A 121,896-nucleotide genomic window follows, 5' to 3' on the forward strand; every position below is an offset into this window, starting at 1 on the left:
AAATGCTTGCTAGGATTTTTTCCTTGCTCAAAGAGATAAGCTAATAATGATACATTCAATAGGTGCTATGGGAACAGTGCTCTTTGCATGCACGTATGCTGCTGAGTGTCAGCTGAGTAGCTGATTGTGAAATCTACAAGGAATAAAGACAAGACAGGAGCTGAAGAAAGAGGTGCTTCTTCTACAACAGCTGCTGCCAGCAGTTCAGCAGCTGCCCTCAGTACTGCCAGAGAAGATAATGAAATTTCATGGGCTGGCCCTTCTGCTTGTCTGCATCTTTTACAGAGTAGAATCAATTTAATGCATCGTGCATTTTGTTAATTATTTTTATACATGCAGTGAACTAAGCTTTCTTCTACAACAAGAACAAAAAAAAATTGTGAAGTGGTGTATCTTTGATTTTTCTTCATTAGTTTTCTTTCCTCTTTGTCATTATACAGCTTGTGCATCTCCCAGCTCACTGCCATTATCCAGTTCTTGTGTCCAAAGAACTTTGAAATATTTTCATTCCAAAAAGAGTATTGATTACTTTCTTTCCCTACAACCTTTTATTTTATATCCACTAACAGATTTTGGAATTTTAGGAAAATATCCTCATGTTGAATAATATTTTGTTCCACTAAGAGAGAAGGTGAATCCACATATTGTTCTGTACAGTCATGTCAGCAAAAGGAGGGAATAGAATCTATCCAGAACTGTAGAGAATAGCAATACATTACAATTATGTAGGAATTAAATTATGTAGGAATTAAATTGATCTTCGGCAGCTGGAAATTCTCGTATTTATAGTCTTAAATATGCCTTATCTCAGAAACAAGTTCTCTTCATGATTACTTCTTGATCTCTTCAAAGATTGTGTTTTTGTTTTCTGTTTAATTCTCTGTGTCAAGATAATACAGATGAAATCATTCACTGAGGTTAGGTTCACTGTGGACCTCATCAGTATGGAAATGTAAAAGACAAAGTTCACAAATGTCAAGAACCATTACTTTCATTTGAAAATGAGGATGCCTACTGGGATGAAATATTCATTATGAAGTGGGGTTTTTTTTTGTTACTAAATGAGATGGTTATAGTAAGTGCAGATCCCATACGTGAAAAAAATATGTGAATAATATGGATGGTTCATAGAATCATAGAATATCCATAGTTGGAAGGAACCCAACAAGGATCATCCACACAGCACCACCCCAAATCCACACCTTGTGTCCGAGAGCTGTGTAAAAACATTTCCTGAACTCCAGCAACTCAGGGCTATGCCCATCTGCCCTGGGCAGCCTGTTTCATACTTTCTGCCCTCTGGAGTAGACATTTCCTTAACACCCAGCTGCCCCTCCTTTGAAACAGCTCCATGCCATTCTTTCAGCCCTGTTGCTCTCACAGAAAGCAGAGTTCAGTGCTGCTCTTCCGCGCCCTGTGAGGAGCTGTAGCCACCTCCCCTCAGTTCTTCTGCTCTAGATCCAACAAAACAATTGTCATCTAGACCCGTCATAATTTCTGTAACCCTACTGTGTACACTAAAAATTTTAGGTCCTTCCTATGATGTGCCCACTTCTCGAGATGAGACTGCACAGTGCAGAGCTGAGTGGGACAATCCCTCATGCACAGTGGTAATGCTGGGTCTGGTGCACCCCAGGGTACAAGAGGCCCTTTTGGCTGCCAGAGCACACTGTTGACTCACGTTCAACTTGTTGTCAGACAGAACTTCCAGATCCCTTTCTGCCAGGCTACTCTCCAGCTTCTCATCCTCCAGTCTGTATGTATATCCAGGGTTGTGTCATCCTAGACACAGAATTTGGCACTTGCTAATGCATTTGATGATTGCCCAGCCGTCTGTTTTGTCAAGATTTCTCTGCAAGGCATCTCTAGCCTCAGGGGAGTCAACAGATCCTTCCGTATCAGTGTTGACCTCAAACTTACTTAACATACCTTTATGTCCTACAACCAAGTCATTAATGAAAACATTAAATAGAACTGGTCCTAAAATGAAGCCCTGTGGAACACCGCTAGTAATTGGCTGCCAGCCTGATGTAACCCCATATGCCATCATTTTTTGAGCCTGATCCACCAGCCAATTGTTCACCCATTGCATTTGTTTAGCTGTATGCCAGACATTCTATCCAGAAGGATAATGTGAGAAATAGTATCAAAAGCTTTGTTGAAATCTTGAAAGATTACATCAACTGACCTCTTTGTCGTCTGTGTGGGTAACCTTGTCATAACTTTGCCATATTTGTAGAAACTACTCTGGGAGGAGAATTTTGTACTTCCTCAGCTGTATTTATTCTTTCTTTTTCAATTAGTATGTATAATCAGATGGACTATTGTCTACATTAAAGATGAATTTTCTTTTGAAACGATGGAGTATTTTGCTTTCATGATCTAGGTTGCTCATTTTAAACCAGATCAGTTATACTATGTACCTATTATAATCAGTGTATTAAATAAAAGCCCAACATCACAATAGGAATACCAGAAGACATTCAGACCAGGTTTTATCCAGCTTCCCAAGTGACTGAGTCAACAAATTAGAAATAATCACACATTTGAGATGACTGATTGATCCTGTTATTCCATATTTGATTAACAAGAAAATTAAGCTATTTTTGGAGCAGATTGCATATATATTTAGGATAATTCAGGCATCAGAAAAGCAAGACAGCTATGCCACTTAAAAATAAAAAAGTAAAATCTACGAAATAGCACACCTAAGAAGAGTAAAGGAGAATTAAGCTAACTGAAATGAAGAATCTAAAGGGTTGACCATCAGTAAGGAAGAAAATGAGATGTCAAATCCCAGCTCCTTAGGTGAGAAACAAAGAAAGAAAAGAGAAAATGAAATCATTATACATTTCAAGAAATCTGGGAAAACATGAGCAAAATTTCAGTGGAAATAACCAACAGTCCCTCCCAAAACTGGGGAGGACTTTTTTTCCCATCCTGGAAAGATGGCAAGAAACAATAACAATGACAAGAGGGAAAAAAAATCTCAGTGGGGTACATCAAGACATATTTCATATTTCTATTGCAGCAATGCTTACCTTACTTCTTTCTTGCCTGCCTTTCTTCCTCTCATATTCTACTCCTGGGGGTCAAGTGTGAACTTTGAATATTTTATTATTTTCTTCAAAATATTGTTAAGGGCACTTCCCACCATAAATGCATAATGTTTCCAAATCCTCCTTTTTTTTTCTGATTTTTTAAAATTTCTATCATTCTTTCAAGCTTGGTGAAGCTGGTCAACAGATGCAGAAGTTACTAGCTAAGCTAATAATTGACAAATGAACATCCAACACAATCATGCCAGCAAAACTTTTTCAAGAAAGAAACCCAAAACAGTAAAAATCTTCTAGCAATAGATTAATGGCAATAAATTTAGACACCAAAATGAGAAACTGTAGCAAGACATTTTGCTGAAGCTGATCCAGTTTTAATGAAAGAATTAAAGATTCATCAGGCCACAGAGAAAGAGCAAAAAGAATCATCACTCTGTCAAGTGGTTAGGGTACATGCTGAATGAGGAAGGATGATGCAATTTCTTAAAAAACATCCATGCTCAGAAAATAAGTGATGAGATTTACTCTGGATTTGTTGCAGCATTCATCTGTGATGTGTAGTTTGTCCTGCAGGCGAGGACAAAATTGAGTTTGAATTTCCTCAGTATTCATAAAAATTTTCCTCATTTAACTGCTGACACTGCAGCACAGCTTGGTTTTGGCCAAGTATTTGGCCAAGTATATTAACATCCTCCAAATCTTCCCTCTGAATCAAGTTGTGAAGATGAAGTGAAGGGGAATGATGGCAAACTGGGAATGTAGGCAGGTCTTTAGCAGGATTCAAAACCGCTGTGAAGATGAAGCTTTCTCAGAAACAAATAAGAGTCTGCAAGTGAAGTGTAAAATATGGTTCACAGAAACAAATAGTAAAAGATGGTTTACAGAAGCAAATGTGCAGAGGATGTAAAAGGATGAGGATTGCAACAAGCTGGGATTAGAACAATGTGGGAGTGGAGGACAAAGATAAAAGTTTTGAGAACAGCTCAAGGACATTTGGTAGGTAAGTGATAAGATGTCCACAAGGCAAGTTAGAACTGGTTTGGGGGCTACCCCTGTCGCAGGATCAAGAGTTTACAGTGAGGAAAACTATGAGCCTTTGTGAGGAAGACAATGAGCCCTCATCCCACAACCACCAGGAGGAGATCACCACTGCTCACAGCACACGTACAAGAGGGAGGGACCATATGCTGATGGGTACTTGGAAATGTAAATGAATATGTATGCGAATTCCAGGAAAATCATTGATTATGGATTAGTTTGGCCTATATCTGTACCAAGTTTTTGCCCTACAGTGTGCAGGTGGAGGTGGAGCTATCCCCCCTGCACCAAGGCATATGCACATCACTAATAAACATACATGATCTATATTCTTAATCTGGCTATAGGATTTGATTTCTGCACGTCACAAGGAAAATCTTTATTGCATCACCATCATGGAAAACCAGCTTTGATGACTTTGTCTGCATTGCCTATCTGTAGCTGGAGTTCAACCAAGTTAAATGCCTTTACTGTTTTGTGAATGTTTATTCCTAATTAATTGGGCTTCAGAAGGTTCTACCAGCTGTAAGATCACATATGTTTCTTCAAGATAGATTCCCACTGGAGTGCAATCAAATAATATTACTACTAATAATACTAATTTATAATTACATATAGACTACTAATGATTCTTAGCCATCACTTATTTGGATTGGTTTTCCACAAGAAGCAAGCTGGAAAATAGAATATATTGCTTGCTTACGGCAAAGAAAATATTACCTACTGTGAGTTTTGTCCCCATTTTCATATATATATATATATATATGTATATTATAGATTACACCCATATGATATGATGAAATAAAATTTTTAGCTACAGATACATGGGTGAAAAACTTGAATGTATCACTATGTAAAACAGAATTAAAATCTATATTTCAATTAGGGATATATCTTCCTGTGGTAAGTCAGAAATCAGTATTACTAATTAGACCATAATTATTTGTGTACCTCTAGTAGAACAATGGGATTCTTGGACCACTAACTCAAATAAATTTGCCCCACTAGCTACATGAAGATTCAAACCCAAATGGATTTGTACCTTCACACATTACAAAGTCATTGTTTATAATTGATCGATACTGTTGAGCACTTCTGAACATTACTCACTTTCCCCACAGCAGCACATAGCGCCAAAATCAGATTACAGCAGGTCAGTGATGAGTGCAAAGAATGACTAACTAAATTCAATATAAATCACCCAGGACCTTCCTACCACCTATTTATGCATGAAGACAGTTTGTAGTAATATTAAAATAGAAAAACTCATTGACAGTTTGGTGGTCAGTGCTGTAGCTTTCCTTGTGCCTTTTAGTCCACTTAAGATTTAGGTGAGAATATAGTTCTTTATGCAGATTTAAGCAGATTCATAGAAATGATGTCATAAGAAAAGTGTTTTGCTTTTAAGTCAATGCACATTCTGAATGTCAGGATGTTGGTGAGAAATGGAGCACCTCCCCTACAAAGACAGGCTCAGGGATATGGGCTTGTTCAGTATGTAGAAAAGAAGGCTGTGGGGTGATCTCATTGCAGCCTAAAGGAAGCCTACAAATAGGAGGGGAATCAATCTTTGAAAGGGTTGATAACTGCAGAACAAGGGGAAATGGTTTGAAGTTGAAGGAGGGGAGATTTAGGTTGGATGTCAGGGGGAAGTTCTTTACTATGAGCATGGTGATATGCTGGAACAGGCTGCCCAGAGATGTTGTGGATTCCCTATCCCTGGAGGTGTTCAAGGCCAGATTGGATGGGGCCCTGGGCAGCCTGGTCTAGTATTAAATGGGAAGGTTGGTGGCCCTGCATGTGGCAGGGGGATTGGAGATTCATAATCCTTGATGTCCCTTCCAACCCTGGCCATTCTGTGATTCTATGTGTGATTCTGTTAAGTGGGCTTGTAGAAGTCAAAAGCGTCAAGGAGATTAAAATGCAATCGTTAAAGGAGAGCTCACTAAGTAGTCAAAAGAGAAAAAAAAGAAAAACAGTCAGTCTTGGCTTCAACATGTGCCAGTTCGGATGGCACACCAAAATGGACATCTGGGCAGAGATGGAAGCAATCCCCTTAATAAGTTTAGCTTGAGCATCTACCTGTGTAATAAAATTCCAGCAGGGAGGAGAATACGACCCTCTGATCCCTTTTTATCAAGGGCAATCAGCTTTGCAAGGGGATGGTGTTTCACAGGAAAAGCAATGACAGCTTGTGAGTCTCCTTCATTACCAACATGCCTGTTAGCTGCTGGAACAGAGCAGCCTATCTTTGATCTGCAAGAAGCTGGCTGGGAACACTGTCTGCTCATCTCATTTTAATTTTGCAAAATTACGGCAGGTAACTCCAATTTCACACCCTGCTTCCCTCACAACTTCTCAGTGAAGGTCACAGTCTGCTCTGGATGCGCAGAATGGATTTCTCCTCTAATCTCACCATCAACAACAAAAGAAATTCAGAACAGGTAGTTTCAGTACAAAACCTGTCTCTCCAGGCCTGGGTTTTGCAAGATGCCCAAGATAGCTTTAAATTAGCTGGCTTAAATCCCCTACACATTGTAGAAAGTGGACTGTGCAGTTGAGGCTAGAAAACCCTCTTTCTACTCTTGGATTGCACTGAGGTTACTGACTTGTTCTGAGCTCCAGTTAATTCTGCAGCAATCAGTACCAAAATGTGACCACAAAGGATATCAGGGGTATATAGCTAGATTCCTTTGAGTGTGCCAAAATCAGAGACAAACTCTTTATGCAAAACCAAGCACTGTACTGCATATACTGTACAAACTCCCTGAAATTGCCCTGCTGCTACTTTTCTCTTGTCTCTCTTTTTTTATTTTTTAATAATATATACATATATATTCCATGGAAATTATGACCTCTAGAAGCAAGACACATCATGAGGTATCCAATCTTAGGGCTTGAAGAATAGCTTTCTAGTCTTAATAGACTTTGTTTATTGATAGTGAAAGCAAATAGCTTACATATAGTCATCTCTTGTCATTTTAAGGCTTGTGGAATGTCCCTCCTGACTGTTGCTGCATCTGCTTCTCAGAAGTGGAAATAGCCCAAGGTATTCTCTTAACTATAATTATATTAATTATTAAAACATAACTAAGATTACATACTGGAACAGTTTCCTTCACTGATAGAATTCTTGTCTAACTCTCAAGGTCCCTAACAGGGAGACAAGCTAATAAATTCAGAGGCAATAATTGAAAACATCTAACCACAGCATTCAGTGCAATTATATTGGCTCTCTGGATGACAGAATCAATTCACTGGATCAGTGGGTGAGTTTTTCCGTGTACTTCTGGTGTGTTCAAGGTGCACATAGAGAGCAATGTGTGCTGCTAATATTTTACCATTAAAAAAACGAGAGTGAGCAGGTAAGTCAGAGCTACTCCTAACATTTCTTTGCCATGGTGGTCAGAACGCTCTGCTGAGCCCAGTAAAGGACAAAGGGAATTCATTACTTGCTCATGGTTCCCGTTAGGATGTAGATACACTGTTTTGGAAAGGACCAGTCAGTTTACAGGACAGTGGGGTCATAGAAATATGTGAGGGTTTTTCACGGAACTGAGGCTAAGGAGAGCATCATTGCTATCATTGCTGAGAACATGAGAACACTTTTCACCATAAATGACATTTTAGAAAATTTACTATCTGTGCACTGAACTTACTGTCTCAAAGAAAATTAAAGACATTTGTGGGATAAGACCTGATTCCTCCAGCTTAGAGTCCATGAATGACATACATTCTAACATATACAAGAGGAGGTGGTGATGGAGCCACTACAAAGGTCACCGAGTACATTTACTAACAAAGAAAGGCATCTACTAGATTGGAGCCCTAAGACTTTTCCATAAGCTCAGACAAAACCTCAGTAATGAGGTGTAGATAGCAGGACAAAGAAACCTTGATGAGTTCAGGAGAAAGAAGCCATGATAAAAAGCTGTTATTCCAGGAACACAGGAGTCAGCAACTGCTGATCTTCGACCTGGACTCCCATACTCACCTTTCTACAACAACGAGGTGTAAAAGCTGTCTTTTTATCCAAAATGTTCTTCATGGTATGAACTTCTCTGCATGAGACATTCTGGACAGACTGGATCCCTGCTGAGAAAGCTTGGCTGACTCCTTGATGTGGATTATCTAAAAATAGAGAATTTTCTGTAGTTACTTGTAGTAATCAGTTGCTTTATCCTAGCAATGTATATATGTTTTAATGGTACAAATTCTATAGTAGTTTTGTTTCACTTGTAATTATTTGTAGTAAAAAAGAAACTCATGGAAACAAATTTTCCATGTCCTTGTCTATTTCAGAACAGCACAAAATCCCAGCTGAGATCTTCACACATTTGTGGGTTGAATAACACACATAGATTGTGGCTATGACTGAGAGTTATTATCTTTGAATTATTCACAGCAATATCATCTGTGGGTACAACTATGCAACTTTCTATTCCAAAAAACTTTACAATGAGAACAACCCCTGAAGAGATTTCTTCTTTGGAAGGGTTGAACTAAAAAAGATTTTTTAAGACCTTGTTAGACCTCACCAGAGTGCCACAAAAATGGCTGGGGTTGAAGCATAGGTACCATGGAGGGAAAATGAGGAAACAGTTTTTGTTCAGTATGGGAAGAGATGGCTTTGGGTAGATCTGCCAGCAGCTGAGTCTATGAGAAGATGTCAGATTCGCAGGGGTGTCTCGTGGGAGAATGGGATAATAAACTGAACCTACAGGCTAAGGCTGGGTATAGGAAAAAAAATTAACTGAGGACAACCTCATAGAAGGTGAAATTGCCCAGGAAAGTTGTGCAATTTTCATGCTTGGAGGTTTTCAAACCATGGCTGGATAAAACCCCGAGAAATTTGGTTTGATCTCAGAGTTGACCTCACGTTAAGCAGGAGACTGAACTCAAGAACTCCTGAGATTCCCTTCAACATAAATTAATCTATGTTCCTATGATTCTTTGAGGGGAAAAAAAAAAAAAAGAAAAAAGAGAAATGCTGTTCCTGTGGTTTCTCCTGCAGATTACCTACCATTTTCTCCAGAACTTGCTCCTGAATTAGAATCATGACTGCTAAAGCTGAAAATAAAAATCTGAAAATAAAAATCAGATGGGGCATGAGACATGACAGAAGAAAGAGATACTCAGAGTTGGAATTATAGACAAAAAAACCTCGATATAAAAGCAAAACTGATCTATTGCAAGAAAGAGAAGAGATTTTGACTTCCTGAAGAGTTCTGTGTTCAGTTGAATCACTGTGTTGTTTTGTGATGAAAAGATAACTATTACCTTAACAATGTAGATTAAACAATATAGATTTTTTTTTGTAGTGTAGCATAAGAGAAGATTTTATCAATCATATACAACACAAGTAAGTTATTAGCATGAATAGGATCCAGAACAAAAATATACTGCTTCCAAGTATTACTCTTACATTGCATCTTTTGCAGAATTTTCATTTTTGCAAGACAGTATGTACTCATTCTGAAATAAAACTGTAGTTGAAAATTTTGATAAGTATATAATTTACATTTCTAATGAGCACAGATACAAGAAAGAAATGAGGTTTAAATGAATTTTATTCAAGAATGTTGTCTTAAATTGGTACATCAGACTACTGAATGTCAGTTACCTACCATAACTTATTTTCCAAAGAACTCAACACCCAAAATATCAAACAAAAACACTGCCAGAGGACTTACATTCTCTTTAACACCATGATTAAAAATTAAATCCCCAATAATGCATGAAAGAAAAAAATATATATATTTTTAGAGTATCCCTTAAACCTAGTATGTGTTCAGATCATTCATAAGAAGATAACAGTTATAATTGTTTTCTCTGTCACAGTTGGATGCAGTAGGCGGGGAAACATTCTCACACTTCTTTAAATGCGAAAGTTAGCCACCTGTTTTCAGTTTAATAGCATCAAATTTTCACATTTTTGGACAAAACGCTTGGTCTCCAATATCTGATTATTCATTATAATTTTGTGTATACTTAACAAAACTAATGTCATTTCGTCTCTCAAGCTGATGCTTTCATTATTTAAAATATTTCTATTATTTTTACTTCTGTATATTTCTAATTTCATCCAGAATAGTAATATGGTTGAATATCTACATCTGATATCTCAGGATACTTATAGTGCATTCATGACCCTACACTAATTTACAGCTGCTGAAATTGTGTCATTTTAATTGTAAACTCAGACACCTACTTCTGCTGTAGGCTTAGCAGCTCCAGGTACTACACTAAATGAAGAACAAAAGACAATCCTGCCTTGACAGAGAAAAAAGATAATTTTTTCCTACAGCTATCTCAAATACAGCTGACATGTCACAGTAATTAACAGGGTAATTAAGTCTTCATTTCACAATAATTAACTCTTTGTGGTAAAGGATTCTTCTGAAGAACTAGCCTGAGAATTCTTTGAGCAACCTGGTGTAGTGGGAGGTGTCCCTGACTGTAGCAGGGGGGTTGGAACTAGATGATCTAAAAGGTCCCTTCCAACCCAAACCATTCTATCGTTCTATGATTCTGTGAATGTTTGCTATTAGAGAATGTACTGTACAACCAGATCCCTTAAACTATTCTCTCTCACAAAAATGTAAACCAGAATGAATGGTCTCTGCATTCCTTCTGAGCCTTGTTTGTAGAAGGACTGACTACAATTAGATATTTTTCTTGTACCAAATCTGGAAGCTCCATAATGTGGTGAAGATGTGAAGATGTTTCTACCTGAATCCTAAATGTTCCTTTAGGACAGCACTTACACACTTTCATTATGTTAGGAAATTAACTGATGTGTCTAAACACAAAATGAAAAAAAGTAGAATAAGTTTCAAATTCAGTAATTTTAGTAATTTGTTTCTACTCATGACCTTAATTATTGTAATCCTGTTCTCTGTGGTCTTGATAACTGTGGATTAAGCATTATTTTTTCTGTCTAGAGATATTCTGTACTGTTTTATCATTATTAAATACAATCTTCTTCAATCCTCATACAAAACTGATCAATAGTCAGATACCTTATGGGACTTGGCAAATATGAATTAATTAATCTGCAGTATATGTTCATTGATTAGGTAAGTTGCATATCAACACTGTTAAAGTTCATCTTTTTTTTTTTTTTTTAAGAGGCCACTCGAGTAGGATTCTGCTGCTCCTTAAAAATGCATAAGAAGGCTGAAAAATTGCTAGAAGCAGGCATCAAGTATAAATACCGTACCTTGCTGACAACATGGTTAGGGTATAATTAATCACAATGAAATTTTTAATAGATAAAAAGCAGAAATTCTTCTTCTTTTGAGACTGGTAGATTTTTAATGACTAAAAGTGACTAACATTTTGGTGTTGTATCTGAATGAAACTCATGCTTCCAGCAGAAAAATGTTCCACTTAAAAATCAATCAAGTCTAAAACTCAAACAAAAGTTTTAGTCAAATTTATAGGGTTGAATCAGAACACCCTATTCCAAGTTGCTTTTTGGCTTTGTTATTTATTAACTTTGGACAAGAAGGGTTAATATATACACATTAATTTGATAACTGTGGCAGGACCACAGTTTTTCCAGGGGACCTTCTTAATGAAAGGTAAATATATCACCGTAAGACAATTTAGTATTCTTTCAATTAACATTATATCATCAAAACTGTTCTGCATTTTCTTGGAGTGTAAGACTCAAAACTCCTGACTTCCATAGATCTCTGTCATTAATAACTGCTTGGCCTGACTAGTGATTCTCTGCTCTCCATCCAAAGGACTTATAGGTAAATATTACCTAAATGTTTAGTTTATGAACAGTTTCAGGATTAGGAACCTCAGTGAATTCATTTTTTTAATTAAAAAAAAAGTAACCCTGATCTATGTTTCATATCTAGCCCTTGATGTCATAAAATTACGTAGTTTCCTACAATAAGAACATGGATCTTGTGGATGTACTCACTGCTTTATCTTAAGGACTGGAAAGGCCAAACACTGTGTATCTGCAGGTCAGATGTTTTCCCATCTTTAATCTATCCTCCCTCAACCAGATACATTTATTCTTCTGACCTTAGCACTTTCACATTCAAATTATTGAATTAGACCTAGACATTTTTAATTCCCATATACTATTTTAATTAAAATTGATCAGCTGGTTGAATACATTTTAATCATTTAAGGCTACAGAGCAATCATAAAAAATAGTTATCTAAGAACAAGTAGTAGTGTGGAAAATCACAAAGAATGGTAACACTAGATTGTATTTTATTCATTTAAAGTGATCTGTTACAACTGGATTACATATCTTTGAAAATAAGCCTTAACTACCCGCGAAATTGTTGAGTATTCCTCTACAGTATTGTTGTATATTTCACTACAGTAATTCCAGCAGTGACCTTCAATTGATCCACAGCCATTTCACTCCAGTTGCTTCTGACTCCCTGTTCTTGGCACATGAATATGTTCCCATGATTAACTTCCTACTTCGTTCCTCACCTTTGTGTTTTCCTAAGCATTTCAGTTCTGCAGCTTTCTAATCTTTGTTCTGACCTTGTTCTGACCTATCAAGATACATTGAAGCCTGTAAGCGTGAAGGTTAATGCAAAGCATAACTGCTAATTATTGCCTAGAAAGCTTCTTGAAATGGGGACATCGTTGATATATCCTGCCATTTCCCTAGGATTATCCTAAATGTTGTACATGACTGACCATCATCTGCATCAAACTGACATTTATACATTGTTCTACCATGAGAAACTGCATACATTCTTCATTTTGCAACAGATTATACCATGTATTTCTCTTAATAATTCAAAGAAAGAACAAAGATGGAACATGTAGAATCATCATCTTTGTTGTTTAGGCATTTAGACTTTTAAGGATACAGCTGTCTTAAGAGATTTTTCTACTTTCTTACTAAAATGCAAGTATCTTGTTAGACAATTATAGCTAAACATAACATGTTTTTTAAATGTTTTAAAACAAATTTAAGGCTTCCTTTATCTACAATGAGTTCTTAGGTGGCAGACATTTTCAACTTCAGCATGTAATGCCCTGATTTCTTATTATCACTGAAAAGGCTTCTTCTATATAAAAATGAGGAGTTAAATTATGCTGTCAGCCTCACCAACAGAAGTCTAGTAGCATCAGTAGGATGGCACCAGAAGAATCTGGCACTACTTCTGTTCTCTGGATTCAACAGCCCTAGGAGTATGCAGCTCTTTTTAAGATGAGGATGGTTTTCTCTGTCATATTTAATAATTCAGATGTTTTGAACTTAACTAAACAGCATGTAGGGAATTTACTGTTGATGCTTACAATACTGGAAAGAACCCTCTGGCACAAAAGTTTGCTTTGCTGGTCATTTTATTAGCAGTCAGTAATTTGGAAGACTATTTCTGTTGGTATTTTATTTTGTCAGCTGGCCATGGAACTGATGTGTATTTGTTTATTAGGTCAAGAAAGTAGATGACTTTTTACTGCCTTCCTTTTTCTACTTCATGAAAGTGGAAACTTCCAGTCAGGACAAAGACAAAACAAAATTCAATATCTGGTTCTGGAAATCCCCAAGACTGTACTTTCCCCATCTTTAAAATAGCAATACAAATAAAATAGTTACAGTATTTTGTAAATATATTTGTAAACAGTGATATAGATTGAACTTTCCAGTCCATTCTCAGTTGTTTCCATCAATATCTGATGTTTAAAACTCTTTTATATCCTTAGTCTCCAATAATTTTTGAGAAGGTACTATAAATTTGTACTCCTTCTAGATTATTTAGTTGACACTGTGACAAATGTAAAGGTTCATCCAACAATACAGAAGTTAGAGTACTGAGTTGGTACATAATATAAGGAAAGTCCATTACCTTTGAGAACTTGTGTTTGAAATTGATCTTTCAACTGTTTCCTTAAGTTCAAGCCAGCCTAGATTTGTCTGGGCAATCATTTCTTGCAATACAACTTCCTACCTGAAAAAGGATACAGTGGGAGATACAGCACTGAAGCTGGGGACAGATTACTCAGTTAGACTTTTACTATCCAATTAGTGATAGAATGTCAGAAACTCATTTGCCAGACTCCTGTTGTGCTGACAACTTGTTCTTACAAAAAGCAAACTGAAGACGATAGGTAGACTGGGACAGGTGAACTACTAACCCAATTGCATGTGCAATAGTTTTTACTAGTATTAAGAACACATACTCTACCTACCAAGCTAACAATTTTTGCAATTCCTATGGTAAGCAATTGTCTATATGACTGAACCTTACAGACTTCCTGTGTTTCAAGTTGGTAAACCAAATGCCACACGACAGCTATGCCTAAATTGAACATTCCTTGGAGATCAAACAGTGGATATTTAGCACAGTGAGGTGGTGCCCCTTGTAATTATTATTATGATTGAACGTACCATTTTTTTTTTTTCTTTTCTCTTTTGTATTTTTCCAGAACACGACTAGAGAGCTTCCATGTCTACAGTTTTTAACTCTCCAGGATCATTGCTAATCCTTCTCATCTCTCAAATCACTGTTTGTGCAGGGGGAAGACACCAAATTCATCTACTTATATAGAAAGTGATTAATCTCACTTCTTTCCTACTCTGACAAATATTCTAATTCTTAAAAGTAAATGTCAGTACAAGCATGACACAGTTGTGTAAATGTGTCCTTCTTGAAAAGTATTACTAAGAAGTGGTTATTTTCTGTGATAGCAACTACATGGGATAGGAGCAGCCATCTTCCTGATTCTGCATCAGTATTCTGACTGACATGGAAAAGTCCTCAATCACTGATCAGAATCTATTCCCTGGTTGAAGTAAAGATATTTAAGCCACATTTTGTACCCACAAGTTAATGAGTAAAAAGTTAATGCAATACTGCTGAATAGGGATAGAAATAGTATAGGACACAACTAGCATGTCAGGGAAGGTTAGAAGTTCTAAAATCTAAATCACAAAATGTCTTCTCCTCAAAATAATGTTTTGATGTGGACCCTGGTACTGTTGAGTATAAAGAAAGAAATTAGTCTTGAAAATCAAAAGGGATGTTATGATGAAGGGAAAAATATTACTTGTTTAGGCTTGTTTTCAATTTTTTTTGCCTTAGGAAAGAAAAATGAAGAGAGATTGTGGATTTTCATGCTATTGGAGGGGAACATGAAGATGTAGTTTCTTGTGCAGATATTTTCGATTGAATACACTGGATCTTTTCAGAATTCAGAAGCTGAAGAGTCCTGATCTTTTTATCAGTTTTATATTAAGTCACCTGAAAAAATTTTGTTTCCCACAAACAAAATAACTAGAATAACTGAAAGCCCTTATTTGAACCTATGTACCAATTGGCCTTTAGAAAAAGTAAACAACTGGAAGAAATGTGGTGTGTTAGCTATCACCTGACACAGTGGTCACTGACCTTCATGAGCTCATACAAGTAGAACAGAGAAAGAAAGGAAGAGAGGCTCTTCTTTGACTACACTTGATGTTATTCGGTGTTTCTATACTGCAGGAGTGGTACTAAAGCTCCACTAAAGTGGAATTGCTCTACTCAGAGAGAGGAGTTACACCCAGTGGAGTTGCAGAGATATAAAAGCTGAACATAAGAGGAATCAGTCTGATCTCATTCATTTACTGTAAATGTACTGCTCCCAAAGCACTGGGAATTAGATGCAAGTATTAGATGGAATTTAATGTGTCCTATTCTAAAAGGTGGCTGAGATAGTCTGAAAAAACACTGACACAGTACCCTGAGTCTTTGTATAAATATTTGCTGAAGACTCAGAAGTCAGCCAGAAAGGGAGATTGGAAGGCTCACATTTTCCAGTGCAATCAAAGAGAGGTTCAGGATTTTACTTCTGAACAATCCTCACCTCCTCAATAAATTATACAGTAGAAGATGGATATTCTCTGAATACTGGGGGGTGGGGGAATGTAGCATAAATCTAATTTTATTTTCAGATTACCTATAGTCAGATAAGTTGGTTTTTCACCGTGGTCTCTTAAATTGCTTTTTATGTGAGCATACAAAGTGAGATTTAGTGATATCGGGGGTAGGCTAGTAAGTTGAACTGAACCTTCACTAGCTTCCCGTAGAGTCATTTTAAGAATCTTAACAGCTAATGCAGACTGTCTTCATAAACCAAATAGTGTCCCAGTTAATACCTGCTAGCACTTTGTTTTCAGGATTTTTTTCAGTCCTTTGTAATTCACAGAATGGAAAAAAATAATAATAATCATTGTGTAAGAATATCTTCACTCAACAAAAATGAGTAAGAAACAGATAGTGGTTTCCTATATCCATGGATCTATGAAAAGATACAGATTGCTTTCAGAGCTGTTGTTTACTTAAAAATGTTGTAGTGATCCAAAGAAATACACTTCGATTATTTCATACTACAAGCAAGCTCCCATATTATGGTGCAATGATTCAGCATATCTGATAAGATCAATGCCAATATGTCTACAATAAAGAAGGTAAAGGTGGCATATTCTTTGCTGAGAGATTAGTATTCATTTTGCAGACTACATTCTAAATGGAAAATATCATGTCATTTAAGATTTAGTACCTGTTGTGGTATCATAACAGATGCTTCAAAAATCTATTAAAAAGAATTATAGTACTGTTTTTGTCTAATAGAAAAAACATCATTCACTTTATCACTACAAATTAACAAATTATTCTGTAGAAGATTTCATTAAAATATCTCAAGTTAACTTTCACACTTCTCCAACTACTCGTCTTAAAAGTTTTCATCTCATAATTTACACCCACAGATTATTTGGATTAATGCACTAACATCATTGGTGAGAGGCTTCTTTGGCTGCTCTTCAGATGTAACAGGATTTTGCACATGGGTTCTTGTTCTAAAAGAGCTGCTCCTCCCATAGCACCTCCTTTGAAGTCCACATGTATAGTTATTCCATCACTTATCTGCAACGAACCCACAAAAAGGAAAAGAGCTTTACATGCCAGCATCAATGTTAAAAATTTCAAGTAAGTTTTCATGGAGCTGACAATTGTCAGTCTGGTCACTTGTTTTAATTTAAGAGTGCATTCTGTATCTAGATCTGGAAACACACTGATTATCCACTGATATTTTACTAGATGTTTTATCATTTTGCTTTTACTGAGATTCTGTATGTCCTTGTACAGGTCCATGATTGACAGAATTCCCAGTGATCTCCTAGCACAAACCTACCTTCATGCTGATGATGTTAATCTACATGCCAGCAGCAACTTTAGTCTTACTGCAAGATGAAGATGTGAAGACTTTCCATCTTGAATCCCAGTGATTCCTTAGCAACATTAATATGAATTCTATTCTGTAGTATATAGCTTACTGCACTGAATAACCCATGTGCTGGACTAGCTTATGCTCAGCTACTGCCAAATATGTACAACAATTAACACCTTGTGACTTTAGCAGCGATAGACTTTACTTATACAATGCATGGTTTTGATTTTTGATGAAAACAGTGGCATTACCACACTGATGTTTTAGTTGTTGCAGAGCTGTGCTGCTTGGAGTCAAGGATGTTTCAGATTCTCGTGCTGTTCTGCTGATGGGAAGTAGTGAATGAATTTGTTGTTTGGCTTTGCTTGCAGATTCATCTTTGCTTTACCCAGTAAACTGTCCTTATCTAAATCCAGAGTTCCCACATTTTTATCCTCCCAATTCTCTACACCATTCTAAATGAGAAGAATGAGCAAGCAGCCATGTGCTTCATAGCTGCCTGCAGGGTTAAACCACAGTTGCACAATTGGTTTTATTTCAGTGAAATTTCCTTAATTTTTTTTTCCCTGAATGGAGAAGAGTTGAAGTACATTGCAAACTTTGGACAAACAAGGACCAAGTAACAAGAAGTAGCAGGAAAAGACAAGTACTAAAACTGAGATTTGACTTCTAACTTCTGACCACCAAACACAAAAGAGCATACACTCATTTATACTCTCATTAAAGCTCAGTCCAACTCTCAGCACTTTAATGACTTGAGTTTTACTGTCTAAAACCTAGTAGAAACTAGAATGTATTATGATTTTCAACTAGAAAAAACATGACCTGGTTTCATATAGGCTAAAGATTCTTTTTAAAACTTCTTGCATTTAGAAATCTCCTTCTAACAAAGATATAAAGAATTATTAATACTACACTTGGAAAAATAAATGATTTTTTTCTCTCATTTTATTTATTTGAGGAATTTCAGACTTCCCCATTGAACCCCAAACAAACACTCTGCCAGGCTCTTTCAAACATTCAAAGGTCAGATGACAAAATTATGAGTCCTCCTATCCATGACACTGTGGAAAATCTTTTGAAATTTATTTCCTGCTTGCTGTCTCTCACAGTCTGCCTGGGGTTTAAGTTGATGTCAAATATATGCAATTGCAGTATAGTTAACCTGTAAGTTTCTGTTAGGTCTAAGATTGGTATAATGAAACATTTAAGGCTAGGAAATTCCTTCCAAATTCCTTCCTTCAAAAAAGACCTTTACATCAAAGGAGAAACGAGAAAAATGAATAACCATTAACTCCCACATAGAATTTGCTATTGTTCCCATTTCTCCTTACTCTGTGCCATTCTTCAATTGCAACATAACAAGTGCATCCAGTTACATCCTTGCAAGAGAAGACTTGTGTCTATTTCCTCCTTCCTTGTCATTTGTGGCTATCAGACTTGAGTTGTGCATTAAGGTTTTCTACCCGAAGTGCAGAAGAAATCATAGCTGTTATGGAATCCTCTAGGTTGGATAAGACCTTCAGCATCACCATGTCCGAGCATCAACCTGATCTACCAAGTCCTGTCATTAAACCAGTTCCCTTGGTGTCACTTACACACATCTTAAATACTCCTAGAGATAGGGACTTGCAATAAATTGTGAATCCGGGTGAGGAGCTGCACAATGAAAGAGTAAAATGCAGAGGACAACAAAGGCATTGGAAGCTTAACTGAATGACCTAAACAGGCTCTCCATGGAATACATTGACATTTTTCGATGCCAGAATAAATTGTCACAGAATTATTTTCTCTTCTCACATTTCCACTTTGTGAAAGAGTTATTTGGTTTTGTCACATTGCAATGACAGAAATTCTTGTTGATGAACTTCGGTACTGACATTATAGACATAGCTGGAATTGCTTTAGTGCCAAGGACTTACAGCAATAACAGATCTGCAGACCTGTAGGTGCTCACATTTTGCAGTTTCCCCAGGGGGTTCAGTCTTTCCAAGTCACAGTGAAACTAATCTACTCACCCTCCTTAGGTTGTTGTTGGCTTTTATTTAGTTTTAACTCATTCTCATTTGTGTTCAAAGGAAGGAGTAACACTTGAAAAGAACACCCACAATCTGTCAGACAACTTGAATTCCACTTAGGATAAGTATGTATGTATAAAGGAAAACTGAAAGACTTTATTACCTTTTGAATGTGGGAAAGTTTTTGTTTTGTTTTAAAGTATTAAATGAATAAAAATCAAAGAGCTGTGGACCTTCACAGTCATCTCAAAGAATAGAACACATATATGTCATTGCTCTCATAGTTACAATGGTTTCTTCACAAGGAAATATTAAGGAATGGAAAATAAACATTATTTTAACTGACAGATTGATCTTCTCAATAGCTATAATTAATCACAGTTACTGCTATAAAGTCACTGAGAGCTCTCTCTTAAGGAGGTTATATGGTAATGAAACAAAGTTATTCTCCCTCATGTTTCCTTCATAAATCATCAGCAAATATATATGTATATGAGTTGTCTTCCAGCTGAGCTTTTCAGGAGTTCATAAGCCATTTAAAACTATTTAAAGCTGGAGAAGCAAAAAAAATAATAATAATAAAAAAATATATATATATATATATTAAAAAAACCACACCAACATTCATGGCCTTTGAACCCTGCAAGGACATTTTCTCTTTGAGCAATTTATTCTTTGCTTAAAAATGGTTGAGTCATATGCAGAGAATAACATTTCACTACTGAATGCTGTCTTAGGCACAAGTAGAATCCAGAAATTCATTTCATCTGATTCTGCATTAGGTAATGTTTCAGCAATAGAGGCATTATGATACCACAGAAAAGTACAGGCAGAGGGCAGTATGGTACATTAATAAAGAATTTTACCATCTGATTTGACAGCATAGAGCCAATGACACAACAAAGTTTTTATTTAATGTAAAATAGCTCAGGTGTGGTAAAGCTCTTCCTAGTACTGGCACCTGTATTTTATCTGACCTCTGGTCTGAAGGGCTGTTTGGAAACTTCTTACTGTTATGTTACCTTATATCTGCAACAAGATCAAAGAGTAGAACCACTAAAGCTTCTCATCTGATTTTAGAGTATAGCCCATATTCAAAACACTAAACATTAAGTTGTTTCTCCAAATGCTCATCAGTTATTCTAAACACAGCCACACTTCACTCATCCCTATGACCCCAGAAAACCATTACGAGTGGAAAAGAGAACAATCTTTCCACTGTTCAGGATCTGGACAGCAAAGGTGAAGATCTTATAGAGGCACAATATGTACTGAAGCTATCTTTGCTCTTCTTCTATTTCCTTATGTGGTCACATGCAGTCTTGACACTGCAAAGTACTTTCTTTTTTCCAGAACTCTTAAACTTGGTAAATGCACTTCTAAAATTAATTTATGCCTGCTTTACAGGAGCTTAACTGCCAGGAAAAGGAGTAGATAAAGTGTTAAATAATGGACTGAATAGAGCTCTAATCTTTGCAAGTGTTGCACAACTGTAGTTGACTGCAAAAATCATAAGGGAAGATTCTTCTGAGTTATTGGTTGCTCCTGGTGATTATAATCTATCAGCGGTTCTGAAGCTCTGTTTAAAGAATACTTGTTCTTATAGCAAATATGTACACAGGATTAATCTCTGAGCAGCAATGCAACAAGATTTAATCATTTATTGCTCAATTTTCAAAGTAAACACAGCCATATCTTTCTTTCCCTTTGAAAACTCTTCCTATCTAGTTATTCAGCTGATGTATAAAAATCATAGGTTGCTATTTGCTGACAGGGCAATGCTACATTTTCATTCTAAATGACAAAGGTCAATGTTATGTTTGTCACATTCAGGTAAAATGTGCTGCATTATTTTTTTTCTGAATTTCTGCTGTCAAGAGAAGAGTGTGGGATCATCTTTTTGTATACACGGATGCTGAAAATTACTACTTTATATAAAGACAGAATAATTCTCAATGCTCCAAGAGGAAGGATACAGAATTACTGGTAACTTCCGTTTGCCCTGTTTTCCTTTCCCAAAGAAAAACAAAATAGATATATTTGTTTACCTGGAAATAACTTCAGAAATTCTGAGTTTTGTTTTGTTTCTCCCCCAACACCTTATAAGGCCAGCATTTAATGGCTTTGCAAATTGTCTTTTAGTAAAGTATACACATATCCATATATATATGTACAGATATAGTTGAGGGAATGAAAGAAACAGTATTGCCAATTTAGAACTACACCCATAATTAAAGTAAAAGTACTTTTGAAAGATTACTGTTGACAGATCACAGAGTGATCTCACATCAAATAAACAAAGTTGCCAAAAGGCAGGTAGAGAACCTGTGGGCATCAAATATTAGTTTTTAACAAGATTAGACTCACTGGCAGAGTGGAAAATCCTGTTCTGACAGTCCTAGGCACAAATGCACTGACCAGATGATAGCTATACCCTGTTCATCACCATTTGCATTCCTGGAATAATCATGAGATCCAGGAGAGCCTGCACAGACATGTTATCCAGATTGCAGCTGGACAGGTTGATCTAAAATCTAACAGTTGCAAAATGTGCCTCTACAGAGTTCCAAACTGATAACTGAGAATATGACTGCTCTCTTGGAGAGTAAAGAATGACTAAAGCTTTCCCATATAGAGCACAGAGAGACAATCACATTCCCACTTTGGTGTTTGCAATGTTCAGAAAGAGGAAACAGCTGGAATCACCAGAAGTCATTCAGGCTGGACGGGGCTCTGAAAACCTGATGGAGCTGTAGGTATCCCTGTTCATTTCAAAAGAGTTGGACTAGATGATCTTTAATTGTCCCTTCAAACTCAAATGATTATAGGAGTCCAAATAGGAACTGTACATGGGGCTCCTAGGCTTCCAATACAATGAGGAAAAGCCTGGAAGCCCTGTTATCATCTGTTTCCTTGGCACTACATACACTGGAAGCCTTTGATGCCCAGATTTTCCAGAGATATTCCACCTGGCAAACTCATTTAAGAGCCACAAACTGAGTCCCTTTTCCAGGACAGCCTGCTCGAAATGCTGAACCTGTCTGAGAATCCTATATTGTACCCAGTAAGCAATCTGTCTCTAATCTAGATCGGTTTGAACTGGAATTACATATAAAAATTCATCTAGAATACTATAACCTAATTGACATATTCAACTGTTGCTTTCTGAAAACAGACTTCTTTCATTTGAGTATTTTCATTCCTTCAAGCTTTTCAGAGTGTCTGCAATGACATCAGTATTACTGTATTTTATCAAGCTCTTAACTCCCAAGTTAATCTCATATGAAAGTCTCTGCTTTCTTTCCACTTTCCCCTATAACTCAGCCTACAGCCCTTAAATTAAAGCATATATGGAGACATGGCTTATGGTAAAGAAGCTCTTTACAGTGGTTATAGTGACAGTTGTAAGAAAATGTCTATATCCACCACAGGTGATTCTGGGAAGTAATTGATGATTTGCCATCATGCAAACCAACTTGCTTACATCCTTATAGAAAATTGAAATCAGTGGCAGGCAGAGATAAAAATACTTAATGGCCTTTTACTCATGTTTGTCAGCTGAATTTTACTGCCAGAGACTAAGTTATACAGGATTTGTCTATTTACTTATTTATGTATTTTCTAGCATTTAACTCAGCCGTGCAAGTTTTAAAGATAGTAGTTCAAAGATTTAATTCTCTATTATCCAGAATCTTGGATATTCATTTACCTTTAAGTGAAGAAAGTGTTATATTCTGATCTGGAAGCTATTTGTAATTAACTTCCACTGTTGTGAATACAAATTAAAAGCCTCTTTTTTGATGTTTACAGCCTGTTGGTTACAGATTAGAGATATAAGCATGTCGTTCACCTTAACAAAGAAACTCAGAGCATACTTAGTGGCAAGAAAAGAAAACACTTATAAAGCTCATAAGAATAACAATAGATGCTTATCTTCCTTGTGCAATTAGATAAGAAAACATTTCCAGTCAGATAATATGAATAGATGAAGGGACAAGTCTATCATTCTGTGTTTAATTGTCCATGGCATAATGTAATAAGTTTATATTCCAAGGAAAGCTTTAGAATGAGTTCACTGAATATATTTCAGAGTTCTGAAATTATTATTGATTCAAGGATGTTTTTACTGAATTGTATATCTGCAAAGAACATTTTGCATTAGAAAGCATCTGCAGAACAGTACCAATACTAGACTTTAAGGCTACCTTACCATAATTATAAAGATATGTCACATTTGCAGCCAGATGATTTTTTTTACATCCTATTTCTCAATTATTTATGCAGATATGCATTAACGAATATTTCTTCCCTTTCTTTCTCTTAAAAGTGGACCTTTATTTTTTTTCAAAGATTTTGTGAAAGATAATGCTGTGACTTAATTCACTGTATCTTGATGTCACTGAGATTTGTTTGGGTTTGGTTTCACAGTGGAGTATTAAAGCAGGCACTACCATTTAAATTCAGAAAAGTAATTGTGATGTCTGTTTCCTAGATTGGGCATTAACTTGTATTCTCCAGAGTGCCTTTCCCAATAGTACAGCTCTGCCCAGGAACCACAGCAAAATATCCAGGACTGAGAGTAGCTATCTGATGGCAACAACTTTTTAATCACTCATGACCTAGACTGCATTCAATCTCTTTATTTTGTGACACTTCAGAACTTATTACTGACATCCTGAAGAACACAGACTAGTTCAAACTGTTGTGTGCATGACTGTAAAGGTAACCTCTTTGTTTCTACAGCTACAGTTGCCACAGTTTTCAGAGGTTATCTCTGGAACTGATCAGCAGGATGTTTTTTTAAAAGAAATTTGTTCAAGGACATGTTTTGAATAAGAGAATTTTCTACTTAAATGGTTAACTACTGAAAGTTTTATGAAGATACTATTTTAATCACAAATATCATTAAAAACTAATAGGTTGCAGTATAGCGTGTCTAAGATGGTTGAATGCTTTTCAGTGAACTGATCAAAATACATTAATTTGACTTAAAAGCATTGTTTATAAGACAAACAGATCTGTTAGCACTACATTTCAGACTTTTGGAAACAATAATTAAAGAGATATGTAATATTTCCCATAATTCCTATTGGATTCTTAAAATGTTGTGGAATCTTTCTACAGAAAGAACTTTTTGAGATGAAATAGAAAAATAAAACAAAACCAAAACTGCTTAACTTCTCCCCAGAGGAAATTCAATTAGGGATCATCTTGTTTAAGCTCATTGCAAATAGGATTGCCACACTATCTTATTTGATGTCTACACATCAACATGGTCTTCTCAGCTGCCAAAAGATTTCACATCAAATAATGTTTTTAAGAAGTCGTTTTGTTGACTTTTCACCTACACTTCTTTTAAGCCAGAACAACATTCACAGAAAAACAATGATTGTTCTATTCTTCATCTTGATATTTCCCTGTTTAAAGATAGTGTAAATAACTCCACAATGTTGAACTAAATGGCATATCCGCTATTGCAAGGATGCTGCATAAAAATTATCATTTGCTCAAGATAAGAATACATGTGATGACAAATGCAAACAGTCTGTAATGTTGGATTTATTTGTAATTCGATGAGGAATTTATCTTTAGTAAATTGTTGACAGAACTCCAACCATAACATCCACTAATATCTTTTCTCCATTAACACTTCTTTTTATAAATAAAACAGATAAATATGTTTTAGATTATGCTTCTCCAATTATAATGACTTCTATGAGAAAATGTACATAGCCCAATTTGAACTTGTCTCGCAACAATTTAGTCTTATAACATTTAGAACAATATTAGAAAAATCTCATATTATTTTCATGTCTAATCCCAAACTGCCCTCAATACATCAATACCTTTTTGATGAATCTCCAGGCTAAGATAACCACATGTCAGAGCTTCAGAACGGAGGAGAAAAAGGCAAAGTGAACAAAATACATGCTCTTTCAACTAAAACTCTATTGATTAATGTTTATATATATATATATCTATATACATATATATAATATATAAATATATACATATATATAAATATATATATATAAACAACTAAGAAACATGTTCTGTAAGGAAAAAAATCATACTTCAGCACAAATGTAAATGTGTTTATTAATGAGTTTTACTCCTAAATATCTATGTTATCTAGAGACAGCAAAGAACATTTGCAGTTAAAATATATTCTAGCCAGAGAAAGACAAATGTTACCAAGTGATTTACAGGTCCAAAGCTAAGCACTGGTCTAGTGTGTGAACCACCCTTGCTCAATTCCCAAATCTCTCCTAAGTGAGGAGCTTATCAGTTCATAACCTACATGCGTTTATATGAAAGAGTTGTTGATGAACATATGTTGAAAAATCATAGCAAATTGTTCACACGTGATTAATTCCACAGAAGAAAAATGGTCTTAATCTACTGCAACAATTTATCACTCCATTTTCCCCAGAGGTAGTGGCAAATCATCCTACCAGGGATTGCTAATACAAATAGTGAATATGAAATGCTCCATTCCAGGTATTGACAAAGTTTTAGAACAGATGCTTCAGCCATTAAGGTACACAGGGGAAATTAAAATTGTTCAACAGTCCTCAACTTCATATTTTTACCAGTGATAGTGAAAATGTGTTGGAGTGTAATTTAATCATCTGGGGAAACTCAGTGCAAGAGGCAGATCTTATTTCTCTAGAGCTTCCTGCTCCCACATGTAATCATATTCCATTAACATATACACTACAGTGGAATACCATTATGGTCCTAAGTCACCAAGTGGTTTAATCCACTGAGTACATCTCAGGAATCCTAACCATGAAAACTTGAAATAGATAGTCCCATTGAAGGAACTGAAATTAACACAGGGTTGTAGATATAATGAACATAAGCATTGTTACAGTTGAAGCAGTATAAAGGATTGAGCCTTTCAGATTAACAATTGATCTCCATGGTCATTTGTATTAAATAGGACAGGCAAGTTAAAAGGTTTTGTAGCTATTTACATATGCTATCCTTCACAGAAAAAAAAAAAAAAAAAAAAAAAAAAAACCAGAAATACTATTAATACAAAATTAAAAGTTACGGTACCTAACCCACTCAGAAGTGGAAAATTGTAATATGCACAACACTTGATTGTGTCGATGTCACGGAGAGAATATAGAAGCTTCACTTGTAAGAGAGAAGCAGTAATACTGAATGTAGTGATTTAACACAGATTAATCGTAAGTAAGACAGTAAGATTCTAGATGACATGGTACACTTGATTATTTAGTACATGGAGAATAGGGTTAAACACCTCTCATTGAGGTCACAAGGTTCAGAGCTTTCTAAAGTCCTTCTCAGAGGTGTCTGAGTGCAGCTGAATCCACTCCCACTCCCATACTTTGTTAACAGTTTATGTCTAAGGGATTATAGTGCACAATCAATCTAACATAAAATTTCCACAAAGCAGAAAAAGCTTAAGCAAACCATTACTAACTTACCAAGTATCTGCATTGACAGGGCAGCTTTTGACAAGATGTGATGGGCATAACCTCAAGGGGCAATGCTCTCATACAGCCAGGTGCTATGTAGATGTACTCCAGGGTCTGTAGAGCTGCTCACTGTTTATGAGGTAAGATGGTTGACTCATAGTTACAGGTTCCCTATGTTTTCAGTTGGCCCTCAGCTCTTGAACCAGGTGTCTGCTATAAGATCTTTCAGTACCCAGTTAGAGACACTGTTATGGTCATTGTTTTACTTGGCAATACCTTGATTGTTGTCAGTCTGCTTGTTATCTTCATGATCAAGGTCTTGGGTGTAACTTTCAGGCTTAAGAGAGAAGCACATCATCACTGTCAGCAACAACAGAAATGCCAGTGTCAAACTTCACTGCTCCTTCAGTGAAACACAGGTTTAGGGCTGAATGGCATGCCAAATTCCACGGATGTAGTGAGTAACCATGTCGCATAGGATCAAAAATTTCAGTTGAAATCACAGTAGAGAGAGCAGGGAGCAAAAAGTGAACTTTGGGAATATCCAAAAGTTGCCTTTAGCACCTATCTCTGATGTTCTATATACTCATGGGACAGAATAAAGATGAAATATTTACCTTTATATCTTCCTCTAAATATCCATTTTTAATGAGAAAGAAGAGGTAGCATTTAAATGACACAAAATACTTTGAATCTTGTTTGAGAGGACCTTTAGAAAGCGGTGACTTAATTTGCATCAAATGTCTGCCCAAGCTCCAGTAGCCTTTCAGCAGTGGAGGAGGTGAGAAACGTCTTCCTATTTTATGTGCTACCGAGAACTAAGTTGTTAAATTAGCTCCCACAAAGACATAGTTCTCTGCTTTGTGCTGCTCAAAACACTTGTTTATTTCTAGACTTCTGCTTCATTCAACTGCTCATTATTCAAGTCAAAACTTATTTTTTCTTTTTCATGTTTAAAAAACTCTTTTACCTGTCCTTTCACTTCTCCCAAACATTCTCAGGAGGTGATACATATTTTTTTTTTTTCTTTCTTTTTTAAAGAATAAATCAGTTCATTGAAAAGCATGTTTTTGAGGAGCAAATTTAACAAGCCACAAAGCTGCACCTCAGAGGGCCTGAGTTTCACAACAATACTTCCAATCAGCTTAATTATGTCCTAGCAAAATACAGAGTTCGTAAGTAAGGCTTCTTGCAAACTTTCTTGCATAATGATGCTTTGGTGTAACTAGTGTATCCATCTTAATGTAGTGGTTGCATAATAGGGAAGAAGACAAAATTCCTAACTGCAGTGAGAGCATGAGAAAAATTAAAAACATACATTAACCACTTTAGAAGATAACCAAATCCATATATTTACTTGGAGTACCTTAATAAAATGATCATTATGATTGAATATTATTTTTTTTTCACTAACATGATAAATGTGGAGTTATTTTGTAGAGGAAAGATGAACGCTCCTGGTTTTCCTTGTTTCAAATTGTTTATTCAAATTTAAAATTTTGGGGAACAGAGCTTGTCTGAATCATGGCATGATTCAGTAAATCTAAAACACAGCAAATTATCTTTCAAGTGAAAGTTTTCCCTCTAACAGTTTGCTTGAAATGAAAAGTCCATCGTGATCTGGGGTTCCTAGAAGCCAGGGGATTTCATTTGCATGTACCTGTTTGTTTTTATGCTCTGCATGTAATAAAGCTGAAAAGGAAAGCTACAAAACTAAGTAGCAACTTGCAAAAGCAATCATATCAACTTGCACGTAACCTTTTTTTTAAGTCAGAAAAAGAACCTGTAGTCTTTCTGCTATTGTCTCTTTTGATGAATTCCTTACATGAGCCCAGAATCTATAGCCTGAAAAACTAATGTAATTTGGGACATCGAGAGATTCTCACTGCTGCAGGTAATAGATCCCATAGATCCCCATGCCTTTCTCCTGGCCCAAGAAACCTTTCAGGAAGCCCAGCTGCTTTCCTTTGAAAAGGCTTAGAAGCAGCTAAACCAGACTCAAGGTCTTATAAAACTTGTGAATTAGTTAGAGCACGTTAGCACTGGGACCAGAACATCAGCAGTGATGTGATGAAGTGATTTGGAAATTGTTGCTGAAAACATGCCTGGTCACTTGTAAGGCAGCCTTGTTATATGGGGTGTATCATAGCAGGATGGAGTAATATTTTCTCTCCAAAAGTTGTTTTCTTCCTGAACGTAGAACCATCATCCAAGTATTCCTTTTGTATCAGTCATTTCTGTTTAATGTATCTTCTATGAAGAAAGCCTGATAAACTTGGGCTTGTTTAGCTTGGACAAGGGAAGACTCTGGAGAGACCCCATTGTGGCCTACCAGTGCTTGAAAGAAGCTTACAAGCAGGGCTGAATCTGACTTTGTATGTGGGTTGATATTAGCAGGACAAGGGGGGATGTCTTTAAACTAAAAGAGGGGAGATTTAGATCAGATGTTAGGAAGATATGTTTTATGCAAAGAGTGATGAGGCACTGGTACAGACAGCCCAGAGAAGCTGTGGGCTCTCCATCCCTGGAGGTCCTCAAGATCAGAACTATGAATTTCCTCTCTCTTTGCTTACTGTGAAAGAATCGTAGGATCATAGTGTTGCTTGGGTTTGAAGAGACCTCTAAGATCATCTAGCTCCAACTCCCCAAAGTAGCCAGGTGCTTACTTGTTGCTAGACTTTGGCTCTAGTGCAAATGTGTCCTATCACTGTACAGATTCACAAACAGAATGAAGACCAGAGTTACTGATGATGTGGAAATAAGATTTCAGTCAGCTTAACCATCTATAATCTTTTATTTTCTCCTTCAGTAAGTGATTTGTCTGATTTTCTAACATACTCGCTGAACAATTATTCACTAGGATTTTTATTATTTCCATTTTTTTTATATTTTTCTGACAGTTTTTACCTTGTTAGAACAGTGACTCATAAAGACTGAGACTCTAGCTGAGAAGAATTTAAGGAAAAAAAAAAGTAGCACAGGGGCATTGTAACGGATAGTTTGGTCATAGAACCATTACCATTGGAAAAGACCTCTAAGAGTCATCAAGTCCAACCACCCACCTAATAACAATATTGCACCACTAAGCCATGTCCCTGTGTGCCACATCTCTGCATTTTTTTAACACCTCCCTGGGTAGCCTATTCCAATGCCTGACCATTTTTTGGGAGAAGAAATTTTTCCTAATGTCCAACTCAGACTTCCCCTGACACAACTTGAGGCCATCACCTCTCATCCTATTGCTGCAGGAAAAGAGGCTGACCCTCACCTCACCACAATCTCCTATCAAGTAGCTGCAGAGCAATAAGGCCACCCCTGACCCTTCTGAACATACATCCTGCCCTGAAAGAAGTCCAGTTCATTCTCTCTCCAGCACACTAGGATATTTCCCACAACAACTATACTTATTTTGCATTATTAAATACTGTTGCCAAGGGTATAACTTCTTATCCTGCTAATGAAGCTTTGTTTAAAAGGCAGTGACCTGCAGAGATTATAGTGTCATGGTTAAGGTCCTGTCCTTGTGGATAGGATACAACTTCCTCTCTAGTGAGTTGCCTTATTTGACGCTCAGGTGAGGTACCTGACCTCCAGATTAGCTGATTAGGATCTGCCTTTGTCTATATGAATATTTAATTCACTGTTCTCAATGGGAAAGTTTTCAGTTTATCTCCAGCTATTATATCCAGCTTGATTAACACATTCCTTGGCATGCAGGCACAAGTTCTTTCTGCAAAAGCAGGGCAGCTTGGTTGATTTTTCTGACATCTCAAGGGAATATTGTAACACAAGGAGGCATGCATTAAGAGCAGTTTTTTGCAGGTTCTCTCATAGACAGTAAAAATAGGCCTACGTAAATACCTTGAGAAGAAAATCCAAGAATGATAAAAAAAAAAAAAAGAGCAAAATTGTGTCTTAGACACTGAGGTGGCCAGTTTTTCCTCTCAGTTTGCATTTTTGTCCTGGCTAGTTTATATAAATCCCTGCTTTGGTAATTCTATAATTCCTATTTAATAAGGGCTCCTTGCCTCAGGGGAAAAACTCTGCTCTCCCAGAGGGGACCCACGGGGACTAAATCAAGGCTAGGGATTGACTAGAATGCTGGGCATCCATCACAGTGCTCAGCAAAAAGCAAAGTGAATACTTCTGAAAGTGGGGCTCTAATTAGAGCTGACAATGTTTATTTCCTAGAAAGAAAATTCAGATGACAGGGGTGACTCCGTTAATAACTTAGCAGAACTTAATCTTTCTCCCAGATATGTATTTTCCCTGTCTGCTAGAATACAGTGCTCTCTTACTCTGTTCCATTCTAGATAGATCAGTTGTCAGTAATATGGATATAGTTTTGACATGAAATGTTAAGATTCTTCATATTTGTCATTTTTCTACAGTTACTGCATGTTTGTTATTTCATATTTGTTTTACATTCAGTTTACTTGAGTATTTGTGATATCTAAGAAAACTCACGTCACTGGTTCTGTATTCACATAAAATCATTTCTAAGGAAAAATTAATTCTTATTGAATTCCATCTAAGAAATCTTAAATTAAAGAAAAATCTTAAATTACAAAAAAATAAATTCATTTCACTGGTGTGGAAAGAAAATATTTTGTAATGGAGTAGTTCTCAGCTTCAGGCAATTCAAAAAAATCTACAGAATTTCTTCGCTCTTTCTTTACAGATCTATAATTATACTTCATATTGAAGATGGGCTGGAAGAATTAAATATTGACATATGTATGCAGCAATTATACCTCTTTGGAGTGTGGAAGGGATACTTCTGAAAAAAAAAAAAAATTGATAAGTCTTTGTTGAGTTCTGCTTAGGTCTGATGGATTCAAAGATATATTCCTCTAAATGTTAATAATTTAAAGCCAGGGAGATTGAGATGATGCTGACAGCCCGCATTTCTAACACTAAATCTGAAATGAGAGTGACAATCAAAAAGACCTCTAGCTCAATTTTTGTAGACAAAATATTCTATGTAGTACTGCTACAGAAATTGTATTAGGAGCCCAGAGCCTCGATTTTACTCAGAAGTCCCTAAAAATATAATTGTGGAGAAGATGAGTTAGAATCTGGAGTCTACAGTACGTGAAAACTTGTGCTATTACCAGCTCTCACACAGCTATCTTGGTGGGCTGTGCTATTGCAGAGCTGCAATATTACTACAAACTGCCTATGCCCAGGTATCTCTGTGTTCACTCTAAGACGGAGTTTGTCAGCTTGTCTCTAATGCAGCCATTAAGGCTTTCTCTTTGCAGAATTAAGCAGCCTTTAGCAAACAGCTGGATAATTAAAAGCAAATTCTTTATGTGCCATCACAACAGTATTATCAAGGACACAGAAGTAGAATAAACTTGCAGATTTCCGATGGACTGCTCTGTATATTAAAGTTTCAAAGGATCTAATGTGAATGGTATCATTTGTGTAAAATATAATAAAAATATCATTATGGTTGCCCATGTTAAAAAGATTTCTATCTATTTTTACACACCAAATTCTGGCTGAAGTCTTGGGAGCCACTTCAGGAGAGTTAGGGCAAAGCTATAGCCAGCACCACAGTAGACTGAACATTGCATCCTCCAATCTTGGTACTCAATAACAAGGCATAATACATATGTACAGTGTTGCATCACTTTGTTCAGGGGCTACCGTATTAATACAGTGACTATTTGTAAAGTAATACATCAATTAATATTGTACCTTGGATTAAATGTATATTTATTGGCTTGAAGGATAAAAACACTAGTTATCATGTGCTTATTAAAGCAGCAATTTTATATTTTTTGTTATCTTAATAGTTTTATCTTTATAGTTTTTGTTATCTTTGCACATACGTGTGTATGTATATATATATATATGTATATGCATAGATAACATTTTAGCTCATTCAAATGCTTTGTCCTTTATGACACATTAAGGAATTTTTCCTGTGGTCTAATAGCACTGCTAGGTTAATTAGAACACTTTTGCAATGTGTTTGAAATTAACGTGGTTCCATGCTGCTGACAGAGGCAAAATCCCTGTGCTCAGTATTCAGATTTTTCCATGAGGGACCTCCATGTCAATTAGTAATCTGTAATTCATTTCCTCCTCTTATTCATGCAAGTGGATTTGCCTCTCAATTTCTATTGACAGAAACAGAAAATGAGATAAAACATTTACACTGAACATATATTTTTTTGGATTATATATAGATGTGTATATTTTTGTTTTACATTGTTTTGTTTTATTGTCCATTAAAATGTTTATACTATCAGTTTCAAACTGCATAGAGATTTCTGATTTCCCAAGAAGTGTCTTAATTATATTAGTTATATAAATTACTTGGCAGCCTATATATGCTTATATATATATATAGCTATAGCATGCATTTTTATTGTATCCCTATAAGTATGTTTATTTCTATTTTTATGTGGTTTTGACAAATTTGATCAATGAACATTTAGCACAATCGTAATGTCTATCAAAAAAGAAGCAAATGCCAATACATACCACATATCATATTCTTGCCATATTAAAAGCAAAGAGGGCTTACACAAAGTAGAAGTTTCTTAAGTTAAAATTTAGTTAAAACTTTAAGCAGTATGTTGATCCCTGCACCATCATGTTGTAAATTAGTGGCAAAGAGGACATCCAGATTTTTGGCTGCACAAAATAAATAACGGGCACCAATCATGCCACTCATTTAAATGTGTTACTTAGGAGAATATTCTTTCAGCATCTCTGTTAGGTCAGATCCTGAAAACTGTGAGAAAGTCATTTTCCCCTGGCTTCACTGAAGTTTCTTTTCTATTTCAGCAGGGTTTCACAACAACATATATGAGGAACTATTGGGATGTCAGTGGTGTAACCTGTATAAATAAAGAACCAGAAGAGTTGTATGCCCTCACCTGCTGAGGCTGTTACTCATCTTTTCTTTGACAGTCTTCCCATCAAACAGGATTAGAGTTCGATATGGTTCATTTGTGTCTTAATGGTTACCTTGAATAGTTAACATAGGAGCAAAATGGGCTGTCACCCTGAGAAAATGCCAGTTGATGTATTTGATCCCTTTGAGCAGGATTCACCATTCCAAACAGACATATTGACAACAAAACTCCATTGTAAAATTTGGTTTTAGTTGAAAAGCATTCAATCTTTAGAGTTAAAAATGATACATAGCTGCAGGAATGGTAGCTAGGGAAGGCATTTCAAACCTTTTAAGATACGTAGTTTTGTTGCCAAGGAAAACCTTAAAATACACTGTGACACTGAGCCTCAAAATAGGTCTATGTTCAAACAAAGTATAAATATATGTCTCAAAAACTGTTAATAATACTATGTTTTCTTTCCTAAAAGAAGTAAGACTAGGTAGGTATTGCCCATTTGTTCATTTGCCAAGTAAGTGTATTAACGGGACCACATTCAGCACTTTTTGAAGAATTTCTTATTACAAATGTGCAAGTGCTCAAATCTTCTGACAGATAATTGTGTTTTAAACTTTAAATACTTTCATGATGAATTTTTTGAGGCAGGTGGTGGTTTGATTAAATTTTTAAGAACTCTGATTATGCAAAGAATATGAAAAGTATTGCATACATTTGTAAGCTATTTCTTAATAACATTTAAACACATTCTTCTTCATGAAGTATGTTCTGGGGCTTGGAGAGTAACTTCCAGTTTCTGTTTTAGACATTACTATTTGGTTGCATTTAGGTGGCATAAAGTGAATTTAATTTAGGGCTAGTATCAGAGATTCATCTTTGTCAGAAAGCTTTTTTTTACAAAGTTTTACAAAACTTGAAGAATTCTTTTTGCTTCAGTCTTATGGGATTTTGTTTATATGTTTATTTGTGGTACTCTGAGTTTGTTGTTGTTGGTTGTTTTTGTGTGCATGTGTGGAAGATTTAATTATACTGGTCCTCTAAATCAAAAGTGAGCTTAGTATTATTCAGACAGTGTACCATAGCAAGAATCTCAAATATTCACATATCAGAAAACCTGATTAAACTGTAAATTATCATACATTTCAATGTCCCAGTAGAAAGATTTAGTGAAAGAAATTCACTCCAACCAGATGCTTCATAAGGAGCACTGAGCAGTCAACACTACTTATTCCAACCAACATCTGAACAGTAAAAAACCACTTGAAATTCAGGTGTGGATCTATAGACTCACCATAATTAATAGACAGCCTGGACATTTTACTCCAAAATGTGTCAGTACTGTTTTTGTGATGCTTGGATTGACAGGGAAAGGGAAAAAAAAACAACCTCTAAAAATTAAGCTCCTCCCATCCATTTATCGACAAGACACACATATAGAATAAATTGCCATCTGTAGTTGATAGCTTTAAAATGTACCCCTGCAATGAATACCCTTTGAGTGTGAGCCTAGGTTTCTTTACATAGTGAATGAGGAGAAGTAGGGGACTCACTGGAAGCATCCAAGGCCAGGCTGGATGGGGCTATGAGCAACCTGGTCTAGAGGGAGGTGCGTCTGCCTATAGCAGGGGGTTGCAACTAAATGATCTTAAAGGTCCCTTTCAACCCAAACCATTCTATGATTCTATGACTCTGAAATTGGTTTTACTGTCTCAGATAATCCCTATCTTAACATAGAAATTTCCTTGATCAAACTGGACTGCTCTTGAGCCAGAAAGAAATCTTTAGGGTTGTAAAGCTCATAAGATCACACGACATTGTTGACAGCTCTCAGTGATGCCCTGAAGTCACTGGGATACTGTTTACAGGCAATAACTGAGAAGTTCCACTTATTTATTTCTCCACTATGAATCTCTTTAGGCTTTTGACAGAGAAAATACTCTGAAAGAAAAAAGTGATTTTTTAAGGTGGAAAACATGAATGGGACTGCCTGAAAGAACAAACTCATTTGCTCTGCGAAAGTTGTTAAGAGAATTCCTTCACAGTTAAACTGTTGGAGTACTCATCTCAGCCTTAATGAATGAAATTCAGAATCTAGTGCAACTAGAGATAGTAAGAGATGAGAAATTGTTCTGCTTCAGAGCTCCAGAAAGTGAGTTTCTAAACTGGAATCTCTAACACCCTTGGTAAGATCCTTGACATGATGATCAGTGCTGGGAGAAGTAACTACTATAAAATTTACATTGCCAGTCTGTACTGGTTATGCATTTTTTTTGCTGGATGCATCAAGATGAGCAATTTGAGCACACAGTTCTGGATTCTGGATACATTAAACTCATCCAAAACTTAGCTACAATGTGTTGTACATCCTTATTTGTACATGGCATGGATTATATACCTCTTGGCAAATACCATGTAGGAAGGTGACAGTTATCCCAATAACATACATTAGTTGGAAGGAAATTCCGTATTCAAGAGAAGAGCTGGAAGAAAATACCAGATAACTCGTTGTTGGGGTACAAGAAATGAAGGAGAAGAGAAAAAAAATAAGATTTGGTCCAGCTGACATTAATAGCAACAAAAAGACAATCTTGTAATGTAAAATGATCAGCAAACTTAATAAAAGGCAGTGTCATCTTCCTGGAATTCAATGTCTGCAGTTCAAGCAGCAGATGGTGGTGATACAATTCTCAACTACAATTCAAGACAAAAAACTTGCCAGCTATAAATTTACAAACTACAAGATTTTAGTGCACATTCAGGTGTTCTTTCATCCATCAAAAAGCAAAGTTGCAAAATTCCTAAAATATATATTAAGAGGTTTTGCTGGAAGTCTGCTGAATATTTCATTTTCAATCATCTAAAATAGTAGTTACAAAAGAATGCCTTTAAGCTGAAAATGTAGCTTTACAAGCAGAACAGCCCATTTTGGGAAACGACCAATGCCTTTCCTCCTATTTCTGCATTTCCAAGAGAATACTTCTAGCAGCTGGCTCTGCAGTTTTCATTTTTTAGTGTCCTATAAGATCCTGCTTGCTGAAAAATGTTGCCAGTTACTAGTCACATAATCTGAAGACCATATACTTTATCACTGAGTGGCAGAATATGTATATATACATTAGAAAAAATCTGCTGACTCCAAACATGTTTATTGCTATTTTGAAGCAACTGTAGAAGGTCAAATACACAATTAAGTAAATTCAAATTTATCTAGGATTGTGATATCTGCTGACGACTGACATTACGACATTCAAGCCTGAATATAGCACTCATAGAATCATCAAGGTTGGAAAAGACCTCTAATATTATCCAGCCCAACCATTCACCTAAATCAGGTCAGTACAACACCTAAGCATTTCTTGAACGCCTCCAGAGATGGTGACTTCACCATCTCCCTGGGCAGCCTGTGCCAGCACCTGACCACTCTCTCAGAGAAGACCAAGAGCACCTGGGTCCAGTTCACCTTGGCCTTGAAAGTCTCCAGGACAGGGCATCAACCACGTTCCAGTGCCTCACCACTCCACTGTAAAATATTTTTTCCTTATATTCAACTTAAATCCTCCTTCTTTGATGGCTTTTTTTTTTTTTTTTTTTTTTCTCTCTTACAAATCCTGAAATTCTAAGGATTTATCTTTCAAATCTCTTGGTCCCTTCTGTTTCTGCTATATATTTTGGAGGTAAGATTATCAAGGATGGACTGTGTTACGTAAGGTAAAGACAGAAGGAAAAACTGTTCTGATAAGAAAGTATCTCCAAATTTTTGCTTTCAGGATTTCTTGACAGGGGAAAAGAAAGATGTTTTAAGTTTCTGAGAAAGTTAAAATTGATAAAAGATATGTATTCAGGAGGATTACAATGATCTGAAAAATGTAGCAGCCTGGAAATACCCTTTAGCAATTCAAGGCTTCAGAGCTTAAGTTGATTCAAGATGATAAATTAATGCTTACTTGCAATTGCACAATGGAATACACAATGATTTCCAACAGCTCAATTCTTGATCTGACTTTTAGATACTTTTTACTTATTTCTCATAATTACAGGAAATATGAAAAATTCACACATAATGAAGAATAAGAAATAAGTCTCTTATTAGTTTTATTCAAGCTAATCACATGTTCTCTTCTGCATTAGATAAACCTCTGAACTTCAGAAAATAAAGATTAAACAGCAGTTTTATTAGTAGTTACTAATATAGGAGTAATAATAGCAGTTAATATTTTTAAGAGATACATCATTTTAATGTAGGAACTATTTTGCTTTTCCTGTTCTTATTCTTTTAAAATTACAGAAAGGGGGGAAAAAAAGAACAGAATGTTTTCATTAGTAGAAACTCAACTTCTGGTAGGATGGAATAAAATAATAATACTAAAAAAGATAAACCATAAACATCTCTTTAATCTTAGATTAATTCCAGTACCTGAATAGGGCCATACAGAAAAGCTGTGGTGGGATTGTTTATAAGGGTATGTAGCAGCAAGCTGATGGGAACTAGTTTTAAACTGGAATAGAGTATATTTAGACTAGATATTAGGAAGAAATTCTTTACTGTGAGGGTGATGAGACACTGGCACAGGTTGCCCAGAGAGGTTGTGAATGTCCCCCCTCCCTGGAAGCATTCAAGGCTGGGCTGGATGGGGCATTAAGCAACCTGATCTACAGGAAGATGTCCCTGCCTATAGCAGGGGATTGGAACTAGATGATCTTAGAGGTCCCTTCTAACCCATATCATTCTATGATTCTATTCTTTCACAGAGAAAGGAACTTCAGCTTGAAAAATGAAGGGAAATTAAGGCTGCACAGAAGAAATCATGCAAGCCACAAGGTGACTGGGAGATGTACAAAATGATGTATTACTGCAGGAAATATCAGTGTGCATATCAAAGAGGGAGTTCAAAAGTTGTGTGTACCATAGGCTTTGTAACTGGAAACAATAAGGAGAGAAAAAAAAATGTTGCCTACTTCTCAGTTGTCATTGTCCTTTCCACTCATTAAGAAATGGGGAATAAAATCTAAGTATGCAAACATAGCTAATAAGCAAGTGGTTCTGGATGCCTGCATTTGCACTCAAAGAAGGCCTCTGGAAAAGAAGATACACTTCTCAGCTCCCCCTGATCCTCATGTTTCAATTCTGCATCAGGGAGTAGTACTGTAAGCTCATCCCTAAATTCACCTCTAATTTTCCTGTGCCAGGACAGTTCTGCCACCCAGTTCCCCAGGATAAAACACAATAACCTGTTTTTTTTTTTTTCCTACACTTATTCACATCCTATGTAAACAGGCAGGAAAACTTATCCCAAGGATGTGGAGCTGCCTTATACCTATGCACCAAAGGGAAGGAACTGCTGACACAAGGGATACATTTTAGCTTTGGTTTTTCTTTTTTTTTTTTTTTTTTTTTCTTTTTGAAGAAAGGAATGAGAAAGTCCTCCTCAGTTTCCTTCTTCTAGCATACTCTGGGAGCAAGAAACAGGATCCTCCCATCAAAGATGATTATTCCTCATCTTCACATTAAAACCTTACCTGAGACTCCAGGTGATAAATGGGGCCCCCCTGTGTAGAGCCCATTCAGATAGCAGAGAACAAAACTCTCCTGCTGATATAGAGAGCAGCACAGGAACACATCTTCTGCATGGCATGAAATACTTACTGGTTTGGGGTCCTGATAATCTCAGTGATAGCAGTCACCTTTTAAACCTCCTGAAAATCCACTCTTGCTAAGGAAAAAACACTTTTCTGAATATCTCACATCTGAAATCTTACAAAGGTGGTAGTACCACAGCACTGACATTACAGATAGGAAACTGGAAGATTTATTAATTCACTTGAAGCTGCAGAATGAGTGCAAAGTAAGGGAACAGAGTTCCAGGGGTGAATTTACAACAGAACATAAAATAGAACAAAACTCATTCTCTGGCCCTGTGGGTAAAATCACAGAGAAAATAATGGTGGCTGAACTCTTTTCTCTCAGGGAACAAACAGGTCCTGCTTCAGTATGGCGATGGAGAACGGCCAATGGATGCTGTTGTACAGCTGTGTTCAGCCACTTGCTGGAAGCATGCTAGATAGCCTAGGTCAATACCATGCCAGGGAGGAATTATCAGGAAAGCTAATATTTTTGAGCAATGGCCAGGAGCAGTGAACACATTTTTGTGGTTAAAACTGCAGTTGAAGAAGATCATAGTAAAAAAAAAAAAAAAAAAAAAAAGACAACATATTGGCACAAGCTGCTGTTTCAGACATCCAGCTGGAGGGTATACATAAGTTGGAGGCAGAGATACACACTCAAAGATCAAGAGTCAATAGGTATCAGGCAGTTAAAGAAATTCTTATAAGATACTGTAATTAAAACGTCTTACATTTGGACAAGGAACCCAGTATGTGACAAAATTGCTATCCATTAAGATTTTCTGAACTAGACTTAACTTGGTCACTTGTTGTTGGGTATCATTGCATTTAGTTAAAGCTTCACGCTGCTTTTTGGCTGTAGATGACCAATCCTTTCAAAGCTGTTTATATTTCTGCAAAAGTACCGTTCTTTTATGCTCAATAGCAGTAAATACATGCACAATCTTGCTACTAAAATTCTACCTTTGTGCCAGAGATCACCAACTGAGGATTGAGACAACACAGACAGATCATAAAACAATTTCTGAAATACGAAGCAGTAAGAGGACAAACTCAACTCATGGTATGACTATGTATGTCCTAAAGATGAGTGAGATAGGGCAAGCATGGAAATCAAGTCAGCCATGAATCCTATAATACAACAGTATGGCCCTCAGGTATGAAATCAGAAAAAAAAGATGACTGTTTAACATCTGAAGATGTGCTCGCTATTTTATATATAGCAATATGTTACACAGCTATGCTAGGAATATTTAATTTGAAACTTAATTCTCATTAGTCACATTTCTTGACTGAGGAACATAGCAAAAGGTGGAAAGGATGCTGGCACGTTACAAACCTCACAGTAGTGCCATAAAATCTTAGCTGACAAAACATGAAACTAATGAATTGATTAATGCTGTTATCAGAGTAGGTTTACCCTTAGAAAATTCAACAGATCAGGGCACTAATTTTATGTCTTCCCTGTTAAATGAGGTATGCAAGCTTTTAAAATTCCCCCTTCACACACAGTTTCCTATCAGCCAGAAACAGATGGGCTTGTAGAATAGTTTAATCAAACACTTAAGCAGATGCTAAGAAAATTCATCAGCAGTGAACCAAAACATTGGGATAAATTGTTACCTTTTGTTTGGTTTGTCTATAGGGAGGTCTCTCAATCATCAATTGAATGCTTCCTATACCTTTCAACAAATGCTCAGGAGACAGAGGCAACTAAGCAAGTTGTGTCATTTGCAAATTACCCAACACTGGTAGTATCATATTTTCACCCAGATATCATCATTTTTTAATTTTGTTGTTCAGTAAACTAAACGAAAGCCATGAACCTGCAGATAGATCCACACATCTAGAAGGATATAATATATACATGAATTATTTTCTATGATTCTATAATAGTAACTGACTATAAATAGAATTATCCAAGGGTTGGAGCACCTTCCCTATGAGGACAGGCCAAGAGAACAGAGGATGTTCAGTCTGGAGAAGAGCATGTTATCAGCAGATCTGATGTGGCCTTTCAGTACCTAAAGAGGTGCTGTAAGAAAGAAGGGATAGACTCTTTAGAGTGATCTGTGTGGAAGGGAAATGTTTTCAAACTAAAAGGGGGGAATTTTAGATTGGATATAAGAAAAAGGTTTTTTGTGAAATAAGTTTTTTGTGTGTGTGTGTGGTGAAGCACTGGCACAAGTTGACCAGAAAGTTGTCCCTAAAGACATTCAAGTCAGGCTGGATGGGGCTATGAGCACCTGATGGAGCTGTAGGTGCCCTTGTTCATTGCAGGGGATTTAGAGTGGACAATCCAAATTAGAGTCTAAATATCTTTTTTCAAAGAAATGTACTGCCCTTTCCCCCCAAGGAATACTATAGCTAGTGTGCTGTAGTGGTTGAGACAGTGCACAGCAGAAAAAGTCCCTTTTACAAACCTGTTCAACTTCTCAATGGAAGAGCTGTTATTACATCTGCTAAAAAGGTTGGACTCCGAAGTAAATTCACACATTCTTTTTTAAATTTTCATCCTGCTAATCCATTTTTCTACTTGTATGGGACAATTTCATGTTCAGCATAGCATTTATTACTACTTCTCCATATTATACGCTTCTTTACCCAGGAGGCTATTGCCTTCATGATGAATTATCCATCTGGACTTCTCAGGTAATCAGCTCTCACAATGGTTCTCTTTTGAAATTCACATATCTGTGAGCAAATGACAAAAGCAGAAATAAAACCCTGAGTACCTGACACTTTGCTTTAATTGCACATCCCAGGCTTTTACTTTAAATGCCCAGAAAATTTACCTTTATTATACTGTTTAGCTTAAATACTGCTCCCAGATTAACATGTAATTTAAAAGCAACTATCATTTTCCTCTTGTAGAAATTATTTTCTCACAGTAACATCCTCTAGAGTTGCTAAAAATATTCTTGCTATACAAAGCAATAAATGTAACACATATCTGCAAACATTATAATTTATGGTGATTAAAACATGAAATAGAATTTGATATTTGGTCTTTGAGACTTCTGCAGTAATTTGAAGCAGACAGACCTAACAGCAAATAATGATATTTATGCCCCCTTTTCCTCAAGGCTACAGAGAACACTAGGGAAATCTATGTAAAAAGATATTAGCTACCTAGAAGATATTTTATACTGGGTTTTCTGTTATCTTCATCTGTAGAGTGCATTTCGTTAACCACTCTGACCAGCATCCTATCAAAGAAGAGAGAAGATAAGGAATAATCATACTTTTATTTTAGAAAAAAAAAAAAAAAAAAAAGAGGGTATCTGTTCTTCATGACTGTTGGCTTTTTGTCAGGTATAAAAGTGATTAAGTGCACTCTCAAAACAGAAAAATCCTATAAATCAGATGTCTTTATTATTTTAGGACAACTATAAACACAGATTCAAGAAGAATCTGAAGGATCAGGCCATCACCTCAAGGGAGCCCTAAAGAATATCCATGTGCTCCTTCAGGGCAGAGAGACACGGGAGTGGGAAAGGCATATTCTCATCAGACCTATATACTGCATGAAATCCCTCACTAGAAGAAATCAATCTACACCAGGCAGTAATCAGCTCTAAAATCTCCTCACAGGAATGGTTTTTCTCACTGCAAGCCATTCTTAGACGCTGTATTGCAGAAAACTAACAAAAAAAACTAATGCAAAATTCTCTCAAAAGCATTCCAATACAGAAGGTGATTTCATTTTTTATTGAAACAGCTTTTATTTTGTATGGAGATGAACTAAAAAACTTGACAGAGATGCAGTTAAAGGCGGCTGTTCTGGAGATCTTGCTCATGCTTTTCACATTAGGCATATGACTGTGATCATGGGAATCTGTTTATGTCTCTATCAACAGGTGTAATTTGAATGTGTTTTCAGAGAAACAATCTATCTCAACTAATTTCAGGCATAAAGGTTCAGTCACCCAGCTAGATTTAACTGAACATATCTGGCTACTCCATTCTTCTGCCCATATTTTTGCTTAGTGCATGTGACCTCTGAAGAGAATAAAAAAATAATAAAAAGATTAAAAATTTCATAGCTACATAGACACCACAAGAAGAAACTATGCTTGTCATGGCTCAAACTTGAAGCTGGTGGGAGTTTTTCAGCCACTGACAGCCCAAAAGCACAGAATTTTAGTGTTTAAGAGAACTTTTATCAAGTAAAGCAACATTGAAAGAACTCTTGTAGGTCCAGACTGACTGAAAAATTAAAGTTATAGTGCAGGAATCACTTTTGTCCCCCATCTAAATACATGAGTGGAGGAAAAAGACACAAGACACACAGATCAAGAACACACACAGGACCTTCCAAATTATTTCATCACTCAAGCTGTATTTGTTACCATATACGTATTCAGTACCTTCCTGTCTATTTAGGATGTCCTTGTTATGTAAAAGATTGAATATTATGGTGCTTTTATAAATGAAAATCACTGATCCGTTTTTGAGACATAATCCTTTCTAGATTAGAATTGTTCAAACATTTCTTTCATGAGGTTCAAGTACACTCCTAAGAGAGCAACACAGCACTGTAGTTTGTTTCTTTATTTTGCATTACACTTGTGTTGTTTGTTTATTTTAGGGAGCATTTGGAAAGTTGTGTAAAGAATGAGGATTCCTAACCTTGGGAAACTTCTGCACTCCACTGCAGCACTTTTAGTTTCAGAGTTCAGTAGATCTCCTTTTAAACTGTAATATTTGGGAAACAAAGAGGACTATTCACAGTTCATTTTCACAGCACATTCATACCCTTCTTAGACTGAGCTATTCAGTTACCTTCACTATATAAGCATTAGAGAAATAATCATTTTATAGCATTAATCAAAAGAACCAACTTTCAGTAGAGTCAGCATAATCACCCTCAGTAAATTACCTCATTCTACTCCTTGCATTCTGATTTCCAGTATATAACGCTTTGAAATAACAATTTCCACTTGAAAAAAAGGCCTTAAAAATGGGCTGTCAATCTCAACCTATGATACTGTGAATTCCATTTTAATTTTATTTAGGGAAAAAAGTTTAAATGATTTCTCATTGTAAACTTCAGATAAACATAAAAAAGGAAGGATGCAAGAAATCACAGTTTAAAATTCTAATAAAGCTGATTAATTTCTAATAAAAGTATTACATTCTAATCTCATAACATAGTGACAACTTTGAATTCTTTACATAAAACTTGCTACCACGACACACATTTTATCAGTTCCAGATCACTTTTGTTCTTAGAAAATATCTTTATGGCACACATAAAACCTACTATTTGGAGAAATTGCTCCCATTTCTGGTGACATTGACCTCTCTTATGCCACTGCTAACAGCAACACAAGGAAAGATCTGTAGTGCACCATCTCTAACAGATTTCATGACTTGGTGGTTTTCTGCAGATAGTTTGATTTCAGTGGACTATCGCCAATGAACAGCTTCTTTTCAAGAAGTGAGCAAATCAACATTAGGACTGAAAATTCCATAGGAATATGTTCTCTATTTTGGACAGAACTTTCTTTTTTTCTAAGAGAAACCACATGAATTAAATTTGTCTCAATTTACTTCTTCCCTACTCCTCATGTTTTCCTAGTCATACCTGGAGCCTGGGCAATTCATTACACAAACATTTTTATGCATTAATTCAAGTTTGTCTGATCTATGCTCTGTCATCAAATCCATTTAAGTGGTCATTTCAGACATGTGCTAGCCCAGAGAGACAGATTTCCTGTATATGGGAGTCACAGCTGTTGATTTCTCAGCTACCAACAGCACTATCAGCAGCATTGTATTCCCACAGCTGATGACTACTGATGATTAACACTTCTGTATAACTACTTGTAGTACCTCACACCATCTTCAATGTTTAAACACCTCAAACAGATATGAAAAACATCACAGAGATAAGTAGCCAGTCTTGATAGACAGTCCTGTTATTCCTATCTGGTACTATAAGAATTCATACAAAATTTCATATTATCATTTAAGCAAACAAAGTAGAGAAGATGCTTCAGGGAAAAAGATGTGTATTGCTGGATCTGCCAAAAGTTACACTTTCCTACTAATATTTCTGTTAGCTCTAATCAAAAATAACCATTTCATTACACTGCCAAAAATTCCTTTATACTTTATAAACCAAGTCCACAATTTCAGTTCTCCATATGATAATTTTTCAATAGGTATTTTTCAATTAGCTACAGCTTTTCAGTTATCCTTAGTCAATTATCACAAAAAGCAACTTCCTCCACTAATCAACAAATTCACAGGTTCCTTGAATGTTGTCAGACATCAGAAGAGGACCTACTGATATTTCATCTGAGCACCTAACACCTCAAAATTTCCATCCTCAAAGTAATAGAGAAGTTCTGATGTATTCATTTACAAGTCTGACAAACATTTGAATAAAAAAATACTTATGAAGCTAGTGCAGCAATCCTGACTTTTTTCTATAGTAAAGTATCAAGGAAAACTGGAAGCACTTAAGAAGTGAGGTCTATTATATATTGGAATTCTATGCTTTTAAATGGAAAACTCACCCCACCTCCCGCAAATCAGAAAAAAAAACAAGCTTCCGTTCACTTATGTTGAAATGCTGGTTTAGGATCCATGATCTAACAGGAGTATCTAGGACATTACATTTCTTAAAGTGTTTCTCTGATTTAATGTTGCCACTCTACTCTTCCTCAGACAGTTTTCTCAAGGGTTATAACAGAAATGGTCCAACTTCTCTTGGTATGGCTTAGCATTGTATTCAATACGACTAGAGTTATTTACCTGTGAAATAACAGGAAGAATTTTTGTTCAAATAAGTGTCTCTAGTTACCATGACAGGACTGACAGCTATTATAACATTTCTGATTATGAAGATGTTGTGTATAGCTGAACTACTTTTAACAGTCTCATTTGATATTATTTTTTACTTTCTTGGTAAATAACCAAGACCTTATAAGTGTTATAACATCAGGCTAAGTTCCCACTTGAAAAATTTGGTTTGAGAATATCTGCACCTGAAATGTTTTGTATTTGTATTTGTTTTCTTTCCCCTCTCTCAAGTAGCTATCACAACTAAACTGAAATCTGATTTAAGAGAGAATCTGAGTTATTTTCAAAATATAAATAATTTATAGCTTTCTATTGGCTTTTCTCTGAGAAGTTTGTATCTGTACGTAATTGCAGCAATGATCAATAGGAATGATTATTAGAACTTCAGTTCATAACTATCAGGTCAGATCTTGTCTTGAAGAAATGAACCCATGATCTTTCAGCTGGCTGTATTCAAAAATCTTTTGCCAGGTAGATTCACATTACCAGCAGAAAAACAATTCAGTTTTATTATAAAATAATTCATGCAAGTTTGAAGTGCGCTGAGTGATTATATGATGCATCATTCTGAGGTTCTTTGTTCTATCTTTGTTCTGAGGTTGTTCTTCTATCAGATTCGTTGTAAAGAAGGCTGTGCGTAGGCATCTAGTTATAAGAAGAGGGGGGATTTTTGCTATAAATCTCCTAAGGACTAAAGCTTCAGAAAATACCTGCCATTTACCACATTCTCTGACAGGTTAAAGCAAAGATCTGTAGAAAATTTGAGCTTAACAGTGTTTCAGTATATACTGTTGGCTCATTCATATGCTGGCTGCTATGTTCAATACAGAATCCAGGGTGCCAGAAACAAATAATCACATTCCACATGGAACCTATACACCCTTGTTTATTCACTTACAAACAGAAGCCAATTACTAAATGCAGAGCTAGTATCAGTGATAAAAACAAAAATGAACAATCTAAGAAGAAAAACAATTCTGCAAGTTAAAGTTTCTATGGCAACATTGACTTGGACAGCTTGCTACAATAATGAATAATTTCTGTTCTTTTAAGTGGGAGATGAAGGCAGCGAGAACAATGATGGAATGCAAACATGGACAAACACCTACACTTTGTCTGATCAAGCATGCTCTGTCATATGCAAGTGACTAAAGACCAAGTTGAAGGTGTTTAGAAGTATATCATCATCATATCTTGTTTAGTTACCATGTATATCTAACACTTTTTAATTTCTGGTTTAAGGGGTACTCTTGCAGTCATCAGCTGAATCTACCTTGTACTTCTTTAAGCCAGTCTTGTGGTGTATCACTTCCCAAAAAACAAACACTGGGAAAAGTATCTGAAAGAAGTTTAACTGCATGTTTTTAGTTGCTTTCTGTATCTTAGTCATGCTTTAGTGTAAACCAAAATGAATAAACAAATTGCTACAGCATCTTAATTCAGTGATGTAAGATTGTGAATTATTTCCTGCAGGATAACTGTCTCCACAGTCCTAAAGTTCAGCTAAAGGTCAGCTAAAGTTTCCAGATATAATTCAATATGCATAGCATAAGACCATAAGATAGGCATGGAAATATTTATGAAGTATAATAAAGAGGTTTTGAATGCAAAGAAAAAAAACAACCACAGAACTGCAATTTTGAGGAACTGTGTATAAAAGTACTCTCCCTCATATATTTCTGCTTAAATTTTCACTCAATTTTCACTATGCATTGCATCAAGACAATCCAAAAATTGCATTTGATAAAAACAGCTTCCTTCCCCAAGATTTTCCTTCATTTTGGGATCTTAAAGCATATTTGTTGGTCAGAGTAACTTTCATCCCATTATAGCCTTGTTCTACACTGATATATATGTTATAAGAGAAAAGTTTTACCAAGTGATAGAACATTACAGTCCCTATTAGAACTCAATAGAAAATCACAGATGTGTCATTACTTCTTACTAAAGAAAACTATGCATAAAACAGGCACTGACCCACTGACCTACAGATGACAGCCTTTCCTCAAAAGGCCACCAACTCTTGTCACAAAAAAAAAAAAAAGGGGGTTTATGGACGAGATCTCAGACAGATGGAACTAGGAGACAGATCCTGGGTGGACAGAGTTTCAAAACTGTGCTCAGAGCAGGCTACACCATTCAAAGCACCTCTTCAGTTGATAAAAGTAAAATCATTTATCTATTTGTAAAGGCTTTTCTGTACAGGAGGTTCTATTCACCTTTCTCTAAAAAGTCAGTCTGCAAGGTAAAGCAATGCTTGGAAGAGCTGTCACAGTTATGATTCCGATTTTGAGAACTAATACAGTGAATAGAAGGGAAGGAAGGAGACAAGCTTGTCATTCTAATCATCACAAGTTGTTTTATGAAATGCAAATAAAAAATTTCATTTTATTGTCTCAAGTGTTTTTTATACTTATAAACTTGGTAAGCACTCCTATTTGTTCCTTAAAATGTTAGAAGTATTAAGTGTGAGACATGTACGTCCTGTGAAAAAGCTGCCTACTATTCTCAATATTATAGGTATTGAAACAAACTTTCCCTTTTATTATGCTGATATCCCTCAGTAATCTGGCCAGGGATATAACCTCCCCCCCTCTCTTCAGCACCCCTCCTCTTTTCCTGCTCACATCTGGTTTCATTTCAGAAGTAGAATATAGTACCAATAATCATCCCCTAAAGAATGCTACAGTCACCTCCAGCTGATGAAAACCTGAGTTGGTATATGGCAGTTTCAAAGGTGATGATAGATTGTAAAGCAATGACTCTTTTCCTCTTAAAGGGAATGCAGTGAGAGGAACCATGCTCTTGTTAACCCCTTTCCATATTTCATTTACTGTTGGCTTTATTATCATGTTTACTTTCCATTAGTTTAAGCTGCAACTAAAAATTATAGCAAGGTTTTACTTCTATCTCAGCATTTTGGATTTTGCTCTAGGGTCTTCATTACAAATAAACCATCAAACTAACAGATGTGGCAAGCTAGCTATATTTAGCAACCTATAACTTTAGCTTGTGTTTTACTAGTTGAAAATATGAGCAACTGACATCGCTGCAGACAGCAGGAAAGAAGAATGAACTCATATACAAATCCTCAACAGCATTCATTATTCTTACCTGACTAAAACATTCTGCTTGGTCTTTCACTGAAAGATTTTCAAACTGACTCTGCTTTGAGACAAGCTTATTTCATATATATTTTGAACATAACCCTTTACTACTCTACATTTAAGTTTTCAACATAGTTGTGATCAAATTCTGCTTCTCTTGATGGTATGAAATTCCAAATTATAACAAATCTCATTTATTAAGCTCAGATTTACATTATACTGCTTGGAATCTCAGTTTGGTAACCCAGTTTTCATAAATATCAAACTATACTTGCAGTTACTTGATTTCAAATGCACTAAAAATGTGCTTGAGAACATGCTTGTGGCTGTATAGTAAATTCTAGCACAGCTTTGTTGTCAAAAATGTTATAGTATGCATCTACTACAGATAGACCAATATATCTATACTTCATGACAAGAGCAGTGCACACTCCCCAGAGTACCTTGAAAAACTGCAATATCTCACTTTCCAATCGCTCTAGATGTTCCATATTACTCAAATTTCAGTGGACTTCTGAAGTGCAGAAGAGCTCACAAATAATGATTCTTAATAGATGAAGGACAGGGAAATAAACCAGAAGAGATATGTGGTAAGATGTAGGCAGAAAGAGTCAAAGCAACCTCAAACCCTAGCAGTCTGAAATATGCATAGATGTTAAAAGTAAACTGTTAAGGCCTCAAGAAAGAGAGTAGGAAATAGAAACTCCAATGTTAGCCTGATTCTTGTGTCACTGCAAGCCTCATTCTTGCCTTGAGTATCATATGCAGTAAAATAAAAAAAACAATTGTTCAACAGCAAGGTTTTCAAGCTGTGTGAAGTGCTTTGATAGTCAATGCAATTCAGCCAGAAATTTGCCTTCAGATCTAATTAGATTTTGAAGTCACTTCAGAAAGTAACCTGGACTATTTGAGAGCAGGAGTCATAGCTTAGGCTGTTATACAACAGTTATTCCAAATAAAAAGATGTAATTGTACTTAGGACTCCAGCTTCGTAAGTCTTAGAAACCTTGAAATGGAAACATCACTCAATTTGTCCATTGCTATCTTCAGTAGTAATGCATTCAAAGTCTCCTGGTTTTGATAGATTGAAAGTATAAAGTAAAAGTTTCGGATCTTAACTGTTCACAAACTAAACAGGCCAGGTGATCATTGTCTCATTGTACCATGATAGACTTCCAGAAGCCAGAACTTTCTTCAATTTTAAGAAAGCCAAGAATAACTCCGACGGGGCAGAGGTTTTTCTCTTTATTGTCCCTGTAGACAAAATACATGCAGTTGCAGCTATTTTAACAGTTACACTGATCTGAAGAGCTGGAAGCAACATCCTAAAGGAAATGAGGAAGCAAACTATCTCAACAGCACAACAAAGTGTTTTTCCTCCTGGAAAGCTCTGTACTATGAAGATACTGACTAGCATAACAATAAATTAAATGTAGGGTTGGTCAGGTGCTTTTGAAGATCTTTCTGTCTCTCCATCCAGAGGAAGAAAGGCAACACTCATCCCTGACAGATGCTACAAAGACTGTTAGACACCGGATGAACATTGCAAAAGTTGTACATAACTTCCAACTATTGTTGGTCGACAGGCACCTGGGAGTTCTGTATGCTTTTCAAATATTAAAGTCTGACAATGATTTTTTTTTTTTTTTTTTTTTTTAATGTATTATGTTGGTGTAATTGCTTGGAGAAAAATTTGGAAATTATTTCCAGAGCTATGAAGAAAGGAAATCCTATCAAGGCATGCAAGCAGGACTGAAGAAACAGGAGTACATTTTAATGCACTATATATCATGCTGCATGACAAAGCTCATCCCAAATAATAGTTCTTAAGACCAATGTAAAAACAGGCATGCTGAATGCATGCTGGCAGGGGATCCTGCCACCTAGTTGTGTGCAGTAGCAGAACAAAGGTGCATCTCATACATGCATTTGGGTACTCTGTGTCTTTGAGCTTGGAGAGAGGTCTGCAGCAGTCATGACTCCGACCACAGCTCTCCTATTTGTGAGCTTGGGGCTAACCTATCTTTTAAGCAAGCTAGATATGCTAAATTTCAAGATGCTGCAAAAAGACAGGATTAGCCACAGAATCATAGAATCACTAAGGTTGGAAAAGACCCAAAGGATCATCCAGTCCAACCATTCACCCATCACCAAAGGTTCTCGCTAAACCATGTCCCTCAACAAAACATCCAAACGTTCCTTGAATACCTCCAGGGTTGGTGACTCCACCACCTCTCTGGGCAGCCCATTCCAGCACCCAACCATCCTTTCAGAGAAGTAGTATTTCCTAACATCCAGCCTGAACCTTCCCTGGCGCAGCTTGAAGCCATTCCCTCTAGTCCTATCACTAGCCACACAAGAGAAGAGGCATACCAACAACAAAGCAGGGAAGTAGGCCTCTCATTTCTGTAGTTTTGCTTAAGTCCAAAAATATCCTGAAGTAAAAAAAGTTGCAGTGAAATGGAAAGATTTGTGTTTTGTGTTTTCCTTTTTTTTCTTAATGCTAATATACTTTGTTTCTGAATTCTACTTTAGTACTCCAGACTGAATTCTGAAAGATCCATGGACTTCTTTAAATCCTTACCATACTACCCATCAGCTGATAATTCAAAATTTATGAATGCTGATAATAATATATACTTGTATGAAACTTTAAAGGAGATAATGGCATTGCCCTTAATGTTAGGCTACAATAAAAAAAAGTCACAAGGTTGATTAATACCTAGCTTAACGCCAGCTTTAACATATTGATGTTCCGTGATGATGCTTCCTTTTCAGTTTCTCTTTCAAGCAGAGAATAAGAGGTATCTCCAAATATCACTTACAGAGGAAAACTAGGATATATCACATATTTGACTGTTGCTTGCAATACTAGGTTTCTTTTCGGTTTTGTTGCTTAAGCTAACAATTCAATTTAAAAGATACTCTTAGGATTAAGCTGCATCCAAATTGGTTTTGTAATTATTTTGTTTTTATAAGAAATATATTAAGCCAGCACAAAAAAAAAAAAAAAAAGATGAATCAAATACCATGCGGGCTATTTTACTCAGATCATAAAATGTGAACAAGTTACAATGAAATAAACATTATTTGCACTTTCCCTTTTATTTTTGCAACTACTATCAGACTTGATAAGGCAAGAATCATGAAATACAAAAGGTGTTAGGAGGAAAATAATTAAGTTTAACATAGCCAGAAGCCAACACTTCACTACAGCATGGCAGAAATTTTATGTTAATGAGAAGGCACATCTTCTGAAACAGTTTCACAACTTTAAATAACAACTGTTTTTCCTTCTAGGCAAGCAAACAATAAAAGTCATTTTCTAAGTTCTGATGTCCTGCCATGACCTACATATAACTTTCAAAACAGGACTACCTTCTGCTTTCAAAACAGGATGACCAGACAACAGTATTAGACTAGGATCTCAGATTACTTTTCCTGAAGCTATAACATTAAGAACCATATAACTCCAAACAATACTTCACAGAATCATGTGGGTTAGAAGGGACCTCTAGACATCATCAAGCCCAACCTCCTTGCTAAAACAGGTGCCCTACTCCAGGGTCAAAATAGTCCAAGATAAATAAAGAGGGACTGGTCAGTTAATATAGTAGCTGGTGTATAGGAGGATGCTCAAGGAGCACAGAAATGTCACTTGAGAGTCAGAAAAGCAGCACGCACAATCTTAAGTAACCTCACCTCTTGCACTAGGAGTCTCACCCACAGATCTCCTGAGGTAGGATCACACCAAGAGCAAGAACTGCTACAAGACTATTATTCATGTCACACACAAAGACGCTAAACACCAATTCTAGAATTGACCCTCAAAAAAGAGCACTCAATCAATATCCAGTTAAAATTCAAAATTTAGTCTTGCAGATCAGCTGTTTTTCTACTCACCTTATATTCCACTCATCTCTGATTTGACAAAAACCTTGCTATGAAATCTTGCTGAAATCAAGGTAAACAATATCCTCCGCTTTCCCACCATGAAGAGAGTAAATCATTTCCACCCTAGAAAAGAAAAATCTTTATCAGGCACAGCTCACACTGTGTAAACACATGCTATCCACTGGCAGTCAATATCCTGTCGCCCAGATGCCTGTAAATGGCTTCCAATAACATTTTCTATTCTTTTTGCCCAGGATCTGAAATTTAGAAATATTTATTTCCTCTCATGTTCTTTATTGACCTTCCCCATTTCCCAACAAGCTGTGGGCAGCATCTGCCATATTTTTGTCATTAGAAAAGCTTGCCAACTCATCATTCAAAACCATGGCTTCCCAACATTTTGAACACTTAAAAAAAAATACATAGCAGTTATGAGGAGTTGAAACTTCATGCATTATTATCTTCCCTTTCAAGTGACACCCCTCCACATGTGGTCTACAAATAACATTAGAGTCAAGATCAACATTTCTAATTCACCTTCTCATATTATTTCATAATGCAGACTTTCCTGTTATACGTCATCCTTAGATTAATAGAGTTGTGGTAGCAGTAAAGAATATTTAGATCCAAATGAGTATACTTCCTCTAAGTACATATACATAGAACCCAAGACATATTGACTTCTCCACAAAGGAAATCCCACTGCTAGTATTTTTCAGTAAGGGTAACTGTCTGTAAAAAAGACTAGATTTAAATAAACCAAGATTACTACAAATCTCCTAAATGCAGCAACTATTATTATCTATGAAGAGATCACAGATAGCCAGATAACATAGAAGTATCTCAACATCAGGATAAAACTGGTATGATTTTTAGTTATTGCACAAAAATGGATCTTACAACATACTCCACAGCCAGCTACCTAAAAAACAACAGAGAAACAAAGAAAATAATGAGAAGAGAAAGGGAAATTCCATAAGCTCAGGGAAATAATAAATGTAGAAGGCTAAACGTCCATACCTAGTATCTATAGACCCTTATTTCTAAACTATTCTTACCATAAAACAAAGATACCCAAGAAAATTCTCTGCAGACACATTTCAGAAAAACAAACTACCTACAGAAGATCACGAGAACCCTTAAATTTATTCATTTTTCTTTCCTTCCTTGCCAGTAGCATCCTGCCACCCCTTCATTCTCAAAAACTGAGACAGTGAGCTGATCTGTATTATACAGACATGGACTTCTCCTGCTTCCAGCAAGCTTTACTTGCTAATTAGACCTTAATTAAAATGAGCTGCAGCTGGTTTGTGACCCTACCCTCTCCCCAATCCCAATGCCCAGTTTCTAATTTCAGAAATAATGAAAATTCTCACAAGGCAGTATGGTCTGGATGCTTTTTTTGAGAGCTTATTTATCATTTAGTATTACTTGCCCCTTTGCCTGCATCCCTCAACCTTCTCTATGTGTATAAGTACATAATTTCAAAAATAGCTTTTTTCTCTTTTTTTTTTTCTTTTTCTTTTCCCTTCAGTTGTTCTTTGCACTTTAAGATATATTCTTGCCTGCAATGTTCTTTTTTTTTCTTAAGTTGTAAAATTATTTCAGTTGTTGTATTGATGAGGGCTTTGATTTGAAGAGACTGAAAGGTTGACAATAAAGGCTTGCTAAAAGATAGTGCATATGTCATAGATTATTCCCACCTACTGCTGCCAGTGCATTTTAGCTGAGGCTCATATCTATTACTCCCCAAGAACTGAGCCAAAGGCCTGCCTTTCCATTAAATGGAACCAAATTCCTTTTGTTGTTGTTGTTGTTGTTGTGATGAGGACAAATATCCACAAAGGATGAGGCTAAAGTTCTCAGTCTCAAACTGAGAGTTATAACCTGGAGTCATATGTTTCTGCAGGGATAAAAAGTCTGGCCAGCATATTAACAGTCTGTGTTGCATCAAACTGTGTGTCTGAATGTATTTCAATTGAACAAACCTCATTTTGTTGTATTCTCTTTCTTGTCATATTCCTAACTCATTGTCCCAGAAGTTAATCTGATACAAGCCAGAAAATACACTAAATTCTCCAGGTAATGCTTTGAAATGATTGCTCTACTAGACAAGTATATCCTTGACTGTAATTTTATGCTAAAGAAAAAATTATCTGAGGGAAAATAAGAGGAAAAAAAGAAGTATGCAGATGTGTTTGTGTAATTCTGAGAGAGCAACTTGAAGTCATGATCTACTTCTCCTATTTAAGAAGTAAGAATCATTTCCCACTTATATACATCCCATAATAGAATTCAATCCATGCAGCACAAGAGGAAGAAGACAAAGAGAAATACAGGTTTATTATTCTCTCAAGAAGAGTAGATTGTAAGTGGCATGCAGTATAAAAAACTTTTCTATATAATGACAGCACAGTTGACTTAGCTGCTGTTAGGTCTGAAAGGATGGTACTTGCATGTGGAGCATGCAGCAAAAGCTAATTACAAACATACCTAAAGTACTATTTCTTTGTGAGAGAGAAGAGCTCTGGGCAGACTCCCCAGCTTCATCAGAAGGTTTATAAACATCTCAACTTTAATCTGCGAGCTTAAAGAATACAGTAGGGAGCCTCTGGTACCATATATAACAGCAACAAATTAATGAGCATTCTGCATTGGTTTCAAGCCACTCCTGACAACAGTGCTGTGCAAAGTGGAAACCATTGATAAGCCATTTACCTCACTGTCCATTTTCTTTACTGGTGTTGAATAAGATATTCTGTGCCCTCGACTTCAATTTTTGGCTTGCAAAAACATGTAAGACTTAGGGCCAAGCAGGACTTTATGTCACAATCACACACTGTAATAACTTCACCTTTGGCAAGGTATATATAAAGTGCATGCTAATCACAGTGGACTTAGTTTCAAGATACTTTCAAGAAGAATTTGATTTCAGAATTTGATTTCAGACTTCCAGATCTATACTGTGATTTTATTTCTAGAGGTAACAAGATTTTATGTCATGCAACAACACATATATTTCTCTCTTGGTCAAATGATAAACATTCTGGGTTGATTTCCCCCCTCCCTTCACATTCAAACTCAAAATAAATGATTGAAATGCTTACATTCAATTATACTAATTGGTTCGTACTCAGTATTAGAATAAAGAAGAATTACATCATTTCAGGACAAAATAAAAAAGAAAAAGAAGAAGAAAAAGAAGAGGAAGAAAACATTCTTCATTCTGAAAATATCAAAATTATCCAGCTATTACAAGTAGATAGTAGGAAATAAGTATGTAGTAGGGAATAATAATTCATAAAAAATTGTTCACTCACTGGAAATGAAGTTAGATCTACTTGCCTTGGTACTTCCTTCTTACCTCTTCCAGAAAGAAATTCTGATATGGATCAGAATATTTAATTATTAATGCCGGTGGAATGGCTATTCTTCATAACTGTTTTTGTTTTGTTTAGTTTTGTGTAGGTGAAGGTGAACTACTGTAAATATATATGTAAACTAAAAGGAGGAAGGCAAAGGAAGGGCCAAAGTAATAAAGATCAAAGTCCTAGTGCAAACATTGTTGGACCAAGTTAGAAATACCTCAGTGAAAATTTAAATATGCATGATTCCATCCTAAAGAAAAGAAATAATAAAAAACTGATACAAACATTCTACCTCGTGTGTGTTTCCATCTGAGTACCTAATTTAGAGAAAATACAAGTTAAGGAAAGTATTCAGATCAGATATAGCTTGAAGAGAATTTCATGAGGCAGCACCAAAAATCACCTTTGTTTTCAATTAGTTTTCTAAGTAAATATAATGCATTTTAGCATTTGACATGCAGATGACATTTCTCATTTACTTTTTAATCTAGAAAAAAAACAGCTTTTATCCCTTGTTCATCAGTTGTGGTGACTTATTTCTCTACACCCTCTTTCTCATAGTGTATTTTTCTTTGAGACTGAAGTGGAAAAAGTCCTTAAATATCCATCTACTAGCAGTTTGTTTCTGCCATTGCATTTGTTTGTTTATTTCTTTGTTCCCATTAGAGTACAGTCAAATATCTTTCACAATTTGAGAGGTCCTCACAAATGGAATCCTGGATCTTTCTGTTTAGAGATACTGCCCATATGTGTCAAACTCCTGTTGTGTGTGGATAACTTCCTATAATCTTTCTTTTTTTCTTTTTTTCCACGTAGATCTACAGATAATTGTGGCAAATTCAGTGAAACACTTTTAATAGTATCCTCCAAAGATAGTTATGTTGGATTATATTGAATGCTCTGTGTGCAGTCAACAAAATAGACAATTGTTGATTTTACCTCTTGCCACACATTTTAAAATTGATCACTTCAGCGTCTTCTGTTCCTTTTCCTTCACAGAGAATTTTCTTTCACTACAGACAAATGCAGTCCATTGAATGACAGAATCTGCCAAGCTACAGTGAAATTTCTTACTGAAAATTCAGCAGACATCCTCAAAGACAGCACCTTCTCTTCAAAATGAGTCCTTCCAGGAGAAGTTCATCCTGAATGTTGATGGTAAAGAAAAGTCATCTAAGAAATAAATAAGTTTTAATTTTTTTCAAGGTCTCTCTGTCTGATGAGTATGACAGAAGGAAGAAGACATGGGAATCTGGCCACTTAATGGAAACACAGAAGAATGACTTGGAATAGAAGAACTCAGCAATTTGAAAAAAACATCATGTGCAAGATGTGTTTAATCCAAGCAGCTGATTAAACTTCTCATTACAAGAGAATGAAATAAGATGTTAAAATAAATTATTGGGATTTGAATAGCTAATAGATAAGCTATTATGAAATAAATAATAGATATGCTGTGAAATAAAAAATTCTTAAAGGAAAATATGTATTTTTTCTAGCAACTTTACTGGTAGAAATTTAGTGTTGTAAAAATCATGCTTTAAGACTTCCCCACAACTACAGTAAGTTTAGCCTCATTTTGTTCTTCTATAAATGATCCTGAAGAGAAATGACAGTGAAGAATCATTTCAGAAAATGACAAGATTAAGTGGCCAGAGGTGAATACTTTTTAGTAATACAGTGAAAAATGAAACAACAGGAAAATAAAGAGATGTTCTGTATTTTTATGTACATTTTTATGGACATAATTTTTATTCCATGAAGGAACTATAGAAAGAAAATCCCTCTAAAAGTCTGCTGCAGAAAGTAGCTTGGGTGAGTTCCTTGTGTTGAGTCATTCTAAAATATATGGAATTATGCCAGAGGAAAGCATTGATTTCTCTATGTACATGAAGTCTTGCCTTGAAAATATTTTTGTTTTTATTATATATGGCATAATATTCGTAACAGCGCTTTAGCAGCTGAACAGGAATATTTATCTATCTTCAAATGTTTTAGATTTTTACGTTTTAAGTGAGATTTGGAAGTAAGAACAATAATTTTCTGCCTACAAGAAATTAACATGAACAATATTTAAAAAGCATTTGAATGTCTGTTTAACAGAATTGAAAAGCGTAGTTTGACACTCTTTACAGTGGAAAGCAGAAGAGTGAATAGTAAATAAAATATCAGGAGAAGATTTTGTTTTCTTATTGGAGTAAAAAAAAATAATTTATTTCACAAAGAATTGGCCTCTTGTAATTATTTGGAATTAGAGGGAAGGTAATATCAGGGAAAAAAAACAACAACAAAAAAAGCAAAAAAAAAAAAAAAAAAAAAAACACCATGTAATTTGAGAAATTCCATTAAAATATAATTGATTCTAGGAAAAAAACATACATTTAAAGACCAAAGATTCCTTCTATTGTAAAGAATTCTGCAAACATTACTCCAGTGAATAAGATGGTCTCTCAGTTTCATCTGTGTTCTCTTGATGTTTTTCCAATACAATTCCCTTCCAATAAATATTTCAGGGCTCAGATTTGCAAAAGATTTTTTCCATCAACTTAAATTATTAAATCACATAAGGTAAGGGAGTAAGGGAGAAAAGATAAACTTCAGACAGAATGGTCTTCGCAGAAAATACTCATGGAAATTAACATTTTCTACGATGAAGACTATGTACTCTTGATAAATACCTGTATATTTACATATTTTCTTTTCTCTTAAATTATGCATCAGCTGCCATATTCTGTAAACATAAAGAAAATCTTACTTCCTACAATATTTATGAGATGTCTTACATATTAATAGGGATAGTAGCTTAATTCAAATGAAAAGTAAACATATTTATAGTATGCTCATTTTTTTGTGTGTGATGCAGAACTGATTTAATCAAAACATTGAAGTTACTGATGAATTGCATGGTTCTCATATTACATTTGCTATACAGAACTTTTATATACTGATTTAAAAGTGTATTTAAAACTCATGGCAGTGTTATCATATCCCACAGATGGTATGAATGACTGAACATGATCAAAGATACATCAGTGAAATTGATTTCCTGATATTTGGTGTTATTTTGTGACACTACTGGCATAAGTAGCTGAAGAAGTAATAAAAATATGAAGTTTGGTAAGCAGCACTAATACATATGCCTATATATGTGTGCTTTTCTGACTGGTTCTGTACATAAAAGTTGTGTGCTTGCGTTACAAAATGTTGAAGTAGACGTTGTGAATTTTAAGTATTGTTTCCAAAATATTATAAATTTCAACACAGCAGCTGAAGATGCAAAAGAAATAAAAAGAGGTTAAAGTCACAGCAGGGAATAAAATCCAAAAGTCATTAGACATTGTTAGTTACTACTCAAGAAATCAAGGGATATCTCCATATTCCTTTAATAGAGTATGAGCTGTATGTTTTACTTAGCTAGCGGTCTGTTGATTTTTGGACTAAAATGAGCATAGAAAAACAAATAGCAAATTGACAGAAAGCTCCCATAAACGTTTAAAGTGATTCAAAAGGGGATTGTGCAAATTCATATAAGAATGGTCTTTCTTTTTTTTTTTTTTTTTTTTTTTTTTGTTAAACACAATCATATGGATAAACCCGTATCTCAGAAAGTTCTTAAACTGTAGATAGCTAGGAGAATCTCCCCAGAGAACAACCAGCAAGTCCCTATTTCAAACAATCCATATATCTTCTATTGTCAACTGCCAATATATCAGGTTAGAAACAACTTTTAGTCTGACTCAGTATGTCAATTCATTGATGTTATTGAAAGAAAAGAGAATTTATGTACTTCAGCACTTTACTGAGTTTGCAAATCTGTTCTGAACTTAAGGATGAACATGTGATTAAATTATTTGCTGATTTGGTGCTTCTGGAAATAATTCTGCAAATGATTTATTGCAGAACTCTAACAGATTCCAGGAATGACAGCACAGACACTTTATTGGAGTATACCTTTATTTTGCTCTTTTTTACAACTTGACACATGAAGTTTCAGATCTTTGAACTAAGAAGTGCCTATTTAAAATTTTCAGGTGAAATGCAAAGAGCAGGAAGACCAAATACAATTAAAAATTAATTTCTCAACCATGTTAACTTATAGGTCACTCATATTTCTAAGAAGCCATAAATAATATATTCGTTGCTAATGAGATGCACCTACCTTATCGTCATATCTCCTGTTTAATGAGCAGCTTGAGAACAGTACAGTAATTTAAAATGATAAGCTTTGTCAAAAATGAGTAAATTAAATGAAGTCTTTTCAATGGACATTAGGAGAATTCAAGACAGGAGTACACCACTGAACTTTCTCTTATTTCTGAAATTTCAAAGTTATTCCATACCAAACTGAAAAAAAAAAGTGGTTTTTTTTTTTTTTTTTTTTTAAGAAGGCAATGACATGTCAGTTTGAATCCATCAATCTGTATATCCTTACTGCTTGTATTTCAAGCATCTTCTGCAGTGTGCTGTCAGTATATTGGATTAGAAAGAACTTTTAGTATAACAGATCTTAAGTTGCTGGAAGAGAAAATGAGATTTTCTTTCTGAAGACCTTTGAAGGGTGAAAAATATTCCACACAGCCCTTCAACGTGGCCCACGATACCCTGAGGGCATGCAAGGTGGAAAAAGGCTTCCATCATGGCCATGGCCAAACCTTTGGCTCCTCACCTAAGCACATATGTGAATCAATAACGATCTTGTTTTCCATAAGACAGCTCTACAAGTGCCACATTAAGAGGAAGATTCATCTCACACAACTTGAATTAACCAGATTTTCTCAGATGTGTTAACTCCAACAGGAATGTAGACTGCTAACTCAAATAGATCTATGCACTGTAAGCTTCTAAAGTAAGACAAAATGATTTCTATCACAAAAGCCTTGAGCTGTTAAGCATAAGATTTTTAGATTTCCCCTCCTTCAGGAGTGTAGATATGAGGAGAACCTTTTATTTAGTTCCTTAACATTTCTTACAAAGTTGATATATTTTTTAAAAAGAGCCAAAACTGACAGAATCTGGGAATGTAGAAATGATCTTTTTACATGCATAGTGCTAAACAAAAATGGAGATAAATCATCTTATCAATTAACAAAGGGATTATGTTTGTACAAGAAAGACAGGGAGCTGTTGGAGAGGGTCCAGAGGAGGGCCACATAGATGGTCAGGGGACTGGAGCACCTCCCTTATGAAGACAGGCTGAGGGAGCTGGGTTTGTTCAGAAAAGAAGGCTGCAGGCTGACCTCATTGCAGCATTTCAACACTTAAAGGGAGCCTACTAGCAGGCGGGGAATCAACTCTTTGAAAGGGTTGATGACTGCAGGACAAAGGGAAATGGTTTTAAGTTGAGGGGAGATTTAAGTTGAAAGTCAGGGGGAAGTTCTTTACAGAGAGAGTGGTGGGTGCTGGAACAGGCTGCCCAGAGAGGTTGTGGATGCTCTGTCCCTGGAGGTGATCAAGGCCAGATTGGATGGAGCCCTGGGCAGCCTGGTCTAGTACTGAATGTGGAGGTTTTTGGCCCTGCATGTGGCAGGGGGTTGGAGCTTCATGATCCTTGAGGTCCCTTCCAACTCTGACCGTTCTGTGATTCTGTTAACTTGAGATTCCTAAAACAAAGCTTTAATTTAAGATAAATGATGAAGTCTTAATCACAGTCCAAAGTAAACGGGAGACAACTCCAGAACATAAGGTAGTTTGGGAAAAATGGTTTAGGATATCCATTGGAGAGACCCACATTTCTGAAAGTATCTGGCTTGCACAAAATGCCTATGTTTTAGATATAGAAAGTGAGCTGTCAAAGTGAGAGTTCGCCTGTATAAGTCTTGATCTTGTGTGGAGCCAGGAGTTGGACACAATGCTCGTTATTGTGTCCCTTCCAATTTGGGATATTCTCATTCTATGATTCTAAATCAGAATGTAGGCATGGAAAATGACAGAGAACACAAAAGTATAAAAGTATGATGAAATGGCAACATGAATTTTAAACTTTGATGGTAATTTAACATGGATTATCTTGAATTTCTCAGCTGGTCTGACTGAATATAAAATCATCTCATCTTTAAGGAGAGGATAAGTCTAGAGAGTGTACAGTGCAAAGGTCAAGCTTAGAAGAGGAATGGACTAGCTATCTTTTGAAGGTCATTACTATCATTATTTTAACATTCCATTCTTTCTTTTGCTCACACAGAATATTTCATATCAGTAGCATATGATAACATTGCACACATTTGCATCTTGAGAACTCAGAGTTGGGCTTGCATGGGATTTAGATGGAAATATCCTGAGCTTTAGGTCCTACTTATCCTCAGTTCTTCAGGTACTCAACTGTCTTTTGGTTGGTGGAGAATTAATTAAGTTTGAAGTTCTCAGCCCATCTTTACTTTAGATGTACCTTTGTTCTAACACAACTTCAGAATTGTTATTAGATGGACAACTGTTCACTGTCAGTCCATTTGAAGCATTCAGTAGCATCAGTGGGAACTGTGAGTCTGCAACTGGGAAAGAAAGATGTGTTCAATAATAATTTAAAAGTTTTTCTTTGAGTAGACTTTAAAAGTTGTTTCTCTTACCACCGGAAAGATAATAATTCCACTCAACTAAATGTAGTAGTATTCCCAGATAATAATAAAATAATAAACCAATAAAACACCACATAAAGTGTTTCTGAATGAATTTCTAAGACAATCAGACATCTCTTTCCAGCAGCAATCATCTTGAAATACAGTAAATATTAGTATGAAATTAAAGCATAACATTTATTTACTTAAAAAAAGTGATATTGCACGGCTCTTCTGGGCTATAAACTCTTGGGGAATGCATTTGTCAGATAATTCAGTTCTGATGCGTGGCCCAATTTGTATGTGTGCCAGACCCTTAAAGACAGTTCTACCGTAAGATACTGCATGCTTAATAATTTCATCTAAGTTAAAAGAAAGCAAAACAAAACAAAAACACAAAAACAAAGAGCCACACACAAAAACTGTAAGTGAAACTCTCTGTTTTTTAAAAAGCGAAGAGGAACAGTTAATGATGAACTCATTTCAGGGTCCCAGTGTTCTGAGAAGGAAATACAAAGAAGCACTAGGTCACCACACAGAGGCAGAGATGCTAGATCTGGAAAGAAATGTTCATTAATATACGTTGACAAATTAAGTGACCCTCTGAAAATCCATAGCATAACTTGTGTATCTGTGATCTTTTATCACCATAGGACAGATCTAAGTTTTTTTTTTTATTAATGCCTTCATATTGTTTATTTACATTTGAATCACAGTTTTCAATATTTTTCAATTTTTTGTCACCTAGTTTTCTAAATGTATGTTTCAACAAGTGTAGGCCCTTGGATTTTAAGGGCCATACAGTTGATTTGCTATTACTACTCCTTACGGAACTCCTCAGTTCTCCAACAATTTCTAAAGGTCATTCTATGGTCTGAAAACCACTCCATTAGTTAACTACATTTTGTCGATGCTTACCCTTAACTGTATTTCCTGTATTTGTAAACAAATAGAGACTCTTATAACTTACCTGTAAATAAATATGTGTGGGAAATTCTCTTTCAGAAGAACATTTTACTTCACTCTCTCCTGAAGAAATTCACTTATAAACCATAATATAGATATACTAATAATCTTAAATTTTCCAATCATTACTTACACGAGATATCAGTACACTGAACATGTGCGCACACCTCAAGCATTAAAATTCTATAAGTAACGTAGAGTTCAGCTCAAAATTTAAAGAGGGTACCACTGGAAAAAAAAATTGGAAAAAGGAATAAAAATATTAAGTACCTATATGGGAACTGCTGAGTCACGGCCTGAACCTCTGATTAATCACCTGAGGTGAGCAATGAGTCAGCCCTGTGAGCACAGGTAAAAGCAATTCACCTGTGCTGCAGGAAGGGGTGGAGCCTGGCTCCACCTCTCCTAGACCCATTTAAGAGCTGACTACCAGTGGGGAAGGATCTCTCTCTCTTCAGAAGACCCACTCCACTGGAGTTTCCTGAGTGAGCCCATGATATGGGTAAGCATCCTATTTATTCTCTTTGTCTCACTGTGCCTAACTCTCTTGCTTATTTCATTATTATAGCATCTTAATATTATTTGGTTGTATAATATTCCTTTATTTAATTTTCATTGATTATACAGTACCATATTTATTCAAATTAAAACTAAAGGTTTGAGTTTTTAATCTTGCTGGAGAAATAGAAAGTTTCTATCTCTTACTCATCTGTTACTCCTCTGCTCAGATTTCCAGGTATTTGGTACTAAGATTGTTATTGGTACTGATGGTTTTATACTACAGCTGGACACAGGGCTACTTAGTACATTGAAGAAAGTGACCAAAGTTTTCTTCTCCTAGATCTCTACATAAAAAGTTTCACTAAATGATAGGTATTTATTCTATTGTTCTATTAATAAACAAATACTATGTTTTTTCACATGGCTTTGCTAGGAAGTGTAGTTTACAGGTTAAAAAAATCTTTAAGGTAATTATTTGAGAGTGGTCATGAAAGTTCAATGAATGGGATCAATCTATTTTATCCTGTGATTGTAAGGGGATAAAAAATTGAAAAGTGCAGAGCAACTATCTTTTGTATCTTGTTACCACTTAAAACATAAAAATAAAATTATTTTAAAAATACAAGCATTTCATCCAAAAAAAAAAACCATCAGTTTGTTTTTTTTAACTTTCTAACAGTGCTTTTCCTTTGCTTGCCTTAAAATGAAATTCTAGAGAATTCAACATCCATTGTATTTTGACTTTACTGAAATACTGTTCTGCTGACATTTCTCTAGACAGCTCCAGTAGAAAAGCTATTTCAAAAGCTTTGTGCTACAGGTGAAGAGAGGGTAGTAGAGAAGTTACTTGTCTCTTATCCCACCACATGCAGTGGCTGAGCCAAAAACAGAGCTATGAACCTCTAATGTCCAATCTGACTTTGGTTAATTTTCCTCAGCACCACAGTTCTTTACTCCTTGAATAGTTCACTCCATCTCTAGTTGCTCATTTGAGTGCTTATCTAACCTTCAGTTCTTCTGCCAGTCATATTTTCATGTTCTTCACAGTGCTGAGACGGTCTAAGTGATGTATCACTCATACCATTTCTTTACCTTCAAACTCATATTGATGAGGTTCTTATCTATGTGACAATGGTAACTACTGTTTGATGCAGTATGCTAGTTTTATAGCTCCATGCACAATTTGATGTGTATCACCACAGTGTGAAAGAAAAACCAGCTGATCTATATTTTCACTAGTTCATTGGGAACTTCCTCAAGAATTTGAGTTTAGCCTTCCCTTTCTAGGAACATATTACCATTTCTAAAAATACAAATCATTTCTAAATTTGTATGAAAATACCACTATGGGAATAGTGTTCTCTAAGAATGCTACAGCAAAGGTTACTCTTCTTGGAGGTTTTATGTAAATTGCTAATCTATGGTAAATTTTCAGCATCACATTGGAAAATAGAGGAGAAAAAAAAGCTAACATAGCAACTATAATCATCACTATCATCTTCCTCATAATTCAATTCACATTTACTGTGAGCATACATCATACCTTGTGTTGTTGACCATTTCTGACTTATTTTGGAGGACTGGGAATGGGGCTGATACAAGATTAAAAAAAAAAGTTTTTGTTAGGATATGAAATTATTTGATCTATCTGTTTCTGTAACAACAATTCTACACAGTGTTAAATTGGTCCACAGTGATCTCAGGCACTATCAAAATGTGATTATCTCCTACAAGATACGGATAATGATTCCTTTTGACTTTTTACTGAAAAGATATGCCTCTAATAGGAATAACTTGAAGGAGAGAAAAGTGTATGCCAAGAAATATAAAAATATGGAAGAGAGAAAAGAAGATATCATAGAAGAGTGCAGTAAGAAATGAGCACATAACGTGCATTAGTGTAGAAATGTAGATGATTGTGTAACTGTTTATCTACGTTCTCAGCTGTATGTGTATATAGTTTATATTGCTACAGAGATAAAAATTTCTCAACAAAACAGAACAAAACAGTAATACTAAAATCTTTATTGCTTCTTTAAGGATGAACTGGTTTTCTGCAGAACACCATTTTTCTATCTTTATCTGGGCTGCAATAATTAAAATTTCTTGTTCCTCATAATAACAGTTTTGATACTAACTTATTCCACTGGCAATTTCTACCTATAGCAGGCATCTTCAATAGCTCTCAGACTGCAGATGATTTTGATAGTGAAACATCTCTAGATAATACTATTCTGATTGTAAATTTCTGAGGTCTTTTTCCTGAACCATCTACATTACTGTAATTTTAGAATGAAAGTGACTTAGCCTCTTTGCAAAACTGCTTATTCAACATGTTGTTAAAAAGCAAATATTATTGGTGCAACATTATCTTCCTAATCAGAATCAAAACTGATCACATAGTTATAAAAAGCTCACCAAAAATTCTCAATTTCATAGCAACTTCTGGCACTGCATGAATACATGATTTTGTACAGTCTCTGTGTTTCAGAACAGAAGTAGCTAGGTTTATTTTGTGGAAGAGAGATAAACTATCTATATTGTGATCAGTTGCTTCAGAAGTGCTGGACTGTACTGCTTTTGGTTATGGTAGCTACTTAGTAAATACTCAGATAAGGCTAATGTGTTTGCAACTGTCAGAAATCTGCACTCCCCCATTACCTGTTCCTCCTTACTCTTTCATGTTTGCCACCTCCTCATCATTAAAGATTCATCTGTGACAGTAATCACCACTCTTAAATGTTGTAACAGCAGTTTGTAGCTGCTTGCAAAATTCCTCTTCATAACACGTTCCTAATTAAAAAAGGAACCCCACAAATCCTGATTCTTCTGCTTTTGCTTCCTAGTAGAAAAGAGAATTCTTTTGGATATGATTATCGATGATAATATTTTTTGCCTTTTATTTTCTGACAAAGCAGACAGCCTGCAAAAGATAAAACTGAGCAAAGTCCTTAGTTTCAATCTATTTAACACATACGGTACTGTGTGAATATGAAGCATGTAAATGTGTGCATATATTAGCTGAGAGCACCTCACTGACAAAGTCTTACAAGTCTCAGTTGGAATGTCAAGTTGACATAGTTATTTTAACACTCACAAAGTGAGAATCCAAAATATCTACTTATTAAGATTCCAGCAGAGCAAAATGAAGAACCAGTAAATCACTATTCATAGTTGTACCATTTTCCCCATCTATAAAACCTCCGAGCAGGTTTTGAGACTGAAGTGTTCTCAAATGCCAGAATAAGATGATTATTGAAATTTAGTTCTCCAATACAGACATTTGTTTTCAAAGTGTGAAAGAAGTGTAAAACAGCGTAGATTATGTGTTGCTGAAGGTTGATCTTTCTACTAGGAAAATGTTTTTATTCATGCTTCAATCTTTACAGTCCCTGTGGTAAGATTTTAGAAAAGATTTTTTTTTATCTGTATAGAAAGTTGTTTACAGATCCTAAAATAAGTTAAGTTTGCAGTGAAATGTAAGCCCAAAATGTACTTGAAAATATTTTTTTTCACATATCCATTGATAGGTATGTTTTACTGAAGGGAATATGAAATATTTGATTGAATATATGGACTAAAGTTTAAAGTGTACATGGCATTCTACTCAGAATCAAAGTATAAACAGGGTTGGAAAGGACCTTTGAATACCACTGAATTCAATCTCTGCTCAGAAAACTGTAATTTTAAAGGTAGAGAGGGTTGTACAGGGCCTTCCTCAATCTATTTCTGACAATTTATGCAGATGGAGATTCAAACACTTTTTGCAGTAACTTATCCTTTCTGTGAATCAATACAAAATCCTGTTTCCTAAATTCTAGCCAGTATCTTGGATATCACCTAGCTCTTGATAAATATGCTGAGAAAATTCTCCATTGATTTAAAATGCAATTTTTACCACCGTGTTTCTGAAGTCAAGAGGAATTTCTCTGTATAAGCATGCCATTTCATCCACAGACAGCAGTCACTTTAAATTATAGTTGGAGACAGATTATGAATATTGTCTCTGTAAAAACTGATGCTTTATTTACTACTGATTTATTAGCATTTGTATAAGTAAATTGAATAAATAAGCATTTACTTAAGGAGTTCTGTTATGTAGAACTCATTCAAAAGAGAAGATAAGCACATCTCCAACCTCAAAGAGATGCTTATGTATGAAAAATGCATTCATACATACTTCCATATTAGCTATCGTGTGTATATGCCACAGCACACTTTATGGTGGTTATATAATTGTTAATTCTAAATTAACTCATTTGTATTTTTTGTGAACATTTTTCATATGTGATCCTTTAGTCTTCCGGTTTTGTGCAATGGATACAACTTAGTTTTCATTGTCTTTACTGAGAATTCAGTTTTCCTGAGTTAGAGACTACCAGCTATTTCATGGTGATTTATGGCATATGCTTTTATATGTTGTTATGGTTTCTCAGGCTTCTAGTGTTTCTTTTTCCTTAAATAAACCTCAGATTCTTATAGTGTTGGTATTAGAAAGAGAGACAGGAAAAAAAAACAATCTTACCAGAACAGAAAGTTGGCTAAAGAACCAGTAATAACTTGTTTCTCAGGTCTATCTACTGAATTAAATGTGGTAGGACATGGTATAATCACAACAGTATCTAGTGTTTTTAGGGAATCACGATCTGTGCATGCAATCTCTACACTTAAAGGATGATTGATAAATTCTGAAGAAAGACTATGTGAGATCTGAGGATTACCTGGACCTTTTGGAACTTACTTGCTTTTTACTCCTGAATATTGTGAAACAAAAAAAACCCAACCAACAACAAACAAAAAAAAATCCCAAAACAACAACAAAAAAACAACCCAAAAAGTCCTAATAAAAAACTTGTAAATGAAATATAAATTTTTGGACAAATATCAACTGATATCCAGATATTTTGTGTTCAGAATCTATGAAGCTAACTTAGAGTTCTAATGTAGATACTCCATAACCCTTTCTCTTCTAAACAAAATCCTCACTGAACTATCTATTCCAAAGTTCACTACAGACTCACCTCTAAGTTCAAGGAAATGATTTATCATGACAGCCAGAGGTCTAATATGCATGATAACACAAGGCAGCCTGAGGGCTCTTGACTCTAGAAGCAAAAGTTCAGAATTCAGACTTCCTACAAGTCCTGTGAGATACTGGAGAGTAACTTAAGGACTAAAATAGCCTAGTTTCCACTGTGTTTAAATAAATGAATATGCAGTCTTACTTTTTAAAAGTATAATATGCAAAAATACTTTCAAGTGTTGTGAAATATCAATGAGCAAACAAACTTCTGTCCTCAGCCACTTTCTCAGCCTGTATGTAGGCTTTACAAGCAACTTAGAATATAAGAACAGCCCAAACAGTAATATTATGGATGTGAAATGTAATTTCATTAGGGAACTGTGAAATTTCTGCATTTCTATGAAAGTTTTTAGTTCACAGTTTAGCCCATGTAAACATCTATAGCAAATAGCAGCAGTGAATTCTACGGCTTTAGACACAAGCAGAACTAGGATAGTAACTGCTCTTGTCTGGTCTGTACTTCCCATATCTGACATTTGTTGCCCTTCTCATTCTTTCAAAACAGCAGTGAACAATGCTGAATTCCCTTCATCTATGTCTCTCATTATAACTTCTGTCATATGCCATATTATTGTCTACATCACCTGTGTATCATTTTCTTGCCATGTCTTGTGTCCTTTTCTCTGTTGAAAAGTTCTAATCCATCAAGGCGAACTTCAAGTTGGAGAAGAAATATTGCAGAGATTTCAAAGAACTGCATCTTTCCCATAGAGCAAGCTTCCTCTTCTAGAAAATACACTCCAGAAATTGTTATGTCAAGTAAAAAAGCAATTGCCAATGAATAAATTAAATTAATTAGTGAGTTTATTAGTTGTCCTGTCATATTGAAAATCTGTGTAATGACTTGATATAGGAATGAATTTGAAATCCAAGGTGGCTTCCAAAATCTTGGATACAAATGTGCAGGAAATATTCATTGAAAATGTGAGAGGATTAAATCCTGGCAACACAGAAGTCAGAAGGAGTTCCAAAGCAAATGGAACTCCCTCCTGAGTTTAGTGAATTCAAATTCTGCATACAGAAAAGCCAAGAAGCCATGAATTCTTGCTTATATACAGAGATCACTTCATGCAAAAGTGAAGTGTCCCATTTCACACAGATATCAAAGTTACAAGGATGGTAGATGATGAAATATTAACACAAGAAGGTGCTGTAAAATTTAAGTGGATAGGATTTTAAATTCAGCATACCAAAAATACAAAAGAAGCAAATTTTGCATCACAGACTAAGTAAACTACGTTACCTTGAGTTTTTTCATGGTATATATTTCAACTAGGCAATAATACATACTGAATTCATTGAAATGCTGTAGAAGTCCAAGGTACTACACTAAACAGAGTAGAAGATGAACATGTTAAAAACAAACAAAAGAACCTCATGTGAGTTTTAAAATCCATATTCAGTGCTTCTTGTCAGTACTAGTCTCTGCAGGACAAAAAACAAACAAACAAGGATTCTGGGGGAAAAAAATGTGCATGAATTAAAATTTGGGGGGGTCATAGTTAATTATAGTTTGTTTTGTTGTAACTACTTCTCCATGAATATACATAAGCCTAAAAATCCCATTATGGTTTAATTATACAGCCATTAGAAGAAGAAAATTGCTAATGAAAGCATCTATGAAAAATGCATATCATTTACAAATCCTTACATAGTATAGCACAGATATTTTTTTTTTCAAATATCGTAGCAAAAAGATGACTCTCTGAGGATTTTCAGCATTTCATTTAATAGCTTTTATACATTATCAAACCTTCAATTATGTAGAATTATGAGAGAACTGGAAATGGAAACCCATTTGTGTGCCATTTTAAATCAGGCATCAGCCATATTACAGGATGTGAGGTGGGCATGTTCTCTCACCTGAGCTGTTGTTTTACCATCTGGATTTTTTTTCAGTCATAAACTTCAAAATATTTTATTGAGGTATATCATTAACCTTCAACACAATGCTTTAAGGTTTTCAATCTATACTTTTCCTTCCTTTACAATATTGGCAAGCTATGTAATTGTCTTTAGCCTTTACCTGTTAGCAGTATTTCATTTAATGATTGTTTGTCATCTGCAATGTATCAATATGATCTTTGCTGAATTAACTGAACAAAGCTATTTATATAAAATACAGAAAGCATATGCTGCTATAACAATCACAATAGATTCTTCTACAGGACATAAACCCCAAATTACTTATTCTGCCAAAAAAGTTGTGGTTTACCATGACAATATCATTTATTTCCTACCAATCTAAAGTATTTAAAGATAATCAATGTTTTCAAATGCTATTTAAAGTTATTAAGAGGGTTAAGCAAAGACTATTCTTTGCACAGGCATGATGTTTATACCAGAATTTCTTATTCTGTGCTCCAAAATGTTGAGTATTTGTCTTTTCTACAAATTAGCTCCTGTGACCACTTTTTGTTCAGACTGAGAAACTGAAGAATTTGTGTACAGAAACTGTACTGCTTTAAATACAGTTCAGCTATATGCAGGTGGCAGCTGATATTGATTTTACCTACTCAAGTAGTTGGGCAAATCCAATAGCTGGTTTTGCATGCCATATCTATATTAAACTCAAAGCACGGGTAAAATTTAAAGAGCAATTGTTAATAGTTAAAACTTTGTCTGCATGCATATTTTGTCTTCATGCAGAAGAAATGCTCTGTCTATTTGATTCCTTCATTTATTTGATTAGTATACCATAAGAAGGAGAATGCAACAGCATGTTTGATGTGTAAGAACTAAAAGTGCTTTTAATTGCTTTTACTACTTATGAGTCCCTGGAAAAATCCCAAACCTTTCTAACATGAAAGTCCTAATTGTCTGTGAGCCTAAGTGTAACATGGAAAGTTTTTATACTTCAGAAAATTCAACAGCTCAGTTTTAAGTGACTTATTGGAAATAAAAAATAAATTGGAATTCTTCAACCAATTTGGACAAAAGTGGTTTTGAAACATGAAGAGAGTTGCAGACAGCCACTAGAAAGAGAAGCATCTCCTACAGCTGTGTTTCTAAGAAACAGTAGCAACTTCCACGTGTTTTGTAAGTGTGCTGATAAAATCTAATCAGATTGGAAATGGAGACTTTTTTAATGATAACATGATATCAGAGACTTTGTGAAAATATATATAGTGGCATATTAGTGCAATAGGTCAAATATTTTCAGTGGGTACTGGCTGCTATTCAGCTGAGTACAGTTCCATGATATCTTTTTCATTGAACCCTTTTGCTGTGGCTCTCTGATTTTTCCTATGTTCCTACCACAGCAGCTCATAGATAGGTTAATTAATAATTCAGGAAAACACATTTTAAACCTGTGCTCAAAAAGTTTTAGTGTACAGATATCTGGCTCTGCAACAGCAGGCATTAGAAGAAAGCACATAAACCATTGCAATTTTTTTTCACAAATGAGAAAATTCTGTTTATCCTCAGGGTGTAAGTGAACTGAAAATCACTTCTTTCTGTAGAGATATTTTGTGGCTATAGTATTTCAGAGATATCCACTGGCAAAAGTAGATGACAGAATAGCTAGCTTTCTCCTCACAGAAAAGTGGGCACTTAACAACTTATCATCTTAAAAAACCCAACCAAACATAAAAAGATTTAAAAAGTTAAGAGCTTCACATGAAAATATCCAGACCCAAACTGTAATTGTCTACTTGGTATAATGACTGGTAAAATTACATGAGTGCATATTTAAATTCTAATGTCAAAAACAGTAAATGTGGAAGGCAAGAAGTTATAAAGAACAGATGTGAACCTTTAGAGTAGACAGATATGAAAAGAAAATTGAATAAGATTTACAAATAATTCTGCTTTGCTGAATCATGCTTGAGAGGAAGAGGAGTGACTTATAGGAGCACAAAATTGATGTTGAATAGGCATAAAGGAAAATATTACACTAATTTTAGTTATGCTATACCATAAAAATGAAAACGTTCACAGTAATTTAAGGAACAGAGAATATGACACAGTATTGTGTCTAATTTTGTTTTGTTTATGCATACACATAAAATTAGCAATCAACTAAGAGGAAAATTAAGTTTTATCTCATAATGAAATTTAGCCTATGTATGGATTTACTTGATTCCTAAATATATTTGCTGATTAGGTAATTGATAACCTACAGTAATTCTGATTTTTCAGTAGTCAAGTGCGATAAATAATCAGGAGTCCCACTGCCAGGAGCTGTACAATGGGGCAAAGAATGGAGTTGGCTATAAACAGTAAGTTATTCACATGTCTTTTAATGTGTTCTGAATGAAGTGACCCAAGGAACAGATTTCAGAGATCAAAAATTACGTGTTTAAAATCAATCTTTTATCTTCTTAAGGTTCATGAGTGATTCAAAAATAAAATGTAAATGTCAAACAGTCTTTCTTGTACAGGATGCCTATTTGATCTGCTCCAGATTTGTTTCTGTCACATCAGTGTAATGTGTATTCAACTTCAGTCTGTTTTAAGTAAAATTAGAAGAGACTTTAGGGTTTTTTTAATAAAGGTTAATGATTTTCCTCTCAGATGGATACCTAGGAGCCACATATTCCAGGTTACTTGAGATATCATTGGCTTTTTAGTATAAATAACTGCTTGGAAATAGCTGTGCATTTATACTTTTGTTATATGTGGAACCTGTTAAAAAAAATATAGACAAGTATTTCCTCTTGAAGTGCACACAGAAAAGAATAATACTGAATAATAGTTCTTAACAGAATGAAAATTCCACATTGAATCCTTTCAGTCACAAACGTCTTGAAAATATTTCAGTGTGAATTGGGGTACATATCTAAAATTGAACATAACATTTCATTATCTAAAGCAAACAAATATCACAAAGCAACATTTCCAGACTTATCCACTGCATGATGCAGAAGAAATGCATGCTTAGGCCTATGGCATCTTAAGGCACAACGGGATTCAGTCTTGCACAGAATTCATGCTTTAGGGAATTTGGGAAGGCCAGATATCAGCTTTTTACTATTTCTTTTGGACTCTGAGGACTATTGGCAGTGGGCAGCCACCTGTCACCTGGTCTCAGATTCCAGCTTAAATTTTTAAATATATCTAACAGCCTTAATTTTCTATTCCTTCTTTTTTTTTGTATACGTGCTCCACCAACTTTTAATTAAATTCTTAATAGCTGCATATAGCTGTAAAGTTGTACTGCATTCCAATAGACAAACTTCTAGTGATTATGAGATTTCTCTTTTTTTAACATACTGCACCATTTTGTTTCTTATTTGTTTGGTTCAGCATCCATGAAGGATGATTACAAGTTTTGTTTGTGTGAGTAGATCCATGGTAATGGATTAAGCAATGAGGAAGACCTCTGTTTTGTCATCTTTTCTTCTCTTAGTAAAGCATTCCTTTAACCAAAAATTCTTCTGGGAGTACAAGAATGATGTTATTCTCACAGTATATCCTGACTGTTATTTACAGTTTTCTGATGGCAATGTCTTTTCCCTCCAGATATGGTCTTGATCTCTTGGAATTTGAAATCAGATTGAAATTGTAACTGATTTTTTTCTGTTTATTTATTTATTTATTAATTCAAAGACAAAAGCAAGCACTGTAGAATACCTATCTGGCCAAAAAACTTAACGAGGACTACATCTGTGAGTTGACAGAGCACTCTTTGATCTGTGTACTGTATCATAGATGTGCCAGTGACAGAATTTGCCAATGTACTTCATACACTCTAGTTAATTTTTTTATGAGGATGGTCGTTTAATTATTATTTACATGGTGAATGTAGAGATGGAGCAAGACAAGTTGCAAATGTTTTCCCTTTGCTGATACCTAATTATTCAAGCTCATTAGTATCCTGTTATACTAGAAGTCTTGTTAAGGGCAAAACAGAGTACACCATATATATGGTGTTTAATTGTACTAACACTATATCCTTAACAGTTTATCTAATACCAATTACTTAATTAAATGCAAAATTACAGGAAAGTTAATTAATAGTACAGTTAAAAATGTTATACAGAGACTCTCATCTGTATTACCTCTTTCTTACGAGGTTGTGCTTGGTTTTCTAATCTTGATTGTACTTGCTATGGTTATAAACTAAAACTAAACCAAAACACGGTTTGTTAATCATCACTCTGACTAAACAGTTCTTACTTCAGAGAAAGAACCTCAATTCAGGTTAAACTAAGACAAGCTCAGACATCTCCTTCCAGTACTTGAAGGGAGAAGTACTTGAAGGAGAAGGAATGACTGTCTGAATGGCTTGTTAGTGATAGGACACGGGAAAATGGTTTTGAACTGAGGCAGGGGAGGTTTCAGTTAGATTTTAGGTGGAAGTTTTTCACTCAGAGGGTGGTGACACACTGTAACAGGTTGCCCAGGCGCATTGTGGATGCCCCATCCCTGGAGGCATTCAAGGCCAGGCTGGATGTGGCTCTGGGCAGCCTGGTCTGCTGGTTGGTGACCCTGCACATAGCAGGGGGTTGAAACTGGATGATGATTAACATTCTACAATCAACATTAAATTTCTATTTTTCTTCACAACAGAGATACAGCAATTCATCACATGATTCCCACCACCATTTTAATGTTTCCACCAATTGATGGTGGGTCTAAAGACTTCATTTGGTTCTAAACACGCTTCTTCTGACACCAGATAGCAATTAACCAGAAATTTTATTCTCCCTGTGCAACCAGTGAGATAAATATCTTCCTACACACTGCTGGCTTTGTGCAGCCTCAGATGACAGAACAAAGCATAATAGTCTGGATCCTGTATGGAGAAATATGTGACATCATTGCAAACTTTGCCTTCTGTCCTTTACAGCTTTGGATGCTCAGTGTTGCCTAATGCTTATGTGACAGTGACACCAACAAAATTTAACATCTAAATTGCTGAATTTAGTCAGATAAATAGCTAAATTGGTCAGATGACTCAATGTCTGTTTCTCTCCCTTTACGATATAGAGAACTGAATAGCTTAGCTTAACTGTAGGTGACTAAGGTCCCTCACTAAACCTCTGATTCTAGTCTCTTAATTTTGCTTGAACTTCTACTATGCTTTTGATTACAGTTTAATATACTTCAGCAACATGCTGCTACAAAAAGAAACAGACGGCTGACTATAAGAAAACAAGGAAGTTCTTGTACTTCTTTGATTGCTGCCAAAAATCTTTCAGGAAAAAAAAAAAGAATAAGCTACCTACCAAAGATTTAGTGAAAAATCAATGGAGAAGTCTATTTTACACCATACACAGCAAGTGAATATGCTGTCATTGCTGGTTGTTTACAGAGCTGAATGTTTGCAATATTCATCCCTGGATGCAGTTTTAATTTTCCTAAGAGACAGCTGATTGTGCATGCACATATACTCATACACACTGAGACAGAGCACCCATAAAATATTTTCATTTTTTTCCATCCATGGTATCATTTATCTTATTAGTTGTTAGTGCTGCAGTTTCCACTTTAACAGTAATCATGACACATTTGTTACTTGATTTATTTGAATAGCACTGTCAAACACTGCATAAACAATACTGTTCTGGGACCTGGCCAAAACTTTCAAATTGCATTTTAATATTTATGTGCCTTCAGACTCCATGAGGAAAAATGCACATACTAGCTTGCCATTTGAACTGCTGTAATACCAAGCCAAATCAAGAATGTTTCTTCCTACAACTTCTGTAATTTATCATGATAATTCTCTAAGCTGATCTTGAATATTAAAAAAAATATATTATTTTACATTATTAACAAATAGCAATTATGGAAATATTATTCAGCTGAAGTAGGGATGCTTGAATCTTCCCAGATTGGCTTTCTAAATAGCTGCTGATCATCTTGACTTCACGGCAACTAACTTCACTACTAATTCTTAAAAGCAATATGAGTAGAGACAGCATGACTTCTGGAGTTTATTTTTTGAAATGTAATACATCTCTTCATTTTCTCAGTTAACATCATTCATTAAAATAAAAACTTTTTTTTATAGTCATTAGCTTGTGATACATTAGGACCACTATGTTTGTTAGCTGCACATTTTTGATTAGCTGTCTCTAAGGGCGACAATACTTTTCTGCAGCTAGTAAGTCCCACCATAAGAATTACAATAATTATAGGATATATCCTTTGGCAGAGCACTGATTATTAGTTTCTTGCTACTAATGACAAATGATATGGATATTCTCAGTGTTTTTTTTTTTTTTCCATTCTTCCATGGTGGTTCAGAAACCAGCCACCTAAATGACATTCTTATGCCAGTAAGCTTGGGCTTTTGGTATACTTCAAAGCTTCTTTTTAACAGTGACCATCTGGACCTAAATCTCATGTTCTTTTGTAAGTTAAATTATATTGCTGTGCTGACCATATCACTTAGTGTGAGCTGGTCATTATATGACAGAATAACAAGAGTAATTACTCATTGTCCTTTGGAATAATAATGATCCCTATATGGAGAGGGTTTGGTCCCATTGTCTCTTAGACAAAATTGCCAGCTGTTAGATCCTGGAGTCAGTATAGAAATGAATACAATTCTCTGAAGCATGTCCTGAAGGCAATGGGATTGGTCAAGGGCTGATGAGTCCCTACCCTAGTGGCTGGAGGAGCCCTGATTTCACTGGCACACAGCCCCCAGGGAGCCACCAGCCCTCACTGCACTGCAATTTCTTCTCCTCTTTTCAAGATCTTTAATTTCCTTAATATGTTAGAGAAGATGAAAGAGAGAGCACGCTTTTCTCTTCCTCTCTCTTTTCCAAGCAGTAATGCAGTTTCCCTGACTGGAAATTAAGAGGGAGGTGGTAGGCAAGAGGTTCTGGTGGACAAATTGATCATGTTGACTATGTGCCCCTGTATTTATCAAGGCTAACTGCATCATGGGCTATATTAGCGAAAGCACAGCCAGCATGTAGTTATTTCTCTCTGTTTAGAACTTGTGAGTGTGCAGTGATCTACAGTGTCCACCTCTAAGACAGAAAATGGCAAACTGGTGTAAATCACTATCACTAGGATGGATGGAGCAATGAAGCACGTGGCATAGAAATAGCCTCCCAGGATTGATGGTCCCTAGAGAAAGTAGATCCAGATTCTTCTTAGTAGACAAGAGAAACAAGAGGCAACAGTCACAAGCTGCAATAAACATGCTTAGTAGATTTAGGAGCAAAATATGCATGAGAGCAGTTAAAAGTGATGTGAAATTTCCATCTATAGAGATTTTCAGAACTTTACTAGGTAAAACTCAGTAAATTATCCAACTTGCAGTCAGCCCTTCTCTAGCAGCAGGTTGGATTAATAAACTCCTGAGGTCCTTACAATATTTCAGATTTTACAATTACAGTTATTGTCAAGAGCACACATGTTTAGTACCAAGGGAAACTAATTGGTTTGCTCAGAATTGGATGAAATAACATGCAGTGAATTAAAGGTCAAGGACTTAGATCCTGGAAACAAACCAAAAAGCTAAATTATTTGCCAGTGTAATGAAACGTTTGGAGAAACACTTAGAGCCTACACCTCAAAGTGAACCTACATGTCTTACAAAATGCAAATGAGGTTATAGTAGTGTCCACAGAAACTGCCCCTCACTAATGCTCTGCTGCATACTGCCTTGAAGGGGCCCCACTCTGTTCAATCCAGAAATCTTAAATGACTCTTCTCTTATTGAATCCATGGAAATTGGTGTGATTAAGTAGTAAAGTGGGATTTCAGGAATCCATTCTATTCATTATTTTCTGTTTCTATATTCAACTGAATACAGAATTGACAGAGAGATTCCCATGATTCAGACAGCTATGTAAATGAAAGCAACACTAATATTACATCTAATATCTTTACATGCATTACTGTTTTAACTTCTGCAGCCTGTCTGCTACAGTACGGCCAGTATTGTATTCCAGTTACCAATTTATCACGACTGACATTATTACTGCTCTTGTCACCTTGAGTGCCTTACATGACCAGATTGCTGTCTGCTGAGACAAAGCGTGTGATGTATGGTAACTATTATAATAGAAAATTTATCCTTCATACTCTGGAAATGTTTGTTTTATGCATTCTCTAACAGTTTCAGCTTATTTTCACACTTGAAATGAAAATTTTTCCTGCCTAACCTCCATTGCACCACACAAATTTGTGGAGAGAAAATGAATCTAGTTTTAAGATTATTGTTTCATCATTTTTATTGGGATTCTGACAATTAAAAGCAGTTCAAAGAAAATCTTGAAAGGGTGATCCCTTACTGATCAAGAAACCAGAATACAAACCAGGAAAGTAATATATCATTTTACATTTTATGCTATTATTGCTATTTTTTCAGGGTCTGCCTCCTCACAGAAACAGCAGTGCTTAAGTCCCCTCTCTCTTTTCTTCCTAAGTTCCAATGACTGCCTCAAAACAATACAGTCCATAAATCAGATTAGAAATATCAAATGATTGTATTACAACAGTGGAAGAGACAGCTATTAGGAGAACAAGAAGGGCAAACACACATAATCAAAGAGTATATTATATATTTAATGGTCAAAAATTGAACTAGAATATTCTGTTTGCTCTATTTTGTCTAAATTTCCTTCAGGAAAATGGGACATTTTTACTGAATTGTCTCTTCATAAATTACTCATATAAAAAATGAACTCTTGATGATATTCTCTTTATAAAACTTTATGCTGTGGATTGAATGGTTCATTCTCAGAGCTGTTGGAATCTCCAAAAGAATCTTAAGAAAATGAGTTTTTCTCCAAAGCTCTATGTCACCTCTCTTAGAAAAGGCAAAGACGTATGTAAAAATCTCCACTTAAACTCCAAAAGGAAGTGATGCAAACTTTTGCCAGGTTATGTATCTCGTTGCCTTCATCCATGTATCTCACCAACTTAATCTATGAATTCAATTTTTTCTATTTTACTTTATGCCTTACCTCCCTGCCAGTCCCCAGTCAGTCTCTGATTGCCGAGCCAAAGTAACCCAGCAAAGAATTTAGTCAGTGAATCTCAAGAGAAATTATAATAATGTTGTTTAGTCAAAGTTTCTTGCTCTGAGAACATGCTGGAATGTATAATTGGGCTCTACAGACTGCTAAAATATAGTAGACCTCTCTCCTTCCCTGAGAGGTTGTTTTTTGAATTGGACACAGCCTATGAAAATTATTCTGTCATCTTTCCATGAAAGAATTACAGAGGGTGATCCTTTTTCTATAATTAATTACTCTCCGAGATGTATTTGCTGCTTAGGTTCTTGCTAAAATTGATGCTTTCATGTTTCTTTCTGTGTTAAGGGAGAATATGTATTGTTCATGGTTCTTGGTGTTACAGACTTGGAACAGAGTTGACATTTTCTATTCACAGTAGTTAATCCACCTGTGAATATGAATATCTAATCCTTTTAAACATTTTCCCTTTGGAAATGTTAATGTGTGCATTTTCTTGTGGAAATCCACTACTTTTTTCTTTATAGCATAATTAGGAAAAAAAAAAAAAAGGTTTTATTTTATAATTGACTTGTTCTTTTTTTTTATATTTGTCATTTATTTTATTTTACATATCATTTATTGTTACACCTTTTTCTTTCCTATTTTCTCTTGTATTTTTTAGGTAGCATTTAGCTAAAAAGAATAACTAAAATAACACTCTTAAAAGAGCCCATGTCTATTTATTATTAAATTTTATAGTAGCATTTTATTCACTTGGGTTTTGTATTCTAAACACTACACAGAAATATTACTTCTACATTTGAGAGCTAAAGAAAAAATACATAAATTGATCCTTTTATCTTCCAAAAGTTCTTGGCAATAACAGGCAGTACAAGCCAATCAAAATTTATGTTCTGAACACCTGTAGTTATAAGATTCACGGATCATGTACAGAATGCACCTAATAGCATTTGCTTTGTTCATAAACAGTGTAAGGCTGCTCTGTTAAGTAGGGGATGTAGCACATCTGGAAAGAAAGCTAAAATATCATTATGAAACAATGATCTTACAAAGAGCATGCAGTGGCGGGTAGAGAACATTGAGCATGAGTGGGAGAGTCGGGATTGTTCGACCTCCAGAAGAGGAGGCTCAGGGGATCTCATCATATAAACCTGCAAGGTGAATACACAGATGGTGGTGATGGGCTTTATTCAGCAGTGTTCAGCAACAGAACAAGAGGCAAACTGGAACACAGGTTCAATCTGTGTTTTGTGTTTTAGCGCATGCATGTTATTAATTTGTATCAGTTAGCTGTACGCTATAACTCTGAGTTACTTTAAACTTGCAAGGGTAAATTTAGAGAGGATGATGTAAAATTGCCTGACGTGCATTTGACATGGGATAAAAGCATGTTATGGGACTTACTGCTTGTGCGAGTCCTTTGTCTGACTGTTAAAAATTATAAAGAAACTATACAGAAATGAGATACTGACTTTAAATGGTTCTTCAGATACATTTTGTGCTGACAGTTGCGACTTTCCTTCCTACATGATTCTCAATCCATGTGTCTCTGTCAACCTCCAATGCTGACCAAACATATCAAACTAGTGTAGTACACTAATTGATCTCAAACCAACACACCAGCTCCAAGACTTTCACTCTGAACCAGTACAAACTGCCCTCAGTCGTACAAATAAAGATTTGATAACTTGCAGCTAAATGAATTTCTGTGTTTATAAAGAAGTAGCATTTTCTGACATGTTACATATCCAGAAAACAATCATGCAAGTTGGGCACTTGGCAAATGTAATGATATCTGACATTATTTGCCAGCATAGTCTGTTTTAGATGGAAGAAACCTTTTAAGTAAACAAATAAACAAAAGGAATAATTCCTACTTTGTTAATGCCAAATTATGTCATTCAGACAGGAGGATGCTGGGTGAAAAGTAACAGAATAAAGAGTATTAAAAGAGCTTACTGTACTAAATGATGAGATCATTCTGTTTTCTGTTATTTTTTTTTGTTTTATTTCATTTTTTAATCTGCCATTGCTCAGGGATAATATGTATTAACTGTCATAAATTATTATCACTATATATGTTTCTATTTTCACAGAAATTGTTCAAGAATTTAATCTGTTATGGAAGATCATCCTACACTGGAATGCAAAATTATAGTCAGTAAATATGAAGCTACAAGACTTTGGTCTTCAACTCTGCTGGAAATGTCATTGTAAGTAAGGCAGTGTGCCATCATTTTGATTCTCTCCCCGCAGTCCATAAATCCGCTCAGTATTTAATTAGAATTTATGTTGAAAGTAAAATACACTGAGAAAAGAAATAAAGATTTCATAAGGCCAAACTCCTGTATAGTGCGAGAACAGGATTTCTGTAGTCAGGATTTTAATTATTCTTAGCTTAGTATACAAAATAATTCTTATTGGTACAACTACAGAAATCTGAAATCCTGCTTTGTTATCAGCTCCAAGAGTACTGTACAAAGTACCAAATTTGAGAGTAGATTATTCTTTGGCTTGACTGTAATCTGGATTATTCAACCTATTACAATGTCCAGCAAGAACTGTGCTTTGGGATTCAGCCATAAAACTGCAATCATACTATGTATGGAATGGAAAAGCATAAATCAGAGTGACAGAGGGTGACAGAGCACTGGAAAAGCAGCCAGAGAGGTTGTGGAGTCTCCTTCTCTGGAGATATTCAAAACCTGGTTGCATTCATGTGCAACCTACTCTATGGAATGTACTTCAGCAGGAAGGTTGGACTGGACAATATCCGCAGGTCCCTTACAATCCCTACAATTCTGTGATTCTGTGGAAAAAAAACAACCCAAAAACAACAACAACCACCCAGTTATACATAAGTTCAGTGAGAGCATTTCCTAAAAATAGCAGGAATTCTTCAGAAGAACATACCTTTCTTTCACATGGGGAATGGAGAAAAAGAATAGTAAGAAGGCTCAAAAAAGAAGGAACTCTACAGAAGAGTGTATAGAAATGAGAAATTCAGTGTAGCTGTTTTAGGAACCTTTGTTTGTCACTTCCTTGCTGTTCTCTCAGAAGCCAGTATCCAGACCATGACAGTACACTGTAAGCAGATCTTGTAAATTTGGAGGTAGCTGTTGTTTGTGGCTTTTGTATAGATAGATAAGTCAATCTAATGTTCTTCTCAAACCGATAATTTAATGTTAAATCAGTTTAGGATATGTAGCACGTCAGTTGCATATGGGGAAGTATGTACAATTCCTCAATACTTAAAAGATGATTGAAGATAAACTCTGCTATAAATGATAACAATAACGAATAACTCTCATTTCTTCAGTAATAAATCCTACTTTTCAAAGTAAAAGAATTATTTAGATAGAATGATAAATTGAATTAAGAGACAAATATGACAAAATGTAGCTAATGAATCGTGAATCTATGATTCAGTCCCCAGAGGCATATTGTACCCAGTTTCCCATTATTATGACTTGGACTCCTCATTATCTCATTCCAAAATAAGGCATCTGGTCAATGCTAGCCCTCTAGACATGCCTTTGAGTCCACAGAGAAAGACAAAATCTCTCCATCTACTTCTGTCAAAACCTTCAAGATTTCCCTTTCCCACATCAGATAAGAGGATAAAAATGTTCATTCATATCTTCATACCTCAAGACTAATTTCAGCAGAATATTTCCTGATATAAAGAGTAAAAAGGTGAAGGAAAAATTAAACAGTTAGAAATAAAGTCAATGAAACAATGAAACAAACTTAGAGTAGTGAAAAAAGAAGCTGAGTTCTTGGAAACCTATTTCCACATAAACATTATTTTCATTATTTTTACCCAATGTAAATTATATAATTGAGCTGCTTTCTAACCCTTAAAATCTTTTTTTAGATTTCAGATCTAAAAAAATCTGCAGATCTAAAAAAAAAATTACAGATCTTCAAATAGATACAATTAGGAAGATATTGCTGAAGTTACTGGGAGAAATAAAATCTGGCTTGACAATACTATGAAATAATACCACAAACACAAATGTTACAATAGTTTTTTTTTGTCAAAACTTGATGATAAAATGAAACCTATTTTGAGAAGCTGATAAGAAAATGGTGTGTTTATGTTTACATGCATGTATTTTGGGTTATTTTGTGTATATTTTGTGTGTATGAGGTGAGTACGTAGTTCAGATTCTTCAAAGCGAGAATGTTTTTATAGACCTTGGAAATGATGGTCATGGCTCTTCAGAATGTAAGAACAGAACTGCAAAAGAAATCCTCCACCTGATAAAATTCAGCATTCTATCTTCTCTATGATATTAGTTTAACTGTTAATGCAAGGAGAAGTAATGCTATAGGAGAGGATGAGAGAAGTCAACGCAATATTTTTTTCCTACAGCATGTTTTTTGTTTTTCCCTATAAAAAAAGCTAAATGCAACTAGGTAATCAAGTTACAAGCCTCGGTTTAGATGGGATTAATCCAGAACTCAGTTTGGAAAAGTTTAGCTGTTATTTATCCTAGAGAAGCAAACATATCTCAAATGTATTTGGACAGACTCTTGAATTTTAAGGTCTCTCTGATCTGACATCCTGCACAGCATAGATCAGAGAACTCTGCCTAAGTTAATGGAATAATCTGACAGTAGCTAGTAAAATGCATATGTAGAAGAATAGAAAGACCTCGTGGTAGCTATATTATAGATATGAGTACTGAAAGCTTGACAACTCTTTATTTTTAAAACATATGCTTAACAATCCATCGGCAGAGAAGATACAATTAACATAATAGCCTCTTCCCCCATCTTTCTGTCCCCCGCAAATACTGGCCAAAATGCCTGCAAACACTTGACAAATATGAATTTCTATGTATTCTAGTACTTGCTTGTTTCCATTATCTCAGGAAACAGCAACAAGAGCACCGTGTTAAGGCCTGATAGTTACCCTAGAGAAAGAATAACAATTAACTTTGTTTCCAGCCAGCATCTAAAGCAGGAAGAAAATCATTGTGAAGTTTCTGTTATTTTTCTCATTAGCCTGTGCAATATGCCAAGAGCTGGATTGTGCAAAGAAGGCTTTAGAGTTCCAGCTTATTGCTACACTTAATCAGGGTAGCTGCACAGCTTGTGTGTTTCTTAAAGGATTTAAAAACGTAAATCCAAATTTCCGCGCATCTTCAGCTGCACCTAAAATTAAAACTAATCTTTCTCCTTTTAGTCCATCTCATCATGTGAACTGTATCCTTTCAAACTAAATTAATGATAGATATACTTAAGAAGAATTTGAGGATTTTCCCTTGTTCCTACCATTTAAGCAATGTCTGTGACTCAGAAGTTAAGGACAGAGGTATCACACTCTGAAAAAACAATGAGTTCCTCAGGTTTTAACAAGATGTAACCTCCCTCTGCCACATATTTGAACTCCAGACATCTGAGGTGTGTATTTTAAACAACACAAGCTAAATCATATTTTGTTCATTTGAGCATTGTTGCTGCTTGAAAAACTTTTAATGCAGATAACTCTTCTATGTGGGTGGAAATGGAGATGCAGAAAAACTGTGTATCAGAGGTTATAACCCCAAACTCCCCTTTTATCTTTCACTCCACAGCAATTTAGAAAATAACATTGCTTGACAAAGATCCAGTTCATGAGGCTATTGACCGGATGCAAGGCAGGACATGACCTGCTCATGATCAAAGAGAACAAAACCTCAAATAAAATGCTGATACAGTATTTGAATTTAATTTGGTAGTGAAAAAAGCAGGTTAAACCAGAAAGTGATTTTAATTTTTAGAAATTGACAAAAGCACACAACATAAATCGCACAAGATAAATCTAAAATTTTGCAATTCCAATATGATCTTTTTCCTTCTTTTTATTTGCAGGTTTTTTTTTGATGTTGGTGATGTTAGGGTTTTTTTTTTGGGAGGGGGGGGGGAGGGAAGAAATCTGAGTTAATTTCAGCCTGCAAATATTCACGGTGAATTATTACAATTTCTTTAATTTAAAAAAAAAGGAGAATTATCCTTTTTAAAATTTATCCTTTTTAAAATCCTCTCTTTTCCTTTTAGCAAGTCTCTGAACTGTATGCTGATTTACAGACTGTTTTGGATGCATTCTATTTACATATTTACAGAATAAAGTGTACAAGAAGCCTCACTAAGCTTCAGACTATCTATCACCATCATATTTTAATTCAAAACTCTAGAACATATTTTTTTTAATATCTGACTTTGCACGTAGGCGCTGCACTTTTCCTCTACAGATTCTACAAGACTTGCTGCCTCATCTTGATGTAATGTCAAGTTTGATATCCTGCATTTTCGTTTACATGCCAAGGTTTTGTTAGTGGGATGCTGCTGAGGTGGTCCAGCAGCTGTCCCATGTCAGATCAGGGCTGGCTCCAGTTGCTCCTAAAGGGACACACCACTGGCCACCACTGGATATTAGGAAAACTTTTTCTCCAAATGAGTGGTGAGGCATTGGAACTGGCTGCCCGATGAGATGGTGGGCTCAAGAAAAGAGCAGATGTTGCACTGAGTGATGTGGTCTAGAGTGGTCATAGGCATGGGTTGATGATTGAACTACGTGATGTCTGTGGTCTTTCCAACCTTAATGATTCTGTGATGTGAACAACAGCAGCTGTGCTCTGGGAGAGTAGATTTAAGGAAGAGAAAAACTGCAGTTCAACAGCAGCTGGAAGAGAGAGGTAAGAAATGGGAGAAAAACAGCCATGCAGCCACCAAGGGCAGTGCAGAAGTAGGGCAGAAAGTGCTCCAGCCACAGAACAGAAGTTTCCTGTAGCCCATGATGGAGCAGACTACCCCTGTAGCCTAGGGTACCAGTTGGAGCAGATCTGACCACACAGAGATAGAGTGTTACAGGCTGTTTTGCATTTGCAAAACAGAGAGTTTTCACTACTCTAGTCTGTTAGTAGTTGGCAGTAAAATACATTAATGTCCCTTATGCTGAGTCTGTTTTGCCTGTGACAGTAATTGGCGTATGATCTCCCTGTCCTTATCTCAGTCCCAGAGCCCTTTCCCATCGTATTTTATCCCTCTCTTTCTCTGAGGATCTGTAATAGAGAACAGTTATAGTGGTGTTTAGCTGTCCATCAGGGTGAAATCACCACAAGGTGTATACATATACATACATACATATATAAAAAGCATAACTTTACTATACGTACTTTCTGAACATACACCTTACTTTCACTAAATGATACAGAGACATCTCAAAGAAAGCAAAGCTTTAATTTTTGCTCACCTTTTTCAGATTTCAAAAACCTTTTCAAAGGTTTTTGATGTTTTGACACATTTCCCCTGCTAAGATTTTCAAAAGGTTTATTTATTTATTTATTTTTATACTTTCAGTGAAAACAGAAGCAGGGAAAGAGAAGAAATATTAACATAAAGATACACAGGGGTATGTAAATGGCCTTTGAAGTCTAACTTCAGTGATTCTTTTCTTTTTCTTAGAATTGGCTCTGTTCATTTACAGTCATGTCCCCTAAAGAAAGACAGTAGGGAATGAATTAAGAACCTGCTTCAATTAGTTTATTCATTCATTAGGAATGCACTTCTGGGCCAGAGAGTAGCTGAAGTACTAAAAGAGGAGTTTCAAAGATGAAGGCTTCTTTTGCAACATTACCCAGATGTAACAATAATTGCATGAAAAATATGATGCATTACAACCAGACTATCAAAGGAATATATTGAAATGATGCAGAAAAGTAAAATATGATTTAAAGATTAATTTAAGTGATGTATATTTTGCCTTACCTATTTTTTAATTGAAAAAACACTTCATGAATTTACCCTTATGTGAATATTTTTGAATCATATTTTAGAATTATAATGATAAATTTTCTTGTCCTGAACAGATACAGTTTCACTTAAATCAATGAAAAACCTGTCACCAGTTTCACAACACTCTACAATATCTGAAAAGCTAGTAATGATCATAAAATATTCTAAAACTATTTTTTATATTTCTTTACCTCTCAAGTCATATGAGAAACACAAATTAAAGCTTAAATCCTGATTTAAGACTTTATACAGAAGAGCACTAGAAATTTAAATAATTTGAATGATCATGTTGATCTCATGAACTGTGTACATAAAAAGTACAAACAATATCAAAGTTAATAAAATAGCCACCAACAATAACAAATCCAGAAACACGTTTAACTGAGAAAACATTATACTCTTAAACTATTCACCACCAAAACTTATTAAAATTGAGATTCTGAAAACAATTGCATTAAAAGTTAATCAACACCTCATATCTATTTAAAAGGTATTTATTTCTGCTTACAAAGAACAAGGACAAAACTCGCAGTAACTGGAATCAGTTTTGGTGAAGTTCTATCCAAATTAAAAGTAGGATCTGGTAGATATGAAGTGTTTTTATTTCATTTTATTTTATTTTTGTGACTAAGCAAATAATAATAAAAAAACTTTCAGCTGTGAAATGAATTATTTCCTCTGAGAGAAACAAATTTGCTTCTTTTGCTCTATGGTGAGATATGAATTACCGTTCACTGGAAAACAAGCAAAACAAAAAGGAAAATAAAAAGAGAACTTTATACTTTGCTTAGAGAGTGAGATAATTTATGAGACTTTATGAGGTAAAAATATACATGGAATTGACTGCTGCATTTTCCCTCAAATATTTTTAGTATCTTAGGTTTTTTAAAAGAATTTTAAATGCAAAAAAATATTATGTTACCAAATTATGCAACAAGGGTAACCAGAATCTGGCAAATCAAACTTCACATAAATATCCTGCAAGAAATGTCCTGTATCTCACAGTACACAAAGTAGGTTTGTGAAATCTTTCCAAGTTCATAAAATATGTGATTACTTTGTTCATTCTGTATTACCTAAAGGAGGTAGGTGTGTTTCATGACATCCTGATGTTTGTATATAATATAAGCAAGTTATTCATGTTTCATATGTAAATATATATACATGCTGGCGGTGAGGTATAGGGAAAGTTCCTGCTGATGTGAGTGAGTTGTAATAAATGGCACGGAGAACATATGAACAGATTAGGAGAGTTCAGAGAAAGATCAGAACAAAAAGCATAGATATGTTTCTGGTAAACAGGAGGAGAAGACTTTAAAACACATGCTCTTTATTGACAATTTTAAAGCCCGCTTATTTTCTATTATGAAGATCCACTGACTCTAGTGATGTTGGAGGCACAAATTCTGAGTTAAATATCTCTGGATGGTGCAGAAATCAGTTTGTAGCTTTGAAGCTTCCATCTGTGAGGTAAAGACATGCAATAGAGGCTGTTATTTAAAACAAGTTTTCACAAAAGGTTAAAGTTTGCTATGTTGTGCATGAGACTTTTTTATGACTGCTAACACATTTGTCAACACACTCAACACTTAATCAAACTTCTCAGAAGTTGGCCATGCATGCTCCTGCTCATTGGACTAAGGACTTTATGAGCGTACTCATTTCATCTGAAGACAGGCAGAGAGCTTTACATAAAAATAAGACTTAGCATCCGTACCTCCAAGCCATACCAACTTTTTTGAGATCATATAGTTAATTCACGTTCCCACTGGTTTTCTACCTTTTAAGAAGTCAACTACCTGAAATGATTAAATAGCTTCACTGGTGTAATATGGAAAATTATACTAACGTAATTATGTAAAAGAAATGGAGACCACTGTAGGAGAGTAGATCATGAGATCATCCAGCAGAAAAGACAATTACGCCTGCACAATAAACAGGCATCTTCCTCCCTTGGTATGTCCTCCTAAACACTCTCTAAGCCAAGCAACTGGCAAGGAGCATTCACTACAGATGGATCATCAATAGCTTATATAATACCGTACAGCTGGTATGGTGGAAACAGTTGAAATGATCTTTGCTTTGTGCTTACCAGATTTTTTTTCCCTCTGCACATAAAAGCAGGGAACATTTTTTTTCATGACCAGCGCAATCATCTATAAACTTTCTTTGTAATCAAGAGGGTGTTGGAGCAAACTGCCCCCATGCTGCTTCCTCTCCCCTTGCCCTCCTGCTTCTGAGTCACTTTCAGATGTACTTGCACATTATCTCCACTGTAAATGGACAGCAGATTGTTTGGGCTGTGATTAAATTAGGCAGGCACAGGTGGCATCACCTATTGTAAGTTTGTCAATTCTTATGACTGCTGCAGCAGCTGCTCTTCTTTATCTTTTAATAACTCAGCAAAGAGGAGAGGGAAAGGATGCTGAACCCACGAGGTGAAGTACATGAAAAACCTCCCATTAGTGTCAGAGGATCAGGATATTAACTATGTCATTGCTCTGTGACAGTCTTCTCCCCTGATTTCCAGGGGAGATTTTGGTATGAAAAGACTTCAAATCAGCAGTAGGGAAAAAATGCTTTACAGTGTTTGCCTTGTCCTTTAACTTGGGAAAACTTACAGAGCCTTATAAGCAGGAGTTGCTGTTTCAGAGAATTCTCTTAAAACATCACTTTATCCACTGATTTGGAAGCAGTAATCCTTATATTTCAGCACCATTTTAGTTAGTAGAAAAATAAATTAGCTCTGTTTCTTACTCTAATCAACACAAGCTGTATTATACATCTGAAATTTGGGGTATTTTTGTTCTTGATGGCAAGCATTCCAGCTTCATTCATTGTTACTAGTTTCTTCTATTTATAAACATACCATGTACTATAGGACTGTAGAAGATAGATCAATATGTGAATTTGGTAATGTTTTTCTCCCCCTTCCACTGTAGGACAAGGAGACAAGGAAAAAGGGGAAGAAGAGAGTAAAAAAGTTAAGAAAAAGAATAAAGAAAAGTAAAAAAAAAAGGCAGTAGAAAAACCATATTGGTTGAGACAAAAAATATTTAGTAAGTGAAAAAGTGGAAGAAGAAAAGGAAAATGAACCAAACCAAAGGCAATTATTTACCACCTCCCATGTGCTGACTGATACCCAGCCAGTTCCCAAACAATAAATGGCAAACTTCCTTAAGCTGTTCAATTGAGGCCATATGGAAAGCACCAATTAAGATAAAATTTCAAATGTTTTACTGTGAATGAATGATAAAGAATAACAGCAATGAATCGGCCATGGAAAAATGAGAGAGTACATTTGCAGTAAGACTCACAGCAACAACTGATCTAAGAAAAGCTCACCAGCAGAGGAAATACAGAGATGGACTCCCTGCTCTAATATTCAGTGCCAAATACAAATTTTAGCAAATGTAATGTGGTAAGATTTAAAGGAATAACCCTTAAAGCAATAACCATGCCAAGATCAGAGTGTAGTGGTTATATTCATAAGGGTGATATGCACCTTTGGCATGAGCTGCAAGGGAATTTGGGTGATTACAGCAGCCAAATTTGGGAGAAAACTATATTCAGGCAAACTGATTTCATTTATCCAGAACCTGACTGCGTGTATCAGAGTTACAATAGAAAAATATCACAACGGTGTCTTTGAAATGAATTCGAAACATTTTCCCATCCTAAGAACATAATTATAACATTGTGACTTCATATTTGTAAATCTGTGTTGTATTGATCTGCACCTTTGCAAGAAATGCGAGTGAAAAGGACTCGTTAGACATAGACATCAGGTTAGTTTTCATCAGGTTAATAATTTAAAAACCATTAGTATTTAGAAGCATTTGGAGTTGTACATTGCTGGCATGGATTTTGGCTTATATTAGCATCCACATTCTGAATGTAGAGCCACTGTCCAAACATCTGTCCATATCAGCTGCTCTATACCTTCTTTCCTAAAAATAAAGTATTGGCTTCATATCATTATTATGATTGTTGTTATTTCTAGACAAGCATAGATTCTTTGAGTAGGCAAGCACCATCCCATTTCTGAGATCAGATATAATCTCTGGAAAGATATCTCAGTACTACTAGGCAGTCATTCACCTCCCAACTCTGTGAAAAAAATTGACGCTTTGTCTCAAGCACAGCACAAACAGGACTATTCTGAATATTCAAGCAGTAAAATAAGTGCAGAAGCATAAAAAAATAACCACACCCAGAGAAAATTAAGCCCAGGGAGTGGGAGAGTGAAATGGATGATAGATAATTAAAAAAAAAAAAAAAAGGGGGGGGGGAAATTATCAACTAGATATGGGACATACAGTTAGAGTGCAGTGAAGAGACACGTTAGTACTGGTTATATCTCATTTTATAGAAATATAAATATCCATCTGATTTTTTGAGCAGCTTTACTAGCCTGTGTTCCCGTTGGCTTGTGATTTTGTGCTATGGGATGTGGCATTTTTGATCCAGCCACAGGTATTCAATACCTGGATTTACTTTGCTCTGCCTTACATAGACTGCTAGACCTCTAAGGAAATATTAAGTGCATGAATAGTAACTTTGAACACAGAAGGGTTTAGTAGAGGCCAAATCCAAAGCCTGTGCAAATCAAAGCAGTCTGCATTGACTATTTTTTTCAGGCTGTGTGTTTTCTGACATTTATGTTATTTGTCCTTTGTAGAATCGTGGAATCCTCAGAGTTGGAAGGGATGTTTAAAGGCCATCTAGTCCAACTCCCCTGCAATGAACAGGGACAAGTACAGCTAGATGAGGTTGCTCAGAGCCTGGTCTGGCTTGGCTTTGAAAGTCTCAAGGGATGGGACATTCACCACATCTCTGGGCAACCTGTCCAAATGCCTCACCACCCTCATTGTAAAAGACTTTTTTTTTATATTGAACCTAAATTTACCCTCTTTAAGCCTGAAAAATTTCCCCTTGTCCTATCACCAAAGACCCTGCTAAAGACTCTCTCCCCTTCCTTCCTGTGCCTGCTCATTAGATACTGACAGGTTGCTATCAGGTTGCATTGCAGCCTTCTCTTCTCCATGCTGAACATCCCCAGCTCTTTCAGCCTGTCCTCTCAGGAAGGTGTCCCATCCCTTGGATTATTTCTTTGGCTCTCCTCTGGACACACACCAACACCTATGTCCTTTATATGTAGGAATGGCTCTGTTTTCCTTGAAGAAGAGGGAAAAAACAAACTAACTAACAAAAAAACTCCAAATCTCTCTTATCTTATTTGTGGACAAAGACAAAAGAAAACTCTGAAAACCATGATTCCTGGGAGCTCCAAATTCAGCAAGTGATTCCAAATGTCACTTTTAAGTAGCTGTTGTGACTTTTTGGAGATATGAATATCCTGAGATATTCTGAAACCCCAAGAAGTTTCTTTTGAGATTGCTGTTTTAATATTGCCCACCAAGAAATATTTCTAAAATGAGATGTATTTTAACCTTCATTTACAGTTTTAACTTTTGACAACGTTGATCCAAAAGCAAATGTTCCAAACCAAATTCACTTTGCAAAAACACACGAGAGCATTATGTTTTATTCCACTGCAAACCAAATATAAATGTGTATATCTGGAAGCTATTGCAAAATGGAATCATCTTATGGCCAGCTTTATCCAAATATTATATGCAGGTCATTCTTACCTGCTTTTTGGAATGAAAGAACAAACAACAGGAAAAAAAGAACAAAAGTAACAATGACTGGAATGGTGTGGGCTGATGATTTCCATGCCAATTGAAGATCTCATGTTGAATTCATGGTTTTTTTTCACTTCAGTTTATATTGTTCAGACGTGTTAAATTTCTACCTATTACCAACTATACTGAGAGGGTTGTTTGGCTTTTTTTTTTTTCTTTCCCTAATCTACAAAGCTCATAAAGAGTACTAATTAAGGCAAAGCAAGTCTTATAAGACAAATGATTAAGCAGTTCAGGTCAGAGAGAGAGAAAGCCAGAGTCCACTAGGGAATCAACATCAGAGCTTGCAGATTCTGGTTCTCCATTCTAATGTTCTTTTACCTGACACCCTCAGTTTTTGTTCTTTCCCCATATATTTCATTCTCTCACTTGTTTTCCTTTGCTGACAGCCATTCATAACAATGATTTTCAAGCTGTAGTGCATTAACAGACAGATATATTATATTTTTACTATGATTGTTTATATGACTGATATTTTAAAGCTTTCACTTTGCACTAAAAATGTCTTAATGATGTAATTAGCTAAATATCTTGGAGCTACTGGGCTCTCCAGGGTTCATGTATCCTTTCCTCTTCCCAGAAAACATTCAGTCATTTGGAAAAATCCACTGCAATTTTTAAGATCCCCTATGATCCAGCTTCATACCTTATTGATATTGATCAACCCTCATGGTATCATTTTCCAACCAGCACCAAACCAACTCTGGTCTGGTGTCACTTTCACATTTTTACACCTTTCTTAGTTCTTTTCTTCTGTTCATCTCATCAGTACAGAATATTAATGAGATCAGGTTTGTCACTCACTGTAGCAGCACTCCTGTTGTCGTCCTACTCGTATACAAGCTGGATCTCTCCAACCTTCTTTTTGGCCACATAATTATGCCAATAGCTGAGAATATGCCACTAGACTGATGCTTAGTAGCTCTGTGTATTTCTCATTTGCCTTTTTTAGGATGTGGTAAATTCTTTGGAAGGAGCCCTTTTTTGTCTTCAGTTTCTTCACTTTCAGACAACCATTAGTATAGTTTTGTCTCTGCAAAGAAAATCAGGTCTGAACAGCAATGTTGATAGTGGTGCATACAAACTACAGTGTAAAGCTGCATCCTCAATGGATGAATATTGACACAATCATGATAGGATCATTTCCAGTGCAAACCAGTTCCCAAAGAGTGATTAAGGAACAGCAAAAACATGCAACTGTTATTGGTCTGGGCATAGTACCACATTGGTATACTTATACTCTGCAGCTGAGCTACACCTTGGTAGCCCTGAAACATACCAAATACACTGGCTTTCTCTGTCCTTACCTATGGAAATAAGCTTATATTTCCATAGGTGAATAGATATGGGTGTTGATCACATTACTTTATCTATTTCATACTGAAACTGATATAGTTCAGTAATCTATGTTCTGTTCTCTACTGGATCATTTAGAGCCTGGCAATCACAACAGCTCTGTAGTACAACTATGCTACTTTCCTTCAGATTTTCCTATGCTAATTTCCTTCAGACCTACTCATGCCTCTCTGAACAGTTTTCTAGGAAAAATTTTGTTTGATTTCAGAGACGAGATGACATGAAAATTTTGAAAAGCTGAAGAGGAATTACTGATCTGAAGAGGCCTGACAGCAATAAATGTTCCTAGGTTATGCATAAAAATTCTAATTGCAAGGGAAAAAATAAAATAATAATAATAATAAAACAATCTAAAGAAACACAGCATTTATACCAGTATACAGCCAAGAAAATTTTACAACATTTGTTTCAGTGTTCCAGGAATTGCATAACATTAAATACTTGACATGCAGACAGAACATGGTAGACTAAGAGTAGTTGCAACCTGGAGAAGCTTCAAGTAGAAGAGGTCCCTCAAAATACTTTTGTAGTTATGAGACCCTGAAATACTGATATTTCTGAAGACCCATTGGGCTTCCTTAACATACAAGGATTACCTTACTTATAGTTAAATAAACATTACCTGCGAGTACCGAGATGGGTAAGTCTTTCCTTGGGCAAGATGTTGTACATATATCTACACTAGTCTACATTTATGAGAATTCTTTATCTCAGAAACTAAATCAGATTGAAATGAAATACTGAGAATGAGTCATAATCTCTATGGCCACCATTTTACACCTGAAGTTTGATGATCCAGAGCAGCTGCACCATATCTGAAGCTGTACAGTAGGTCTCACATAGCACTGAAAATGGAGCTCACATAACTAGAATATACCATTCATGCTTGGTCTGTTAAATTTGCTTTGGTGAAACTGAAGGAGAAGTCATAGTGGGTTTTTTTTTCCCCAAAAAAGACTTTCAAACTCTGACTTCCATGTGTTTCTTAGATTGACAACATAAAGTTCTTATTTATTTAACTGTCAGGTGGTGCTTGTTCAATAAATTAACAGAAACAGATGGAGGAGCTCATCAGCTGAGCTCAGTGTAACGCTCTCAGTAATGAAGCAATTATTCTCAGTAACAGAGATCCAGCCAACCCCTCCCAGTTCCTGTTTGTTCACTGAGATGCCAGCAGCACATGCACCTGTAATATCCTCAACTGAATTGTACATCATTTTGAGAGAAGTTAAAAGTTATCTAACACATGATATATGCTGCGAAATTATCTTTTGAATAATTAAAGTAAAATCTTCTTTTCCACTGTAGTCCATCACAGGTGTTTATTTCCTTTTCTTTGATATGGGTAGGTTGAGAAAAAAGAAAAAAAAAATCAAAATAAGGAGATAATTCTAGCACAGGATTGCAGTGCTAATGCAGATTAGTGGCAAATTTCCAACTCAGGGGTTTCCTATTGATAAGCAGCGTGCAATATAATAAGAGAGGTTTTTTTCTTTTTTTTTTTTTTCCTCTAGTAGAACTTTGAGCCATGGAATAAATTCCTTTTTATTGCTCTCAGGCAAAACATGCAGGATGATATTTCCCACTCATAGTTCCCATGTAATAACATATTACCTAAGAAAAGACTAATGGAAAATAAAAATAATCTTGCAGGACCTAAGATACCCTCTTGATATATAAGCATTCCCAAGGAAACTGAAAGCTAAGGACATCAACCACAGCTACATGCAATCCAAAACCTGACACATAGGACAGACAAGTATTAACTCTTTCCCCTAGACTGCCTAATTTTTAGGAAAACTCCATATTGAGGTCAGAGACCAGAGGTTGTATGAAAATAATGCAAACCATTGCAGACCCTTGAAAATGTAAGATGTGATGAGTGATGTTGAAATTGTTTCTGTAACTGAGATTTTCTTATCTTATGATACTCTTTTCAATAGATTTCTCAAAATACTTTCAATAATTTAAAAGCATTTCATTACTTTTGAGTCTACCACTATCCATAAGAAGAAAATCAAGATGATAGAAAATAGTTTTGTAACCAATTCTTAACATTTATATTGTCTCCTCAGTACCAAAGCAAGTCCTCCAGGTGTATTAAACTCATAATTTTATATAATACTCTATAAATCAGGATGTTTAAAAGCACATATATCTTCAGATACACCCTATAAAACTGTCTTTTGGATTACCAAGCAGCAGTGCAGGGAAAAGAATAAAAGAAATCAACGAATAAAGAAGAAGTTGCAACTGAAAACTTGACATCCAAGTCATTATAAGAAGGAATCTCTAGAGACATTGCATCAGAATGGGGGGAGCAAAAGTCTAACCTATTTTTACACTGATGTCTGGAAAAGTGATGGCCATACAGCATGATTTCCTGATATAACAGGCGGCATTATCCTCTGAGCCAAGAAATGTTTTCACTCTGACATTCCAGCGTGTGACAATAGCAGTCCCCTATGCACTCAGTCAGCCTCTGAGAGACTTCTCTGAAAACTGCTTATCAGAAGAGTGTCAGTGTGCGTGTCACAAAATACCAGTAAATCCAGGAACCATAGGATCCCTGGCAGGCTTCTGACTTTTTCCAGTAATAAGTTTTCTTTTCTTAAAAAGAATATTTAACCTAAACAAATATGTGTTTCAGTTCTTCTGGTCAGAATAAGTGGTTCAACACAGGCCCATCACAGATGTAAGAGGCATTGCTAAATAATGCACAGAAGCCTCTGGCTTTCAATCTGTCTCTTCTTTTGAGTCATCCTCTGTCTGTTTATCAGATCTACCAGTGAGGCATGCAAAACACTTGGATGCTGCAGTAGTTGGCTACTATGACAGAAAAGACACTTGCTCAGATTGCTGTGTGTGGGCTAGAAAACCCTTCTGAGTTATTTTCTAGGACTGCATTCTCATGTTGGTTTAGGAAAGTGACTAATAGGAAGCCATTCCCAGAAAGTCAAAACAGTCCTACGAAATGAAAGTCAAATTGAAACATCCAGCTTGTTAATCCAGAAATGCAGGATCACTCACAGAATACATTTAAGCCTCGTCTAATTTGAAGGAGCACCAAGATTGCTATTTTCTTCCCAGAGCTCCCAGAGATGAGCAAATTATCCCAGCTTAACCAGTTTCTAGGCTAGGTGAGCCACAGTGACTGCCCATGTGTGTCCTATTAGTTAGAGGCCAATGCGGGAAGGAACTTTTTATAAGAGCATACAGTGACAGAAGAGGAACCAGTCTTTACAAATTGGCTCTCTCTTGAACAGACTCAAATTGTCCCTTAGGATTCTCTCCAGAGGGATATATTAATAAATATGGGGCCATGGTAGAATTGGAGAACCTGACAGGGTTAATTCATCTCCCCAGAATAAAGAGAAGTATCAGAGCCAATGCAAGTCTAGTGCACGTGTGCTTGTAGGCATAATTCTAATGACTGTATTAAGCATATTGATTTATTTTCAAATATAAACAGACACTCTTAAATAATGTTTACATGGGACATAATTCTTTTTTCTTTCTGGGTATATATTGCAAAATACATCGAGAAAAGGAAAAAGAATATTTCCTGATGCATTTAGATATACACACTTTCTTGGACCTGTATAATTCCCGAGGAAGAGATTCCTACTGAAGGCAGTATTTTTCTACAGGATGTATTTTCCCTGCTGAAGCATACAGTGTCAACATTTTTTTGTGCTAATGAAAAATATTATGAATTTCTATATATTACAGAATATTATTTAATATTAGTAATTGAATGTCTTTGTTAAAAGGCAGTAATTTGTCCAACATGAAAGTTCAATAAATAATTTCAATTACTATCTAATAAAAATACTGAAAAAAATATTGATGAACTACGATAAAGAACAAATATTAGGTTCTGAAAAACAAAATGCTTTGTTCCAGTTTCATTCTTTGCTTTCCTATGGCGGCAGTTCATCAGAATAAGAAAAAGCAGCATCACTAAGAAATTACTGTGCTTGTATATTCCTTTTGAGAGGAAATCTCCATTACATTCAATGCACATTCATGCAAATCAGCCAAAACATAAGTAACTAGAAGTTCAACATACAGGAAAAGTAGGTATTCACAGAGTCTACGATCGACTAAGATGGCACAGACTGTTTAAAAACATTGGTAGTAAGAGAAGAGTTCATAGACCATGCTGTTTGTTTTGTTTGTTTTTCTTTTTACATTACCTCTCGCTATTTCTAGGTCCTTGAAGTAGCAGTGCATAACAGATCAGACTTGCACAAAAAGACTGTAAATCAGGATTTAAGATGCGTGTCTAGACTGCAGGTTTCAGTGTCTTGTTATTCACACTAACTTCCGTGTAATCTTTCAGGGAAACTGTTCATATTTGATGTGTGTGTTGCTCTGAAGAATATTTCAGAAAATCCATGCATTTCATGAAGAAAATTGTGCACGTTCTTTCTTGTTCCATCTGTTGTTTTGTTGCTGTTTTTTGTTTGTTTGTTTTATATAATAAATACTTAGCTTTCATCTGAAACTTTACTCTTAGCCCACAGTTCTTTCTAAACATCTTACATATTTTCAGTGGGGAAGTTGTTTTATTCTCATTCATCCATCTTTAGTAGTTATTTTATCAACAACTGATTTGCTGCTTAGACACAAATAAACACAAGACAGAAATGCAAATTCAGTGCTTGAAGGGAAGCAGCAGTGTTTTCTGTAATCCTGGTTACATGTGAGACTGCACTGATTGCTGCCTATGCTTCCTTCTATGCAGTTCTGTCAAATTCCAGGAGATGAAAAAAAAATTGTTTTAGCATCATCAGTCCCAATACAAAAAGACTGATCTAATGGCCAGTGACTCACTATTGATTTCAAGGTATGTTGAATCCATGTCTCCAATTAAACTGTACCACATTTTAAGTTCTTTTAGACTGCAAGCTGATGTTATAACAAAACTACATCAGCACTCAGCCTTTCCAAGTACAGAGAGGTTCATCCAAATACTGAATGCTATATTTTGCCACTGAGATAATAGAAGTTGAGCATGCTTGGCAATAGTAAGGACTAAGCTCTTGATTCTGCAACCAGATTTGCTTGTGAACAGCATATTCCAAGGGTTACACAAGTTGAGTTAGGTCAGATATGGAAAGAATCATAAATATTCTAGACCAGTTGTAAAAATAATCGCATGGAAACAGAAGTCTTCCTTTCAGTGCTGGTGGACGAGCAGAGAAGGAATCCCTAGACATCCCTATCCAAAATATGCTTGTTGAAACCACTCCTGCACACAACATTTCTACCATGAGCAGTTCCTGGGGTTTCAGAGAAAATATTTTATGGCAGACAGATGTTAATCATTGGTGTCAATAATATTCTTTTTTTAAAGGACCCATTCAGGATTTATTTTCTATTTTCAATAGCAGATGATTTCCTTCACTTGCATACCTTTCCTCATTTTTCTCTGCCAGGAAACAGCAGCATGCCTAGGACCTTCAAATATATTGTCTGAATTCTCCAGCACTAGAAACCCCTATTCATCTATCATCTTCTAGACATCCTGTTTCACCACAGCATCACTGAAATCTCTGAGATAGCAGTAAAATGCTAAATAATTTTTGAATGCTAGATGAATGCTAGACGTTTTTAGTTTTGCAGTCTTTCATGTTACATCAAAATGAAATGTTATATATACTTCACATGATATAAAGCTCTGTAAGTTTAAGAAAAAATGAAAGAAACAGAAACTATGTTTTCCATCACATAGCAAAGAGCAGAAACAAATAGTACGCAGCACCATTTTTCGTGATCCCTCCAAGAAATAGATCAATAATAAAAATATGTTCTATTTTTATGAATGGCTGTTGGTATAATTTATTTGGATATAAAAATCCATATTTCAGTCAGGTAATATGTACTTCTCGTGGACAGCATACAAACTTGGCAAGGCAAACTGGGTCTGATAGTGGATAAGCAATTCTATGTTCATAAACTCTAATTCGAACTATCCCTCTTCTTCCTCTAATATTTCTTAAGAGAGACATCAAAGCAAACAGTGGAAGTAAAGTGGATTAGCAACAATTTGGGCCAATATTTCTTAAAGGTACTCCGCCGGACAGCAGAGGTCTACAGTTCCTAGAAAACAGAAATTCAGTAAATCATTGCTTAGCTCTTTCCTGAGATAACTTCATACTTTTTCCTTCACTTTCTTCTTCCTCTGCTATATATATATATTTTTTTTTTAGTTTATTTATTTAAAACCCCTAATCAGCTTTCTAACAATCATGCTATTATATAGATTTTTCGAGAGGCTAGAAAGGTGGGCCCAGGTAAACCTGATGAGGTTCAACACAGCAAAGTGCAGAGTTTTGCACTTGGGCCGGAGGAATCCCAGGCATCCATATAGACTGGAAGGAGCAGTCCTTGAGAGCAGCCCTGTGGAGAAGGACCTGGGGGTCTTGATAGACGAAAAACTTAACATGAGCCAGCAGTGTGCCCTTGCGGCTCGGAGGGCAAATGGGATCCTGGGCTCCATCAGAAGTGGGGCAGCCAGCAGGGACAGGGAGGTGATTGTTCCCCTCTACTCTGCATTTGTGAGGCCCCATCTGCAGTACTATGTCCAGGTCTGGAGCCCCCAGTACAAGACAGACAGGGAGCTGTTGGAGAGGGTCCAGAGGAGGGCCACAAAGATGATCAGGGGACTGGAGCACCTCCCCTGTGAAGACAGGCTGAGGGAGCTGGGCTTGTTCAGCCTGGAGAAAAGAAGGCTGCGGGGTGACCTCATTGCAGCCTTTCAGTACCTAAAGGGAACCTACAGACAGGAGGGGAATCAACTCTTTGAAAGAGTTGATAACCTTAGGATGAGGGGAAATGGTTTTAAGTTGAGGGAGGGCAGATTTAGGTTGGATGTCAGGGGGAAATTCTTTACAGAGAGAGTGGTGAGGTGCTGGAACAGGCTGCACAGAGAGGTTGTGGATGCCACATCCCTGGAGGTGTTCAGGCCAGTTTGGATGTGGCCCCAGGCAGCCTGGTCTAGCATTAAACGGGGAGGTTTGTGGCCCTGCATGTGGCAGGGGGTTGGAGATTCATGATCCTTGAGGTCCCTTCCAACCCTGGCCATTCTGTGATTCTGTGATTTTTATAAGTGAAAGATAACCATTCTTTTTAAGACCAGAAGTCCTACCTTACATTGCTAAGAGAGAAACAAGAAGAGATCCTTAATTTTAAATTGATAAAAAAAACTTAATGTAATTCAGGCTATGATCTTTCCCTGTACTTCTTTCTCGAGGATAAAAAAAAGTTAACTTCATTAATACTACTTTTATATTCTATGTCTGCAGTAAAAAGCTATAGAGAGATTATTAAAATAGTTTTTCAAGCTGACCATGAGAGTAAGAAATTCATAGTCATTCAGCTATTCTATGGCTTGTGCCAGAGCTTCTTTACATTTCTTAAGGGGTAATCATATTTTCAGTACCCAAATTACATCTCATGAGGCCTTGGCCCCTCTGACATTCTATGAGACTGAAACCCCAGTAGCAGTTGTTGCTTTGAGTTGAGAAGAGCAGCTACAACAAAGCACTTGCTGAATGGAATCACGCATTTTTTTCTTATAGTCCACTACTGAGAGCAGTTAAGGTAAGACTTAACCCAGCTCCTTATTCCATCTTGATCAGTCTAAGAATTTCTTACATGTTTTTCATAAGACACTGAGTTCTAGATCCATTGGAAACATGACAATGGATTGGAGGGATGGCAGTCTGAATACTTGTGCCTTTGACTCTCATCACCACCACCATCCAACACTGTGTCCTAAAACCTGGTACAATCTATACCAGGATCTAAGTATTGCTTCTGTTTCAGTAGTTCCCTGAACGTAGCTACACAACATGAAGTGCTGCTGTGACATCCCTAACTGCAATAACAGGAAGTTCAACTGCAAAATTAGTGATATGACACTAAAAATATGACCTGCAGGGGTCACCAGTAGAAAATTCTGTAGACAAGATTCAATATCGTTATCTTCTAGTTTTTCAGAAACCTAAATCAATTTTCTTCCACTTTCTTGATAAAATACCTATCTATTAGTGCTCATTCCATTCAGTAAGGTTTATCACGATTATTTACTCTCTGGTAAATTTATTAAGTGATTGGTTAAAATTTATAAGCAATGATTTCATTTTTTTAATAAAATATTTCACATAAATCCCTCACTTTTCACTTATGTTTTATTTTCCTGTTGTTTTTAGAGCCAATTTTTTTAAGCACACATCAAAATACAAAGTTAGCGATATCACTAGATATTTCTATTTTTCCAAAAGCCATCTTTTTAATAACAGAATGAATCTGACCTTGTAAGCTGTTGATTTTGAGAAACAACTTAATTTTTCCTGTTTCAAACTGAATCAAAACATTTTCCCATATTGCTAACTTTAGCAATATTTTAGATTTCTCTGTTCTCCACTAAAGATTTTCTGCAAAGGTAGCTGTGGGTTTTTAGAGAAGGGGAACATCCACACTTCTGATGTTAATATGCAGACACCTCTAACTATGATGCTACTTCACAACAACATTACTAGAAAAAAAGAATGTATACTTAAGTGTATAGGGAATCCAAAACTGTTATTCCACAATCACTTTAAACTTCTATACAAACTCATCTAGGAAGAAATTCTTCATTGTGAGGGCAATGAGACACTGGAACACATTGCCCCAAGTGGTTTTGGACACTCCTACTTCAAGGCCAGGCTGGACTGGGCAACCTGGTCAACTAGAATGTGTCCCTGCCTGCAGCTGCAGCAGGGGGATTTGAACTAGATGATCTGAAAGGTCCCTTCCAACCCAAACTGTTCTAAAATTCTATAATTCTAAATACCTGAGCTTCTTGAAAGGACAGGCCTCTTCAAGGTTTTTCAGACCACTCCAGTCTAATTATGCACCTCTAAGAAACCCTGCACAGACTGAGGGATAGCTAGAGCTGGACCTTGACAATTAATCGTTATTGAGGTATACAGGATGGTAAGAGTTCACAGTAGATCGGTTTCTAATCTCACTCAAAATCAAAACAAGGCCATAAAACCATTTCTTTAGTCTAGAATACTTCGTAAATTCTCTAAAGAGAAGACTTCACCTTTCTCAGATCTCTAAAATTACAATGCATTTTCTATAGAACAACATTAACTTTATCCATGTCAAACACTGGGAGTGTATACTTAGATAGCATTATGTACATTCACAGCATTAATGTATGTATCTTTCCATGTTCACGTCCAGAATACAGATAGCGTTGGGCCACTTTTAACCTCAATTCCTTGTATTCTCACTGCCCATTTGTGGTCTCCTGACTGACTATTTATTTCAAGCCAATAGGGATGTCAGGCAGGAAAACAATAGGGGAGAAGAGTTGCGCAGAGAAAGAAGCAGTGATGCTACTAGCTTCATGCACTCAGATGTGAAAATATAACCTTGAATACATCCACAGAGGCATCTTGGTCCCCTTCCAAGAGCTCCCAAACACATCATAAAGATTGAAAAAAACTTTACACTTTTTTCCTCAAAGCTTTAGTTTTTTGGTGGATCAATTAAGCCAGACCCCCTAAAATTTAGAGCAATTCTTCCACTTGCTATTTGGCAGGCTCTTGCCATAATTAGTGAGCATTTGTCTTTCTAAAATAGCTTAGGATATAATTTGTCAAATGATAAATGATGGTTATAAATCTGATCCCATTTGCAAATTCCAGGAACTCAAATAAAACAAACGGGGGGCCTTCAGCAAAGAAATAACACCTAATCACACATACCTTTTTAAAAGTTTGCATAGGTGGTGTGCACACTCAGACCTTGGAAGACAACAAGGCTTCAAATTAGCAAGTGTTGCTTGATGGAAGAAAACCTAAGCCTGCTTCTTCACAAACATTTTTCTTCACAATAATCTATTGAGCTTTTTTATCCCATTAGGGCTTAGAAATTCTCTTTTTGCACATAATGAAATCATTAACTCTAGCTGGCAAATTAACATGGCCTCTCATTGTCTGCTCTACACAGTGTGCAATCTCTCTTGAATGCAAGCAACCATCCCATTACATTACTATTTTGTGCCTAAAATGTTTCCTTTGTAATGTAGTTTGAATGCTAAAAGTATGTTGCTGAAGCAGCATAGTTTCATGAAACTGAGGAAGTTAGAAATTTGAAATTATCTTTACTCTCCCACTGTCTCATTGGTAATATTTTCTCCAAGTTACCTAAAACACAATGGCAATCTTCTGCATCTTCTATGCTCATTTTGAAAAAAAAAAAAATGAAACAGCCTATATGCACAAAACATTTTGAAGACCAAAAATACTGAAGATTATCATTGTTACAGCAGGAGTATTTTGTTTTGGTTTTCTTTAAATTTAATCACTACCTTAATTTAGGGTGCATGAGATTCACTGTCAGATTGGTGTAACTAGTTTACATTGATCCCTACTCACAATTTCTTGAAAACTTTGCATGGACATGAGATGTGACCTCAAGTTTATTATGATACATAGAGAAATTCTTGCTGGTAAAACCACATTATGAATGGATCTGGCTCTCAGAAAGACCATGAGATTGCCTTTGGAAATGTTTATCATAAAGAAATGTTACCCACTCATTCTTTAAGAGCCTTTCCATCCACAGACTGATATTAGAGGAAGCACTAACCAGCATGAGATTTTAATCCTGAAGGGCAAAAAAACCCCCAACAAATTCAGACCATACAAATCAACCAAACCCCATGGGTATGGAGACTGTACAACAACATTCACCAGTCACAAAAACAAAGAATGCAAGTGATTGAAAACAGCTCATTTTAAGCTACAATCATCCAATTTTTACAAAGGTAAAGGAACAATTTCAAAAAGGCGAGATAGAAAAGGGAAGTTTTCACAGGACAACCACGCAAAGAGAAGAAATGAAAAAGATATGAAGAAACACTTGTTATAAAAGGACTGTGCACACCCTATTTCTAAGAATGTCCCAGACATCTTCTGGTCAATTTGATTTTTTTTCCCCATTTTCTTTTCTGTTGCATGTTTCCTCATTCTTGTATTCTCTCATTATTTCCACTTGTTAAACTATTAGGCAAGATATTGATAATTACTAAAGAATTGTTACATTAATAAAGATTTGTTCTTTAAATTAAAAAGAGAATAAAGAAACCCTTGTCTGTGAATATTCTAGTGGCTCAAGCATGTGTTTGTGTTGACAAAGAGCAATTGCTTTTTATTGCACTGAGTGTTAACAGCTTTCATAGTCCCTAGCTCCACTGAATTGTGAACCTCTTGGCTCAGTTTTGCCAGGGCAATTTCTCTGCATTTGGTCTGTCCTAAGACCAGGCACTTTGCCATTCACACCCATTTTTTCTTTGCTTTATCATCTCCAAAGATAAAAATAGGCTCTTCAAAAGCACAGTAAACTGTGGTTCTCCAAATGCAATCAAGCCAATTCAAATTAGGCAAAACCAGAGAGCTTATTTATTGTTATGAACTGTACACAAGAAGTGGCTTAGAAAATAAAACAAATTAAATCTTTAAATATGAGAAGAAAATAGACTGATGGAGAGCACAGCTCTATAACATCTAGATGGAAGTCAGCCTTTTTCTGACATTGAGTGCATTTTGAAGAGGGAGAGGAGACAACTAAATGCATCCCTGATATTACCTTTTAATTCCAGCAGTGTTCCCTAGGACTTGGAAAGACATTTCAGAGTCCCATGGCTTCAGGTAGCCTTGACAGAGCCATGTCAATGTCAGTAGAAGTCCACACAGGTACAGATGGTATAAGACTCACAGCAAGGCTGTGGCCAGGTTTAAATCTGGTCTAAGCAGGTGCAATTTCCATACAGCGTATTAGGCCAAATGCAACAGCAGTGTGGGGAGGGAGGAAATTGCTCTTGTATTTATTTTGCTGTGGATTTCAGCCCAGAAGTTAGTGGGGAAGGAATTCCTACCCAAATTTGCTCTGAGAACTCCAAAAGATGTTCACAGAAACCAGACTTGCTTGGTACAGAAACTTATCAGTAATTTATCAGTAATGCTGAGGATTCAATGACCACCTTCCATATTAAAGCCTCCTGAAACTGAGGAGAGTTAGGCCAACGATAGCAGATTTGGGTTGAGTTTTGTCTACTTCCTGCTTAATTCTATTTAATGCTTATTAAACTATAGAGTTTTGGCCCTGAAATATATGAATACCTGAAATATGTTCAATACAGAGCCTGAAAGGAGGATGAAAAGCAGCAAAAATCATCCCACCATCTGTCAGTACAATTTGCTTTCCCAGCATAGTGTCTGTTTGGTGTATTCTCTAAATAACATCTACTTCCAAGTAATATAAGATGTTGTGAATAGACAAGCTTATTAGCACTTGTCATGTTTGATATAGGAAATACTGAAAAAAAAATACTCTCCTGTGCAGTTAAAAGCCTTGCAAAGAAGCAAGGAAACATAATGGATTTGCACCCTGTGAAAAGAAGTCACACTTAGTTGTATAAATTCTTTGGAAATATCCATGGCCATACAGAAAGAACCTATAATGGACATGGACAAAACAGATTCAGTTCCCCTCACTGTTGGGCTTCTTGAAGAAATTACAGATCTCTCTTCTCACTGTATTAGAAAGTCAGAATACATGGGGAAGTTGTGCTGGAATAGTTTAGATAGTTTGATCTGGTACAGGAGTACATATAAAGGGGATTAAATTCTTAACAGTGTTAGATAGACAGCCACACTCAGGAATAAGAGAGTGCAAGATTAATTTTCTATCTGATTATTCAGAAATTATGCTACACCATGTCTGCCCAAACAGAACTCAGCTGCCACTGTTCTTCCTTTCTTTGGAAAAACTCACACAGCAGTGTTCATCCTGTAGTTTTATTGCTGTGGCCCCTTTTAAAACGTATCTCCAACTCACCTCACACCCTGGATATCTCTGGATCTCTTTACCTGTACCGGAGAGCTAATTTAGAATAATGATAGCTTATCTTCCATAGGGCAGAGTAACCACTATAGAGATCATCAACCCATATCTCTACCCTGCACCTTGAGACCCACCACAGCGATGTTCTCCAGACTGCTCATGCTGCTCACACAGACAGTAAAACTGGAAATATGTGGTTAGATATGCCTGTTTGACACTGAAGTCAGTGTGCATCTCAGCACCCCTGATGCCTTAGCAAGCTGCTAAATGATTTAGGACATGCCAGACAAACTCAAATAGGTAATCTGCAGTCTGTTCAGGAGGCAACAACTTTGTCAGAAGACAGATGAGCCATGGATCATATAATCACTGATTCAGATGCTCACCTGAGTTCATCCACACAGACATATGCAAAATTTTTTCACAGTAACTGTTCTGCAAATCCAAAATCTGTACAAATCTCAAACAAAATAAAGACATTCCATTTTCAAGTGGTCTATGATAACACGCTTTTACATTTTTAGCCCCATACAACTACTAGAAAGAATCGATGTTCTGAAAAATATAGCCTCAGTGTTGTTGTTTTCCAACAACTTTGCACATTTTAATTATTTTCTCAAGATTTATGCCTTGTCTTTAGCCAATAAAAAGGATTTAAACTCTACAGAAAAAAAGTACCTTTAGAGAATTTACTCAGACGTGATGTTTGGACAGAAGTGATTAGTCCATCAGTTATACTCTCAGCTACATATCTGTGGAATATTTTTTTGCTTTCTAAAAAAATGTACTTGCTTGTGATGGAGATAGCATTGCATCTGAAATGGTCGCATTTTGTTTTGGATATGCTCTGGGCAGGAATACAACAGGGAACAGCAGTGCAATAATGATCTTGACATTTTCCAGCACCAGAGATTATCCTGCAATACAATACCACAGAGTACAAACAGCCCTTTTTCCAGAGATCTTTGATTCTCCAGAATTTCCAGGTTGCCAAATTTCATTATATTTTACAGCTGTTGACTTTGTATGAGCACACAATAAACTACAGCACTTTGCTGTTGTGTATCTAGAGAAGGACTGTGTCAGTTTTTTTAATAGACTAATTGCTGTATACAACAATACCATAATAGCACTTCTAACGAGTCTGCAAACTCTTTAAAAGTGCTCACTGTACTCTTTTTCAGAAGGTGCCAAAACATAATCAGAACACTAATTGCTACATCTACACTGAGAAGTTCTGCTAACAAAGCTTCGTCATTTCAGAGCAGAACAAAGTCACATCACCAGTTGACTTTTGTGCCAGAAAGACCTTTTGTAGTCACAGTTCTGCTGACAGAGGGAAAGTTGTATCAAATTAGCTTGAATTATTCAAACAAGTGGTACAAAAATTTGGCAGGAAAAAGAGAAAGGCAAGCAAACTAAATCACAGAACATTATGCAAGAGATCAGGACCCAGTTCAATTTTTTTTTTTAATTTGGGGGCCAAAAAGTACAAAACAATTCATATTTACACTCCTTATTTAGCCCTCTTCCCCTCAAAATGTGATGGTCACATCCAAGTTACCTGATATCTTTAGTATTCACTTCCACTCACACCCTCTGTAGATACCGTCTGCTAAATGCAGCCATAAGTAGGATGCAAACTGGACACAAAGAAGATAGGAAGTAAGAATTGAACAGTCTTAACGAATCTGTTTGATTCCAATCTTTGAGCCTATATACTAGTATAAAAACATTTTGCAACTACATCTCTTAGACATACTTCACCAAATAGCTTGGCCAGTGTATCTATGAGATGGCACGCACTCTACCTTTCAGATAACACATAAGGGTAGCTCTACTATTAGTCCTTCATAAGTTTGGAGATATTATTATTTAGGATTCAACTCCATTTTTTTTTTCCCCTTGTCTTTACTATTTATTTTACTTTTTTAGTGGCCAGTGCAAAGTTCACAGCTAACATTTGTCATCCTCTGTTGTTAGGGCTTATGCTCGTTTGCTACTCACAGTGTTACAGAGGCCAAAGACAGCCAGATCCACTTTTTCTTTTCAGTATCAGAAAGAATCATGATAATGTCACGAATCCACCCAGACCCCATGAAAAGATGTTAACACCTAAGTTTGGCTTACTTCCTTCATTAAATTAACACTATTAAAAAAAAAATGAGAGGACAGGCTGATTAATTCATCTTAATTTCTTTCAATTTTCATGGAATTGTGCTTATGGTAACTCAAAACAATCACCTCTGATTAATATATATTATACAATTAGAAACATGAACAAGCTTTTTCAGTGTAGCCAATTAATCCAAACACTTTCCTGTAACATCACATCTCATTTTCCATGGACATTTTAATAATTTTTGAGCACTATTTACATGCAGCAAACTTAAGCTTGTATAATTTTTTATTTTAGTAATTATTTTAAGTAGGCTTGGTTTCCTGTTTGAGTATAGTTAAGGCACTGGATACACATCTCATGTACTTGTTTTGGGGATGAGATCTTCAGGATACCCCTGGGTATTTCACTGAGCTCATGACTTAGTACAACTCAAGATCTGAATCATGAAGATGTAACTTGCAGATTAGAAAATCCCTGAGCCACAGGCAGAGAAGAACATTTAGGACACTGCATGCTTTCCTGTTCTTATATCTTCTCCAGACATTCACTACCATCCTCTGTTGGAGACAGGGTACTGAGCTAAGTGTGCTTTTGCTATGGACTACTACAGGCATTATTGTGTTCCCAAAAGAGTATAATCACAGCAGTATTGCTCTGCTTAAGCTAATTGTTTTTGCCTTTCAGCAGGAATAATTAATTTGTCTTTGGCAGTAACACAAATATATTGCTTGTTGATTCAAAGCTGGATGGATCACAGGTAACTTAGTGTTCCTTCATCAGGCTGTACTGCTCAGCTTAACTTGATGTTCACTCAAACTCCTTTTAAGAAGAGGAGTACTTTTGATACAGAGGAGCAAGTACATTCATTCTTTACTTCTTTGTAACCTCTATATCATTTTCATGATCATAGCACTCATCCTGCAACGTTGCCACGAGACAAAAAAGTTAGAATTGCTCGTTTTAAAGGTATGGATATTAAAGTATATAGAAGAATACAAATACAAGGGATCCTTGCATTCGTGTAGTTTTCATTAGATTTTCCACATTCATTATTGTGGAAGGAACAAAAATGAAAGTGAATAGCCCTAAAAAAGAAAAAACTAAAAATTAAAACCCATCCCTGAAAAAATGCTACCAATGTATTTTATTAAATATTTTTAGCTTTAAGTTATTTTATAATTTTTAGCCAAACCTCAGTGTGGGAAATCTGTGTTCACTAGTTAGAAAGCTACCTGAGCAACAGTTTTTTTTAATCTTCAGCCAGTCAGCAGTTTGAAAACTAGAATAAGCAAGGAGAGAATGTCTTCACTTCTGTACCCACACGAGGCCTGGAAAGGACTGAAATTTGAGATCACTGAAAATCAATTTCAGCTGCACTAGTGTCCTTAAGTAAAATAGTAATAAAATTTAGTTTCCTGTTTTGATTAATAAAAATGTAAGCACAAGATATATAATATGAATTCCCAATTCAGATTCAAAATGTAAAACCCACTCTCCACTACTATTTCAATCTACTTTATTTTTGCAGACTGACTTGGTAAGTAAGCAATATATAGAGAAACACCTTTCATTATCATTAGCAAAGAAAGGCCAAGATCACCAACCCAAGTCATGTTTCATTTTACCTGTACTTTAAGCTATAGTTCTACTGTTGTGCTCTGGCCCCTGGACAAATTCTTCCTTGAAGCACTGTCATAATCTTTCAGTATAATATACTTATTCATTTCAAAATCATTGCACAATTTCTTTGTTTCTCTAGGAGTCCTGATGAGAAAATTCATTTGTTGTAGCCCTTAATGCACCAAAAAAGGCAAGGAAATATAATCATCTTGTAAGAACTCTGAAGCACTTCCAGATGGACTGGATAATACAAAAAGTAGTTACCATCAGTCTTGCATGATACAATGAATGGCAGATGGTGCAATAAACAAAGGAAAAACTGAATTCACTGGTAACGTGGCTTCAACATACGGCCTTATAGGTACACCAAATGGTTGTGCTTTTCCACATAGGCAATGGAAGTAAAAACAAGCCAACAAGGAAAGAAAACACTTATTTGAATACTCTTCAGGAGATTCTTGCTACTATAAAAACATACCCAATCCTGATATTCTAAAGACTCATCTTACCTCTACAGTAGTTCTGACAAAAGCTGGATCTTATCCTATATAACTATTACTATAGCTGTCCTTTTTATAAAGTCATACTAATCGCAAATAAGTATATGCAAATTCTGACTTATTTACTTTCTTATTTTCTTCTCAGATCCCCTCTGAAGTAGAATTTATGTTTGAAACTTCAGTGTTATTTTTATGTTCTGCTTTTATCTGGATTTGCGATCACAAGCTGCAAGTTAATTCTGGAATGCTTTTTTGAGAGATAATCATGAACTTCTTCACAGCTTTTCACAAATTACACAATACACTGCACCTTGCAGCTTTGTAATCTTTTTCAAGTTTCTTCACTGAAGACACTTTTATTGACAGTCAATTCAATAAGTAAGAGAGATCTTTGAGCACATAATTCACAGTCTAAGAAGAGCTTGAGAACAATCAAACATTTTACTTCTCCTGTGCTGCATTTTTAACAGAAGGTTATGACAATGATCTAATTAGAGGAGCAATTCATATTTTGAAATCACCTTTAATTTTGATGCTAGAGTGCCAGTAAAAGCCATTAGCTATTAATTCAGATTCACCAGCTATTTGGACAATGTAGAACTTAATACTTCTTTTCTAGTTAGTTGTACTGAGAAATATTAGTGTGAAAGTTCACTTAGTCACTCACAAAAGTTACTTGTCTTTTCATTGCTAGGTCATTCATGTTCATCTCTTTTTATTTCCATTGCTTCTAGAGAAAAGAATTTTTATTCTCATATAATTCCAACCCCAAAGGCCTTACTACTAAAGTAAGGAACAGGTGTAACATACCTTACTCAAATACAAAATATCTATATAGTTGACAAAGCCTTTCCACAAGTATACCCTTCAAGACAGATGCTCACAGGAAAACCAAGTGGGCAATGACCCAGTGAGTCTTGAAACTGTATTTATGCACAGTGCATATGTATATGCATGGTAAATTATCATGCAGAACTACATGATTTTTTAAGCAAAGCCAGTTCCTGAAACAGGTAGTATCCCTCCTTCCCCAGAGACAACTGAAGAGTTGTGGACAACTTGTAATTCACCAGTCTCGACCAGACCCCAGTAGTGATGGACCACTTCTGAATCACATCTAGAAATAACAATCCCCCTGAATTCTTCTCAAAGATACCAGCCTTAAACCAAAACCTTGCCACATATAAACCTCACATCTCATTGCATTGGTTTTGGACAAAATTCTCACTTACACTAGGTGCACAAATCATGGTCCTGGCTGATAATACTAGACAGTGGATACAGGTACACTAGAACAGTTTATTTCTGGCCATCACTCCATTTAGTGGTTTCTTCCCTCAAGATATCTCAGAAACAAGCTACAGACTGAGACTTATTTCAGCATGCCTCATTATCTGCTTAGACAGATCCATCGTAAATGGAATTAAACTTACAGAACAAAGGAAAGAACACAAAAAAAAACCCTTCATGTTGAACACAGAGGTATAGAACTGAGTACCAGAAAGTAACTAAAATTTATTTTTTTGCATTCAAAGAAGGCACTCAAGCCTCACCCATTTTGAAGTCATTGTTGATGTTACTTAAATTTCTAGTTCTTCTTTAACATAGTTAAGTTTGGTTTTTTTATTCCAAAAGAGAAAAAATAACATTTTATGATGAACTATTAAATTAATATTATTTCTTGAAATAATATCAGATTCATTTTCCATATTGTATTGTTTTGAAAAGGAAAAGTTCCAAGTGACAGCAAGTCCTTCCATTGCAGGGACTGGAAATGTAGAATGGGGAAAAACATGGAGCCAACATGAGAATGAAGGAAGCTTAAATAAAGGAATGACTACAAGGAATATTAAGAGTAAATAAACAGTAAATTTGTTGATAAGGCTTGAAGTTTACTTGCTAATATGCAAAGATGTTTTTTTGACATCATAATTTACACCAGTGACTAACAATGTGTGTTTTACAAGCACGTGAAACATTTCCCCCTCTTACACGCAGACTTGAGAAGTTGTGAGAAATAAGTGAGCAGTGAGCACACTATCTGAAGATGACAGAAAGCCTTAAATAATCATTGTCAATAAAATGTCTTTCTATTGTCAAGAAAATGTGAAATATTGACAAAGTGGTAACTTCAAGTGACTGATGTGCATTAGCAGAACTGTGCATGAGAAGTATCAAAGGTACCTCCCACAGTGTAGCTAGCTCTACCTATCATTAATACCTGATTTTAATAAGCATTAAAATTCATGCAAACACTTTGAAATAAGGACAAAAACTACAAAAAAACTCTTTGGGATGTAAACTAGACAAGTTAGCATAAAAATTAGTTGATAGATCCTGAACTGGCATGAATCAACGTGTCTAACTAGAAGTCAAAATGATTAGGTATAATTACACCATTTAAGTTCATAATTCTTTCTTTTCCCCTTGAGAGATTAATTTTATTCCCCCAATGTCGAAAAAAGGATGAGAACATCTTGTTTCATTATAAATATTCAAGGCAAAACAGGTACCCTGTGCACATGGATGTCATTACTAGTAGGCTGAAGTCTTTGATTGAATAGGTTAGGAAGAAGAGTTTTCTGGAAAGTAAAGTTTTTCCTGTTTTCTCATCACATATGCACAAGACCTTAATGTAAATAACTGCTGGGGGGTAAGCTGTATACACATATATGCAGCAGTAATTCCAGAAGAATTCTTTATCTGCAGTAATTTACAAAAGATGGGCTTCTGTCTTGTCTCTAACTGTAACAGCACAGTGCCATTCATTTCCTGGGCAGTGTTGATATATACCTTAAGATAAATCTGAGTAGAAAAGTAATAACTTGGCTACGTATTAAAATTAACACCAAGCTGAAAAGAAACCCTAAATCCTTAAGCATCAGTACATTCTTAGCATTACCATAATGTGCTGGGGGAAAAGTTATAGATCATCTCAGAAACAGCAATCACCCTAATCTGGTGGGTTGCAGCACCACTCATGACAGGGAGCTTAAAACTGGATAATCTTTTCCAGCTTAAGCTATTCTATGTTCCCATGATCCTGTGATCACCTTTCTCCCTTTGTTTGCTACAGACTTGTCCCCCCCTATGATTTCAAATATTATTTTTTCTTTCCTGCCACATTTTAGGATAAGGGTGGTACCATCTGCTGTAGATCCGATTTATTTTTCCTACTGTGGGCTAACAAGATCCACTACAGCTGGGAAATTCTGACCAATCCCAGCTCACACATCTGGATTTGCAGTCTGAACCAGGCAGCAGAAAAGCTTCCTTACTTTTTTTTAATCCTGTGCCTGAAATACAGCAGTCTTTTCCTCAGTATTGCCAGACACAGCATAGCACATCTTCTACCATGAATACTTTTTGGCAGTAGAGGCAAAGCTCACATCTTTACACTGCATTTCTTCCCACATGCTTCTTTTCTTACACATCTCAATCTGCAGTGAGTCACTCTGATATAGGTATGCAGAAGTAAAGCTGTTGACAGAACTAAACAAATTGCATGCAGTGTTGCTTACATACTGATATATAATCCAAGTAACACAGCATTAAAAGAGGAACCACTATACTGTATATTTACAAGGCAGCTATGCTGAATTTATGAACAGCTATGCAGTCAAATTGCTTGATAACCATATTTATTATACCAGATGCATCTACAGATATAATTACTAATTAGACACAGCAAATACAGGGATGATAGTCTGGAGTAAATAATCTCATTCTTGAATGTAAATCAAAAGCCTAACTAACTTTAAAATGAAGTGTTGACATTTCAGATTTGAATGGCCATGCTTTCTCTAGAAATTCGGAACCTGTACTGCACTGTGTTCAGATGGAAGTAAACCAGTTTTGTTTTTTTTTTTTTTTTATGTTCTGTCCTTTTTTGTGGATTTCTTTTTTAAATCAGAATATAAAATCTGTTGCTCCAATGTTCTGGACAGCAGAATGTTGAATAGATGTGTAGAAAATGAAATGGCATTTGTAATTCTTCCAGAAAGTCTGCAACATGATTTAGACATGCTGACTTCTAGAATATTGTACAATAAGTATTTTAAATGCACTGAAAACGTAGCAATCCTTGGCAAAAAAAAAAAAAGGTAATCCAATACATCAAGAATAGTGATAGGCATTGAAATCAATTTCGTCTTTGCAGCAGAGATAAAACAATCAATATCACTGTCCTAAGATACTTTATGATACCAATAGTTGCTAATCCCCAATCTTAGAGTGAAAGCTTACTCAAGTCATCCCAATGAAATCTGATACTTTCAAGAAGATCAAGAAGTTGAATATCACCATATGTAGCATTATGCCAATAGCATTATGTCACACAACAATGATTAATTAGAATATAGACAATCAATGAGGCATATTTCTCAACTTCCTTGGCACAGAGGGCGTGTTTACTGAATAACATAAATGAGAGTTCACTAAAATAACGGAAAGTCTGCCTAGAGTGGAGCAAACTGCTTGTTATAAACTTCAGAAATTGTGGTTTTTCTTTTTAACTTGTAAACGGTGCACAAATGGCACATCTCTTTTCATACATCTGTGTGATTGGAAAGCGCTCAAATATTTAATTATACCATATTTCAGTCAAGTAGTTTCTGAGTGGTTTTACTTAATTCATTGACTGTTATCATTGTACAGTGCAAACAATGAATCTTTTGGACATTTGAAAGTAAAACATACTGAAATTTCTTGAATTCATATAAAGTTTCTATTCTCTATGATCCCACTTGATGTAACAGAAACTGTTATTGCAGAATAAACTTCTGTATTTTGGTTCAGTTTTGTCAAATATTACTCCCATGGATTTTCCAAAAAACATTTTTTTTTTAAATGTAATTTGCTTAACCCTTATACAGAAGGACAAAGCCAGTTCTAAATTACAAAAAAAAAAAAGTGATCTCTTCAATCCAGTTAAAGGAAAAAAGATTTACTTACCTGTGCCAAGAATCAGAGCTCATTGAATACTCCAGAAGGAAGGATCCCCAACTATAAATCCTCCTTTTGTAGTAGCTAGCCCTTAAATGAGGTTTAGGGAGGGGTGGAACCAGGTTCCATCCCCCCAGGTCACACAAGTAGATTGCTTTTACCTGTGCTCCCAGGGCTGCCTGTTTGCCCCTTCACCAGGTGCTCAATCATTGGTTCAGGACATGACTTAGCAATTCCCACACAACCATTGCAACAAAATTCCCTTTAGTGCATCTCTTACATGAGGTATTAAGTAGTGATACGAAGGAATACTGTTAGGAGATAAATCTTTTTCTTAAGATGGAAACTCAAAAGAACTGTAGATACCAACAATTTTGAAAGGGATAACAGAACTACTCAGGTAATTATATTCTTGTCAGCCTGATCAATACATCCAGATCAAAATAATAGAACAGCTGACAAGTGATTCAATTAATGAAAAATTAGAAGAGTAAGATAATCACTGTCAATCAACAAAAAAAAAAGATCTTGTCAAACTAACTTTGTATTGTGAGCAAGATTAAAAGTTTGGCTTGTAAAAATCAACATCACCACTGTAACAGACTGCTGAATTTTTAATACACAATTAAAACAACAACAACAACACTACAAATTCTCTAACCCTCAAGTTTCATCAAATAATTGTGAAAGAGAATTTGTCCATAGTTGCTGCATTCACTTGATCTCAAACCACAAATGCCCTGTCTATCAAACCATCATATGACCTAGGCCAACGATCTAGAACTGTGTTTCTAGAATCACTAATTCTAAGTTGTTAACCCAGATGGCAAATAATTCATAAAAATATAACTTTATAAATACTATGTAAGTACAGACAGGTCACTTCTACAGATATGCTTGCACCTGTGATTAAGCAAGCATGTTTTATGAAGTGCAAGGTCATTTGCCACTTGTGCCATGGTTTTTAGCCGTTGATACGGGGTAAGTAAATTCATCTTAAATTCATCTCACAGAAAATCAGTTCTGAAAGATAAATAATTAAGAACATTTGCAAATCCTCAGAATGATCTTTCAGAGTATTAATAATCAAGTGATATAATATATATTTTGGAAATAGAAAGGGCTTACTATATAATCAGTGAATATACAGATGTCATAATTATGAAATAAACAAGAGTTTGGCTAAGAAGGTCATTATAACAAAAAGAGAATAAATAAGAGTACTTACCCTTGTCCTGGGCTTGCTGTAAAACTCCAAACGAGGGATTTCCAGAAAGAGATCCTTCCCTACTGGTAGTCAGGTCAGAAATGGGGCTAGGAGAGATGGAGCCAGGCTTCACCCCTTCCAGCAGCACAGGTGAATTGCCTTCACCTGTGCTCCCAGGGTTGACTCATTGCTCGCCTCAGGTGATCAATCAGAGGTTCAGGCCATGATTCAGCAGTTCCCTACACTCATTAAGAAGGAAAGAGAAATATGATACTACATCCAGCTCCTGTAAAGAAGAAAGTTTCTAGAAATCTGGGTTCCATTTTTCAATCAATGGCTGAAAAACTGCTGAAAAAGAGAGCGCCTAGAGAACAGCCTTGAGAATATGCAAAAGATTAAAGATTACAGTGAAGAATTTCAGTAGGTCTATATATTTATCTTATGAAAAAAAAGAACTATTGCATAAATACAGTCTCAGAGAACTGGAGTGTAAACTTGGAATGTGATAATAAAAGACTTTGAGACTCTACATCTATATGGTAAATGGAAAGCCAAATCAGATTCTTGGAATGCTTCTAACTTTTCTGTGGAGAAGAAAATATCAATGTCAGCACTAAATGCAACGTGTTTTCCTGAATCTAGAGAAAATTTGGCAGAGGTCTGCTGTTGTTCTCTGACAGACAAAAGGAAAAAGAGACTAGTATGGAATAAGAAGTTACACACAGCAGTTTATTGGGACATATCTTATTTTTCCACATGAGAATTTGCACTCATTGAGTGCCTGCAAAAGACAAGCTAAGAAAAAGCAAAAGAAAATCTCAATCTGATCTGTATGCATCACATAGACAAATGTTTTCCAAGGCCACCACTGAGATTTTTCTAAAACGAAGTATCCAGATTGATTCCTTTAAAAGATTGAAGCTGGTTGTTCTGTGACACAGATTATCTTCCTGAAGAAGGTGATCAGCCACTCACAGCAATGTGTGTTGCACATCATTAGATAATGATACACACCATTGCTATGGTCTATCTCCTGCAAACTCTGGAGACATGCAGCATTTCTCCTGCTGGATACACTTATCTTTCTCTTGTTCCTAAACCTTTACGTGACTCTCATGTGTCCAATTAGCTTCTCATTTGCTTCATTTTAATTCCTGACACCTTTTTCAAAATGAGTTAGGTATTTCATACTGAGGTTACTAAGATAACAAATGGAGGCCTGATCAAACTCTGAGTACAGGCTTTCTTTAAAGCTCTAATACTTTAAATTTTAGGCATCTATGCTTTTATCAAAGAGCCACAATGAAGGCTCCAGGGTCATCATTATCCTTTCAGGATGAACACTAGTCTCTGCCTTTATTTCCTTTTCTGGGTGACAGCTCTGAAGGGCTGACATTAATCACCAACAATCTCATGATAGCATGTAATTGCATATATCAAAAAATATTCATCCCGGGGGCAGCTGTCAGTGCTAGAACACTAGATATCAATCCAGTTAAATTCTAGCATGGAGGTAATTGTTTGCCACTCAGTCCAAGGAAGTGAATGACATTAATGCTCTGTCCCACAAGTAACCTTTATGTCACCTGGCCTCTATCAAGTAATTAGAAGGATTCTGAGCATATCCCATGTCAATCACATAGATTCAATATACTGATCTAAACACAGCCTCACGTGGAAATATGAAAACTGTATTTACCCAAACATAGTTTTTTCTCTATGATTCTGTTGGGGAAAAAAAGAAAAGAAGGAGGAACTTTATACAAGTAGGGTTGCTCTTTTAGGTCAAAAGGCACAGTGAGCATGAAAGAATAGAAAAATGCAAAATATGTTCCTGTCTTTTATATAAAACCATTTGATCACTGGCATATATGTCTATTTAATCAGTAAAAGCAACTATTGGTGCATGTGGAAGTGAAAGTCCAACTTTGTGTTCATGGAAAAAGTAATTCACATGACACTGTCCCAGTGCTGTACAAGGTAGTTTTCAACACCCTAGTGCTATAATTATAGGTTCTTTAATTAGCAAAGAATACTGCAATTAGTGTCTTTGCGCATTCCAGACATCATTACTGCTACGTTACCCATGCTCTTCACTTGCTTCAGTGGTTTCAAATTAAGTATAGATCACATTCAAGGTTCCTCTTTTAACTTTTAAAATTCTGCATTGGCTAGATTAATATTATGATCTAAATATCATCTGCTACTGAAGTCATTTTATTTTTTTCTTGAGTAATATGTTCTGTCTTTTTTAGTTACACTTTTCTTTAGATATTTTTTCCATATGCATTATGATTTGCTCAAATTTAATATAAATTTCATATTAAATGCAGTTGTTTATGACTATTTCTAGTTTTCCGGTTTAATTCTGGCTTACAGTTATCTATGCTGAACTTCAATGATGCATTTAGCTGTTGCAAAAGAGATTTTTTAAAAATTTCATTTGGTACACATGGTGAAATCTAAGCTCTAGAAAATACATGCATTATAATTCTTGATGCTAAAATTTATTTATGTCAAAAGCTTGCACCCAATTTGTTTTATTAATAACCTGCACTGTAATGGATACTTTTTGTATTCCTCTCCCCAAGACAGTACCTTTAGCTTCCAGCATGCTGCTTAGCTGTACTTATATGCAGTTTTTCATGGACTTTACATTTAAAAGCTGTATTACCTTGTCTTAGTAAGGATCAGTTCCATCTCAAGACCACATCTGACTCTTTCAAAAAAAAAAAAAAAAAAAGGCCTGATTTGAAGCAAATTAGAGTGAATGGGTGTTTGCATTTTTCTTTCATGCTGTTGACATGGGAAGGCTGGTCACAACCTCAGAATTCAGAACATTTTCTGCTTTGTCTACTGTTGAAGCTGCCATTTGGGATAGCACTCACTAGCTGAAAAGCATATATTACCCATGAACGTATTTGACCTCCTCTCTCAAGAGTTTTGTTTTGTTTCGAGAAGAGAGATAGAGGCTTTTAGGACCTCTGTTTTAAACATCTATTTTTAGAAAGGATGTTTTGCACCCTAAGAGCATCTGTTTCCCTCCATTTATAGCAAATGCAGCCTAGGATGTACTTAATGTAATTTAGACCCAAAGCTAATATTGTCAGATAAAATCCATTCGGTCCACTCTTATTTCACAATCTTGTAGTTCTCCAGGACCAAGATCACAGAATTGTTTTTAAATGCACTTTTTGCAGGATTTTTTTGCCATGAAAACAGATCATTTAAAGATGATCTCTGCAAAAGAATGATCATATGCTAAAGACAAGCATACGTACATCCATGAAAGGCAAAATTA

At 35.7% G+C, this 121,896-nt stretch overlaps 2 long non-coding RNA genes across 2 annotated transcripts; both read right to left on the reverse strand.

Annotated features, from left to right (window-relative positions):
• Positions 1 to 8,095: 8,095 nt before the first annotated feature.
• On the reverse strand, positions 8,096 to 26,958 carry LOC149918322 (uncharacterized). The gene is made up of 3 exons (XR_016466542.1): positions 26,779 to 26,958; positions 16,863 to 16,996; positions 8,096 to 8,225 (listed from the first exon to the last, which is right to left on the reverse strand). It is a non-coding gene; the product is annotated as an uncharacterized LOC149918322 (long non-coding RNA).
• A 14,828-nt stretch (positions 26,959 to 41,786) lies between these two features.
• On the reverse strand, positions 41,787 to 118,827 carry LOC149918323 (uncharacterized). Its single transcript, XR_016466543.1, has 3 exons — positions 118,617 to 118,827; positions 53,087 to 53,200; positions 41,787 to 41,957 (listed from the first exon to the last, which is right to left on the reverse strand). It is a non-coding gene; the product is annotated as an uncharacterized LOC149918323 (long non-coding RNA).
• Between the last annotated feature and the right edge of the window lie 3,069 nt (positions 118,828 to 121,896).

The sequence above is a fragment of the Phasianus colchicus genome, chromosome 4 (assembly GCF_987193195.1).
Source record: "Phasianus colchicus chromosome 4, bPhaCol1.hap1.1, whole genome shotgun sequence".
NCBI classification, from domain to species: Eukaryota; Metazoa; Chordata; class Aves; order Galliformes; family Phasianidae; genus Phasianus; species Phasianus colchicus.